General features: G+C 44.5%; 1 protein-coding gene across 1 annotated transcript; it reads left to right on the top strand.

The window, feature by feature from the left end:
• The first annotated feature begins 17294 nt into the window (after positions 1-17294).
• LOC147436050 (uncharacterized) lies at positions 17295-108439 on the top strand. The gene is made up of 7 exons (XM_086488948.1): positions 17295-17670; positions 17934-18065; positions 18192-18236; positions 18376-18545; positions 18627-18712; positions 107808-107915; positions 108128-108439. Exons 1-7 carry the CDS (start codon positions 17567-17569, stop codon positions 108263-108265), a joined length of 783 nt encoding a protein of 260 aa, XP_086345074.1. The 5' UTR covers positions 17295-17566; the 3' UTR covers positions 108266-108439.
• The last annotated feature ends 35740 nt before the right edge of the window (positions 108440-144179 follow it).

Genomic DNA, 144179 nt, shown 5'->3' on the forward strand with positions numbered 1-144179 from the left:
CCCTTGAGGGAAATTGATGCGTGAAGCAACTGTGGTGTGATGGATTACTTCGATGATAGAACCAGGCTGTTGAGAGTTGATATATTCGTCCATCTCTTCAGGTAATCCTGCACATAATTGTTGCTTTTGCTCGGCAAAGTCTATCTTGTAAATCCCAAAACTTGTCTACATACTTGTGGATAGACTCATGAGAGAGAAGCTCTAGGCTGCGCCATCTGGTAAGCACTTTGTCCTTTGCATTACTTGCAAGGAATTGCTTCATGATGGAAACTCGTAGAGTTTTCCATGTCTTTGGGGCTTTGTCGTTGTCACGAAGGCTAGCCCACCATTAACGAGCTGATTTTTGGAAGTGCATAGCTACATGGCGTAGCTTCGAGGACTTTGTGAAGCCCTCGTCTCCAAAGACCACATCAAATTGCTGGATGAAGGCCAACACTTTGTCGGTAGCACCAACGGTGCCATAATAGGTGAGAAAAGAGATACTCTTTCCTCCCTCCTTGAACTTCTTTAGATTTTGTAACCTTCGCCATGTAGGGTATGATTTACGATGTCCTCCGCTGCTGTATACTCTAGGAGAATAGCCATAGCTTTCGTCGAAAGAGGAGGAAGGTGGAGAAGAAGGAAAAGAGGGTGACCTCTTTCTAGCCCTTTTCTTCCTTTGTTTCCTCTCTTCCCTTGTGGAATGACAAGGAGAAGGACTATGTGTTGATCTTTTCCTCTTGGGAGGAGTGGACGATTGTCTAAACCGTCGTCTTCGTGGAGCCACATCTTCAGAGAAACTTAAAGTTCCATTGCTTTCTTGCTCTTTGGATTCCTCCTCTTGTATGGGAGAGAGTCTTCTTTTGGGGGTCTCTTCAAGAGACCTCCTAACCTCTCTCTCCTCTTGGAGAGGAAGGGAAATTCCATAAGCGCGAAGTTGTTGAGTAACTTCGGCTTGCAAAGCAGGGTTGCCCATAGCTCGTTGCAACCTAGTTACGACATAATTCACAAACATGGGGGCATCATCATTAGCACCTTCATGTGCAAAATCAAAGCTATCAATGTTCATTCTACTCTCTTGGTTATTGTCAACCATGTTAACAAAATTTGTGTATGTACTTAGTGTATGCTTTGGCAATTCAAAAGCTTAGTTGCCACTCCTCTTAGCCTTTGAAAATTGGCTCTTAAGTATCTACACCCACTGCTCGAAGTGGTTAATTATAGAGAGTAGTGGAGTAGGTGTAACATAGTAGAGTTGCCGAGGGCTAGCTCCTTTCGGACTTCTTATGGCTCAATAGTGGTAAAGCCATAGGCAAGTCTAAAAAGACTCCATTATTAAGTCCAAAGCTCCCGAGGTCTGCACCATATCCCACATAGTAGGCTCAACAAAACCGATAATAGATCCCAATTCCACTTACCCTAATATAATTAACAACATCAACCATTTATAGGCTACTTAAGTACCTCTCTTCTTAAGCAATAAAAGAGAAACCAAATGCTATGATACCAATGTAATGGAATTGGCCTATTAACTTGAGAGTAACGGAAATTAATGAGAGTACTTTTGAGAAATTACTTTGTGAGCATAGAGGGTGAACATAATTGATGGTCGCAACATAAACATAGCATTTAGTTAACTTGGCATGAAAAATACTTCTGCAAGAGAGAGAATTTTGAGAACATGACAACGGTTGAGGACCAGATTTATGTGGAGCCGGTCCCCCCTCCAATAGGCATTTGTATTATGATTTCTCCCATCAAGAGAGACTTGTTACAATACAATCTTTGTGTTCCTTGTGACCTAAGTGATGCAATGAAGATGGAAAGATTCATGCATAACGAGCATAACATAAACTTTGAGGAAAGCATTAACTATCCCAAGCCTCAGTCCCAAGACCTCAAACACCTTTGAAGGTGGAGAGAGCTAGCAGGGAATGAGGTTAGGGAAGAGGAAGAAGAAACATTTCATAGGAGAAAGAATTAGTTCCTCACTTATTATCACTCTTCTTGCTAGCATACATAATAGCATAATAATGAAGATGGCAAGCTTAATCATTGAAGCATGGCTCTTGGTTGGATTTGCACTCCATAGCCAAGAGTGTTGGTGTAGGCTCTCAACCTCTCTACTTGCTTGGAGAAGGAGAGGGAGCTCTTGCACTTTGCACAATACACAATGAGAGAGAGTGTGAGTGTGTGTGGGAGAGTATATCCCCTAAGCAAGCCCCCTACTAGCTTTGGTAGACCCCCCTTGTAGCTCATGCTTGAAGCTCATTGGACCCCTCCAGGCCTAGCCAATCATAAGTAGGAGTCATACCAAGCACCAAGGGTAGCCTTGGGACAAGTGTCCCCCCTTTCCCCTTTGTGAGAGAGGACTTAATAAATGGGCAAAGACAATTAATTAAATCTGCTAAATTATCATTGGACCCCTTGGGTGGCCAACCAATAGGCTTCAGGCACTCCATGAGGGCAACATGAGGAGGAACTTGACAAGTGTCCCTTTTGCTTTCTTTGTACTAGGCATGCCTTGTGTGAGTGTGTGTGTGTGTTCTCTCTCATCCCCCCTCATGTAGGCTCGCCCCCTCCTTGTAGCGATTGGCATTGACTTTTGCAACCTCAATCCACTCAAACTTGGGCTTGGTTCCCACCACAAGCTTGGCCCTTAAGCCCCTCAAGCTTGGGCCGGGTTCCCACCTCAAGTACAACCCTAGAATCTCAAGCATGACAAGCACTTCAAGCATCCCAGTCATCAAGCACCTCAAGCACCTTAGTCATCAAGCACCTCAAGCACCTTAGTCATCAAGCATGAAAAGCACCTCAGTCACCTTAAGCTTGGGCCGGGTTTCCACCTCAAGCTCAGCCCTAGCTTACCGAAGGTCAAAGGACTTTTACACTGACTATTGGAGGTCTTCAATGAAGCTAACCCTAAGGTCTTTATGCTTTATTGGTTAGCTTTGCTCTTTGATAGACCATCTCTCATTCGGGGCCCTTTACCATTGGCCTCGTGTTGAGATAGATCTATAAGCACAAGTCTATATCTTAACCCTTGTTCCCGTTTATTCTCCCACATTAAATGATCAGTTTAATATGAGAAAATCATTTGAGTTGGTAAGATATTAGATTTTATGTGTGTGTGTGTGTGTGTGTGTGTGTGTGTGTGTGTGTGTGAGAGAGAGAGAGAGAGAGAGAGAGAGAGAGAGAGAGGAAGAAGAAGAAGAAGAATTGCCCCGGATCGGCTACTTATATTGGTGTAATCACATGCAGCAGATCGTGCAACACGAGCTAGCTCTATTGAAGCTTCAAGAGGTGCGACACTGGCAAGGGGTATGGGATGCTCCTACATGCGAGAGTGCCTTCAATGCCTATCCTTGCAATAATGGATATTTTTTTACCGTTTTCATGAACGTCAAGCAACTTGCATATTAATTAATCACATGCTAGATTCTGTTTGTTATATGTTTGCAAGCATTGACAATGGCAATCGTACACTTAGCTTCTCTTTGTCTCTCATCATCCGATATTGCCCTCTTAGCCCTTGCCCGTGGCTAATTTGATCATTTGCTATTGCTGCCAAACACTCGCGAGCTTCAATATCAAATATTTTTTAGATGTCTATATTGTCAAATGGGTAAGGAGCTATAATAGTATAAAATCAATGCTCTTGAAACCAGAAGATGATGGTTTCATTACATGCTCAAGAGAAAATATAGGTGTTTGCCTTCCATCAAAAGGAGTGCTCTTACAATAGCCACAGAGGAGAAGCATGAGCCAACATCCAATCACGTGGAGACATTGTTTCACCTTATTTGCAAATTAGGCATGCATGCTCACGGTGGCAACTACTACTCCTGTGTCACAGTCTATTGCCGATGTTTATTCTAGGTGGGCCATACTTGACCTAGGAAATTGAGCATGGTGTTTGCAAATTTAAGAGCTGACAAAATGCCAGTGCTTTAAAAACTCTCAGTTTATTGTAATCACACCCACAAAATTGAAATTTTACCTCTAGATTGCAGATTACAAGGGAAGAGAACCAGTTAAAAATTTAAAAGAATTTGATTGTGTGTAGAAATTACCAAATTACCTCTATGTTTTTTGACCTTGCAAGCCAAGTCTCTACAGTGATCAATCTAGCTTCTGTATTTATAGATATCTTAGTGGTGTAGATAGATCTCCATGTGACACGAGCTTTCCGCAAAAAAGAGCAGGGGGGGAGGAATGAAGCATTGAAGTGGGAGCCCATGAGCGTGGGCGAGAGTTGAACATTTGCTCTCCACAGCCCAACCATCCATTACAAATGGGAGCAGGCCAATCATGCACTTCAGCCACTTGCACACATGCATGCATTGGCTAAGGAAGCTCTAGAATAATTTCAATAGATGCCATGGAAGGGCATTGCACGATCTGCTATCCCTTTTTTTAACATACTCTACGCATATAGTCACTCATATCTACTAGATGAGGGCCAAATAAACTTTGATAACATGAGAAAAAAAATGCCATGCACTAAAAAAAGAACTATAAACTTGCATGGCTGATTTTTCTGAACTTTGAAATTTAATTTTAGAATGCACTTATTGAAGGGCCATTGTTTAGTGTGATGTTTCTATGTGTGTGCATGAGTGAGCTTTAAAAGAAACCGTATAGGATTGTCTATTTGAAACCATTGTTAATAAGAGTGAGTGAGGCTCGTCGTAAGCGGGCCGCGTGAGCTTGTAGCATTTAAAAGACTCTATTTTTTTTTCATTCACAAGACTTTTAAGCCTCCTTGGGAGCACTTGTCATATCTTTTTACTAGTACAATCGATCGCCTTCGACAGCCTCTCTCTCTCTCTCTCTCTTTCTCTCTCCCTCTTTTCGCATGCACAGAGGCTTCTTTCAGTTTTGGAGTTTAGCTTTCATGTTGCATATTTTAAAAGACTCCCTCTTCTGTTATATTATGTTAGTTTAGATATTATCTTAGTTTAAATTCACAATGCTTTTAAGCCACGTTACATCACTTCAAGTGACAATAGGCATATTATAGGCTCACAAAACCCCATTGCAACATAAAACTAAAGTGCTTCGTTAGTTATGTTAGATCAAATTGAGAGCGAACAAGATATTGGAAACTGAGAAGAGAGAGAGAGAGATATTTCATGGAAGAGTGTTAGATTTTTTAACCTGAGAGTGTTTGGGATACCGATCGTCGTGGTTCAGTGGTGTACCTCCACAAAAATTGGTTACTGATCGTAATGCTTCAAAGGAGTACCTCGCCAAAAACCACAAGGAGTGTTAAGAGTTTTGTCAAGCTCAATGTTCATGATCAATGTCATTGTTTGTTGTTCCATTCTTTATGTTTCAAAAAAAAGAAAACATGCAAGTCTCCTTGCATTGGGGAGTTTGCACAATCTTTCCCAATTTTTATAATACGAGGGAACGTGCCATTCCCACAGCAACGTGCAATTTTCAATGCGTTTGTTAACTGCGTTCTCAGTGTCAAAAATAAAAGAATGATAATGCTTACTCACCGCGCGATTGAATGTCTATCGCCTGTGGACTTCCTTGCATCAAGGATGGTGGGCATCTCCTGCACTTAACCCACTACAAGAGACGACACCACAGGGAGGATACCCTTTAGGAAGTTTTTGTGCTATTGTGAGCACACCACATTTTGTATACATATTGATCAAACCACCACCAAGCATGAAATTGTACTCCCAACAAACGTTGATTAGCGATCATATCGTGAATTCTAATATCTATGGCTGTGTACGTGATTACATCTGATAACCTGCATGCCTTCCAGATTCCTGTGTAGGCGTAGTTGATTGCATCTAGATTAGAGACCCTTTCTGTGATCTTCTGGTGGCGTTCCGCACAAGAAGGTCCTCGGGCGCTTTTCGTGTGTTCTGAAGATCACCATATGTGACGTACACATAGTCCCAGGCAAAGCCAAGCACAACTTCTTTCCTGTATCACTCATTGACCTTGCTCTTGTTGCGCACATCCCACAATGAGTGCATTAAAGGAGTCCACACTGCAGATAGAAAGATGAAAGCCTAGAGATTTCTGGGCTTGCTCCTGCAGTGTGTATCCCGGTACTAATGCATTGAAAGAGACGCCATGAAGAACATGCCCATGTCATATTGCATCTTTGAAATTAATTTCAGAGCTTCCTCACCTACCCTTGCTTGACATAACTAGATATAAAAGCACTCCAAGAGACTTCGGTTGGTGAGAAACTCTCACTTTTCTGAAGCGCAACACACGTGTCATAATTATCGACCAAGACTATGCCAAGCGTGACATCTTTTTTCAACAACCTCTGAACAACAATAAAAAGCTCATTTTTTGTGCCTGTATCAGCCTCTTGCATAGAGACACATGCCTGCAATGTGGACCCATAGGGGATACCATATGGATAGAGGCCCACATCGGCATCTTGTGTACAAACTTATGCCTTCAAGATGCACGCGTATGTGATTGCATCTCGAAAGAGTCCCTCACTTCAAATCTGCTGGAAAACATATCAATCAATGCATTGCCAAGCACTGCAATTTTTTGTAACAGCTACTATTAAAGAGAATTTTCAAGCCCATATCGACATCTTGCGTACAACCATACGCCTTCAAGATGCATGCGTGTGTGATTCCATCCGGAGAGAGGCCCCCACTTGCATTCGTTGAAAACATCCGAGAGCTTTCTGGCCCTGCTCCTGTTGCGTGTATCGCGCAATCAATGCACTCTAAGAGACGGCACTCGGGAGAGAGATCCCACAACTATGCATTCCCATACTTTGCATCCCTTGAAAATAGCCTAGAGCTTTCTGGAGCCGCTTCTGTTGCGCACATCCCGCAATCAGTGTATTCCAGGAGACAATATTCTGGTTAGGAAGCTCCTCAAGCACTTTTTGTGCTTTCTCAAGCTCAGCACATTTGGCATACATCTCGACCAACACAGTCCCAAGCATGACATATTTTCTCAATAGTCTCTAGAGCCACTCTTCTTGCGCACATCCCACAATCAATGTTGGTATACGTATTGACCAAGATAGTGCCAAACACTACATATTTTTTCAATAGCCTCTGATTAACAATATAATTGTGAATTTTTGTGGCAATGCATGTGTAGATGATTGCATCTGGAGAGAGGGCCTCGCTTTGCATACTTATCGACCAAGGCAGTGCCAAGCACAACACCTCTTTTCAAGAGCCTTTGACTAGCAATATAGTTGTGAATTCTTGTGCCCATATCAGTATCTTACATAGAGCCACATCCTTCAAGATGCATGCATAGGTGATTCCTTTTGCAAAGAGGCCCTTGAGCCCTCGCTTCCCATATATATGGACCAAGACAATACTGCTCTTGTTGCGCACCTTCCGCAATCAGTGCATTCCAAGAGGCCACATCTGTTGAACACAGACAAGAGCTTTCTGGCCATGACACTGGGGAAAATCTTGCAATCAGTGCATTCCAAGAGTCCATACTCCGCACAAGAAGCTCCTCGAGAACTTGTGAGAGCCACATACCCAAAATGTAAGCGTGGTCTTGAAGACGAAAGTATAGGCGATTGAGTTTATGGAGATACACTTGCTTTGCATCCGCTAAAAACAGTCTCGAGCTTTCTAGCCCTGCTCTTATTGCACACGTCCCGCAATCGGTGCATTTCAAGAGGCGACATTTAGCATTCATATTGACCAAGACAATGCCAAGGATGACATCTTTTTTTAACAGACTCTAACTAACAATATAATTGTGAATAATTTGCCCATATCAGCATCTTGCGTAGAGCCACATGCCTTCAAGATGAATACGTAGGTGATTGCATGTGGCAAAAACAAACTAGAGCTTTCTCCTATGGGCAAAATCCCACAATCAATACATTCCAAGAGTCCACACTCCGGATAGGAAGCTGAAAATAGCCTAGAGCTTTCAGGCACTGCTCATGTTGTGTGTATCCTATGACTGATGCATTCCAATGCTTTGCATCCATTCAAAACAGCCTGGAGCTTTCTGGCCCTGCTCTTGTTGCACACATCCCGGAATCAGTGCATTCCAAGAGGTGACATTTCATGACAGTACCACATTTGGCATACATATCAACCAAGCACTACCAAGCACGACATAGGCTTACCAACAACGCCAAACCAGGTATCTTCTCGTTGTTAATTCTCTCACCCATGTCAACAACTTGCATAGGTGAATGCATTTGTAGAGAAGCCTTTCGGTTGCAATTGCTTCCTGTTGTGTGTTTCCTGCAACCAGTGCATTCCAATGCTTTACTTCCGTTGAAAACAGCCTAGAGCTTTCTGGCCCTGCTCTTGTTGCGCACATCCCACAATCAATGCATTCAAAGAGGCGACATTCCTTGCAAGAATCTCCTCAAGCACTTTTTATGCTTTCTCAAGCGCACCACATCTGGCATACATATCGACCAAGGCATTGCCAAGCACGACATCTTTTTTTATCAACAGCCCGTGACTAACAATATCAATCTCAATTTTTGTGTCCATATGAGCATCTTGCGCATGCCTTCAAGATGCACGCGTGCTTGATTGCATTTGGTGTAAATAGACTAAGTTTTCTCCTGTGGAAAATATTGCAATCAGTGGATTCCAAGAGTCCACACTATGCGTAGGAAGTGGAAAACATTCTAGAGCTTTCTGTGAAGGAGTACGAGCGGAAGTGCGACGCGAGAGAGAGTGCGAGAAGAAGAGCACGACGATATGGTGAACTCGCTCTACTGTAATGTGTAGAGCATAGTGAGTTCTTATTAGGTTTTTACAAAAGAATATGTGTACATACCTGGCGGCCCGCCCACTTACCTGGGCAACCACATTGGGCTTTATACCCCAACAACCTCCCACTTAAAGTCCAATGTGGTACTTTAAGTGTGAGAGAAGCTACTATACAAGCTAATATACAAGAGATGTAGAGAAGTGATGTACTACCCTACACCTAACTGCTTGCGAAAATGCGCAAAGCTCTCTGAGGGAAGTCCTTTTGTAAGTAGATCAGCAGGATTTTCTGTGGTGTGAACTTTGACAAGCTGAAGTTGCTTATCCTCGAGCATTTCCCTGATGAAATGATACTTCACATCCACATGCTTTGTCTTTGAGTGATAAACTGGATTGCGAGCCAATTGTATAGCACTTTGACTATCACAATATAACACAGGCATCTCTTCTTTGATTCCCAAATCTGTTACTAGTCGATTAAGCCAAATTGATTCTTTGCATGCCTCTGATGCTGCAACATATTCAGCCTTTGTAGTAGACTGAGTAACACAATCTTGTAATCTAGAACGCCATGATACTGCTCCACCAGCCAATGTAAAGACATACCCTGACATAGACCTTCGGTTGTCTAAGTCACCTGCATAATCTGAGTCTGTAAAACCCTTTACACTTAGCTCCTGACTCCCATAGCATATATGCATACTCTTTGTAGCTTTCAGGTATCTCAATATTCCTTTCACTGCCTCCCAATGTTTCTTGCCTGGGTTTGACATGTATCGACTTACTACTCCCATTGCAAATGCAATGTCTGGGCGAGTAGCAATCATTGCATACATCAAACTACCCACTGCAGACGCATATGGAATCTTATCCATTTCAGCCTGTTCTTCCTCAGACACAGGACAATCTTGTTTGCTAAGTTTCACATATGGTGGCAATGGAACACTCAATGCCTTTCCCTTCTCCATATTGAAACGTTGCAAAACCTTTTCAATATACTCTGTTTGAGATAACCAAATCAACTTCTTTGATCTGTCTCTCTCAATGCGCATACCAAGTATATGACTTGCCTCACCCATGTCTTTCATGTCAAACGATTTTGCCATCTTTGACTTCAAAGCTGAAATTTCTTCCAAGTGCTTGCCAGCAATCAACATCTCATCCACATACAAAATAAGGATCAGCCAACTACCATCCTTAGCCTTCTTTGTATATAGACAATGATCGAACTCACTTCGTTTGTAGCCTTGAGAAAGCATAAACTTGTGGAATTTATGGTACCATGCCCTCGGTGATTGTTTTAAGCCATAAAGACTCTTTAACAACTGGCATACCCAATCTTCCTTGCCTTTCTCAACAAACCCTTCTGGCTGCTGCATGTAAATTTCCACATCTAAATCACCATGCAAGAACACTGTCTTGACATCCATTTGGTGCAACACCAAATCTAATATGGCAACCAATGCAAGAAAGCATCTCAATGTAGTCATCTTGACCACCGGAGAGAAGACTTCATCAAAGTCAATGCCTTGTTGTTGCTTAAAGCCCTTGGCAACAAGCCTTGCTTTGTACTTTGGCTGACTATCATGAGCGGTGATCTTATACCTGTAAACCCATTTACAAGGTAGAGCCTTTTTCCCCTGTGGTAATTTAACTAGCTTCCATGTCTGGTTTTTATGCAGAGCTGTCATCTCTGACTGCATGGCCAATTGCCAATTCCCGGAGTCCTTCATTTGCACTGCTTCCTTGTAACATGAAGGCTCATTGCAATCAGTCAACATGACATAGTTCATAGATGGAACAAACCTATCAGGAGGTCGCGTGACACGTCCAGATCTATGCACAATAGGTGGCTCAGGCTCAGCCACAACCTGTGGTTCCACTCTATCCTGTCCTTGCTCCTCTTGAGCCCTGACATTTTGTCTTGCACGTGTAGGTCCATCTTCTTGGAAGACAACTCTTCTAATCTCCTCAACCCTCTCTAGTTTAGAATGATATTTGGATTCATTAAAGTGAACATCATTGCTGCGGACAACCTTTCTGGATTCGGGATCCCAAAGTCTGTACCCCATCTCACCAGAATTACCATAGCCTAGAAAGATGCACTTTCTACTCTTTGGCTCAAGTTTGTTCCTAAATTCCTTTGGAATGTGAGTATATGCCTCACAGCCAAAGACTCTGAGATGCTTGTATGAGGGCATTTTGCCTGACCATACCATCTCTGGCACTGAATCCTTCTGCAAAACCTTGCTAGGAGATCTATTTACAAGATGAACAACTGTTGATACAGCTTCAGCCCAAAACCCATTTGGCAGCTGTGCATTAGACAACATACTTCTGACCTTCTCTTGTATGGTCCTATTCATCCTCTCAGCAACACCATTTTGAGGAGGATTGTAAGGAGCAGTAAGTTCACGTTTTATTCCTTTTGACTTACAAAATTCCTGAAAGGCCTTTGAAACATACTCTCCACCATTGTCAGTGCGTAAGCATTTAAGCTTCTTGCCACTCTGATTCTCCACAAGTGTCACAAACATTTTGAAAACACTAAACGCTTCATCCTTGTGCTTGAGAAAGTAAACCCATACTTTCCTCGAGTAATCATCTATAAATGTCATAAAGTAAGAAGCTCCCCCTAGAGATAGGTTAGGCATAGGTCCACACAAATCACTATGAACAAGTGCCAACTGTGTATCTCTTCTACTGCTTCTATGCTTATGTGGCTGCTGTGTTTGCTTACCATACAGCCAATGTTCACAGAATTCAAAATCATTAAATAAAAAGCCAGGCAAATAACCAGAACGAGACAAGATTTCCATTCCCTTCTTGGACATATGTCCTAACAGGCTATGCCACAAAGAAACGTTCGGCTGCTCGGTTACATTGATTACATTTTTAGAGACATTTGATACATAAATCATGTAAAGTCCTCCAGAATTTACTCCATGTGCTACTGTCATAGAACCCTTGGATATCTTCCACATGTTCTGTCCAAAAGTGGTGACGTAGCCAGTATCATCAAGTAAACTTGTGCTGATCAAGCTCTTTGTAATTGCGGGAACATGTCTCACATTCTTCAGCGTGAAAGAAGAGCCATTCTGAAACTTCAATTGAACATCTCCAACACCTAAGATCTCACATGTCTGCCCATTGCCTAGCCGAACATGATCTTTAGTGGTCACATAAGAAGTAAACCACTCCTTGTTTGGAGACACATGAAGTGATGCCCCTGAGTCTATAATCCAGTCACTCAGTGCATTTCCATCAGATGCTGTAAGAAGAGCTGAGTCCATTGTATTCTTCAAGAAGTAGATGTCTCCTGACACTAGACTGTCATCCTCTGCAACAGTGTTTGTCACATTTATTTCTTGAATCTTCACTGAGGACTTGTTCTTCTCACCATGGTCTTCAGCTTTCTCTTTGCCTTTTTCTGCTTTCCATTCTCTGCAGTCTCTTTTCATGTGACCCTTCTTGCCACAATGGTAGCATTCTATGTCACTCTTGCCTTTAGCACTGCGGGACTTGCTACGAGACTGATTCCTCTTTCCATCTTTGTACTTTTCTTTGGTCCTTCCCCTGACAACTAAGGCTGTTCCTTTGCCTTTGTCCATTGTCTTTCTATTGGTTTCTTCAGTAAGCAGACTTCCTTCTACACCTGCTATGTTCAAACCATCTGGAGGTGCAGAATTACTCAAAGCTGTGCGAAAAGTGTCCCAACTTTCCGACAATGTGATCAACAGGAACATAGCTCTAACAGGTTCATCAAACTTGACACCTTGAGCTGACAACTGACTGTAGATTGTGTTGAATTCATTCAGATGATTGGACATAGGTGTCCCTTCTTTCATCTTCAAGTCAACAAGCTTCTTAAGCCAGTATACCTGTGAAGCTGCACTTTGCTTCTCATAAAGATCACTCAGCTTTAACCATGCTTGATAAGCCGACATCTCGTCTGCTACATTGAAGTAAACACTTTCTGCCAAAGTCAGCATAATGGTAGAAAGTGCCAATTCATCCATTTCGCTCCATTCATCTTCGTCCATATCTTCTGATTTTATCCCCTTGAGCTTTATAGGTTTTATCTGCTTCTTTTGTACCAACACGTGCCAAATCTGCTGCTTCCACAATGGGAAATTGGTTCCATCCAGCTTCTTGATATTGTAAAGAGCAGTGTCCTGTGATCCAGCCATAGCTACGCTTCACAGTGGTTTACTTTCCTGGGAAAAATTCGGCAGAGTTTCCCCTGTAAACTGACCTCTGAACCAATATCAACCTGTCAAATAAACTAAGAAAGCTTCAGATTCTGCATAAATTTCGGCAGAGTCTCCTTTGTAAAATGGCTCTGGTGTACTAAAAAACAGACCAAAAAACAACTCAAAAAACACTGTCTCTCTGACACTGTAAGCTGTGGGTAAACCTGTCCTGCACCTGTACTGTCTCTGACTGTCCTGTCACTGTCCTGTAAGCATAGATTGCGACAATGCCTCAACGGCAGTAAAGCAAAGATGCAATCCCAACTGTCTAACTCACAGTCAATACATCCTAGCTGCCTATCTAAGGGTGCTCGAGGGATCGCTCCAAGACCTGTATCACCGAAAGGATCTCAACATTCGAGAATCCCCCAGCTCAATAAAACCTCACTCGACCCTCAACAAAGGCTACAGTAAATCTGACAGTACATAGACTTCCCACAAAGTCATACATCCACAAATTTCCCACTATATGTTGTAACCGCTGCGGCGGTTGTTTGCTACGTGACTCACAGCCAACAAACCCTCAACAAACATACATCATCTCTGACAATACATCCCATGTGGAAGTACCTGCAATGTCAGGATGAAATCTGGAATATCAAGCAGCAAGCACAAGCTACCTGATGAACTAGTGGATGTCGCCTACAGTCTGTGTGTAGATGCGCCCGTGTCGTATGTGACACGCCTCCAAGAACTGTGAGCCGTCCTTCGATGTGTAGACAGCCACAAATCAACACTCTGGGAGTGTCGATATTCTCAGCACCTGCAGTCGTAGGCCAAAAACCCCAAATTTGCAGAGTCGGATCTGCACCCGCCGAGACCACGTAGTCGAAAATGGCCTGCACAGACCTTTGTCGAAGCCGAACGGTGGTCGAGATGACCTCAGAATGAAATTATGACAACACCAAGCCCTTCGCGCTGTCCCACGAGAGTTGGGGCCGTGTCTTCGCCTGTCGAATTTCACTCCAATCTGAGTTGGTGACTCTAGCCTCCTACAGTGCTGCCCCCGAGCCTCGATCTGAGCTCTGATACCAGATGAAGGAGTACGAGCGAAAGTGCGACGCGAGAGAGAGTGCGAGAAGAAGAGCACGACGATATGGTGAACTCGCTCTACTGTAATGTGTAGAGCATAGTGAGTTCTTATTAGGTTTTTACAAAAGAATATGTGTACATACCTGGCGGCCCGCCCACTTACCTGGGCGACCACATTGGGCTTTATACCCCAACATTCTGGACCTGCTCCTATTGTGCATATCCTGCAACCTATGCATTTCAATGCTTTGCATCTGTTGAAAACAACAGCCTAGAGATTTTTGGCACTGCTCTTCTTGCGCACATCCCACAATCAGTGCATTCCAAGAGACAACATTCAAGACAAGAAGATGCTCAAGCACTTTTTGTGCTTTCTCAAGCACATCACATTTGGCATACATCTCGACCAAGACACTGCTAAGCACGACAGCCTCTGGAGCTGCTCTTGTTGAGCACATCCCACAATCAGTGCCGGACGTAAAGCTCATCAAATAGCACTTTTTGTGCTTTCTCAAGCGCACCACATTTGACATACATATTGACCAAGATAGTGCCAAGCACGACATCTTTTTTCAACAGCCTCCGACTAACAATGTAATTGTGAATTTTTGTGCCCATATCAGCATCTTGTGTAGAGCCACATGCCTTCAAGGTGCATGCATAGGTGATTGTAGCTAGAGAGAGGCCCTCGCTTTGCATACATATCAACCAAGACAGAGCCAAGCACGACATCTCTTTTCAAGAGAATCTGACGAACAATATAATTGTGATTTTTTGTGCCCATAGCATGTTGCGTAGAGCCGCATGCCTTCAAGATGCATGCGTAGGTGATTGCATCTGGAGAGAAGACCTCTCTTTGCATACATATCAACCAAGGCAGTGCCAAGTAGGACACCTCTTATCAAGAGCCTCTGACTAACAACATAGTTGTGAATTCGTGTGCCCATATTAGCATCTTGCGTAGAGCCACAATCTTCAAGATGCATGCATAGGTGATTCCATCTGAAGAGAGGCCCTCGCTTCACTTGGCACTCAAGCCTCCAAGACAGTGCCAAGCACAATAGCTTTTTTCAACAGCCTCTAGCGGCCGGGCTGAGACCTCTCTTCGCATACATATCAACCAAGACAGTGCCAAGTACGACACCTCTTATCAAGAGCCTCTGACAATAACATAGTTGTGAATTCGTGTGCCCATATCAGCATCTTGCGTAGAGCCACAATCTTCAAGATGCATGCATAGGTGATTCCATCTGAAGAGAGGCCCTCGCTTCACTTGGCACTCAAGCCTCCAAGACAGTGCCAAGCACAACAGTTTTTTTCAACAGCCTCTAGCGGTCGGGCTGCTTTCTTGCCTTGGCTTTACAAAGCTACAGAGAGCCCTCTTTTCAAGAGCCTATGAGTAACAACATAGTTGTTAATTTTTTGTGCCCACATCAGCATCTTGCATAGAGCCACAGTCTTCAAGATGCATGCATAAGTGATTCCATCTAAAGAGAGGCGGCCCTCGCTGAGCCCTCGCTTCACTGGTTGTTTTCAAAACTTGGCCCTTCAAGAGAGTGCAAAGCAGGACAACGTTTTTCAACAGCCTCTAACGCGGGCTGGGTTGCGTTCCTGCCTTGGCTTTAGAAAGCTATAGAGAGCCCTGCATCTCCCTACAAGCTTGTAAAAATAGCCAAGAGTCCACGCTCCGGCCCTTCTCCCTGTGCGTATCGCTGTCCTAGGTGCATCGATAAAACGATGGAGCCCGTGTGAAAGTCTGCCACGTTGGCCCGCCCTTGCTGGGCATATCCTCCTATAAGTGCAGTCCAAGAAACTACATTTGGGGAGAAACCCTCCCTCCGCATTCGTTGAAAACACCCCTTAGCTTCCTGGCCTTGCCCCTATCGGGCATATCCTATAATCAGTGCATTCCAAGAGACTTCATTCCGGATAGAAAGCTGGTGAAGAACTTGTTGTGCTTTCAAAAGTACACCACACTTGGCATACATGTCAAGCAAAGCCGTGCCAAGCACGACATCTTTTTGTAACAGCCCCTGCCTAACAATCTCCTCATGACTCTGCTTGCCCATGATAGCGTTTTGCATAATGCCACATGCCTTCAAAACACAAGCATAGGTGACCGCATCCCCTCACTTTGCATCCGATAAAAACAGCCAAGCCCTTCCTGGCCTTGATCTTGTTGGGCATATCCTGCAATCAATGCATTCCAAGAGATTGCATTGCGGACATAAAGCTCGTCAAGAACTTGTTGTGCTTTGGAAAGTACACTACACTTGGCATACATGTCAACCAAAGCATTACCAAGCATGACAATTTTTTGCAACAGCCCCCGACTAACAAGCTCATCATGAATTTGTTTTCCTGTGTCGACGTCTTTCAGAGTGCCACATGCCTTCAAAATGCAAGCATAGGTGACTGCATCTGGAGAGAAGCCCTCGCTTCACATCCACTAGAAACATCCCAATGCGTCTTGGCCTTGCCCCTGTTGGGCATAACCTGCAATCAATGCATTCCAAGAGACCGCATCTCGATCAGAAAGCTCATCAAGAACTTGTTGAGCTTTCAAAAGTACACCACACTTGGCATACATGTCAACCAAAGCATGATAGTTATTTTCAACAGCCCCTGATTGACAATCTCATCGTGATTTTTTTTCCCATATCAATGTCTCGCATAATGCCACGTGCCTTCAGAATGCAAGCATAGGTGATTGCATCTGGAGAGAAACCCTCACTTCGCATACAATGGAAACAATCCAAAGCTTCCTGGCCCCGACCTTGTTGGGCATATCTTGCAATTAATGCAGTCCAAGAGATGACATCTCGGTTGGGAAGCTCGTCCAGAACTTGTTGTGCTTTCCAAAGTACACCACAATTAGCATACATGTATACCAGCGCATTGCCAAGCACGACATTCTTCTCCAACAATCTCTTACTGCATCCGGAGAGAGGCCCTCGCTTTGCAAGCGATGAAAACAGCCCAGAGCTTCGTGACCCTGCCCATGTCGGACACATCCTGCAATAAGTGCAGTCCAACCGACGACATCTCGGACTGAAAGCTCATCAACAACTTGTTGTGCCCTGACAAGTGAACCGCACTTAACATACATACTGGCCAACAAGCTCTATAACCTGCGAATTGTGTGCGGAGAAGATCGGGTAGCTTTTGACGGCGTAGTTTTTTTTAGAGCTTGTCAGCGCTGGTTTTTTTTTTTTTAGCCATGTGGGCTAACGAGAGGTCAGGAATTTGCCGTAGTTTTTTTTTAGAGCTTGTTAGCGCCGGGTTATTTTCCAAAAAATAGGAGCCACGTGGGCTATCGAGAGGTCAGGAATTTGGAATCGCCCACTACGCTAACGAAGTAAAGACGTCTGCTGTTGCGACGACCAAAGCGTCAACAGCGTTGGTGTTGGAGTTGGCGAGATAACAGAGCGCTGTTGCTTCTCTCCTGTGTCATGGCTTTGTAATTCAAATGCTCGCAGCACAGGTGCTACTTGCTTGGAAAAAAAAATTGTAATTAATGCTAAAGTGTCGATTATGTCCCTGAAGGCCGTGGCGAGGTATGCAAGAACTTTTTGAACTTCAAGCATGGCAAACAGCAAATACGAGTACGTGAAGTGCTTCGAAGTTGAAGATCGGTTGCTTCCTCTCACATGGATAGTCATAAGAATCGATGGTCGCTCATTTCACAGGTGCTCACACGATAGCTTAGAATGCCCATAAGTTCCTTCTATATCCGATGTGCATGACATTTAGCTGAGAATGGTTGAAAGCATGTAAATCCTCGGTTGAAGTTAAAGCAACAGATGTTGAGGGTGATTTGAAATGCCTTGAGTAGGTTTTGACGTTGCTGGATAGAACAGTGATCTGAAAGCACGTTGTTTGAAAGTTGTTGAAAACTCCAACTACCTTCATTTTTCAAAGAATGCCCACTGCTTCAAATGGGGTGTCGTAGGTTTGCTGAAGTTCATGATTTTCAAAAGCCGAATGACATTGATGCGCTCAACCTGATGAATGAGTGTGCCAAAGCTGTCATGGAGGATTTGCCAGATATTGTTTTCGCTTATGGCGTAAGTGATGAATACAGGTGATCTCTCATACCTTCAATCTTGGAAGTTACGCAGAGAATGAGTATTTACACAACTGGAGGATCACCTTATTGTTTGACATCTTATGCATCATTTGACCTTTTTCCTCTATTCATCCTTTGCAGTTTCGTGATTCGGAAAGAGAGCACTTTGTACGGAAGGAGATCCAGGTTCCTTTTTTTTGAGCCAACATTATGAATTTTTCTAGTGTCCTGAAATGTTTCACACGTGTTTATTGCGTAGGAGCCTTCAACAATTTACTAGTATTAAATTGTCTCAGAGATTTCTTCTCTTGGCCAATTTATGCAGCAAACTGGTATCGGTGATCGTCTCTCTTTTTGCAGCATCATATGTCTTCAAATGGCAGACTTTTTTCCCAGACAAAAAATTGCAGTACCCTCCTGCTTTTGATGGAAGAGCTGTTTGCTACCCTGAGGATAGCGTTCTTAGGGATTATCTTTCGTGGCGCCAAGTTGATTGTATGACCTTTGCCCAATGGCCAGGCCTACTTTCTGTCCATATCTTGTGAGCTTAACTTGATAACTTATCTTTTATGACAGGTCACATTAACAATCAGTACAATACCTGCCTTTGGAGCATGATAAAAGCAGGGAAAAGCAAGGATTGTGCGAATAATGAATTAAAGGTAGCAGTTCCATTTTAACATCAGAAGAAAGTGATCCTTTTCGTTCTTGTTTGTAGATTAATCAATACCATATGCCTTTCACGTTTATCATATTTATATGTGGGTTTGTGATCAAAGTTACAGCAAAAAGAGAGGTAAACATTGTGAGCACAATGAAATTGGAAACATATGAACCATCCCTATGTAGTTTGCAAACAATTGAAGCTTGACATCTTTGCTATGTTCTCATCCACGATGTAGCATTCTACGTAGTTTGCAAACTATTGAAGCTTGCCATCTTTGCTATGAACTCATCGCACGATGTAGTATCTGATGTCCATCTAGGACCCTTGTATCTTTGCGCCTCTCCTGCACCCTAGTTTCATGTGCACATGGCTCTATGTGCCATGTGGACTTGCTACTACTACGTCGTCGGAGCCAAGGTTTGTCTACCGAGTCCAAGGGATTTAGTTCCCACAATTTTGTGAACCTATTCGCAGGACTTGGACAAGTCCATTAGATAGGCTTTTCCAGTTTTGGAACCCTCTTGCATAAGTGGCTTTTACATGTGTTTGATATGTGTTGTTAATGTGAGAGTGAGCAGTGGGAAGAGTGTGAGCCACGCGCGCCGAAAACGCTGGAGAGAGAGAGAGAGAGAGAGAGAGAGAGAGAGAGAGAGAGAGAGAGAGAGAGAGAGAGAGAGAGAGAGAGAGAGAGAGAGAACACAAGTGTGCTGCAAATGATGCTCTCAATACACAATCTGAATGACTACAAGACCCTAAGCATTCTATTTATAGAATCTTAGGTTGAGGTAGGGCAAAATGTGTAATTGGTGCAAAAAACATAAAAGCCCAAAAATGGCTAAAAATGTGTGCACCCAGCTAGGCTCAGAAAATGACCGGCCGAGCACGTGCTAAAGTGTCCGCCCATGCAATCTACATGATGTGCGATGGGTGGCCAACCCGGGACGATCACTAGCCGTACAAAATGGCAAAGCAACGGTGGTGCAACTCTTAACACCCCCTCTCAGCATCGGATGCTGAGACAACACAGAGGATTCGAAGGTGAGAAGCCAAAGTCCGCTGAGGTACAGCCTTCGTGAAGATGTCTGCTGCATTGTCCGCTATAGGAACATACTCCAAATGAAGATCTCTAGCCAAAACCCGCTCCCGAACATAGTGGTAGTGCAACTCAATGTGCTTTGCCCGAGCATGAAAGATAGGGTTCTTGGCAATAGCAATGCAACTCTGATTGTCGCACAAAAGACGAGTCGTAGTAGTCTGGGGAAAACACAACTCTCCCAGTAATCTCTGTAGCCATATGGCCTCACAAGCAGCATAGCAAGCTGCTTTGTACTCCCGCCTCTGTGGAAGATAGCGCAACGGTGGGTTGCCGCTTACTGCTCCATGAAATGGGTCCCGAGCCGAGTCTGAAAACTACTCCTGTAGTAGAGCGCCGAGTATCTGGATTTCTTGCCCAATGTGAATCGCACCAACCAAGTAAGTGCAACCCTTGGAGCAACCATAGAACACACCATGGTCCAAGGTGCCATTGATGGACCGCAAAGTACGCTAGGCACATTTCCAATGTCATTGACGAGGTTGGGTGTTGAAGGAACCGAGGACAGAAACTGTGTAACAGATGTCTAGTCGGGAATATGTCAGCCATACGAGGCAGCCAACAACATTCGTGTACTGCTCCAAGTCAATCCGTGGGGAAGGATTGTGAAGCGATATGTTCTCTCTGGGCTCAAGAGGAGTGCCAATCGGTCTACAGCATGTCATCTGGAATCTCTCCAGGATAGCCTTCGCATACTTCCGCTGAGAAAAGAAGATGCCGTCTGGTGTCTGAAAAATCTCGATTCCAAGAAAATAGTCAAGAAGCCCAAGATCAGTCATCTCGAAACGCGTCTCCCTAGCTTTCATGTCGACTTGATCCTGCTGGTCCATGAGCCGGTGAAAATGAGATCGTCCACATAGACAATCACTATCGCAACCAAAGAACCATCAGAGACAACATAACAGTTGGAATCTGATGAGGTACGCCGTAACCCCAGCTTCACGAGAAACTGGTCAAGTGTGAGGTACCCTTGTTGTCCAGCCTGTTGCAGTCCATACAATGCTTTCCACAACTGATAGACCCAATCCTCCTTGCCCGGTATACGAAACCCAGGAGGTTGCTCCACATAAACTTCTTTATCCAAATCTCCATTCAGAAACGCACTTTTGACATCCATCTGGAAGATAGGCCAACCAAAGTTGGCTGCGAGAGCAAACACTGTGAGTATGATAGTCATGCGAGCGGTGAGAGCAAAGGTCTCGTCAAAGTCCACGCCTGGTCGCTGTGTGAAACCCCGAGCAACAAGTCTCGCCTTGTGTTTGTCGAGGGAACCATTGGCCTTGTATTTTGTCTTGAAAATCCATTTCGTAGAAACCACCTTCCGCTTGTTGGGCCTGGGAACCAAAGTCCTGATTTATTCCGCTCGACAGCGTCCATCTCTGTCTGCATGGCACGCTTCCAACAATCATGCTGGAGTGTTTCCTCCATCGAGGAAGGCTCAACTGGTGAAGCCTGAATCTGAGACATGAGTACAAAGGTCACGAACTCTGCGCCATCAGAAACCTGCCTGTCCTTGAGGCGTGCAGAACGTCGAGGCTGTCCAAGGTTTGGCGAGTTTGGTAACTTCGTGACTTCAGAGGAAGAAACCGTAGAGTAGAGCCAACCAGGTACTAACTTCTCCTTGTGAGGTGGGACCGCCTCCACCGAAGGAGAACTATCATCCACATCAGAATCGGAATCTGACATGGCATGATCGGGTGAAGTAATTGGCTGCGATGTCCAGGGTACTGGAACAGAAACATGGGTAGGATCAGGTGTAGGAGGCGGATAAGGAGGAGGTAGGGAAGGTATAGGCTTGGATGCTTCCCCCTCTGTAGGTGTGCTAAAGAGCTCCATGAAAGTCACATCACTACTAACTGTGGTGGTCTTGGCGTCAGGATCATAAAGCCGGTATTCATTAGACTCTCGTGAATAGCCCAGGAAGATGAGCTTCTTCGCCTTGAAGTCTAACTTCTATCGCTTCTCCTTTGGCACATGGACAAAGGCCGGACACCCAAAAACTCGAAAGTGTGAGACGGAGCGCTTGCGCCCGTAGTAAGCCTGATAAGGAGTCATGTCCCGCAAAGCATGGGTAGGAGAACGGTTCTGGATGTAAACCGCCATGTTGCACGCCTCTCCCCAGTAAACCTGGGGCAAAGAAGCATGCGCAAGCATCGCACGAGCCATCTCCATGATAGTCCGATTCTTCCGCTCAACAACTCCGTTCTGGGAAGGAGTGTAAGGAGTAGTTAGCTGGCACTGGATGCCCTTTGACTTGCACCACTGTGCAAAGTCCTTCGAGGTGAACTCACCCCCTCTGTCTAAGCGAATACATTTGACGTGCAAGTCCTTCTTTTCAACCATCGTCTTCCAATTTCGAATGAAACTGAAAGTCTCCGACTCGAGCTTTAAGAACGAAGCCCAAGTGTACCTGCTGAAATCATCCACAAGTACAAGCAGAAATTGTGAGCCAGAAAATGAAGGAGTGCTCATCGGGCCACATAGATCAATGTAAACCAGTGCACGTGGTGTCGAAGCTCTGTTGGATGCCTGCTTCGAAAAGGCAACCCTGTGTTACTTGCCCATCTGACAAGCCTCGCATACGCCTGATGAGGAGCGTATCGCTGGTAAACCCTCCACCATAGAGGTCCTAGCAGCCTGCGGAAGCTGCTGATAGCATAGATGTCCAAATCGTGCATGCCATAGAGAAGAAGACTCCGTGGTCCTAGTAAAAGAGCAGTGAGGCAGTATAGGGAACCTTTGCACTCACCGCGTGCAAGGATAGTACCTGTCGTAGAATCAGAAATTTGCCACTCCCAAAGTGTATATCAGCTCCCTGAGAGTCCAAACTGGACACAGAGAGGAGGTTGAAGGCCATGTCCGGAACGTAAAGCGCCTCCACTGAAGTGAACTTCGGGTCTGAGGTAGAACGAAAGAAGGTAATTTGGCTTGCGCCAGACACTGGAATCTCATGGTTGTCACCCATAGTGACGGTCTGCCCGTGAGTCTCCCTAAGAGAGCTAAACCCAAGTACTTGATTGCGATGTAGCAAGAGCGTGGTCCATCATTGCGACAAGAGCGGTCCCCGCCGTCTCGTGAGGCTACAACTGCAGTCGAGGCTGTCTGTTTCTCCCTGTTGGCCTCGTCGCGCTTCTTCTTGCGAGGTTTGGGGGACTCTGTTGCGGTGTCTAAATGCTGAAAACTGAAAACGCTGGTGCTTCTAAGTGTTCCATCGCGAAGGATCTGCAAAACGCTGAGGCTGATCTGCAAATCAAAAACGCTATGGCTGAACTGGAGTCTTGTTGCAAAAACGCTAGTGTTTCTGCTGGTCCTGCTGCTGTCGGCTGCTCTGCAATGCAAAAACGCCAGGGCTGATCTGGGGATGAAAACACTAGGTCCTTGCAGATGCAAAAACGCCAGGTCTGCTGATGGGGGTCTTGCTGAGAAGTTGCCTGTTGAACAAAGTGTTTCCGCTGCCTCTTTTGCCAGAAAGTGCTAGCGATAGGTTTTCTTATATACTTCACTTGCTAATTTGCCCTACCCAGTTCCCAACAAAAGTTACTTAAAAATAATAAGTGAAAAATGGCTAAAATAGGGAAAATTGGTCTATGCACTGTAAAAATGCTCTTGATGGGTTCTGACTGTAATCTGATGATCATGTTGTGTGCAACCAGAGGATATGCATCTATTCTAAGTGCCTGGATATGCACGGTCTGCGAACAGACTCACAAAAGTGCCAGAACACTTCCTAATCTAGACTGACTGAAATGGACTGAACCCTTGTCATGAAGTAGCTTGTCCATGTACACATAGGGTTAGATGTACACGTGACACTCTTTTTGAAGTTGCAAATGGTCAGACATTGTATGGACAATGTGAACGGTAGTTTCACCCGCGGACGGGAAGTTGGTCGGCAAGCGGGAAGCCCAAAGTGGGAAATTGCCTGTACACATGACACTCTTTTGGGAAATTGCATGTACACATAGGGTTAGATGTACACGTGACACTCTTTTTGAAGTTGCAAATGGTCAGACATTGTATGGACAATGTACGGTAGTTTCACCCGCGGACGGGAAGTTGGTCGGCAAGCGGGAAGCCCAAAGTGGGAAATTGCTTGTAAATGTGCCAAGTGGCTCATGCAGAAGAGCTAGCGCTCGATTTCTAGTTGGGAGACTCCTCATTTGCAATGTCACAGGTTAAGAGCTATTGACTGCAAGCTTTCCTCTCATGTACAGTGTAGTGCAAGAAGTCATGTCCTACACACCTTACTCTGCTCTCTCTCCCCCCTACGTGCAGTAATGTCCCTCAAGAGGGCTCTTCATTTGACTCATGTACAACTGTGTGGTCATATGCGTTTTTGCTAAGGCAAAAGCCTCTCTGAGTAGGAACAGGAGTAGCTGACTGCTGCTCCAAAAGCAGGCTTTGGTGAGGGTGATAACCTCACCGTGCAGGTGCGTTTTCAGTGCTGGTTATGCGCTGAATTTGGACTGTTTTTCAGCCATACAGATACTAGAACCATTGGGAACAGTGCCCCATTGATAGAGGACATTTTAGGGATTGTTTAGGGCTGTGAGAGGTACTTTGAGAAGTCTTGTTTTCCTTAGGCTTTCCCTTATTGTGCTTCATCTCTTGGGCGAGAGCAATCGCTACCGCTGTGTTGAGATCAATTGGATCGAACATCAAACTTGATATATTCGTCCAAACCATAAAGGAATGCCTCCTTGCGTTCAGCATCCGATTTGCGTAATTGGGTGCCGAGCTGTAGAACACGATTAGAGAAAGACATAATGGGCATACCATTTTGCTTGAGACCGCGCCAATCGTCCTTCAATTGTGCTAGGTACTGCGGTGGCTGTCACAAAGTGATGACGTGGCGGACAGCAAAAACCCTAAAATTCTTGCAAACCCTAATTTTTGCCAAAAACCCTAAATTCCGGAAATCGCGGAGGCGGATTATTAATTTTTTTTTTTTTTGTTGGAAAATGATGAGCGACTCGAATTTTGCTTTTGCTTTTTTTTTTATAAAAAAAAAAGAAAAGACTCTCTAAGAGAGAGAGAGAACTGATGCTTTTGATTTTAAAAGCTTTTGGGGCTCTGCTTTTGGGCATCCCTTGTAACCTTTAAATTAGTGGTGAGGGCCTCACTTCTCAGAGCATCTGGACGCAGAGTCTGAGAGTGAAACCCTAACCGCTCTCTTGTACTTTGATGATTGATTAATATAAAAAGAAATACCGAAAGGGGCGCCAGTCTTTGGGGCCAATATCTCTAGGCACGGAACTCCGCCGGGCCAGTGCAAATCTATTGTGATCTGTGAATTGTTTTGAAGTGGTTATTTGGTGCTGTCGCGGTTGATTCTTGACTTGGAGTGTCCAAGTTTGTTACAGTGGTATCAGAGCACGGCCGATTTCTCTTCTACGGGAAATCCGATCTCCGAATTTTTTTTCCGCGGCACCTATGGCTTCAGGCAATGATCAATCGACTCCCTCTGCATTTGGAGATGCGGGCTAGGATCACAACGAAGATTCAGGCAGAGAGTATGGCCCGCCTTGGCCTACTTAGGCGGAGCGGCGAGAGATAGAGCGTCGCCAGTTGATCAGCGAGGCAACAATGATGATGCTCAATTTTGCCAAGGACCCGAAGATGGAAAAATATATGAACCAGACCTCTTTGGAAGAGGTACTGATGGAGTGGCAGAGAACCACAACACCACTCCCGAAACCCGCTCTCAAGAAACCTTCTGCCTCCAAGAAATATACGGAGAAGGAACTGGAGAACGTGGTTGATGCACGGATTGCTCAGCTTTTCGACGTGCAAAAGAAAGGCAAAAAGCACGGCAAAAAGCAGAACAAAGGTACTGACTTCCCGGGATATTTGGGTCGTCAGTCGACATTCGACAAAGCAAAGAAACGGAAGAAGCGTGTTCGATTTGAAGGAGTACCCAGTTCTTCTTCTTCTTCTTCTGACAGTTCTTCTAGCTCCTCGGATTAGAGCGAAGAAGACAGAAAAAAGCAAAAAGCGAAGCAAGACACAAAGCTTCGGAACGGGCAAGAAAAAGGCAAAGAAGGCTACATCTCGCCCAGAGACTGACAGTTCTACTGAGGACTCGTCTACAGAAAGCTCAGATTCCGATGACGGAAAGTTTTATGCGAACAAGAAGAATTTTTACAAAGCCATCCAGTATGACTTTCTCGAAGATAAAAGCAAGAAAGTCCGAGAATTTAAGGAAGGTGGCCACTCGATCATGTTTGATACTTTTTCAGGATACTCAGATGCTTCGAAGGCTTTGTCTTTTATACAGCAGTTTGACATCGCTTTCGCGGGAGGACGCTATTCAGAGCACTCCAAGATTCGGAGAGCTGCCTCTTACTTTAAGGGGAATGCCCGTACTTGGTGGTCCACGCTTCTATTAAGCAAGATTGTGCCAGTTACATGGCTGAAATTCAAGAGGCTTTTTATTTCTTCTTGGTTGACTCAAGAGTTTGAGCGAGATATACGAGCTGCTTGGAACCATCTCCGGATGACCAAGAGCGATACAGTGAATTCTTATTGTGAAAGATTCTGGAGCTCTTTTCTACCCGCCTCTTCATTCAAGAAGATCTCATTCAGAGAACAGATTGAGCGGTTTACCTTGGGTCTACCTACAGAGATCCGAGACCACTGCTTGGAACAGAAGTCAGCTTCTATTGAGGAGTTGATGAGTCATGCGAAGCGGGGCTTTGCAATTCACTCTGGCAGTCTGACCTACCCCACAGATGAGGCCATGACACAACGAGCTGAACAGACTTCTGGGAATGAAAGTAGAATGAAAAAGAGCAACCCAGAAAAAAAAAAAGGATGCACGACCCAAGCTTACTCCCGAGGAGAGAGCTCCCTTCATCAGAGAGGGGAAGTGCTTTGGATGCGGGGAACATGGACATATTTCCGCAAAGTGCCCTGATAAGGCACAGAAAGAACAAAATGATAAAGACGACGACAGGTCTGAGAGTTCGAGAGCAGCTGAGGAATGTGGCAGAAAAGGCAGATAGAAAAGCAGAACTGGTACCACATGGCGTGGGACCTGCACCGAATCTAATGAATGAAAGTACAAACTTTGCCGCTTTCGGGGCAAAGTGAAGGATCAAGAAGCTCTTTTGAAGGAGTCAAGGCCAACTTCTTTTCACTTGGAATTGGCGGCTCGATTTGGAACTACGCCCGACAGACTCACGCCACAGGCGGAGGTAGTTCGACTGACACCCGGATGGGATGTTGCCATTACACCGAGCATTGGCAAACTTTGTTTGCAATGACAGGGGTGTTCAGGGCACGTGAGTGACGTTCTACTCGGGATCCCTTGGTACCACAAGAACTACGCCGTGGTTGACTACCGGGCCGAGAAAGCGACTTTGATAAATGAAGGGTTTAGAGATTGTACTTGATGAACTTCAGTTTTCTTACTCATTCTTTTGGGAGAACTGAACGATGGATAAAGGTTGAATATGTTTTGACCTGAAGAAAAGAACGCCAAGATTTTTTTTCTCCACGCTCATGCCGATTGCTTTTGAGAGGGCCTGAAGATCATACCATTGATTTGATATCTGGAAGCACGCCACCGAATCGGCCACCTTATCGTGTTAGCCGAGTACAGAATGAAAAGATTATGAACTCAGTGAAAGACCTCTTGGAAAAGGGTCTTGTCCAGCCTAGTACTTCACCGTATTGCTCTCCAGTGTTGTTGGTTTTGAAGAAAGATGGATCTTGGAGAATGTGCATCGATTATAGCACTCTCAACGAAATCACCATCAAGAACAGATTTCCGATTCCTAGGATCGATGATATACTCGACAGGTTACAGGGATCCTCATGCTTTAGCAGGATTGACTTGAAGAGTGGATATCATCAGATCAGGATAGCACCAGGAGATGTCTACAAGACAGCTTTTCGGACGACTTTTGGGTTATTTGAGTTTTTGGTGATGCCTTTTGGCTTAACCAATGCTCCTGCGACATTTAACCGGATGATGGACAGGATTTTTCGAGAGACAGGCTATTTGTTGGCACTTTCTTTGACGACATCATTGTTTTCTCCAAGAATGAGGCAGAACACAGAGATCATCTGCTTCAAGTCTTTCAGGCATTACGAGATCACACGTTAGTGATTAATGCAAAGAAAAGTGAATTTTTCCTACTAGAGATACACTTTTTGGGACACATTGTGTCAGCAGCAGGAGTGCGAATGGACCCGGCCAAGATAGAGACTATCCGTGATTGGCCCGATTTGAGGAATGTCCATGAAGTTAGAAGCTTCTTGGGACTGTGTTCGTACTACAGGCAGTTCATACGAAAGTTTGCAGAGGTTGCTTCCCCTTTGCATATCTTGACACAGAAAGGAGTACCTTTTTCGTGGGGACCCACAGAGGTGACTGCCTTTCAGACATTGCAAGAGAAATTCACTACTGGACCAGATTTGACTTTGCCGGACTTGCAGGAGTCATTTGAAGTATTTTGTGATGCTTGTGGTCGTAGTCTGGGTGCGGTCTTGATGCAAGAAGGCCATGTCATAGCTTACGAGAGCCGTTTGTTCTCTAGGCCGCAGATGACAGCACAGATCTATGGGAAAGAGCTCTTGGCGGTTATCCATGCTCTTACTCAGTGGCGGCATTACCTACTCGGAGCGGATTTTACTGTCTTTACAGACCATCAGAATTTGCGCTACTTCTTGTCACAGAAGCAGCTTTCGGAAAAGCAGATGCGGTGGGTGAACATCTTGTCACAGTTCCACTTCCAGATTGTCCATGTGCAGGGACAGAAGAATGTGGTGGCAGATGCTTTGTCTCGAAAACCGTTGGTTCTGGCTATTTCGGCGATACATCATAGGAGCTTCGAGGATATGGTCGATCAGTGTGCCACAGATACAGATTTTGCAGATATTTTCACACAGATACAGGATGGGGAGACAGTAGCTGGATACTCCCTTCAGGAAGGCTACTTGATGAAAAAGACTATGTTGTGCGTTACACAGCCGTTGAGGGAAAAGGTTATGACTGATTGCCACTGTCCACCTTTTACGGGTCACCGCGGCATTGCTACCACCATGAAAGGGGTAGAGAGAGATTTCTTTTGGCGGAGACTGAAGAAGGATGTGGAAGAGTTTGTGCGCAGTTGCTTGGTATGCCAGAAGGTCAAGTTTGACAGGCATAAGGCACATGGATTGTTACAGCCTTTACCCATACCCACCCGCCCCTGGGAAAATATTGAAATGGAAATCCTGAATATGATACTGATTTGTTCTTGACTTCTTGTGAGTGCAGGAACTGATAGCCGAAATGACTGCAGCATTTTGGTCTGATTGATCTCGAATAGACATGGTTGCAATAGGGGTTAGTCAATCGGACATCGATGAGGTCCCGATTGGACCTAGATGTGATTGCTAGCTACATTGCCGATAAATCATGGTCTAAGATCCGAATGAATGTTGAATGTCATGTGATGTCCTGTGATGTCCTGTGATGTCGTGTGATGTGACTGTCGATTTTGTACATGTGCTAGATGTGCGTTCCTAGTACGTAGGTACTAACAGTCAGTGTCTGCTAAGACGGTTTATGGCTTTTGTCGGTTTTGCAAGCGTAATCGCGGTCGATTACAATGCTTTCAAGAGGGGGGTATGTCTTAAAGTGATGACGTGGCGGACAACAGAAACCCTAATTTCTGCCAGAAACCCTAAAATTCCTGCAAACCCTAATTTTTGCCAAAAACCCTAAATTCCGGAAATCGCGGAGGCGGATTATTATTATTATTTTTTTTTTTTTGGAAAATGATGAGCGACGCGAATTTTGCTTTTTGTTTTTTTTATAAAAAAAAAAGAAAAGACTCTCTAAGAGAGAGAGAACTGATGCTTTTGATTTTAAAAGCTTTTGGGGCTCTGCTTTTGGGCATCCCTTGTAACCTTTAAATTAGTGGTGAGGGCCTCACTTCTCAGAGCATCTGGACGCAGAGTCTGAGAGTGAAACCCTAACCGCTCTCTTGTACTTTGATGATTGATTAATATAAAAAGAAATACCGAAAGGGGCGCCAGTCTTTGGGGCCAATATCTCTAGGCACGGAACTCCGCCGGGCCAGTGCAAATCTATTGTGATCTGTGAATTGTTTTGAAGTGGTTATTTGGTGCTGTCGCGGTTGATTCTTGACTTGGAGTGTCCAAGTTTGTTACAGTGGCATAAACCGCGTCTTGAGCTTGTCTTGGAAGTCGGCCCAATTGAAGGAAAGGGGCGCATCTTCATCGGCTGCCTCTAGGTGCGCGGCCAACTGTGCCTCTTGCCATGCGTGGTACCAATTAATGGCATCACCGGCAAGGTACATAGCTGTCGTCAAAACCTTGCTATTTCCTGTCTTCATAGTTGTCGCAAATTAAGCATTAAATTGATGCAACCAAGAATGAATAATAGTAGTATCCATCTTACCGTCATACTTACTGAATGTCAGCTTCTCTGTGACTGGGTTGTTGGAGTCTGAATCTTTGCTTGTGCTACTTGATGAACTACCAACTTCTTTGATCGGCTCGGACTTCGAGGTGAGTACCTGTAGGACCAACTCTTGTATGCGTTGGTCTCTTTGCGTCTCACGCTCTAACTCCAAGGCCGCTCGTCTTTCTTTGCACTCGCGATCCAATGTTGCCTTTCTTTCTTTGCGCTCGCGATCCAATTCTGCCTTTCTTTCTTTGGCCGCCAAGCGCGCTTGCTCACGCTCACGCTCCAAGGCTATCCTTCTGTCGTTGGCCGCCAAGCGCTCACGCTCCAAGGCTAACCGCTCGCGATCAAAGGTGGCGTGTTGTGCCTCTTGTTGTAGCATCACGTCCATCATCGACTTGACCAAAGCCTCCATCGGATTTGGTGCAAACCGTGGCGTAGATGGGAAAGGGGGAGGGTCGGAAAAACCTCCTGGTGGGGAAAATTCTTCACCACCCTCATGCTCATCAACTTCATGCAAAGTATCCATTCCGCTTCGGGTGATGACCATACACTAGATCTTGGGTTCGTAAGTTCACGAGGAACTTGGGGTCTTGAGGTTCTTGGGTTCTTGGGTTCTTGAGGTTCTTTCTTTAGCTTGCAATCTGTGTTAGAGAAGGATCTTCTCTTACCCGAGTTCTACTCTTTCCTGCGGGCACCCCTTGGCGGCCTTGCGCTCACACCAATGTTGCTTTTTCCCACCTCACGTTGATTGGCCGGCCACTAAGTGCACGGTCCGCTCTCAATGAGTGAAAAGAGGCACAAGGGGAGGCTGGACAAGCCCTTCTTTCTTGGGATTCCTGTCACTCTTCAAAAACACGATTAGGAATCGACACGCCCTAGAGGACTTGGGTTACGTGCGACCGCAACAACAAAAAAAAATTCTTGTGGTTCTTTCCTAGAGTGATACAGAACACTGTCAAAGCTCTGATACCAATGTAAGGTGCAACGGAAGTGAATGTTGAACTTTGCTCAAGATGAGTGCTCCGAACTGTGCTCAAGGGTTCCTTTTACCCACGGAAGGGAGAGCAGCCTTCCGTTCCTTTAGTGAGAGAGTGCAAATGATCACAAACAAAGTGGTAAACATGGTGAGTGAAGGTGCTGAGACTGAGAGATAGAGAGAGAAGATTACGACACCATAAAAGTTGTCAAAACCCTCCTCTGAAGGACCCACTCTCTATGGCGAGAGTGGTCTATTGCTATTGATTGCACAAATTTGATACACGGTGCTGATGCTGTGAGTCCTAAGCTATGTCGATGTCGACGGAGAGGACGACGATGACGATGCTAAGGCTGAAAACTGAATGCTGCGAATCGAAAACTGTTGCACCAAGTCGAGGGGTTGATTGTGCTAACTTGATGGCTGAGAAAAGCGCTGATTTTTAGGGCTGAAAACGCTGTTTTCCTATGGCTGAAAACGCTGGACAGCAGCTGCAAAAACGCTGGTACAACAGGGAAAAAAACGCTGGTTTGTTATGCTGAAAAACGCCAGGAATGCTGAGGTTTTCCTCGCTGCAACACCAATGCGGTAAGGATGTGCAACAAGGGCTTCGTTGGCAAATCTTGGGGCTGATCGGCAGCGATCTGAGAACAAAACGCTGGCTGAATATTGCTGCTTGCTTGCGCTTGCTGAAGAATCCAAAAACGCAAGGTTGAGGGCTGAGTTGCAGAAAACGCTAGGTACTTGGGGAGGTTCTTGCTTGAGAAGTCGCGCTGGAGGGCCTGCTGCAAGAGATTTGCTTGTGCTCTCCTTGCTTCTTCTCCTTCCTCTGAGTGACTCCCAGTTTCCTTATATATTGACTTAGCAACGTTGTCCTACCCAGTTTCCCAACAAAGTCACTTAGTCACTTAATAACAAGTGAAAAATGGCTAAGATAGGGAAAATAGGTTTTGTGCAGTGTAAAATGCTCCTGATGGATTTTGATGGTAATGCTGATGATCATGCTGTGTGCAACCAGAGGATATGCATCTACTTGTACGGTCTGCGAACAGACTCACAAAAGTGTCAGAACACTTCCTAAGCTAGACTGATTGGAATGATTGAACCCTTGTCATGAAGTAGCTTGTCCACGTACATAGGGTTAGATGTGCACGTGACACATGGTTATACTACCATCTTTGCTGGGGGTTCATGGAAGTTGCTTTAGGGCTCTATGCTTGTTGCAAAAGGGTCTAAAAGAGGTACTTTGCACTATCTTTGATGCAAAGCTTTGCCTGGCAAGTTTCTTGCTGTTGCTGAAGTTGCTTCACATATAGAATTGTGGCATAAGAGACTTGGCCATATGAGCCAAAAGGGTATTGATGTGCTTTCCTCTTTGAAGAGGGTTGATGTAAAAGGCAAAAACTTGAATTTTTGTAACGATTGTCTTTATGGAAAGCAAAAGAAATCTTCCTATTACTATGGTGTCTCTCGCAAAGCTAATCCTCTTGATCTTATTCACTCCGATGTAAGCACTATGCCTTAAGTCTTTTGGTGGTGCATTGTATTTTGTTACATTCATTGATGACTGTACTAGGAAAGGATGGGTGCATTTGTTGAAAAGTAAGAGTGAGACTTTTAATGCTTTTAAGAAGTTTCATGCTTTTGTCACTACTCAAAAGAGTGCTAAGCTTAAACGTCTCAGGTCAGACAATGGAGGAGAATATGTATCTTTTGAATTTCAGCATTTTTGTGATGATAATGGGGTTAAAAGTGAGTTGACAGCCCCTTATAATCCGTGTTCTATTGTGTGGCTGAGAGGTACGACTGTACTTTATGTGAGAGAGTGCGTTGCATGTTGTCCATTGCTAATCTTTCCCAAGAGTTTTGGGGAGAGGCATTGAAAACTACAGTTCATATTTGCAATCGCTCTCCGAATAGTACGCTGAAAAATGACATTCCAGAGGAGGTTTGGTCTGGCAAACCTGCCTCTTATGATTATTTGAGAGTATTTGGGTGTGAAGCTTTTGTTCATGTACGCAATGACTTGAGAGCAAAGCTTGATATGAAGTCCATTAAGGGAGTCTTCTTAGGTTATGGGGAAGAAAGAGAAATGGGCTATAGAGTGTGGTTACCACAATTTAGAAAGGTAATTTGCAGCGGAGATGTAGTGCTCAATGAGGAAAAAATGCTTAAGAATGCTACAAAACTGGATGCTGACAGGAAAACAGTTAGATTTCAGCCTTCCGTGCCACCCATTGATGTTGAAAAAGAGCCTCATGATGCATTACCGCAAGCTGAAAATGATAATCATCCGGTTAACCTTGAGCCAGAAGAGGTAGGACATGATATTGATGCTCCTAATGAGGATGGACAGCCACCTGAATTGGCTGAAAATGATTTTCAGCAGCATGATAGAGCTGAAAATGAGTTGCCTTATGATGTAGAACCGTTGCCTGAGAATGTAGATCATTGGTACGCAGGTCAACTCGTTTGAGAAGGCAACCACAGAGATTTAATCCCTCTTTGCATCATGTAATGTTGACAAATGAGGGTGAACCTCTTACTTATAAAGAGGCTAAGTCATGTGAGTCAAGCAGTAAGTGGGAGCTTGCAATGCAAGAGGAAATTGAAATCCTTGTATGCAAATGATGCTTGGGATTATGTGCCATTGCCTAAAGGAAGAAAGGTTCTTCCTAACAAATGGGTGTACAAGATTAAGATTGTGGATGAAAAACCCAAGTACAAGGCAAGATTGGTTGCAAAAGAATATGCACAAAAAGAAGGAATCGATTTTCAAGAAATCTTTTCCCCTGTTGGAAAGCTTACAACTTTACGTGTCCTTTTTGCTCTTGTTGGCGGTGCTTGATTTGGAATTGAATCAAATGGATGTAAAGACAACGTTTTTGCATGGTGACATTGAAGAGGACATATACATGAAACAACCTGAGGGTTTTGTAGTTACTACACGTGAGGAACTTGTATGCAAACTGAACAGGGCTCTGTATGGTTTGAGACAATCATTACGACAGTGGTATAAGAAGTTTGACACTTTTATGCTGTCTCAAGGCTTTAAACGCAGCCATGCAGATCATTGTTTGTGTCACAAGATGGACACCATGTGCCAATAGAAAAGAACAGACTGAACAGATTTTTAGCACTTCAATAACAACTGAACTGAAATAGAGACGACACGTGACATGGAGTGGTGGAATTCCACCCCAGAGAGTATTGGCCCCAAAAACCTTGGTGCCCCTTTCGGTATTTCTTTATATTGCATCAACATAGTACAAGCCGGTACTCTAGACTTTGCACCTTCTCCAGGAAGCATGCCAGAGAATGAGCCCTAACCTCATATTTAAAGGCCCTTGGCCTGAAAAGCAGTTACAGTAAAAATCCTTTAAAACTCAAAAGCCTCTGGTCCAAAAAGCAATGGCAAAAGTTGCCAGCGTAATTTACGGAAATCCGTACAGTCTGCCACTTCATCAGCCAGCGCAAAACGCGGAAATCCGTACAACGTGCCACGTCATCATGCCAACGCAATTTTCGGAAATCTGCCACGTCATCAATTTTTGCGTGTATCCGGATCTTGCTTTATTTTCTTCCTTTATGTCACTCGGGGCCCCATTGAATGGGTTCCCCATAAGTTAGTAGGACTTCTTCTGTTACTTGTTCTTGTTAGGGTTTAGGCCCCTCGGCCACATCTGTAAGTTGGCTCCATTCTTTAGGCTTTGACAGGTCAGCAGTTTGTTACAGTTTGTGTACGAAAAGGGATGAAGATGGTAGTCCCATCATACTTGTTCTCTATGTTGATGACATGCTGCTTGCTGGGAAACATAAGACTAGTCTTGATGCTCTGAAACGTAAGCTAAATTCAGCATTTGCTATGAAGGATTTGGGTGATGCATAGCATATTTTGGGCATGCATCTTAAAAGAGATTGAAAGTTGAAAGTGCTGTTTTTATCTCAAGAAAGGTACATTGCAAAAGTACTCGACAGATTTTAATATGGCTGATGCTAAGTCTCTTGGAGTACCTTTACCTCCATACACTAAGCTTAGCAAAGCAGATTGCCCAAAGGATGAGGTGGCATTGAAAGCAATGAAGGGAATCCCTTATGCATCAGCTTGTGGTTCTCTTATGTATGCTATGGTTGCCACTCGTACCGAGGTTGCTTATGCAGTGGGAGTTGTTAGTCGATACATGTCGAATCCTGGCAAAGTGCATTGGGATGCTGTCAAATGTTAGGTGCAGCGGAATGAATGTTTGAACTTTGCTCAAGATGAGTGCTCCGAACTGTGCTCAAGGTTCCTTTTCGTTCTTATGGAAGGTAGAGCCTTCCGTTCTTAATGAGAGAGTGTAATGATCACAAACAAAGTGAATGTACACTGTGCGTGCAAGTGTATGAGACTGAGAGATAGAGAGAGAAGAGAATACGACACCAGAGACGTAAAACCCTCCTCCGAAGGCCCCACTCTCGTCGGCGAGAGTGGTCTACTTATGATTGCACAAACTGGAACAAACTGAATGCATGTGATTGATGCAAGTCTAGGCTGTGTCGACGGTGACGACGACGACGACGACGGAGATGACGAGGCAGACACTAGGGCTGAAAACTGAAGGTCTTTATCTGTTGTCCAAAAACGCTAGGTGGTTGCTGTGGAGCAAAAACGCTAGGGCTTGGGGTTTTGTTGAGAAGTTGCCTGTTGAGCGTGTGCTCTTGCTGCCTCTCCTGCCATTTAGTGCTAGCCTAGGTTTGCTTATATACAAACTTACTCAATTTGCCCTACCTACTTTCCAACAAAAGTCACTTAAAAATAATAAGTGAAAAATGTCAAAAATAGGGAAAATAGGCTAAATGCACTTGAAAATTCCCCTGAAGGATTCTGATGGGAATGCTTATGATCATGCTGTGTGCAACCAGAGGATATGCATCTAATCTAAGTGTCTGGGCATGCACGGTCTGCGAACAGACTCACAAAAGTGCCAGATCACTTGCTAATCTAGACTGACTGGACTGACTGAACCCTTGTCGTGCTGTAGCTTGTCCACGGACGCATAGGGTTGGATGTGTCACGTGACATCCCCTCCTTTTCAAAGTGAGGTACTGGTACCGAACTGTATGGCGTCGAGGGAGATCGCCAATAGCATCGGGAATCCTGGAAGGGACTCTTCGCCGGCCCACTCTGATGTGTGGGTCGTGCGGTACTTGAACTTCATAAAGGTCTGCAACGCTTGCTTCTTTGGGCCGCGCCGAAAGCGACACAAAGTCTTCTGTGGCTCCTTCAATGCTTCAACTTCGTCGAGAGTCATGCTTCTTTCTTCTTCAAGAAACTCCATGGTTGAAAATTCTTGAAACCATTTCCAACACAAAAACATGAACATACCCATTCCATGTAAAGTGAGTGGAAAAAATCTTTTCTTCCTCAAAGACTGTGCATGCAGTGTAGATGAACAAATAGATGGAGTGCCAAACGGTTCACCACACACATGCAAACAATGAGATCGAATCATTCTCTTATGATCTAGAGCAATCAACTGTGGCAATTCACAACGGAAATGCCCATGCTTAGTGCTCATACTTTCATGTGCTCTTTCTACAACTGTGTCGTGCCAAGGAAGAGACATGGAATGTGACGTCCTTGAATGCATACTTTTCAGCATTTCATGAACAATCTGCATACATTCGTGCTCATTCATGAGTGAAACGTGCTCAACGTACAATATGTCATGCCTAGGAAAAGGAATCACATAAAGACGCTGACTAAAATGCAGGAAACGATTACGAATGAAACACTCGAACAATGCGTGTGTATCAATCATGCGAACACATAATACTTCCTGTGAGGGTTCTTTGGACCGAGGCGCGAGAGCCAAGATTGGTTCTTCCTGAGGGGGTTCTTTGGACTTTGGCTCGAGAGCTAAGATCGGTCCTTCGTGAAGGGGTTCTTTGGACCTCGATTTGAGAGCCAAGATCGGTACTTCGTGATTGATCGAATCGGCAACAAGGTTAGCTTCACTAGAGAAAGTATCAACTAACACATCATCCTTGTGAACAATCACATCATCTTCATGCAAATCATCATGCTTGTGAGAAATCACATCTTGATCGTGCAAATCATCATGCTTGTGAGAAATCACATCTTGATCAGCAAATCATCATGCTCATCATTATCATCCAAATCATCATGCTTATCATTGTCATTCAAATCATCATGTGTCACGTGACACATCCAACCCTATGTGTCCATGGACAAGCTACAGCATGATCAGGGTTCAATCAGTCCAGTCAGTCTAGATAGGAAGTGATCTGGCACTTTTGTGAGTCTATTTGTAGACCGTGCATGCCCAATCACTTAGTGTAGATGCATATCCTCTGGTTGCACACAGCATGATCATAAGAATTCCCATCAGAATCCATTAGGGGAATTTTCCAGTGCATTTAGCCTATGTTACCTATGTTTGACATTCTTCACTTATTATTTTTAAGTGACTTTTGTTGGGAAGTAGGTAGGGCAATTTTGCTAAGTTTGTATATAAGCAAACTAGAGCTAGCACTATTTGGTAGAAGAGGCAACAGGAGCCAAGCTCAGCAGGCAACTTCTCAACAAGACCACTTGGTGGATTCCCTCCAAGCAAGAAGCAGAACCTCCCATGGCATTTTTGAAGACCCCTTGCCTGGCGTTTTGTGCATCATCCATTGCTAGAAGAAGCAGACAAGCTCAACCAGCAGTCATCGCCATACCTCCCAGCCACTAGCGTTTTGCATCATCATCCATTGCTAGAAGAAGCAGACAAGCTAGCGTTTTTGACATCAGCAGCCCTAGCGTTTTTGAAGATCTCCGCATTTGCAGATTTCAGCCTTCGTCGATTTTCAGCAATAGAAGAGTAGCAGATTCAGCCCATAAAGAAGTAGCAGATTCAGCCCGGTAAGAACCTCAGTTTTCAGCCTTAATGAACCACAGTTTTCAGCCCTAAACTTGCAGATTTTCAGCGTCAAAGAACCACAGAAAACAGCCCCCAAATCAGCATTTTTGGACTAGTCGCAGATTTCAGCTGATAGTGTTTTTGGACAGCAGTAGAAAGATTGCAGATTTCAGCCCTTAGGTCGGTTTCGTCATCCCCGTCGTCATCGCCGACATAGCCTAGACTTGCATCAGTCTCATGCATATAGTTTGTACCAGTTTGTGCAATCATAAGTAGACCACTCTCGCCGACGAGAGTGGGGCCTTCGGAGGAGGGTTTTACAACGTCTGTGGTGTCGTATCTCTTTTCTCTCTCTATCTCTTAGTCTCATACACTTGCACGCACAGTGTCCATTCACTTTGTTGTGATCATAGCACTTTCCATTAAGAACGGAAGGCTTTCCCTTCCATAAGAACTAAAAGGAATCTTGAGCACAATTCGGAGCACTCATCTTGAGCAAAGCGCAAACATTCATTCCGTTGCACCTAACGTTGGTATCAGAGCTTAGGCAGTGTTCTGTATCACTCAAGGAAAGAACCACAAGAATCACGAGTTTGCTTGTTGAGGCCGCACGAACCCAAGTTCGCTTGGTTGTGTCGATTTCTAATCGTGTTTTTGAAGAGTGACAGGAATCCAAGGAAAGAAGGGCTTGTCCAACCTCCCCTTGTGTCTCTTTTCACTCATTGAGAGCGGACCGTGCACTTAGCGGCCGGCCAATCGACGTGCGTGGAAAAAAGAAACCTTGGTGTGAGCGCAAGGCCACCAAGGGGTGGACCCACGGAAAGGAGTAGAACTCGGGTGAAGAGAAGATTCTTCTCAAACGCGGTTTGCAAGCGAAAGAAAACCTCAAGACCCTCAAGAACCTCAAGAGCCTCAAGACTCTCAAGAACCCAAGAACCCAAGAACCCAAGACCCTAGTGCATGGTCGTCACCCGAAGCGAAATGGATACTTCGCATACAGGAATCTTGAGCACAATTCGGAGCACTCATCTTGAGCAAAGCGCAAACATTCATTCCGTTGCACCTAACGTTGGTATCAGAGCTTTTGCAGTGTTCTGTATCACTCAAGGAAAGAACCACAAGAATCACAAGTTTGCTTGTTGAGGCCGCACGAACCCAAGTTCGCTTGGTTGTGTCGATTCCTAATCGTGTTTTTGAAGAGTGACAGGAATCCAAGGAAAGAAGGGCTTGTCCAACCTCCCCTTGTGTCTCTTTTCACTCATTGAGAGCGTCGGGTGAAGAGAAGATCCTTCTCAAACGCGGTTTGCAAGCGAAAGAAAACCTCAAGACCCTCAAGAGCCTCAAGACTCTCAAGAACCCAAGAACCCAAGAACCCAAGACCCTAGTGCATGGTCGTCACCTGAAGCGGAATGGATACTTCGCATACAGGTGATGAGCATGAGAGAGGCGACGAAGAATTTTCCCCACCAAGAGATTTTTCCGACCCTTCCCCTTCGCCATCTATGCTACGAGTTGCACCAACTTCTATGGAGGCGATTGTCAAGTCGATGTTGGACATGATGGCACAACAACAAGAAACGATTCGAGTTGCGTTGGCACAACTAGCAAGAAAAGAAGAACAACATGAAGCTAAGGACCGCGAGCGCGACGAAAGAAACGAAAGAATTGCCGCACAACAAGAAGCAAATCGCATCAACATGATGACCAAACAAGAAGAGACTCGCATTGCTTTGGAACGCGAACGCGACGAACGAAAAGAAAGAAAACAACAAAGAAAGGAGGAAGCGGCAGTATGAAGCGCAGCCCTGGAGGCCAAGCGTAAAGCTCAAAAGGTGGCCTTGGCCGCCCAGTGTGAAGCTCAAAGAGTGGCCTTGGAGATCGAGCGTGAGGCTTAAAGAGAACTACGCACTCAAGAGTTGATTCGACAAGTACTTGCCTCGAAATCCGAACCAACCAAAGATCGTGGGAGTTCCTCAAGTGGCGCAAGCCACGATGTGGATTCCAACCATCCAGTCACTGAGAAGTTGACTTCCAGTAAGTATGATGGTAAGATGGATGCTATGGTTATTCTTGGTTGCATCAATTTAATGCTTATTTTGCGACAACTAAGAAGACAGGAAATAGCAAAGTTTTGACGGCAGCCATGTACCTTGCCGGTGATGCCATTAATTGGTACCACGCATGGCAAGAGGCACAGTCAGCCGTGCACCTAGAGGAAGCCGACGAATTCACGTCCCTTTCCTTCAATTGGGCTGATTTCCAAGACAAGCTCAAGGCGCGGTTTATGCCACCTCAGTACCTCGCACGATTGAAGGACGATTGGCGCGCTCTCAAGCAAAATGGTATGCCAGTTATGTCTTTTTCTAATCGTGTTTTGCAGCTAGGTACTCAATTACGCAAGTCGGCTGATGAACGCAAAGAGGCATTCTTTTTTAGGTTAGACGACTATATCAAGTTTGATGTAGAAGTCTTCGATCCAATCGATCTCAACAAGGCGGTAGCGATTGCTCTCGCACAGGAGATGAAGCACAACAAGGGAAAGCCTAAGGAGAACAAGACTTCCACAAGTACCTCGCAGACTTCTCAGAACCCTCAGAACGGTAAGAATGGTGTAACAGACTTGGACACTCCAAGTCAAGAATCAACCGCGACAGCACCAAATAACCACTTCAAAACAATTCACAGATCACAATAGATTTGCACTGGCCCGGCGGAGTTCCGTGCCTAGAGATATTGGCCCCAAAGATTGGCGCCCCTTTCGGTATTTCTATTTGTATTAATCAATCATCAAAGTACAAGAGAGTGGCTAGGGTTTCACTCTCAGACTCTGCGTCCAGATGCTCTGAGAAGTGAGGCCCTCACCACTAATTTAAAGGTTACAAGGGATGCACAAAAGCAGAGCCCCAAAAGCTTGAAAGCAAAAGCAGATTCTCTCTCTCTCAATGAGAGTTAGTAAAAAGCAAGTTCTCTTTTTCTCTTTCTTTCTCCCAAATCAAAGCGAAAAGCTGAGATTTGTGTCGCTCAAAATTTCCCCAAAAAAAATAAATAAATAAAAAAAAATAAAAATAAAATAAAAAATCCGCCTCCGCGATTTCCGGAAAGTAGGGTTTCTGGCAGAAATTAGGGTTTGCAGGAATTTTAGGGTTTCTGGCAGAAATTAGGGTTTTTGTTGTTCGCCACATCATCACTTTGTGACATACCCCCCTCTTGAAAGCATTGTAATCGACCGCGATTACGCCTGCAAAACCGACAAAAGCCATAAACCGTCTTAGCAGACACTGACTGTTAGTACCTACGTACTAGGAACACACATCTAGCACATGTACAAAATCGACAGTCACATCACACGACATCACAGGACAGCACCAGACATCACAGGATAGCACAAGACATTCAACACTCATTCGGATCATAGACCATGATTTATCGGCAAAGTAGCTAGCAATCACATCTAGGTCCAATCGGGACCTCATCGATGTCCGATTGACTAACCCCTATTGCAACCATGTCTATTCGAGATCAAGTAGACCAAAATGCTGCAGTCATTTCGTCTATCAGTTCCTGCACTCACAAGAAGTCAAGAACAAATCAGTATCATAATCAGGAATTCCATTTCATAAAGTCATCCAGCAGAATACTGTCAGCTCTCAATATCCCTGAAGCTCAAAGAGACATCAGTGACTTTAGTATCAAAATCGAGGCATCTGTTGACAAAGGAGCGGAGTAACTCCCCTCTTGTGCATCCCACTGCACCAGATCTTCGGCCAAGCTGAGTTTCTGGGTTCCGTTTGGAGTAGACTATGCTAAACCAAAACATCGAGGTAAAGTTTCACAATCCGAGGAGTATCTGCTAGGTCCTCCTCCATCCACTTCGCATCAAATGCAGGAAAGTTCTTGAACTAAACCAAGAACTGCCTTCGGACTTTACCTTTCTTCGTATCATTATGTGCCAAAATCTGTTCAGGAACAACGATCTCCTCGTTTTCTTCCACTGCGGGTTGCTCATCAGTCTCCCCATCATCAGGCACATCACCCTTAACAGGGTTCAAGAGACTCACATACAATGCATTATGAATCCTCCAAGTATCTGGCAGTTTCAATCGGAAGGAGACATCATTTATCTTGTCAGTGATCTGGAAAGGTCCGTAGTATCGCATACTAAGCTTTGGAAAACGCCTCTCCTTTCCCTTTTTCTTTCTTAGGCGTGCCTTCTCAAAAGTAAGAGCACCCAATCATCCTCCTTCAGTTTCAAGTCGCGACGATGGCGATCCGCTGCCTTTTTCTGTCGTTCTTGAGACTCCTGTAAAGTCTCGCGAACCTTGGCAAAAGCCGTATCCAAATCTCACGAATATTCATCCGCTTCCAATATCTAATCTTTCGTGCTCAGGAAGGATGGAACCTTCGCAGCACTTTCAACAATCTCACATGGCGTCTTCCCCGTCGAAGAGTGTATCGTGTTATTGTAGGCAAATTCCACTAAAGGTAAGTTCTTTTCCCATTGAGTCTTCTGATCCGAGATACAAGACTTCAATAAATCTAAAATCACTGAATTGGCAATCTCAAATTGCCCGTCAGTCTGCAAGTGGAACGATGACGAGAACTGCAACTGCGTGCCAATGTTCTCCCAAATTGCCTTCCAAAACAAACTCATAAATCTCGGGTTTCTGTCGGAGACAATTGTCTCAAACGTGCCATGTAATCGGAAAATCACGTGATCATTCTGTGCTCTCGGGAGATCAAAAATGAAATCCATTTCAATATTTTCCCAGGGGCGGGTGGGTATGGGTAAAGGCTGTAACAATCCATGTGCCTTATGCCTGTCAAACTTGACCTTCTGGCATACCAAGCAACTGCGCACAAACTCTTCCACATCCTTCTTCAGTCTCCGCCAAAAGAAATCTCTCTCTACCCCTTTCATGGTGGTAGCAATGCCGCGGTGACCCGTAAAAGGTGGACAGTGGCAATCAGTCATAACCTTTTCCCTCAACGGCTGTGTAACGCACAACATAGTCTTTTTCATCAAGTAGCCTTCCTGAAGGGAGTATCCAGCTACTGTCTCCCCATCCCGTATTTGTGTGAAAATATCTGCAAAATCTGTATCTGTGGCACACTGATCGACCATATCCTCGAAGCTCCTATGATGTATCGCCGAAATAGCCAGAACCAACGGTTTTCGAGACAAAGCATCTGCCACCACATTCTTCTGTCCCTGCACATGGACAATCTGGAAGTGGAACTGTGACAAGATGTTCACCCACCGCATCTGCTTTTCCGAAAGCTGCTTCTGTGACAAGAAGTAGCGCAAACTCTGATGGTCTGTAAAGACAGTAAAATCCGCTCCGAGTAGGTAATGCCGCCACTGAGTAAGAGCATGGATAACCGCCAAGAGCTCTTTCCCATAGATCTGTGCTGTCATCTGCGGCCTAGAGAACAAACGGCTCTCGTAAGCTATGACATGGCCTTCTTGCATCAAGACCGCACCCAGACTACGACCACAAGCATCACAAAATACTTCAAATGACTTCTGCAAGTCCGGCAAAGTCAAATCTGGTCCTGTAGTGAATTTCTCTTGCAATGTCCGAAAGGCAGTCACCTCTGTGGGTCCCCACGAAAAAGGTACTCCTTTCTGTGTCAAGGTATGCAAAGGGGAAGCAACCTCTGCAAACTTTCGTATGAACCGCCTGTAGTACGAACACAGTCCCAAGAAGCTTCTAACTTCATGGACATTCCTCAAATCGGGCCAATCACGGATAGTCTCTATCTTGGCTCGGTCCATTCGCACTCCTGCTACTCACACAATGTGTCCCAAAAAGTGTATCTCTAGTAGGAAAAAATCACTTTTCTTTGCATTAATCACTAACGTGTGATCTCGTAATGCCTGAAAGACTTGAAGCAGATGATCTCTGTGTTCTGCCTCATTCTTGGAGAAAACAATGATGTCGTCAAAGAAAGTGCCAACAGATAGCCCGTACTCTCGAAAAGTCCTGTCCATCATCCGGTTAAATGTCGCAGGAGCATTGGTTAAGCCAAAAGGCATCACCAAAAACTCAAATAACCCAAAAGTCGTCCGAAAAGCTGTCTTGTAGACATCTCTTGGCGCTATCCTGATCTGATGATATCCACTCTTCAAGTCAATCCTGATAAAGCACGAGGATCCCTGTAACATGTCGAGTATATCATCGATCCTAGGAATCGGAAATCTGTTCTTGATGGTGATTTCGTTGAGAGTGCTATAATCCATGCACATTCTCCAAGATCGGTCCTTCTTCAAAACCAACAACACTGGAGAGCAATACGGTGAAGTACTAGGCTGGACAAGACCCTTTTCCAAGAGGTCTTTCACTGGGTTCATAATCTTTTCATTCTGTACTCGGCTTACACCGTAAGGTGGCGGATTTGGTGGCGTGCTTCCAGGTACCAGATCAATGGTTTGATCTTCAGGCCCTTTGAAAAGCAATCGGCATGAGTGTGGAGAAAAATCTTGGCGTTCTTTTGATCAGGTCAAAACATATTCAACCTTTATCCATCATTCAGTTCTCTTCCAAAAGAACGAGTAAGAAACTGAAGTTCATCAAGTACAATCTCTAAGCCCTTCATTTATCAAAGTCGCTTTCTCAGCCCGGTAGTCAACCATGGCGTAGTTCTTGTGGTACCAAGGGATCCTGAGTAGAACGTCACTCGCGTGCCCTGAACACCCCTGTCATTGCAAATGAAGTTTGCCAATGCTCGGTGTAATGGCAACATCCCATCCGGGTGCCAGTCGAACTACCTCCGCCTATGGCGTCAGTCTGTTGGGCGTAATTCCAAATCGAGCCGCCAATTCCAAGTGAAAAGAAGTTGGCCTTGGCTCCTTCAAAAGAGCTTCCTGATCCTTCACTTTGCCCCAAAAGCGGCAAAGTTAGTACTTTCATTCATTAGATTCGGTGCAGGTCCCACGCCATGTGGTACCAGTTCTGCTTTTCTATCTGCCTTTTCTGCCACATTCCTCAGCTGCTCTCGAACTCTCAGGTCTGTCGTCGTCTTTATCATTCTGTTCTTTCTGTGCCTTATTAGGGCACTTCGCGGAGATATATCCCTGTTCCCCGCATCCAAAGCACTTCCCCTCTCTGATGAAGCGAGCTCTCTCCTCAGGAGTAAGCTTGGGTCATGCATCCTTTTTTTCTCTGGGTTGCTCTTTTTTCTTTCTACTTTCATTCCTAGAAGTCTGTTCGGCTCGTTGTGTCATAGCCTCATTTGTGGGGTAGGTCAGACTGCCAGAGTGAATGGCAAAGCCACGCGTCGCATGACTCATCAACTCCTGAATAGAAGCTGACTTCTGTTCCAAGCAGTGATCTCGGATCTCTGTAGGTAGACCCAAGGTAAACCGCTCAATCTGTTCTCTGAAAAGAGCTCCAGAATCTTTCACAATAAGCATTGATTGTATCTTTCTTGGTCATCCGAAGATGGTTCCAAGCAGCTCGTATATCTCGCTCAAACTCTTGAGTCAACCAAGAAGAAATAAAAAGCCTCTTAAATTTCAGCCATTTAACTGGAGCAGTCTTGTTTAAAAAAAGCGTGGACCACCAAGTACGAGCATTCCCCTTAACGTAAGAGGCAGCTCTCTGAATCTTGGAGTGCTCTGAATAGCGTCCTCCCGCGAAAGCGATGTCAAACTGCTGTATAAAAGACAAAGCCTTCGAAGCATCTGAGTATCCTGAAAAAGTATCAAACTTGATCGAGTGGCCAACTTCCTTAAACTCTCGGACTTTCTTGCTTTTATCTTCGAGAAAGTCATACTGGATGGCTTTGTAAAAATTCTTCTTGTTCGCATAAAACTTTCCGTCATCGGAATCTAAGCTGTCTGTAGACGAGTCCTCAGTAGAATTGTCAGTCTCCGGGCGAGATGTAGCCTTCTTTGCCCTTTTTCTTGCCCTTTCCGAAGCTTTGTGTTTTGCTTCGCTTTTTTGCTTTTTCTGTCTTCTTCGCTCTAATCCGAGGAGCTAGAAGAACTGTCAGAAGAAGAAGAAGAAGAACTGGGTACTCCTTCAAATCGAACACGCTTCTTCCGTTTCTTTGCCTTGTCAAATGTCAACCGACGACCCAAATATCCCGGGAAGTTTCTTCTGCTTTTTGCCGTGCTTTTTGCCTTTCTTTTGCACGTCGAAAAGTTGAGCAATCCGTGCATCAACCATGGTCTCTAGTTCCTTCTCCGTATATTTCTTGGAGGCAGAAGGTTTCTTGAGAGCGGGGTCCGGGAGTGGTGTTGTGGTTCTTTGCCACTCCATCTGTACCTTCCAAAGAGGCATATATTTTGCCATGTTCGGGTCCTTGGCAAAATTGAGCATCATCTTTGTTGCATCACCAATCAATTGACGACGCTCCATCTCTCTTTGCTCCGCTTGAGTAGGCCGAGGCGGGCCATACTCTCTGTCTGAATCTTCGTTGTGATCCCAGCCCTCATCTCCAGATGCAGAGGGAGTCGACTGATCATTGCCTGAAGCCATAGGTGCTGCGGAAAAAAAGAATTCGGGGATCGGATTTCCCGTAGAAGAGAAATCGGCCGTGCTCTGATACCACTGTAACAGACTTGGACACTCCAAGTCAAGAATCAACCGCGACAGCACCAAATAACCACTTCAAAACAATTCACAGATCACAATAGATTTGCACTGGCCCGACGGAGTTCCGTGCCTAGAGATATTGGCCCCAAAGACTGGCGCCCCTTCCGGTATTTCTTTTTGTATTAATCAATCATCAAAGTACAAGAGAGTGGCTAGGGTTTCACTCTCAGACTCTGCGTCCAGATGCTCTGAGAAGTGAGGCCCTCACCACTAATTTAAAGGTTACAAGGGATGCCCAAAAGCAGAGCCCCAAAAGCTTGAAAGCAAAAGCAGATTCTCTCTCTCTCTCTCTCTCTCTCTCTCTCTCTCTCTCAATGAGAGTCAGTAAAAAGCAAGTTCTCTTTTTCTCTTTCTTTCTCCCAAATCAAAGCGAAAAGCTGAGATTTGCGTTGCTCAAAATTTCCCCAAAAAAATAAAATAAAAAATAAAAAAAAAATAATAAAAAAAAATCCGCCTCCGTGATTTCCGGAAATTAGGGTTTCTGGCAGAAATTAGGGTTTGCAGGAATTTTAGGGTTTCTGGCAGAAATTAGGGTTTCTACTGTCCGCCATGTCATCACTTTGTGACAAATGGTAACTCTTCTAACCAATCTTCCAACAGTCTCTCAGAAAAGAATTCTTCCAATGAATCTAAGGGTAAGGCTAACACAAATGCTAAACCTAAGCTTACTCCAGATGAAAAGGTAGCACAAGGAATTGTAGGAGGATACATCACGTCGGAAGAGCAAAGCACTTATTCTAAGGAAGGTCGTTGTTTTCATTGTCACATTAAGGGTCACATAAAAAGAACATGTCATAAGCTTGAATCGAATGAATCTAAAGAATCCACAGAACCCACTTCCTTTGTCAATGCAATTAATGATAACACGAGTGTGCCCCAAGTTTCTCTTGACCCTCTCATTGATGATTCTCTCATTAAATGTTATGGTCAGGTGTTGGGGCAGCGTTTTGTCGTATTGTTTGACCCAGGTAGTATGCATGATGTGATCAGTCCTTCTCTTGTTGAGAGAGCCCGCCTAGAAGTTAGTCGAAATCTCCTCTCGAGGTCTCTTGCTTTGTTCCCGGTATGTATGTTCTTGCTAAATTGGCTTTATTTGACAGAAAAATAATTCTGAATGAATTATTGGATTTATAAGTGAGAGGGTTTCTCGCTTGGAACACCAAGAAAATAATTCTAAATGAATTATTGGAATTTTAAGTGAGAGGGTTTTTCTCGTTGGAGACATCCGAGTACAGAGTATCCCTATAGTCGAGAGGAAATCCAAACTGGAAAAGAGGAATACGCGTAAAGACGCAAGCACAAGAATAAAGATGGGTTCTGAGAAGCTTTTCTTAAAAAGTGGAAAATTTGAATGAGTTTTCCGGGAAGAGCAAACGCTTTCCCGCGAGGAATCTATGTCTGCATTGCATTTGTGCATGTGGTTGCATCCAGGGACGCTTGGGAAGTGTTGTGAAAAGCATTGTTTTAAACTTATAAGGTTTTATTGAGTTTTTGGGCAGGTTCAGATCAATTTTAAAATATGCCGGCCGCCCACTTAATAAGTGGGCAACCACTTAGAAAATAAAGCAACAAAATCAGCCAACGAATTCTCTCTCCCTATTCCGGGTAGAGCATTTAAAAAAAAAAAAAAAAAACCCAACCGCGATCTCTACGCGAGCAGCTATTCGTGTCGTGGCGAAGGAGCTATAAAAGGCTAAAGCACCACATGCCCTCACTAAAAGGGAGTTACCAATGTCAGCAAGAGAAGACTTTGCCGCCAGATAACGCAAGAGATCGCGAGACTACGAAGCACGGAAGTCGCTTTTCCCGCGCAAGAGCGACAGGTATCTATTCTGGATTCGCCATACGAATTGTTGTCGCGTGTTTGCGTGTGTGTTTGCAGGTACTTCATCGCGAAGGAGAAGTGAGAAGGCTTTGGCCTACGCTTTGGAATTCCGGAAACGAAATTCGGAAATTGTTTGCGGAGTTTCAACTCTGAGTACAGACGGAAAAAGGATTGAGAGCTCGTCTCTCGGATTTCCCTTACAGGAAGGAACGACCATTGAGTCAGAAATTTAGAACGGAGGGGTTTTCTCCGGTTCTTGTGCTTATAAAAAGATTCTCCCTAATAAAGGATTCTCTTTAAGGGGGAGGGACCAGCCCATCTTCTGGTCCCCAGTACTGTGTCGATCTTCTCACACTCTCTCTCTCTATTTATTTCTCTCTATATCCTTTGGCTTCAGTATTAACTGATAAATTTTATTTATCCGAGTATATTTTATATTGTTATGCGCTCCTGTTTGTGACAGTGGTATCAGAGCATGGTCTCCTCTCTTTCTCTGTAAAGGAGGACGATTTTGGAAAGATACGGGAAGAAGCCATGACAAGCCAAGAGAGAAGTAAGCAGGCGGAACCCTAAGCCCTACAAGAAAAGCTCGCAGAGTTCGGAAAATTTTTCTCTCTGCAAGAAGTTGACATAAGAGTTGGGATTCTTTGAAAAGGCGACAAGAACCTAGAGAATCCGAGGAGCGGAATGCTCAAGATTCTTCAGAACCCAGGACATATCCAGAACCATAGCCAAGAAATCCCGTCATTTCGGGAAGGATATGAAGGTCGTCTTTAGATCTCAGAACACTCCGGTCAAGTTTCATACTTTTGATGGAAGGGAGGATGTCCCGAAAGCTACCGCTATCATTCAACAGTATGAAGTTGCCTTTGCAAATGGCAATTTTTGAGAAGCGTTGAAGGTGAGGCATGTGACCAAACACCTCAAGGGGAATTGCAAGTACTTGGTGGTATACCAAAGCTTTGCAAGGAACTACAACAAGCCTTGGATTCAATTCAAGGCTGAATTTTCCGACAAATTTTTTTTCTCTACGCTTTGAGGAAGGCATCCAAGAAATTGGGATTGGTTTGCCCAATAGGAACACGAGCGAGTAAAAGCAAGTAGTGGTTCACTCTTGCCAAGGTAGCTCCATTCTTGATCCTCTTTGAGGAAGGAAAGATGAACAAATTTAACAAAGGACTTTTGCTCGAATTTTGTAAACCCATCTGCAAGATACTTTGTAGCAGATGGTGGAGTCAGCAATAAAAGCTGAAAGTGTACACCTTAGTGTACATAGAATACAATCCCCGCAGTGGGACGAGAACCATTGAACATAGAAACAACGAATTTTTGTTACCTCTCCTTGAAGGATAAGTTGCTATCCGGAGAAAGTTTTGAGTAAGGGAATTCAATCTAACTCCTGAGATTTTGAACAAAAGACCCTCGGAACTTTTAAGTGAGAGGGCAGGTCTTTGATCAAAGTTAAATCTTTGAGGAACTCATAAACTGCTTATTGCTTTTATGCACGAGGTATATAAATGTGTCACCAGGACCGATCACTCTCGAGTGTTTATGAAGTAGAATTGAGTTGAAAGAAAGACATCGAGCTTAATGCTCTATGACTTGTGGGAGGACACAAGAGGTTTAATATCCTCAAGACTAATAGCGCAAGGTTATGCGCAAGGACATAGACCTAAATTGATTTTTAGGAGGATTATTCTTCTCGGATTGAGAAGGTAGACTTGAGTTAACATATTTTCGGATGAGGAAACGTTGGAAAGACGTGAATGACGAGTTCTTACATGGCTGGTAACTTTAATGAAAGGTGAAGGATACCCTCGAGGTACTAGAGGAAAGACATGAACCAGTAAGGTAACTATTGAATTATTGAATTTTTGAATTTTTGTTTAATTTAATTTTTAAGTTCTCTTTTGAGAAAGGACCAGCTCAACTCACCATTGAGCAAGATTTGAATTTTTCCGGTTTCTCCCCGGCAGTTCAGTTCGACCTCTACAGTTGAGGACAACTGTTTATAAGTGAGAGGGATGTTGCTAAATTGGCTTTATTTGACAGAAAAATAATTCTGAATGAATTATTGGATTTATAAGTGAGAGGGTTTTCTCGCTTGGAACACCAAGAAAATAATTCTAAATGAATTATTGGAATTTTAAGTGAGAGGGTTTTTCTCGCTGGAGATATCCGAGTACAGAGTATCCCTAGTGCGTCATTCAAAGTAATGACAGGAGCACTGTGAAAGGAAATATCTGTAAGGCCACCAGGAACGGGTACTTCTGATGCGTCACGACGGATGGGTGACAGGGAGCATCAGTAAAGAAGTATTCGACCATCCGGGAACGGATATCTCTGATGCGTCATAGGATGGGTGACATAGAGCATCGTGAAGGGGATTGTACCGTAAGTTCGGTAGGAAAGGACTAGGTGATGGGTATTCCTGATGCGTCACAAGGTGGGTGACAGGTGCATCGGAAAGGGGATATCCATAGTCGAGAGGAAATCCGAACTGGAAAAGAGGAATACACGTAAAGACGCAAGAGATGGGTATTCTTGATGCGTCACAAGGTGGGTGACAGGTGCATCGGAAAGGGGATATCCATAGTCGAGAGGAAATCCGAACTGGAAAAGAGGAATACGCGTAAAGATGCAAGCACAAGAATAAAGATGGGTTCTGAGAAGCTTTTCTTAAAAAGTGGAAAATTTGAACGAGTTTTCTGGGAAGAGCAAATGCTTTCCCGCGAGGAATCTATGTCTGCATTGCATTTGTACATGTGGTTGCATCCAGGGACGTCTGGGAAGTGTTGTGAAAAGCATTGTTTTAAACTTATAAGGTTTTATTGAGTTTTTGGGCAGGTTCAGATCAATTTTAAAATATGCCGGCCGCCCACTTAATAAGTGGGCAGCCACTTAGAAAATAAAGCAACAAAACCAGCTAGCGAATTCTCTCTCCCTATTCCGGGTAGAGCAGCTAAAAAAAAGAAAAAAGAAAAAAACCCGGCCGCGATTTCTACGCGAGCAGCTATTCGTGCCGTGGCAAAGGAGCTATAAAAGCGCCACATGCCCTCACTGAAATTACCAACGTTAGCAAGAGAGGACTCTGCCGCCAGATAACGCAAGAGATCGCGAGACTACGAAGCACGGAAGTTGCTTTTCCCGCGCAAGAGCGACAGGTATCTATTGTGGATTCGCCATACGAATTGTTGTCGCGTGTTTGTGTGTGTGTTTGTAGGTACTTCATCGCGAAGGAGAAGCAAGAAGGCTTCGGCCTACGCTTGGGAATTCCGTTTCCGGAAACGGAATTCGGAAATTGTTTGCGGAGTCTCAACTCCGAGTATAGACGGAAAAGGGATTGAGAGCTCGTCTCTCGGATTTCCCTTACGGGAAGGAACGACCATCGAGTCAGAGATTTAAAAGATTCTCCCTAATAAAGGATTCTCTTTAAGGGGAGGGGGGACCAGCCCATCTTCTGGTCCCCAGTATTGTGTCGATCTTCTCACTCTCTCTCTCTCTCTATTTATTTCTCTCTATATCCTTTGGCTTCAGTATTAAGTGATAAATTCTATTTATCCGAGTATATTTTATATTGTTATGCGCTCCCGTTTGTGACAAACGCTCTCATCACGCAGGAGTGTATTGGTGTGTTGTTTGCAATTCAACAAGCTGCCTTCACTAGAAGATTTGTTGTCTCTCCTCTCTCAGGATGTGATATGATTTTGGACATTCGATGGTTTCGTGATGTTAACCCTCTCATTGATTGGGAGGCTAACACTTTCACTCTCAATGCCAAAAGTGATTCTTCCATTGTCATTCATGGACAGGACATTGTTCATTCTCCATCTCTCATTGCTAATATGCAGGACAAGATTGAACAGATTCATGAGAAGGAGACTCTTTCAGTCTCTTTTTCTTCAAAGCATGACACACAGGATTTGCATGATAATAAGCATGATGATTTGAATGACAATGATTTGCATGATGATTTGGATGATAATGACAAGCATGATGATTTGCATGATCAAGATGTGATTTCTCACAAGCATGATGATTTGCATGAAGATGATGTGATTGTTCACAAGGATGATGTGTTAGTGGATGCTTTTTCTAGCGAAGCTAACCTCGTTGTAGATTCGATCAATCACGAAGAACCGATCTTGGCTTTCGAGTCGAGGTCCAAAGAACCCCCACAAGACGATTCGATCATTTAGGAAGAAGCGATCTTGGCTCTCGAGCCTAGGTCCAAAGACCCCTCACAGGAAGTATTATGTGTTCGCATGATTGATACGCACGCATTGTTCGAGTGTTTCATTCGTGATCGTTTCCTGTATTTTAGTCAGCGTCTTTATGTGATCCCTTTTCCTAGGCATGACATAATGTACGTCGAGCACGTTTCACTCATGAATGAGCACGAATGTATGCGGATTTTTCATGAAAAGCTGAAAAGTATGCATTCAAGGAAGCCACATTCCATCTCTCTTGCTTGGCACGACATAGTGGTAGAAAGAGCACATGAAAGTATGAGCACCAAGCATGCGCATTTCCGTTGTGAATTGCCACAGTTGATTGCTCTAGATCATAAAAGAAAGATTCGATCTCATTGTTTGTGTGTATGTGGTGAACGGTTTAGCACTCTGCCTCTTTGTTCATCTACTTGCATGCACAGTTTTTGAGGAAGACAAGATTTTTTCCACTCACTTTACATGGAATGGGTATGGTCATGGTTTTGTGTTGGAAATGGTTTCAGGAATTTTCAGCCATGGAGATTCTTGAAGAAGAAAGAAGCATGACTCTCGACAAAGTTGAAGCATCGAAGGAGCCAGAGAAGACTTTGTCGCTTTCGGGACGGCCCAAAGAAGCAAGCATTGCAGACCTTTATGAAGTTCAAGTACCGCACGACCCACACATCAGAATGGGCCAGTGAAGAGTCCCTTCCAGGATTCCGGATGCTATTGGCGATCTCCCTCGACGCCATACAGTTCGGTACCAGTACCTCACTTTGAAAAGGAGGGGATGTCACGTGACACATCCAACCCTATGTGTCCGTGGACAAGCTACAGCATGATCAGGGTTCAGTCAGTCTAGATAGGAAGCGATCTGGCACTTTTGTGAGTCTATTAATAGACCGTGCATGCCCAGTCACTTAGTGTAGATGCATATCCTCTGGTTGCACACAGCATGATCTTATATAAGCATTCCCATCAAAATCCATTAGGGGAATTTTCCAATGCATTTAGCCTATTTTACCTATGTTTGACATTTTTCACTTATTATTTTTAAGTGACTTTTGTTTGAAAGTAGGTAGGGCAATTTTGCTAAGTTTGTATATAAGCAAACTAGAGCTAGCACTATTTGGCAGAAGAGGCAACAGGAGCCAAGCTCAGCAGGCAACTTCTCAACAAGAACACTCGGTGGATTCCCTCCAAGCAAGAAGTAGAACCTCCCCTAGCGTTTTTGAAGACCCCTTGCCTGGCGTTTTGTGCATCAGTAGTCATCGCCATACCTCCCAACCACTAGCGTTTTGCATCATCATCCATCGCCTGAAGAAGCAGACAAGCTAGCGTTTTTGACATCAGCAGCCCTAGCGTTTTTGAAGATCTCCGCATTTACAGATTTCAGACTTCGCCCATTTTCAGCAATAGAAGAGTAGCAGATTCAGCCCGGTAAGAACCTCAGTTTTCAACCTTAATAAACCTCAGTTTTCAGCCCTAAACCTGCAGATTTTCAGCGTCAAAGAACCACAGAAAACAGTCCCCAAATCAGCGTTTTTGGACTAGTCGCAGATTTAAGCCCATAGCGTTTTTGGACAGCAGTAGAAAGATTGCAGATTTCAGCCCTTAGGTCGGTTTCGTCATCCCCGTCATCATCGCCGACATAGCCTAGACTTGCATCAGTCTCATGCATACAGTTTGTACCAGTTTGTGCAATCATAAGTAGACCACTCTCGCCGACGAGAGTGGGGCCTTTGGAGGAGGGTTTTACAACGTCTCTGGTGTCGTATCTCTCTTCGCTCTCTATCTCTCAGTCTCATACACTTGCACGCACAGTGTCCATTCACTTTGTTGTGATCATAGCACTTTCCATTAAGAACGGAAGGCTTTCCCTTCCATAAGAACTAAAAGGAACCTTGAGCACAGTTCGGAGCACTCATCTTGAGCAAAGCGCAAACATTCATTCCGTTGCACCTAACATCATGCTTCTCATAATCATGCAAATCCTGTGTGTCATGCTTTGGAGAAGAAGAGACTGAGAGAGTCTCCTTCTCCTGATTCTGTGCAAAGTGCGCCTGCACTTGAGAAAAAAGTCGCCACAACTCTTTCATGTGTTGATTGCTTTTCTCTTGTCTTGCTTTGTTCTCCCGGTCATATTCTGCTTGTCTTTCGTTGTTCTTGCGATGAAATTTGGCTTGTCTTTCTTTGGCTTCCAAGCGTGCTTGCTCGTACTTACTCGCTATGGCTGCCATTCTTTCTTCGCGTTCTCGTGCTATGGTTGCCGTGCGTTCTTCGCATTTCCGTTCTATGGCTGCCATAGGATCTGGTGTAATCTTTGGCGTAGATGGAGAAGGGTCGGAAAAACCTCTTGGTGGGGAAAATTCTTCTTCGCCTCTCTCATGCTCATCAGCTCCAAGTGAAGTATCCATTCCGCTTCGAGTGATGACCATTCTGAAGTCGTGGGTTCTTGTGGTCTTGGGTTCTGAAGTTCATGAGGAACTTGGGTTCTTGTTGGTCTTGGTTCTGGGGGTTCTTGAGTGTCTTGAGGGTCTTGAGGTTCTTCTTTCGCTTGCAATCTGTGTTTGAGAAGGATCTTCTCTTCAACCGAGTTCTGCTCTTTTTCGCCGGCGCACCCCTTGGCGGCCTTGCGCTCACACCAAGGTTTCTTTTTTTCACCTCACGTCGACTGGCCGGCCGCTAAGTGCACGGTCCGCTCTCAATGAGTGAAAAGAGGCACAAGGGGAGGCTGGACAAGTTCTTCTTTCCTGGGATTCCTGTCACTCTTCAAAAACACGATTAGGAATCGACACGCCCAAGCTAACTTGGGTTCGTGCGACTGCAACAAGCAAAAAAAATTCTTGTGATTCTTTCCTTGTGTGATATAGAACACTACCAAAGCTCTGATACCAATGTTAGTTGCAGCGGAATGAATGTTTGAACTTTGCTCAAGATGAGTGCTCCGAACTGTGCTCAAGGTTCCTTTTCGTTCTTATGGAAGGTAGAGCCTTCCGTTCTTAATGAGAGAGTGCAATGATTACAAACAAAGTGAATGGACATTGTGCGTGCAAGTGTATGAGACTGAGAGATAGAGAGAGAAGAGAATACGACACCAGAGACGTAAAACCCTCCTCCGAAGGCCCCACTCTCGTCGGCGAGAGTGGTCCACTTATGATTGCACAAATTGGTACAAACTGAATGCATGTGACGATGCAAGTCTAGGCTATGTCGACGACGACGACGGAGATGACGAGGCCGACACTAGGGCTGAAAACTGAAGGTCTTTATCTGCTGTCCAAAAACACTAGGTGGTTGCTGTGGAGAAAAAACGCTAGGGCTTGGGGTTTTGCTGAGAAGTTGCCTGTTGAGCGAGTGCTCCTGCTGCCTCTCCTGCCATTTAGTGCTAGCCTAGGTTTGCTTATATACAAAATTACTCAGTTTGCCCTACCTACTTTCCAACAAAAGTCACTTAAAAATAATAAGTGAAAAATGTCAAAAATAGGGAAAATAGGCTAAATGCATTGGAAAATTCCCTTGAAGGATTTTGATGGATTCCGATGGGAATGCTTATGATCATGCTGAGTGCAACCAGAGGATATGCATCTAATCTAAGTGTCTGGGCATGCACGGTCTACGAACACTCACAAAAGTGCCAGATCACTTGCTAATCTAGACTGACTGGACTGACTGAACCCTTGTCATGCTGTAGCTTGTCCACGGACACATAGGGTTGGTCACGTGACATCAAATGCATTCTGAGATATTTGAAAGGTACACAATCAAAGTGTATTTGTTATGGCAAAAGTGACTTAAAGCTGCAGGGATATTGTGACGCAGACATGGCAGGTGACATGGATACCAAGAAATCTATGAGTGGATATGTATTTGCTATTGTTGGTGGTGCAGTCTCTTGGTGTTCTAGGTTGCAGAAAATCGTGGCACTGAGTACTACTGAGGCTGAATACATTTCAGCCACAGAGGCTTCAAAGGAGGCCATTTGGTTGGGCAGACTTGCAAAAGAACTTGGCATGCCTGCTCATACTCCAGTGTTGGGTTGTGATAGCCAGAGTGCTGTCTATTTAGCCAAAAATGCCATGTTTCATGCGCGTACCAAATACATAGATGTGCGGTACCACTTCATACGACAGGTATTGGAGGATGGTCTAGTCATCTTGACTAAGATCCATACACAGGATAACCCTACAGATGTTCTCACCAAGAGTCTTGCTAAGGCTCAACATGAGCATTGCATACAGCTGGTGGGAGTTGGTTAACTTAAAGGCGTCATTTATGCCTTTAAGTGGAAGGTTGTTGGGTTAAAGGCCTAAATAATCCCTTTTTGTACATTTTTATACTTTGTGAACCTGGACACATTTTTTTAAAATCACTTATAATAAAAGTGGGAAAGCCCAAAACTCAATTATCGGTTTTTCCCAAAAACGTGTGAGCTCTCTCTCTCTCTCTCTCTCTCTCTCTCTCTCTCTCTCTGTGATTTCGATCTCTAGCGCTAGCTCTTTGCTGCACTGTGCCTTGCTCTACCCGGCCCGATCCTGCACTCCTTCACCTCGCGCATCTACTGTAGCCTCTGCTTCACGCTTTCAAGTCCGAGGTCGGGGCGCGAAGCTTCTTTGGAAAAAAAACTAAGAGAGGTTCTTTGGGTTCTTGGTTCTGCTTGGGTTCTTGGGACTTCCCTTGAGTTCGCAAAGCCGAAGCACGCACAGAGCTTTGATACCAATGTCAGGTGCAGCGGAAGTGTTTATGAATTTTGCTCGGATCTGGTACTCCGCACACAAACGCAAGGTTACTTTACTTCACTTGAAAGAATTGAATTGAATTGAACTGAACTGAACTGAACTGAACTGAATGAAAGAGAGAGAGAGAGAGAGAGAGAGAGAGAGAGAGAGAGAGAGAGAGAGAGAGAGAGAGAGAGAGAGAGAGAGAGAGAGAGACTCCACGCCTCAGCACTAGAGATGGTCATACTTGGCATATAGGGTATCGTTTTCTCTTTACGGATGCCCCCCTTGTCCACCACCACCCTCTCACCCTTCATCCGATCGCTCCTTCAGATTTGGGTTTCCATGGGACGGGCTATCATACGCTCACCTCCCTCATGTCGTGAGGAGATTGAGCGCTAGCCTCTCATTTGGAATGATGCAGTTCTTGATTCTTCGGTTAATCCACCTCGTCAGCTTGGAGAGAGGACTCACATTGATTGGGCTGCTTGGGACACTGGCCCTGCTGCCTCTATGCGGTTGTTTCATGAGACACGTATGCTGGATGCAGATTTTGTGGCAGAGCATTATGACATTGGTCGCGGGGTGACAGACAGACTGCTTGAGATTGATTCCGCCGTTCCTTCACAGTGGGATGCAGTCATGCGAGGCACGGTTCAGATGCCTCCCCATTGTGGCTGGGAAGGCCTCTTTGCTCAGAGCACTCTCTTATTAGTTCGTTTAGACACCATGCTGTTCACAGTTGATACTGACAACTCTCAGGGGCTTCATGCTAGATTGACATATGATGTCACCTCTCCGCACCTTGTCTCCCCCGGCGCTCGATGGGAGGCCATACGAGTAGTTGGCTCCGGCAGGAAGCGTCGTTGTGTTGACCCCCGTTTTGCTTCCGTTGATGCTGCACTTTGGAGGCTATGGGTGTGGGAGGGTCGTGCCCTATCTCAGCTTTATTGGGACCCAGGAGAGTGGCATTGGCCTCACTCTGACCCCACCGGTGCACCTGTATCATTCTTTGAGTACGCTGTCAGGATTGGAAGGTTAGCATTGATGAGACAGCAACCAGAGCAGCCCACTCGTATGCGTTTCTGGTTACATTCAGGTCTCTCCCATGCCTATCTACAACAGTTTTGGTCAGCCATCTGGGATTTACATGCGGCTCGTCGTATTTCTTTTTTCATGTTGATGATTGCACATGCAGGACTTCCAGTTGGGACTTGACTAGCTACTATGGGTCATGATCCGTTATATACTCGCTGTCCTTTGCGACTACTTGAGTCACCTGCACACTGTCTTTGGTCATGCTCAACTTCTCATGTAGTGTGGCTTGCAGTTTGCTTTTTACTTAGCAGAGCGGGTGTTCAGCATGGATTTCTCACTTGGGGATCTGTCTCATGGTTGATGCCGATGCCCGGCCCGCATCTTTTCTACGAGGGCTCAGACACAAATCCAGCCTTTATGCTTACCTCGACTGGTTATCGGCGAGGGACTTTGGCTATGCTACCACAGATTGCTTGGCAGGGGGATCCTTAGACACGTGATGAAGTTTTTTCAGCCATCACTAGCATTACACTATGGAATGTTTGGAGAGCTCGCTATCTTCACATTCTAAGTGCGGCTCCACAGCTCCTTCAGGATACCCTCACTGCCATTTGGCTGGACATCATTCACACCCTGATTTGGCAGTGGGATTCTTCCTCAGGTACATCTCGAGCAGTCGAGGCTCGTCGATTTGCCTTCCTTCGGCGTTGGGCGCGATCCCCACTCTTCTTCACACTTATAGGTGGCCAGATTACATGGCATTATGCCCCTCCTCGGTGGTTTCTCCTCCACTCATCACACCGACCACCATGAGATTGTTCTAGTCGAGTTGTCACTATAGTGGCTCTCATCCTTACATTCAGCTTGTACACCCCACGTGATAGGCTATTTTGGCATCCGCTGGGGATTATATTGTACTCAGTAATATACAGCCCTGACTTTTCCCAAAAAAAGAGAGAGAGAGAGAGAGAGAGAGAGAGAGAGAGGAGAGAGAGAGATGACACCGAATGTCGGGTCCCAAACCCTCAAGGGCCCCCTTGCTCTGTTGCCAAAGCAAGTACTTTCTTTATTTCTTGCACAATGCTGATATGATGATGCTAAATGGTGAGATGTTGATGCTAATGCGTAGTGATGCTACTGATGCTGGATACTACTGAGATACCAAAGAGTACTAGGGCACTGCGGGTACTGAAGGCACCGAGGTACTGCGGGTATTGATGGTATTGGGGTACTGCGGGTACTGAAAGTACCCGCAGTTGGTGTACTGATGGTGTCACAGAAGACGGAAGCGCAAACTAACTCTTAAGTGTAATTCATAAACTCAAGAGAATTGAAAGGAGAGAGAAGAGCTTGACACATCATTGGGGATCAGAAGATGGCCTGCCCCCCCCCCCCCCCCCCCCCCCCCCCCTCCCCACGCACACCACAATAAAGAGAATATCTTTATTACTAAGGAAGAATCTTTACAAGCACAGGAACGGGGCAAACGCCCGTCCTTAATTCTTCCTTGTTATTTTTTTGCTTCTGATTGAGAGAGAGAGAACTACTCTCTAATTGCTCAACGGATTTTCCCCTCTTCTGTGAGATTTCGGAAGCTCTCTAAAATGAGAGTCTATTTTCCACAAACCTCCTCGGAAGCTCCTTAAGAAGAGAGTCTATCTTCCGCTAATTGGTCACCTTCATACCTAGTCTTTCCTCCAGTAAACACAAGGAAGAAACATGCAAAATGCACACATATTCTTGTTGTAATTTTTTTGCACATAACCTGAAATTCTTACCTGTGTACGTTCCAATGCCGAAGCGGAGACCTTTTTCGCGTTGGAATTGCACCAAACTTTGTGTATACATAGGGTAAATAAAGAAGAATAGATTCTGAATGGTCTGCTGAAATTCACCCTAACAGAGGTGATTAGGGGCTGAAAACAAAGAATTTACAGGCACTACACTCGAGAAAGAGAGCATATGCTGCAACTTTTCGTGACAAAACTTCTAGAGAAAGTGGCTATGGCTGTGAGAGCCCTTGTTCTAGACTATGGGAGCTCAAAGCTACCACATAAGTCACAAGGGGCTGCTCTCAAGCTGTAATGGAGAGCTCCATCGCTCACAATAGGGGGGGTAGGTGCACCGCCAACCTCTCAAGTGAGAGAGGGGCTGCTCTTATACAGCCAATAGGCAGAGGGGGCGCTATATATATATATATATATATATATATATATATATATATAGATAGAGAGAGAGAGAGAGAGAGAGAGAGAGAGAGAGAGAGAGAGAGAGAGAGAGAGAGAGAGAGAGTTCTTGCATGGTTAAGTGTGCCAAGTGACACTTACTTTAAAACTAAAAAACCATTCAACTTTTAACTTTTAAAAGTTCCTAGGTCATTAATAAAATATGCAATTCACTCACAACTGAACATGTGAATGCTACTTATGAAAGCATCAGATGCTCCCCGGCACAACTCTATACAGACACTGCTCCAGTATCACTTGTTCACACTTGTCCAACCATTTGGCCTGGGCACAAATAATTAAACTTAATTTAACTGGCTTATCCTAAGGCCTTATTAAAAATAATCCAGGCCACTGTTCTAAGGACCCCATCACAAAGAGGATCAAGAGTGGAGCTACCTTGGCAAGAGTGAGCCACTGCTTGCTTTGACTCGCTCCTGTTCCTATTGGGCAAACCGATCCCAATCTTTTTGGATGCCTTCCTCAAAGCGTAGAGGAAAAACATTTGTCGGAAAATTTAGCCTCGAATTGAATCCAAGTCTTGTTGTAAGTTCCTTGCAGAGCTTTGGTATACCACCAAGTACTTGCAATCCCCTTGAGGTGTTTGGTCACATGCCTCATCTTCGATTGAGCATTCCACTCCTCGGATTCTCTAAGTTTGTGACCATCATGCTCTTGTCGCCTTCTTAGAGAATCCCAAGTCTTGTGTCGACTTCTTGCAGAGAGAAAAATTTTACCAACTCTGTGAGCTTTTTCCTGCAAGACTTAGTGTTCCGCCTGCTTGCTTCTCTCTTGGCTTCTTCCCATATCTTCCCAAAGTAGTCCTTCTTTACAGAGAAAGAGAGGAGACCATGCTCTGATACCACTGTCACAAACGGGAGCGCATAGCAATATAAGATACATTCGGATAAATAGGATTTATCACTTATTACTGAAGCCAGAGGATATAGAGAGAAATAGAGAGGGGGAGAGAGAGATACAGAGTGAGAAGATCAACACAGTACTGGGGGACCAGAAGATGGGCTGGTCTCCCCCCCCCCCCGCCGTAATAGTATCTTTATTATTGAGGAGAAGTCTATACAAGCACTTGAACCGAACGTATTACCACATTCGTTCTAGAATAAGATTTGATGGTTCCTGGAAGTCTCAGGTTCCGATCCCTAGGGCAAAACCCTATTCCAAGGAACTTCCGTTCCTTGTTCCAAATCCTCGAGAACTAAGGTTCTCGCCTCTCGATCTCACCTTCCACACTCAGGGCATGGCATCCCTGCAACTCTCTTTTCTCACTTTGTTTCCAGAGTCCTCTTCCCGCAGAACAACTCTGCTCTCCCAAACAAAAGTCCTTACTTGGGAATCCCAACTTCCGGATCACAACTCGAGAGACTATCTCTCTCCGATCCGTGGATCTACTTCCCAAACTTGGGTACGAAACAATTGGGCTGATCTGGCTCTAGTTTCTCAGAGCGCTTTCTCCTGTAGAGGCTCATGCCTTCCTCTGCTCCTACTCCCTCACTAAGAGGAAGTACACCTTTTTTTTTCTTTTTTTTTTTCCGAGAAAAAGATCCTTCTATTAGTTAATGAAAGCTGCCCATAGGGCTACATCCACCTCTGCAAGAGAGGGCTACAACAAACATGATGGGGAGACTCTCCCAATGAAAAAAACAGCATATATACAATGGGGCTAAATCAAGAGATGGGAGGAGGGAAAAGCCACACAGGTGGACAGTAGTGCCATCTGAGCACCCCCTGGACCATGGAGTAAAACGGCCCAGGGCGCCAGAGACGAAGGAAAGCCTCGCGGCGCTCCCGCATGCGGTCGGAGCTGCCCTGTAGTCCCTCAAGCTGTCCTCTGAGAGTATGGATCAGCTCTAGCCAAAAGTCACGAACAGTCTCTGCTGGTGGTACAAGGCGAGCCTCAAAGATGCGGAGACAACGGGCCCGCCAGATGAACCAGAGAGCTAGGCCGCTGATGAGCTCCCAACACTCCGCTCTCTCACTGCTCCACTCCTGTGGAGTAAGGTCTGTAGCAGGCTGGAGTGTAGGTCGACCCCCCTGTATCACTATCATCCTGCTGGTGGAAGATAGCTCAAACTGAAGTGCCGGGCCCGTGAGGGTGGACCAAGCCGCCGCCCCCCAAGTGTACTGTCGAGCTGTGGAGAGGGCAGGCATCAGCCGAAGAACTCGTAGCCACACCTGCTGGGCCGAGGGACAGTCCCAAAGACAGTGTCGCTGACTCTCCACCAACTGGTCACAGGCTGTACATGCGGCCGAGAGACCACTATGTACAAGCCAGCTCCCTACTGCTGTGGCTCTGTGTGCAACCAACCACTGGAACAAGGTGACGCGCCTCGGCTGTCTGGAGTTCCACAGCCTTTGCCAAAAAGCTGCCAAGAACTCAATTGTGAGACCCTCCTCCTGCCAATGACGTGCTGCAGCGGGGCGGGCCTCTCTCTGTGCTGCAAGTATATGACGTCCAAGCCGAACAGTGTACTGAAAGAAAGGGACTCTTGGGCGGTCTGCAGAAGAGAATGGGTCCCTCCAAAGCCACTCACCAGGATCCCACTGTACTCGTGCCAGTGGACAGCACTCCCAAGCCCATAGCCTCCAGTGTCCTGTCTCAAGAGCTGCTGGGTCAGGGTCTATGACGCAAGTCCTCCCGGAGATGCCCACAACTCGGATCCTCTGGAAACAACACTTTGCTACCTGCGGGGCCTCTACTGCAACTCTCTGTAATCGTCCCCCACCCTGAAGCTCGAAGAACAGGGCTGGGACAGTCTCTGAGCAAGCCCTGACTGAAATGAGAACCTCCAGTCGTGTGAAGGCTCCCATCCACTGGGGTGCTACTGGCTCGAGAGGCGTGAGCCAATCAGCTGGAACTGACTCTGAGATGTCCTGACACATGCTCTGAACCCCTCTCATGCCCTGTAGCTGGACAACCTGCACCTCCTCTGACAAACCTGTGAACTCTAGCCAGTCACCTAGAGAGCGCGCTGGACCTGCTGCCATGGGACCCCAAGAAACATGAGGCCTACTCCCAACCAAGTGGCCTCTCTGAGTGCTAACCATGGGGTTCCAGACGAGGGGCTGCCGTAGGCGCTCCTCCGTGCACGTCGGCTGTCGTTGCTCTAGGCCACGCCGCAATAGCTCCCAAGACCGAAGCAAACTCACAGCGAATCGGTCCTCCAGTCTCCTGCTCAAACCAACTCGGCGCAACTCTGTAAAGATCCATCTGGTCGAAGGTTGCCAAGGGCCTCCTGCCTGAGGCACCCTGGCACGAAGCCTCTGCAACAAGAACTCCTTCCAGGGCTCCTCGCCTGGAAGAAGTCCTCTGACGACGAACTTCCCAAGAAGGGCTCTGCTCTGCTGTGCTGGATCAATGATCCCAAGCCCTCCCTGAGAACAAGGAAGTGTGATGACCGACCAAGCCACCTTGGCTCGGGCAATCTGAGTGTCGCGACCAGACCAAAGGAAGTTCTTGATCAGCCTCTCTACCTGGCTGATGCAAGAACTGGAGAAGATCCAGCAAGAAGTGATGTACCACATAGTCGCCAACAACACCTGGTTGGCAACTACTACTCTACCAGCCAGCGAAAGTCGTGCTGAGCTCCAATGTAACAGCTTTCTCCTGATGGACAGGAGAAGAGGAGCAATCTGCTGCTCGGGGGACAAATCCAAACCAACCTGACAACCCAAGTACCGAACTGCAGTCCCTGGAGGAATCCACCTGAAACCCTCTCCTGGCATCCAATCTGGCACAGGAGCACTACCAACTGAGAAAGCCACTGTCTTTCTCCAGTTGGTCAGTGCGCCCGATGCACAGCAGAAGGTCTCCAAAGCCTGCCCACATCTGTGTAAATTGGCCTCCTGGCCCTCTAAGTACAAGGCTGAGTCGTCGGCAAACTCAGCGTCCAGAAGCTCATCTCCCCGTATAGGGAGTGCGAAGCCCCTCAAACCAACCTGCTGTGACACCAAAAATCTGCTCATCGCCTCCGCATAGAACAGAAAGAGAAAGGGGGCAAGAGGACAACCTTGTCTGACCGATCGTGTGAGCATGAAGCGCTCACCTCTACCTCCTGCCAAAAGCACCTGACTGTGGGCCTGTCTGTACAAAGCTGACACCCCTCTGATCCAAGCCTCTGAGAAGCCCATCCTGCGTAGCGTGCCCTCTAGAAAGTCCCAGTCAACTCTGTCGTATGCCTTCTCAAAATCGAGAAGAAGAATCACAAGGTCCTCCCCACGGAGCCGTGCAAGGGCAGAAGCCTCCCAAAAGGTGAAGATGTTGTCAAGGATACTACGTTCCTTGACAAAACCTGTCTGAGTCCCATGTATAAGGCTCTCCAAAAGTGGCTGAATCCTCAAACTCAGAGCCTTGGCAAGAATTTTGTAGGCTGAGTTGAGAATGGTGATGGGACGCCACTGTCGAATCTCATCCAAGGAGCCACCCTCCTTTGGAATGAGGTAAATCAGGCCCTCACTCATGCTATCCGGCATCACTCCTGTGTGCAGAATGTACTGAAAGGCACTACAGAGATCTGGGCCAAGCAGGTCCCAGTACTCCAAGAAGAAGCTGAAAGTCAGCCCATCCTCACCTGGACAGCTACCACGAGGGAGGGCCCTAAGAGCCGTGTGCAGCTCCTCAAGCTGAAGAGGTAACTCAAGCCTCTGCCGCATCTCCTCAGTCACAAGACAAGGCATCTGTGCCCAAACCTGCTCCCTGCATGCATCCTGTCTCTCTGACTCGGGCTCAGCCGACAGTAGCTCACGGTAAAAGTCAGTAGCAACTGCACGCATATCCTCTGGCTCACAAACAACTGACCCATCGGGTCTCCTCAACTGATTGACCTTGGCATGCGAGTGCCGAGGTCCCACTGTCGCAAAAAAAACACCTGTCACTCTGTCACCCACCTGAGTCCACTGAGATGCCTGTCGGTGGAAGGCAAACTCATGGCGCCTCTCCTCTGTGCAAGCAAGCTCCTGTCGAGCCTGCTGTAGCTGCTCCTCCAACCATGGACTGTCTGGATGCTGCTCCTGCATCCTCTGTAGTGAAGCTATGCCTCGTCTGAGACGCTGCTCCTCCTCTCTCGCTGCAGCCCGTCGAGCCAAAGACTCCTGGAGAAAGAAGTGGCTAAGCTGAGCTAGGCCTGAGGCCACTCTGTCTGCAGGTGGAGCCTGGCTGTCCATGCCCTCTGTCCATAGAGCCTCGACCCTCTCTCTGAGTGCTGAGTCCAACAAGACCCGCTCTGGGATGCGAAGCATCGTGCTCCCACTCCTGTGCCTGTCTGCCACTGTGAGGATCACTGGTGCATGGTCCGAGAAGGATGTCCCTGCCAGGATGCCCACTGATCCCCCCAAGTCACTGAAGTGGTCACTAGTGTTGAAGCGATCTATGCGCGATAGATTCACTCCTCCCACTCTGCGGTCCGATCTAGAGAAGGCAAGACTCTCTGGAGGCCTCACAAAGCCAGAATGCTGCCATGTATCCGAGACCCTCAACGTCATACAAAACCTCTCCCAAGCTGCTAACTCGACTCCATGCAAAGTAGCATGGCTGCCTCCGATCCTGTCAGAAGGGTCCTCCAACATGTTGAAGTCCCCTCCTACACACCACTGGTCAACCTGTGGCAAAGACTCAACAATCTGTGACCAAAACTCTGCACGAGCACTCGCCACATTGGGCGCATAGATGTTCAGGAAACCCACAAGGCTACCCTGAACCTGCATAGTAATCCACTGAGCCCTGCCTGGTACAATAATCCCTCTGCCCACAATGGCCTGCTGTAATGAGTCCGCAATAGTCATACATACCCCACCCTAGATGCCTCCAGGTCCAAAAGCAGCTGACCAAAAGGTATCATAGCGTCCACGCAAAATCTGACCACATCGCCGAATGCGGCTCTCAGACAAATGGTGCTCCTGAAGCATAAGGAGATCAATCTCTCCTCCCACAAGGCAACGCTGAAGCTCCTGACGCAAACGGCCCCGCTGTCGCTGAAACTGGGGCCCACCTAGTCCCTGCACGTTCCACGAGACGATCCTCATGGGGAGCGAGAGAGAACAGATGCTGCCGCAGTAGCAAGACGAGCTATCTTCGAAGCAGGCTTGGATGGGGAGTAATCCGCATCCGAGCGTCCTCTAGATAGGCGAGACTGCAGTGAGTGCCTGGTCCAAGCCCAAGTAGAGCGAGCCGTGCGTAAAGCAACCTCCTCTGTCCAGGAGTCCTCATGAATGAATACATAGCAAGGCAAACACTGCGTATCAGCAAAAAAGTACACCACAATGTTTCTACATCCTGCTGAATCTGGGGGTGTCACCGCAAACTTGGCCAGTGGCCACAAAGTCTGTAGCAAATCTGTAACGCCAAGTTCTCCCATGTGGTGAGAGAACTCGAGAACCTGTGTATGCAACCATCCCACCACTGAGTCGAGGGACCACTCTGTCTCAGTCCTGCCACAGAGGGGGAAGGAGAAACCAACTGCTGAGTCCAAGGCCTCTGTCCCCCTAGTGGCGAGGAACAAAGCGTGGACTCTGAAGCAGGCTGCCTCGTGGTCTGCTGCGGAATCGCCAAGAAAACGAGTAAACCCGTAATCGAAGAAATCCCAGCGGCGTCGGAGGTCAAAGCTCGTCAAACCACGAGGGATAGCTGCAAGAGGAGATGTCTGAATCTGCAGTGGGGGCCGCATGAAGGGCTGACCCTCTCTCGCTAGGCGACTCGTGGCGAAGGCGCTGCCAAGAGATCTCCTGGCCGCCGGCAAGGGTCTAGTCTCCTGAGCCGACTGTGGTACTGAAGCAGGAGGAGGGGGAGAAGGGGCTGGGGGGGGCGTGGGAGAGGAGAAGCGGGGTGGGGCGGCAGAGACATGGGGGGGGCGAGGTGGGGAGTGAGCGGTAGCAGAGGGCGGGGGAGGGCATGAGGAGGAGGAGGGGAGATCGGAAGGCGGAGCGGCTGGCGAGGGTGAAGCGGAGGTGGAGGCTGGCGTAGGGGGCTCCTCCTGCTCAAGAGGACCAAAGCGGTTCCCTGTGGGAACCCACTGCTGCTGAGTAGGCACCTGGGGGCCACTCTGAGTGCCAGGCTGTCGCTGTGGCCCCTGGCGTCGACGGCCACGGGCCTGCTGCCACCCCTCCTCCGCTGGAGCCCCAGGCTCGGAGGGTGGCGCTGAATCTGTGCTCTGTGTCGCTGGCTGTGGCTGCGGCCCAGCCTTGGCAGGCTGGGGCTGAGGCTGGGGTGCGGGTCGTGGTCTCCTCCGTGGACAGGCCTTCGCTAGGTGGCCCATCTGTCTGCAAATGAAGCACTGGTTCGGGAGACCCGAGTACTCCACACTCTGTCTAAACCAACCCCCACTCACCCGAGGCAGAAGGATGACCTTCGGGAGCGTGTGGGTATCTCTGACCAAAACTCGAACTGAAGGGATGCCAGCCGCCTTGGCAGCTACTGATGCTGCCGTACGAGGTGTCTCCAGGACAGTTCCGATGGCGGAGCCAATCCTGGAGAGAAGTGGAAGGTACTCCCTCCGTAAACCCGGAAAGCAGACTGAGATGGGGATGTCCGCCTCCTCTACTAGCACATCCGAAGACGGGTCAAAACCATGTCGCCACTGTCGAAAGTGGGCGCGTGATGCTCGGATGGCCAATGGACTCATAGCTATGACCTTGGAGGCCATCTCGGAAGTCTCGAACTCAATCTGGTAGTACCCCCGTCCGAGAATCTGGACATCCAAGATCTTGCCCACCTCTGCGAGGAGGCGGGCCTGGAGAAGGTCTCGCAACTCTCCTCTGCTGGGACGAGTGCCGAGAACCTTGCAGATGACAGAAGTCGCCTGCAAGCGTTCTACCTCTGTGGCAAGGCTCGCTTGCTCTGCCGGCGTAAGAGCAAGTCGAATGGTGGGCTCAGCAGGGTCGGGCGAGAGGGCTTCAGGCGAGTCCCTCTGAGGTGAAGCTGGAGCCTCCATCTGTGTCTACTGCTGAGTCGAAGAAGCGGGCGGCGAAGAAGAAACCTGCAAACAAGTCAGCCAGGCACTTTTCCGAAGAGAAAGTGCTGCCGAGCCAGGTGCAGAGGGCCTTCGGGAGCGAAGAGGATGGGGGGGGGGGGGGGGGGGGGGGTGATGAGGAGACAGCGAGGGCGAAGAGGGCAGCTGTGCAATGTGCGGGTGCACAAGCAGCAATGAACGGGGGGGATGGAGCGGGGAAGGCAGAGCGAGAGGAGGGCAGCGGGCTGCGGCAGCTACTGGGGCAGCGCGCGCAGATAGGGGGGGCCAGCGGGTGGGTTGAGAGGCAGTGCGCAGGGGCTGAAGGGGGTGGGGGGGCAGCGAAGGGGCAGCGGGGGGAGGGAAGGGGGGGGGGGAGGAGAGCGATGGCGCAACAGCAAAGGGGGGGGGGGGCGAGCAGCAGTAGCGAGCAGTCTTTTGAAGCACGTTCTGTTCTTAATGGAAGAGGAAGTACACCTGCAAACAAATACTTAGAGATCATAACATGAAAATCGCTACCTTCAAAGTCTCGACGCTCGAAATGCAACTCGGTTCTCGAAAAGCAATTCCCCAGAAGAGATCTCTACAGAGAAAATCCTCTCTTCCAATCCTACACAACAGACGTGTGTTCTCGGGTTCCTTCTCGTAAATCAGCCCCGTTTACGACGTTTATGGGCTGAAAACAGAGAAAACAGCAGCTTGTCGCGATGGAAACACGCTCCGTAGGCACTTCTTTGCCGGGGAACTCGTGCACTGGGTCCTGGCGACATTGGGTACACTTGGGGCAGCCAATGGGCATCACCGGCAACGTCTTCTTTGCGGCTGAAATCTGCAGCAGCATCTTCTCTTTGCGAAAACTGGTCTTCTCTCTGGGAGAGGGCGTGTGATGCTTTTATAGCTCCTTGGCCACGGCAAAGATAGCAGAGCATTGGCTGCTCGCGTAGAGATCGCGACTGTTTTTCGGTTTTGTTTTTTTGGTTTTTTTTTTATTGGCGCTGATCTGCCAGAAAAAGAGAGAGAAATCGTTGGCTGGTTTTTGCTGCTTTATTTAACCATAGGCTACCCACTTATTAAGTGAGCCGCCGGTCACCTTTAAAAATGGTATGAATCTGCCCAAAAACTCAATAAAACCTTATAAGTTAAAAACAATGCTTTCACAGCACTTCCCAGGCGTCCTTGGATGCAATCACACGCACAGTTGCAATGCAGACATAGACTTCCTCGCGGGAAAGCATCTGCTTTCCCGAAAAGCAATCCCGCTTTCTGAGAAAGCATCTGTTTTTCCTCAAAGTTTCCTCTGAACCCATCTTCATTCAAGTGCTTGCTTTTCATTGTGCACAATTCTAACACAGTTCGGAATTTCCTCTCGACTATGGATATCCCCTTTCCGATGCACCCGTCACCCACCTTGTGACGCATCAGGAATACCCATCACCTAGTCACTTCCTACCAAACTTACGGTACAATCTCCTTCGCGATGCTCTATGTCACCCTTCCTATGACGCATCAGAGATGTCTGTTCCCGGATGGTCGGATACTTCTTCCCGATGCTCCTTGTCAGCCATCCGATGTGATGCATCAGTAGTACGCGTTCCTGATGGCCTTACAGATATTCCCGTTCTCAGCGCTCCCGTCATTACTTTGAATGACGCACTAGGAATACTCTGTACTCGGATGTCTCACTTAAAATTCCAATAATTGATTTAGAATTATTTTTCTTGGTGTTCCAAGCGAGAAAACCCTCTCACTTATAAGTCCAATAATTCATTTAGAATTATTTTCTTGTTAGATAAAGCCAAGTTAGCATCATCTCTCTCACTTATAAACCTCAATTGTAGAGATCCAACTGAATTGCCGGGGAGAAACCGGAAAGATTCCAAATCTTGCTCAATGGTGAGTTGAGCTAGTCCTTTCTCAAAAGAGAACTTAAAAATTAAAAAACTTAAAAATTCAATAATTCAATACTTACCTTACCGGTTCATGTCCTTCCTCTAGTACCTCGAGGATATCCTTCACCAATCATCAAACTTACGAGCCATGTAAGAACTCGTCATTCACGTCTTTCCTACAAATCGGAAGTTTCCTTCTCCGAAAATTTGTTAAGTCAATTCCGCCTTCTCATTCCCGAGAAGAGTATTCTCCTAGAAGTCAAGCTAGGTGTCTGTGCTTGCTCATAACCTTGCGCTATTAGTCCTGAGGATATTAAACTTCGTGTATCCTCCCACATAGGGCATGTCGAGAGCATTAAGCTCATGTGAATCTTCTTGTGGCAGACAAAGTGTGCCATCTTACCAAAGTAAGTTCTTATTCTGGGCTTTTGCTTTGGGTAGGCCAATTGCTTTGATCCGAAGATCCCTTATGCATTGCCGCACGTCTTTCCGCGTTTTTCCTCCAGCGGGTTGTTACGACTTGTAGTGTTTTCTTTACGCCTGCTTGCGTCTATTTCTTGTGGAAATCACCAAGAAATTTTTACTTAGGAAGCATCTAGGACTGCTCGCAAAATCTTAGGCAGATAAAAATTCTAGCCATACCATTCTGTAAACATAAGTTCAAACTTGGCCCACTTAAGGGCGAACCCGCCGTAGATCTCAATGATGTTCTCCCATATGTGGTTAAGGTAATTCTTACAATATTAAAATGGTTGGCTAGTTTTACTCTTACGAACATAATAGTTCGAATTTATTCCAGCAGCGTGTAAATGCTACTTGACTTGCTCATGGATAAATATATACCGCAACCAAAAGTTGCTACTGTAATGGTAAAAGCACATAGCGTACTCAATGATCAACGACCGTTAGAAAACCTCTTCTCCGTAGAGAAACTCAAATTTTTTCTATCGAGCATATACGAAATAGAGATTCTTGTGTGGAATATCCTTGCGCGCAAAAAGGCACTCAGTGATTGTTTTTGTGACGAGGATGTGGCAACTAGTAACCTTAGTTGTGGGTTTCTTTCCAATTATTTTTGTTTAATTTTTGAGACTCTCTTTTTGAAGTTGTAAATGTTCGGACATTGTATGGCCAATGTTAATGGTAGTTTCACCGGCAGACGGGAAGTTGGTCGGCACTGGAATTTGTAAAGTAAAAGAATGTCTAGGCTCAGTTCAAGGTCATGTAGGTCCTCCCATCGCACTTAGCAAGTTGGTGGATACTAGGACGTGAACTCAATAAAGGCATAAAGTCAAGGTGGGAGTACCAACAGAAAGTATCTGACAGTTGGGCCACGTTGCACTTTTGGATGCGGTCCCAATGAGGATAGATTGTCAGATGACCAGTGGGAGCCCAACGGAATCATTTCCTAAAATTTAGGGAATTGCTATTTTGGGTCATGAAATGTGTTCGCGTCATTACCTTCGGAATGACAAGGGGAGCATTTTATTACTCTGCTGCAAAGTCAATTGATGCACCAATTGAGAGATTTTTAAGCAGGAAGCCCAATTCGGGGAAATTGCATGTATGAGTGCCAAGTGGCACTTTTTGGCCAATTTACCAAGTCTGGAAGAAGAGAACTCGTAACTAACTCTTTGGAGCAGTTTTGAAGGCTGATAACTGTGATTTTCAGCCATTTCTCTCCGTTTTTGAGCTTCCCATGACCTCACCTAGAACTAAGGAGCTCATTTTCAGCATTGGAAGAGATGCATGCTTACAGGGCTGTTTTGCTGCGTTTTCAGCGATACGCAGGTTTTGGCAGCCATGGAAATCTTCCCCTTTTTGCATCTATTTGTTCACAGATGCATTACAGGTTAAGGGTAGAAGAGGGGGCACTCGATTTATGCTGGGGGGATGCTTCATTTAGAACCTGTCACAGGTTAAGAGTTGTGGAGTGCGTTCTTTCCCTCTCATGTACAGTGTGGTGCTAGGAGTGATGCCCTGTACACTACACACTGCTCTCTCTTTCCCCTACGTGCAGTTATGTGATGCCCCACAAGAGGGCTCTTCATTTGACTCATGTACAGCTGTGTGGTTTCATGCTTTTGTGATGAGGCAAGAGCCTCCTTGAGCAGGAACAGGGGTAGCTAACTACTACTCCAAAGCAGGCACCGGTGAGGGTCATAACCTCACCTTACAGATGCGTTTTTAGCGCTGTGTATGCGCTGTAAATTGACTGTTTTTCAGCCATACATACGCTTGAACCATTGGGAATCGTGCCCCATTGGAAGAGGACAATTAGGGGACTGTTTGGGGCTGAAAACAGGGCAAAAAGCAGTAAATACAGCGTGCTGAATTTATTGTTTTTGGGCAGGAATCAGAGGGTTTATGCCAATGGAAGAGAGTTCCAACAGGGGAATTGGTTTCGCGCAAGTTTTAGGGCTGTTATGTTGCCGAAATTTGGCCAAAGCAAGTGGTATCTAGTTGGATATAGACAAAGGATTCCTAGGACTCTACTTTGTAAATTTACCCTCTCAAAGTATAAAGAAATACCGAAAGGGGCGCCAATTTTGGGGCCTACAGGTTGTCGGCGTCTGCTCGGGGCATTCTAGCTTCCGAGCTATGTGTGCGCTTAAGTGTTAATTCTGATCCCTTTGCAAAGTGCTCTGTGTGTGTCTATAGTAAAGAATTTCGGGTGAAAGCCAACGCCTACCGCCCCACTACGGGCCGGTTTCAAGGTTCCATTGCCGGGACATCAATCACTTTTTCCTCAAAGAGTGAGCCTCGGTTGTTTTGGGTAAAGACACAGAGCACAGGAACGCGGGATTACACTATGGCCGACAAAGGGAAGGGCATAGGGTTCCTCTTCAAAGGACAAACAGGAAATTCCGCATGTACGCCCTACCAAAAAGTGGTCAAATTAGGGCTGATTTTTTGCTGCGTTTTTAGGGTTTGCAAGTATGAACCAAGAGAGATAGGGAGGTCTCACGGTGGTAGATTGGCCACTAGATCTCCTGCAGGAGTGATGTGGGTCTGCCAGGTGGCACGCTGCTCGCCGATTCTCTGAGGCTATTGCTTGGATTCTTTGATGCATTGGTAAATCATCTTGAAATTTGAGATTAGTGTGTCGTGGGTAGTACGCTATAGTGTTGTGGAATTATGCTCGTTTGCAGAGGCAAGAGCCTCTTGCACAGGTAAAAAAATAAGGGACACGTTGCAAGATGCTATGTGGTGAAGTTAAAGAACTATCCACCTATGGATGGAAAGTGGATGGAAGAGCATGAACTGTCAGAGTGACCAAATGTATTGCAGCTTTACCTTGAGGCCTTTGGGTTATAGCCTACGTATGCCCCAACCCAATGTCTGTAAAGGAGGGGTAACGATAGAGCTAGCACATCAAATGTACTCATGGATTCAGTGCAATAGCAGTGTACAATTTGACAAAAGTATGAAGGTCTCATTAAGTCATTTGTACACATGTTTTGACAGTCTTTCTGGCGGATACATGCGATGATAAAAGAGTGCTAACAACACAAGATCATCAGTGGCATGTATTTATGGTATGCAATCGAGGACGTTTGCGATTTCAAGAGGGGGGTATGTCACGAGGACGTGGCAAATGCTAACCTTAGTTGTTGGTTTCTTTCCAATGGATTTTGTTAAACTTTTGAGACCCTCTTTTTGAAGTTGCAAATGGTCAGACATTGTATGGCCAATGTGAACAGTAGTTTCACCCGCAGACGGGAAGTTGGTCGGCACTGGAATTCGTAAAGTAAAAGAATGTCTAGGCTCAGTTCAAGGTCATGTAGGTCCCCCCGTCGCACTTAGCAAGTTGGTGGATACTAGGACGTGAACTCAATAAAGGCATAAAGTCAAGATGGGAGTACCAACAGAAAGTATCCGACAGTTGGGCCACATTGCACTTTTGGATGCGGTCCCAATGAGGATAGATGGTCAGATGACCAGTGGGAGCCCAACGGAATCATTTCCTAAAATTTAGGGAACTGCTATTTTGGGCCATGAAATGTGTTTGCGTTGGTGCAGCCAAAGTTGGTCCGCGCTATAAAGTGTGTTATGTAGTGCAAAGGGTGCTAACAGGTGCATGGTAGAGGGCTAAAGCCAGTGTGGGAGACCTTGGTAGGACAGTGGCAACGAAAATGCAGGCTTAAAGTGTTTTTTTAGGCCAAGGGGACTCCGAAGTGGGCTAATTGGGACGGCACGTCAAAGTGTTCGAGATGCGTGGAATGTGCCCCGAAATGTGGTGTTCAAGATGCTCTAGAAGCTCGTCCAGACGGCTCGTCAAACGGAGCCCCGATGTGCAAGATATTGCGGTTTAAAGCTGGGGTGTGTAGCAGATCCCTGACGGACAAGGTAGCTGGGACAGGTGGCCCGGACTGATGTCAGTGCATATATGTGTAAAGCTCGAGTTACGGAGCATGCATGTCTTCTCGGATTGCGAATCGGAGCTATGGATAGAAAGTTATGGCTGTTTGAAAATTTTTCGGGGGCCGAGCCTGAGCCCACTTGACCGCATTGGAGGATGTGTCGTCTTGCATATTTTAGGCCTCGCCAACGTTCTCGGTAATAGTGTGCGCTATGTGGAGTCAGCACGAGTCGATTGCACGTCAATCGGATACTCGATCGGTCAAATACAGCGAGATGAAGTTGGGAGCCGTGGGTAGTGAAAGGCCACAGATGATTTTTTCTGTTTTGGGTTGCCTTGGATTGCGAGCCTGGAAGAGTCGAGAAGCAATGGTGATTGTGTTGAAGCAAGTCGGCGATGCAAACTTCCATCCGGGCTTTGCGGGCTTGGCAGTAGGATATTGCGGCAGGGGTGAACTCAGTTTTTTCCCTTTTTTGGATGTGTTGTCCGAGGCTAGCGTGACATTGGGTGGTGGGCGAGAGCTAGAATTGGAAATTAGTCGGCGAAGTTCCCATGCGACGTGGCTGGAAAAATCTTATTTGGAGAATCCGTGCACACAAAAGCGCCGACCATGTGGGAAACAAACACATGAACCTCCTTGGTTGTAATAAATAAAAGAAGCAAAGTTTGCCTTGGCTGGAGTTGAAAAAAAGTAAGGGAAGGGAATTCAAAGGCTAAAGGAAAAAAAGGAAAGGTAGAGGGAAAGCCCAAGGAGCAGTAGCGCCGGGCTTCATTGCCCAAAAAAGCATGTTTTAATTTTTTTCTTTTGCCTTGGAAAAGAAGGAGAGAGAGGGGCAGCGGGCTTGAGTTTTTTGGGGGCCTTGGCTTTGGAGCTGAGAGAAAGAAAGAGGAAGGAGGAGAAGAAGAGGAGAAGGTATTTTCTTGTGTGCGCTTGGCAAATCGAAGCCGCACGAGAGGAAGGAGCTTCTTGGCGAAGGAAAAAGGGAAGGAAAAAACTTCATACGCTCGTGCTCGGCGGTCGAAGCCGAGATGCATGGTCCGTGAAGCGGCGCGAAAAAAGCAAGCACCTTGCAGAGGAAAAGGCCTTCGAGGGCTCGCTCGTTAGAAGCTGGAGAAAGCTCACGAGGAGCAGGTCTCATGGAAACCTTTGTGTATGGCTGGAGCTGGGCTCACCCTTTGTGCTTTTTCTAGTTTGAGCCGGTTGCGGCGACGGTGTTGTACCTATTTCTGGTGTGAATGAAGAAGAGAAGCCTCCATTGCATTTGATTTTTGGTGTCGTATCGCCCCCCTTTTCCCCTTGCTCTTCGGCTCTCGTGTGTGTGCGTGTGGGTGTGTGTGGCAAGTGTGTGCCGCCCCGACGAAGTGTTGCAGAGAGAGAGAGTGCGTGTGGCGTTTTGAGAGTGTGGGAGAGCGTAAGAGCTAGTGCATTGAGGTGCACGGGTTGTGTGAGTTAGTGTGTGTCTATAAGGGCGCGTGTGCGCGCGTGGTTTGGTGAAAAGAGCGAGTCGAAGGTGCTCCCAAAGTGGATTGGGGTGCACTGTGTGCCCTGGGCTATAGAAGGCATTCCGTGTTGGCGCGCTGGGCGTGCTCCCCATTCCCCGTCTCCATCTTGTGGTGCCCCCACTGAGGAGCACAGTGATTGCTCCCAGTTAAGTGAAGAGAAGCAATTTTTGGTGTTGGTCGACATGGCGTCTCGAAGCTATGGGCCAATTTTTACAGGTGAAGAAAATCCCGATGAGTGGGTTGCAGACTTTGAGTTGTATATGCTGTCGTTGCGCATGCCGAACGAGGACAGCAAGATGCAGACATTTCCTTTGGTGATGCGCGGGAAGGCAAAGATATGGTATGAAGCTTTAGAAGGTGAGCCGAGGCATGCTTGGCCGGCTCTGCGGGCGCGTTTCCTACATGATTTCCGCAAAGAGGCGTCCCTAGTGGAGATGGATGCCAAACTGAAGGCACTCAAACAGGATGTAAGTGAAGAGTTCAGTTTGTTTTTGGATCGTTTTGAAGTGTGTTGGGCAGAGTTAGCGGGTGCCATGCAATTGGCCAATGGCGACTACTTCAAACTGGATAAATTCATGGCATGCCTGCATCCTAAAGTGAGGGAGAAAGTGGATTTTGAGAGCCCAGAAAACTATAATGGTGCAGTGGCCATCGCAAAGGCAAAAAGCAGGAAGATAAAAAAGAAGATTGAACAAGGCGTGTCGGGTTATGAAGCGGTGGTCCAACCTCAGGGTGGTCAGAGGGATGTTGTTCATGATGAAAACCAGGCAAATCGAGGTGTAGCCGTTGTGCCACAAAATTGGGTGCGAACCGTGCAAGATTTGTCTGAGCAAATGCAGGAATTGCGGCTAAGCGTGATGGATAGAGGTCAACCCAGAGGAGCAAGGGGCAGGGCAAGGCCACTGCCTGGCCGGTGTTACAATTGCGGTGAAGAAGGACACTACGCACCGGATTGCCCTCATCCGCTAAGAGAAAGAGGCGGTATTTATCCACTGTTTGGCAGAGGTAGAGGCCAAGCACAGCTCAATGGCCCGAGGGAGCAGGTAGTCGAGAATCAGGTGCAGCCAGCTCCTCAGGATGGTGGTGAAGTCCCTAGGGTAAATATCATCGGAGTGGATAAGCAGGATGTTGAAGTTTTGGCCAACAAAAGAGCAAGGAGGGAAAGAGAGACAGAAACCGAGCGGGAGACGAGGGCCCGTAAAGGTAAGGAGAAAGTGTATGAAGGCAAGGAGCAGCTGGAAACTAGCAAGAAGAGGAGGCGTCGCAAAATCAAGCAAGCAGACTTTCAGCTAGGGCGCGGCTACCCGGAATATGACTTGGTAAGCGATGTTCAAAATCAGAAGGCTAACATAACCTTTGGTCAGTTGTTGACTTTAAATCCCAAGCTACGAAGACAGTGGTCTACAAGTGTCAGCACGAGGCTACCAAAGGCTAAGGGGAATGTGTATGCAATACAAAACATGGCATTGAGAGTGGGTAGCCCGACGGATGTCCTTCCTCTAGTGGATGCAGTCATTGAAAAGAGGATGCAGGTTCAGGCCTATATAGACGGTGGAGCACAAGTTTGCGTCGTGACGGAAGCTGCAATGAAGGAAACAAGGGTCAAAGCAGTAGCTAAATCAAATGTACGCATGAGGATGGCTAACCATACCAAAGCCAAGTGTTTGGGCGTGGCTCAGGACGTAAGAGTGAAAGTGATGGGCATTGAGTGCCTGATCGATTTCTTTGTGATGAAAGCGGGTGACAATGCTTATCCAATCATCTTGGGTAGGCCATGGCTACTTGCAATAGGGGCTAAGCAGGATTGGGGGAGCAGAGTGTTCACCTTGCCTGACAAGGAAAGAGGGAGACAGGTGGTGCTTGATTTAAAGACCAAAGAGAGCCGTTTTCACCCTATGGCAGAAAAAGACAAAGATGATACGACAAGCTATGAGTATGAGACTGAGACAGGCTATGATGAGGGCCACATAGATACTGAAGAAGAGGAAAGCGAGGATGGTATGCTAAAGATAGATGCCGACTTGTTTGGGGTCACTGTTGAAGACTCCCATGTAAAAGGAGAGGTGCAACCACAGGTTGGTGGCATAGGTGTGGAGGAGGTAACTGCTATGCTAAGCAAAGGTTTGACCAAGGAAGAGAGAGAAGGCTATGTTGAGTTGTGTGCCTCTTTTCCGGATTTATTTGCGACGAAGTACGAGGATTTACGAGGAGCGAAGGGTGTAGAGCATAAGATAGTTCTTAAAGAAGGGTGCAAACCAAAGGCACAAAAGCTAAGGAGGTTAGGGGATATTCAGAAGGAGGCTCTTTGGTAGGAGATTAACCAGTTGTTGGATGTGGGTATCATATACCCCGTGAAGGAGTCGGAGTGGGTTTCTCTAGTGGTTATCACCCCTAAGAAGAATGGAAAATGGCGGGTGTGCGTCGATTACAAGCCATTGCATGCGGCAACCAAGAGAAACCACTATCCGCTGCCGTTCCAAGATGAAATCTTAAATCAGGTGGCCGGTCATGAGAGGTACTCTATTATGGATGGATTTTCAGGGTACTTTCCAATAGGAATTGCTCTTGAAGATCAGCTGAAGACGACATTTATCTCTCCATGGGGGTGCTTTGCCTATCGCAGGATGCCGTTTGGTTTAGTGAATGCCTACGCCACCTTCCAAGACTTTATGAATAGGGTGTTTGGTCCCTACTTGGGCAGATTCATTAGGGTTTCATGGATGACATTGGGTGCTATAGCTCAAGGGCGGATCATTTGTCAAAGCTTCGGCTATGTTTTCAAAGGCTGGACGAAGAAGGGGATCAATTAAACCCTAAGAAGTGCAAGCTAGCACAACCTCGAGCGCAGTTGCTAGGTCATGTGAATTGAAGCAGATCCGGAGAAGGTCAAGGCGCTAGTCTTAATGGAGCCTCCCTCTAGTGCGCAAGGCTTGGCGTCCTTTGTACATAAGCTAAAGTACTTGTCGCGTTTCTTCTGGATGCTGTCACAGTATGTGTATCCTCTCCAAAAGAGGGCTCAACAGGTGCATGGTTTTGGATGGGATGAAGATGCTCAAGAAGCTTTTGACAGAGTGAAAGAAATTTTGTGTCAGTTGCCAGCTGTGTGCCCTCCAAGCCAAGAGCATGATTTCTATGTGTCAATGACGGTAGGTACCGTGGCTATTGGGGCGGTGTTACTGCAGAAGGTAGGAAGGAGCTATAAGCCTATCTACTTTGAAAGCAGGGTGATAAGTCCTGGAGAGGTGGCTTACATTGAAGCGGAGCAGTGGGTCATGGCATTGGTTTTTGCTTGTAGAAAGTTCAAAGTGCACCTCATTGTGCGTAAGTTTTATGTGTTGACGGCTAACAATTTGTTGCCTGAAGTGGTGTTACACTTAAAGCCGGGAAAGCGGATCATGAAGTGGGTGATAAGAGTTGCAGGAATTCGAGTTTTGAGTTCAAAATTGACCACACAAGTAGGTCCCATTTGGCGGACATTTTGGTCAGCAAAGCAGTGGATTTGCCAATTTATCCAAGAGTAGTACAAGATGAAGCCAAAGAGGAGCCCGACCTTATGGGAGCTTTTACCATGTGGTTTGATGGTGCATATAGGAGGGTGTTAAAGAAAGCCGGTGGAGGTGTGGTGATACACGATCCACACGGCAGGGTAATCTTCTCAAAAGCCTATGATTTGGAGGATGTTCATACCAACAATGAAGCTGAATATCTCGCCCTCCATCTAGGTTTGAAACAATGCGTCGAGTTCGGCATTTCCAGGTTGGTGGTCAAAGGTGATGCATTATTGGTCATCAAGCAACTGCTGGGCCAATGGCAAGTAAAACGCGATTCCTTAAAACATTGGTTCTTTGCCATCAAGAAGTTGTTGAAGTTCTTTAGAGAAATTCAGTTCAAGCATGTGAAGAGAGAGCACAACCAAGAGGCAGACCAGCTAGCAAGCAGTAAGGTGGAGGTACATGTTGCAGGTATATATGTGGCCCCGGCCACATACACAGGTAGGGAGTCATTGAAGGAGGTGGAAGATTTCTTGAATACAGGGCAGTGTCCCCAAGGTTTGTCTAAACTGCAAAGGAGGAGGATAGTTCAGAAAGCACGCAAATTTACACTAGTAGGTGAAGACCTAATGACTTACGGCAGAGACGGGGTGCTAAGGAGAGTGCTCTATAAAGAAGAGATTAACTTGGTGCTGGAGCAATGTCATGAGGAGAGCGGACACCAGGGGAAAGGTCAAGTGCTGTTTCGAGTATTGAGAGCGGGTTTTTGGTGGCCTTCAGTAGTGAAGGATGTGCACTATTGGTGCAAGACCTGCCATGAATGTCAGACTATAGGAGAGAGGCGTTTGACAGCTGAGTCACAGGGAGCGATTATTGCTCAAAATGCTTTCGAAAAATGGGGTTTAGATGCCGTCGGTCCACTCCCTAAGTCTACAAGTGGTAAGAAGTATGTCATGGTTGCCATCGATTACCTCACAAGGTGGGTCGAGGCCAAAGTTGTGAAGGAAGTGAATGCACAGGTTGTGGCCCACTTTGTTTTCGATAACATTTGTTGCCGTTTCGGAGTGCCGTGGGTACTCATTTCGGATAGAGGGCAAGGGTTCAGAAGCAAGCTTATGCAGGCATTGGTGGAAAAACTAAAGATTCAGCATCGGTTTTCTTCGCCTTATCATCCCCAATGCAATGGTCTTGTGGAGAGTGCCAATGGACAAATCATCAAAATGCTCACGAAGTATGTATATAAACAGGAGACAGAATGGGAGATCAATCTAGAAAAGTGTCTATGGGCCTACCGAACGTCCTACAAAGTGGCGACCAACTTTACTCCATTTGAGTTGGTTTATGGTAAGGAGGCAGTGCTGCCAGTGCATGCACAGTTGGGTGCTTTGAAAGGTATGTGGCGTATCAATGCCACTCCCCAAGCTGTCTTACAAGATAGGATTGTCGGCCTTGAGGCATTGCAGATGGATAGAGAGGCAGCAACAAACTACTATGTGAATCAACGGGAAAGGAGAATGGCCAAAGTCAATGAGGGTCTGCCAGAGAAAAAGATAGAAGAAGGGGACCTAGTAATGAAGTATGAGAGCTACTTGGACTTCACCTTCCAGAAGAATTTCAAAAAGAAATGGACGGGTCCGTACAAAGTACAAAAGGCCTTTTTAAATGGGACCTATCAGCTAGTGAGAGCCAATGGTAAGCTTCTTAGGCACAGGGGGTAAATGGTGTACGGCTCAAGATGTACTTTGATAGGGGAGTGGTGCCCGATGTACATCAAATGGTGACCAGGGAGGTTGGGCAACCCACTTCAAGAGACTCAAGAGTAACAGACATATAGTTTTGTACATATTGTACATATTGTGGTGTGTTTTCCCGCGTGCTTGAGTGTTTGCAGAGTGTTGCAAGTTTCAAGTTCAATAAAGCTACTTTTGGTTGAACATGAATGTTCAATAGGGGGGTGGGCAATGATGGTGCAACCAAAGTTGGTCCGCGCTATAAAGTGTGTTATGCAGTGCAAAGGGTGCTAACAGGTGCATGGTAGAGGGCTAAAGCCAGTGTGGGAGACCTTGGCAGGACAGTGGCAACGAAAATGCAGGCTTAAAGTGTTTTTTTAGGCCAGGGGGACTCCGAAGTGGGCTAATTGGGACGGCACCTCAAAGTGTTCGAGATGCGTGGAATGTGCCCCGAAATGTGGTGTTCAAGATGCTCTAGAAGCTCGTCCAGATGGCTGGTCAAACGGAGCCCCGGTGTGCAAGATATTGCGGTGTGTAGCAGATCCCCGACGGACAAGGTAGCTTGGGACAGGTGGCCCGGACTGATGTCAGTGCATATATGTGTAAAGCTCGAGTTACGGAGCATGCATGTCTTCTCAGATTGCGAATCGGAGCTATGGATAGAAAGTTATGGCCGTTTGAAGATTTTTCGGGGGCCGAGTCTGAGCCCACTTGACCGCATTGGAGGATGTGTCGTCTTGCATATTTTGGCCTCGCCAAGGTTCTCGGTAATAGTGTGCGCTATGTGGAGTCAACACGAGTCGACTGCACGTCAATCGGATACTCGATCGGTCAAATACAGCGAGATGAAGTTGGGAGCCGTGGGTAGTGAAAGGCCACAGATGATTTTTTCCGTTTTGGGTTGCCTCGGATTGCGAGCCTGGAAGAGTCGAGAAGCAATGGTGATTGTGTTGAAGCAAGTCGGCGATGCAAACTTCCATCCGGGCTTTGCAGGCTTGGCAGTAGGATATTGCGGCAGGGGTAAACTCAGTTTCTTCCCTTTTTTGGATGTGTTGTCCGAGGCTAGCGTGACATAGGGTGGTGGGCGAGAGCTAGAATTGGAAATTAGTCGGCGAAGTTCCCATGCGACGTGGCTGGAAAAATCTTATTTGGAGAATCCGTGCACACAAAAGCGCCGACCATGTGGGAAACAAACACATGAACCTCCTTGGTTGTAATAAATAAAAGAAGCAAAGTTTGCCTTGGCTGGAGTTGAAAAAAAGAAAGGGAAGGGAATTCAAAGGCTAAAGGAAAAAAAGGAAAGGTAGAGGGAAAGCCCAAGGAGCAGTAGCGCCGGGCTTCATTGCCCAAAAAAGCATGTTTTAATTTTTTTCTTTTGCCTTGGAAAAGAAGGAGAGAGAGGGGCAGCGGGCTTGAGTTTTTTGGGGGCCTTGGCTTTGGAGCTGAGAGAAAGAAAGAGGAAGGAGGAGAAGAAGAGGAGAAGGTATTTTCTTGTGTGCGCTTGGCAAATCGAAGCCGCACGAGAGGAAGGAGCTTCTTGGCGAAGGAAAAAGGGAAGGAAAAAACTTCATACGCTCGCGCTCGGCGGTCGAAGCCGAGATGCATGGTCCGTGAAGCGGCGCGGAAAAAGCAAGCACCTTGCAGAGGAAAAGGCCTTCGAGGGCTCGCTCGTTAGAAGCTGGAGAAAGCTCACGAGGAGCAGGTCTCATGGAAACCTTTGTGTATGGCTGGAGCTGGGCTTACCCTTTGTGCTTTTTCTAGTTTGAGCCGGTTGCGGCGACGGTGTTGTACCTATTTCTGGTGTGAATGAAGAAGAGAAGCCCCCATTGCTTTTGATTTTTGGTGTCGTATCGCCCCCCTTTTCCCCCTGCTCTTCGGCTCTCGTGTGTGTGCGTGCAGGTGTGTGTGTTAAGTGTGTGCCGCCCCGACGAAGTGTTGCAGAGAGAGAGAGAGAGTGCGTGTGACGTTTTGAGAGTGTGGGAGAGCGTAAAAGCTATTGCATTGAGGTGCGTGGGTTGTGTGAGTTAGTGTGCGTCTATGTGAGCGCGTGGTTTGGTGAAAACAGCAAGTCGAAGGTGCTCGCAAAGTGGATTGGGGTGCACTGTGTCACCAGCGTGTGACTACTATCTATCCTTTTTGTTGATTTCTTTCTTATTATCTATTTACTTTCACTTTTTGGAAACACCCCTCGGGAAATCTAACTGCCCTGCATTGCATAGCTAGTGTGGAACTGTCCAGAGGGAGTGCAGGCCTGAGGGCAAGGGAGCACTAAGGTTGGACAACGACTATGGTTAGCCAAGTGGGGTCATTGACTAGCCAAAGTGGAATCCTTTGCTACAGAGGCTACATTTCAGTTCTGGATGTGGCCGCAGTGTACAAAGAGGGTCGGATGACCTAGAAAGATACAATGGCAGCATCTCCTAAAATTTAGGGAACTGCTATTTTGGGACCTGAAAATGTCTTCGCGTCATTACGTGCAGTTTGACATGGGGATCATTTTGTTACTCTGTGGCCAAGTCAACAGAGGCTGCAGGTGAGATATTTTTAGACCCGAAGGTCTAAAGCGGGAAAATGCACAAATGAGTGACACTTGGCACTCTAAGGCCAGTTTACTACTTATAGAGAAGGCAAAAACGTGATTTATAGCTGGGAGGCTCATTTTGCAAGTCTGTCACAGGTTAATAGCTATGGAGTGCTTGCTTTCCCTCTTATGCACAGTGCGGTGCCAGGAGTGATGCCCTGCACGCTACGCACTGCCCTCTCTCTCCCCTTTGGCAGTATGTTATGCCCCTCTAGTGGGCTCTTCATTTGACCAATGTACAGTTGTGTGGGTTCATGCGCGATTGCCGAGGCAAGAGCCTCTTGTACAGGTACTGGATTAGCTAGCGGCTAATCCCCCCGCAGGTACAGGTGAATTCGGAGAGGTTTCACGCCAGAAATCTCGTCCGATTCAAAGGGCAAGTAGCCCTACAGGAGCGGGAGCTCGAGGACTTGCTACGGATGCGACCGGCACGCGAAACAGAGCCCGAAACAGCAAATTACAGCCTGCTGTGTATTTTTGTAGGTTTAGGGTTTTGGCCCTAAACGGACCCTAATACCCCCAGGAGGTCCGGGGACGCAAGGGGACCGCTGTACAGGTGATCTGGCGCATTTTCAGGGCTGAAAACAGAGAATTCAGCGTGCTGCAGATTCTCGCCAGGTTTTGCAAAGTGCCCGTATGCGTCGGGAAAGTCGGCCAATGCGTGGGAATACTGACTGTGAAGGGTTCTAGTACAGTTATGCTGCCGAAATCGGGCTGGAACAGGGGAAATTCAGCCGAGTTTGTGCGGGGCAGCTTGTAGGGAACCACAGCGTTTATTCCCTCTTTTGAACAATAAAGAAATACCGAAAGGGGCGCCTAAGTTAGGGGCCAATCTGGTGTCCGTCTACTCATACAGGTGCAATCTAGCAGCCTGTATCCCTCTCCCCTTTGTTGTGTCTTGAACGTACAGGTAAAATAGATGACTAATAATGGGTGAAAGCTAAATCAAGGTTTAAAGTAAAGTCTACCGCCCTTTTTGGATTGAACAGGCCGGTTTCATGGTTCCATCGACGGGATTAAATCACTTTTTCCCATAGAAGTGAGCCTTGGTCAGTTTTGGTCTTGAAGACACAGGGGATCATAGACCAGACACAGGGAATTGCAATTATGGCTGACAGACCAGATGATGTGACTGAAGAGGTTTCCTCTTCACAGGGTCAACAGACACATGAAGTGGGTGAGTCCTCAAGACCACCACAGACAGATGACGATATATTCAGGACCCAGTTGGCTACTGCTGTGGCTATGTTCACACAAGTAATGCAGAACCCGAGGTTTTTAGCCTTTCTGCAACCTCCTGTTCCGTCTCAGCAAGTTGGGTCACTGGATCATATTCAAAAGCCTGTTAAGGCTCGAGCACAGGTGATTCATACCGCACAGTCAATGGAAACACCTGTACACTTGACGGAGAACATGCAGTCTCCACAACCTATGCCTAAGGTGCAAGAACAGGTGGCTGAGATGCCAGTCTTTCAAGCTGTACCAGTTCAGCCCGCCACCTTTCAGCAGCCTATAGCTGGTTCTAATGGGCAGGGAAGCAACCTACAGGCTATGCAACAAGTCTTCCCACCACCTTCAGTACACCCTGGCTATTTTGGAGGTGGATCGGTGTTCCAGAGCATGGCTGGTCATGCACCTGGAAATCAGTTTTATACGCCAGGAACAGTGTTTGGGGGTGCTCAAACGATGATGCCTAACCCCATGTACAGTGTCATGGGTATGCAACCAGGGTTTCAAAGCACTCAGGGCCAATTTGGGATGCCACAGGCAAATTTTGGTATGGCTGGAATTACAAATCAGCAGCCAAATATGGCATTTCCAAGTCAAGTTAATAGCGGCCAAGGAACACAGATGAACCCTAATAGTGTTCCCATGTTTCAGTCACTTCCATATGACAATTTAACGCCGCTGGAGAGGCCAACTCCGTACAAAGAAGGTGGCAAAGGTGTATCATTCACGACCTTTACAGGGTTTGATGACAGGAAGAAGGCTCTTTCATTCCTCCAGCAGTTTGACAAGGCCTATGCAGGGGGAAACTTTACAGAGGCTTCAAAGGTCCGCAAGGCAGCCACTTTCTTGACAGGGAATGCGGGACAATGGTGGACAACTTTATTGCTTCAAGGGCAAGCTCCGTCCACATGGATTTACTTCAAGCAGATTTTTGGAGCAGCATGGTTATCTGATGATTTCGAAGCAGATGTCATGACAGAATGGCACCAGCTAAATGCTGCCACTTGCAGAAATCTGGATGATTACAATCGGAAGTTTTGGAAAGCTCTACTTCCAGTAACTTCCTATAGGTTTGTGCCATTGACAGAACAGATTGAAAAATACTGTTGTGGCCTACCCAAAGGATTGAGAAAATACTGCACGAAGACAAAAGTCACTACTTTGACGCAGCTCATCGAGGTAGCAAACACTGGCAATGGTTTGCTCAAGGGAGAAGATTGTGAATTTAACACTGGTGTCAAGGCAGGATCATGCAAGAAAAATTCAGCCAAGAAGCACGTTCCCAATGAGGCTCCTAAAGGGACTCAGGAGTCAGCCAACGCAGGGAAAGATAAAGCTACGGCTGAATCAGAAAAAGGACCAGCAAAGAAATGGAAAAGACGTTTTCCTCGCAAGTCAGAAGAGCAAAAGAAGGTCCTGAGGACAGAGAACAAATGCTTTATATGTGAGCAGCCTGGCCACATTGCTTACAACTGTCCTACAAAGAAAAGGCCAGCTAATTCTGAAGACAAGGAGGACAGGAAAGGAAAGAAGCCCATGGCTGGTCTAGTGCCAGATATGGTGGGCGACAAGCCAAATTCAGATGCAAGTGAGCTTTGCAGAGCATGGGGAAAGGTCAGGGATCAAACAGTGCTTATCTTCTTTGATCCAGGTGCCAAAGCCAACTTTATTTCCCCAGAATTGGCTTCAAAGTTGGGAATCAGACCTGAAGAGATGGGGTATACAGCAGAGGCAGGTTTGGCATGTCCTGGCCATACAGAGGCTGTGACACCCATCATTGGAAAGTTGCGTCTACATATCCAGTCCTATGTAGATGCTGAAGAATTTTACATCATGCCACTGGACGGATGTGATGTGTTGTTAGGTATTCCTTGGTTGTTTCGTGTACAGGGAATCATGGATGCCTACAACAAAAAGATCACTGTACAGAGCAGGGGAAAGACTCATATTCTGGATGTAAAGCTTAAAGGGGAGTCTATTCCTACTGTATCAGCTTCTGCTATTACTTCTGTAATGAAAAAGCATCTTTCTGCATACTTGGTTTTTGCACGTGAAGTGTCAGATTGTGATGAATCAAATTTATCTGTGCTAGATAAAGAAAGGTCAATGTTTTTACAACAATATAGTAACTGTTTTTCCGATTCATTACCGTCTCAATTACCGCCAGAGAGACCCGAGGACCATGCGATAGATTTGGTGCTAGGCAGTAGCCCACCAAATAAGCCTCCGTACAGGGTTAATGCGGCTCAGCAGAAAGAGATAATGGGCCAAGTACAGGAGCTGTTAGAAAAGGGGCTGATTCAGCCCAGTTCATCTCCATTCTGTTCTCAAGTGTTGTTGGTGCAGAAAAAGGATGGCTCATGGCGTATGTGCATCGACTACCGTGCACTAAACAAGAATACCATCAAGAATAGGTTCCTTATACCTAGAATTGATGATATTATGGACAAATTAGAAGGAGCAGCTATGTTTAGCAGGATAGATCTAAAGAGTGGGTACCATCAGATCCGCATTAGATCAGAGGATGTGCACAAGACTGCTTTTAGAACAACGTTTGGCCTTTACGAATTTTTAGTGATGCCCTTTGGTCTCACAAATGCTCCTGCTACGTTCAATAGGATGATGGACAGAATTTTCCGTCCACACCAGCAGTTTGTTGGTACATTCTTTGATGACATGATAGTCTACTCAAAGAATGAAGAGGAGCATAGGCATCACTTGGCCATTGTGTTCAAAGAGCTACGCAGTCATAGGTTGCTCATCAATGCAAAGAAAAGTGAGTTTTTTCTGGAAGAGATTCACTTTCTGGGACACATTGTCTCAAAGGATGGTGTTAGAATGGATCCTGCAAAAGTTGAAGCGATCAAGTCATGGCCAAATTTGAAGACGGTGCATGATGTCCGAAGCTTTTTGGGACTATGCTCCTATTACAGAAGGTTTATCCAAAATTTCGCTGAGATTGCTTCACCTTTACATGCTCTTCAAAAGAAGGCAGTCACCTTCAGATGGACACAAAAAGAGATTTCAACTTTTAATCTCTTAAAGGAAAAGATGACTTCAGATCCAGTCATTGTGTTGCCAGATCTTAGGAAGTCATTTGTGGTCCAGTGTGATGCCTGCGGTAGTAGCATTGGTGCAGTGCTAATGCAAGATGGCAGGGTAGTAGCCTATGAGAGCAGAATTTTGCAAGGGCCAGAGATGACCATGCAGGTCTATGAGAAAGAGTTACTGGCTGTGATTCATGCGCTCTTAAGTTGGAAACACTACCTGCTAGGTGCAGATTTCGTTGTCCAAACGGATCATCAGACCTTGCGATACTTCTTGACACAGACAAAGTTATCTGAGAAGCATATGCGATGGGCAAATATCTTGTCCATGTTCCATTTTCAGATTGTGCATGTGGAAGGCAAGAAGAACGTTGTGGCTGATGCCTTGTCAAGGAAGCCACAAATTTCAGCTGTGTCAATTCCTTATCATCATGAACTTGATGATATGAGAGAACAGTATGAAAATGATGAAGATTTTGCAAGGGTCTTCGAGCAACTAATGGATGGACAACGTCATGAACACTATCTTCTTAAAGACGGGTTCATGATGATGCATGGCAGATTGTGTGTCACAAAGCCATTGCGACGCAAAGTTATGGAAGAGAGTCATGTCCCACCGTATGCAGGGCATCGTGGTATCGATGCTATAGTTAAAGCGGTTGAGACATTCTTCTACTGGCCTACATTGAGAAGAGATGTGGATGCCTTTGTGCGAGAATGCCTAATATGCCAAAAGGTCAAGTTTGACAGGCAAAAGGCACCAGGGTTATTGCAACCACTACCTATTCCAGATAAACCATGGGAAAGTATTGCTATGGATTTTATCTTTGATCTTCCGAGAACGCAGACAGGAAACGATGGTATTTGGACCATTATTTGCAGATTCAGCAAACAGGCTCATTTTATTCCTGTCAGGAAGAAGATAAAGCCAGATCAGATGGCACGCTTGTTTATGAGCAATATTTTCAAGTATCATGGCATGCCACAGTCGATTGTTAGCGACCGTGATCCACGCATGACAAGTTTGTTCTGGAGAGGCTTGTTTGAGAATATGGGCACCACGCTCAAATTCTCTTCGTCATTTCATCCTCAGTCAGAAGAGGCAAATTCTACTGTCCTAGATCTGCTGAAGTGCTATGTGTCAGAGCATAAAGGAAAGTGGGAGCAGTATTTGCCATTGGTGGAGTATGCATACAATAATACAGTGCATTCATCAACTGGCAAGGCACCCTTTGAGATAGTTGAAGGTGGCAAGAAAGTTCCTCCCATACTGCATACAAAGGACAAGATATTTGAAGCAGATAAGTATGTTCAGGACATGGATGAAATGTACAAGAAGGTCAAAGTGGCCTTAGAGAAGACTCAGGCAAAACAAAAGAAAGCAGCTGATCGTCACCGTCGTGAAGTGGTATATTCACTTGGTGATTGGGTGCTTTTACGCTTTGAAAAGGCAAGGTTAAAGAAGATGAAGGGCAAGGAAAGACTGTTTCCAAAGCTCAGCATGCGTTACTATGGGCCTTTTCAAGTATGCGACATAATCAGTGATGTTGCATATAGGCTGAAATTGCCTGACAGTTGGAAGATTCACAATGCGTTTCACGTGAGTCTTCTCAGACCCTATGTGGGTGATGTGCTAGAAGATATGCCAGCTGAAGATCAGCCAGAAGTCGAGGAACTTGACGAGATCTTGGTCCCTGAACAGATTTTGGCACACAAAGAAAGGAAAGTGAAAGGCAAGGTTGCTAGGCGTTACTTGGTAAAGTTCAGAAACTATCCACCAATGGATGCTAAGTGGATGGAAGAAGGTGAACTTGCAGAGTCACCAACTGTGTTATCACTTTACCTGGAAGCCTTCGATTTGCAACCTACCTTGACCCCTTGAGTTTCAAAGCTAAATGGATTGTCAGTGTGACAATAGCTTCTGAAACAAATGATGTACATGGTATTTAAAGTGAGCTCAAATCAAATACCTGTTACATGAATGTTATAGCTGTACAGATTGTCAGTTTGGCAATTGCTCTTATGGAATGTCCAAAAGTTTGGTTAGTGCTATAGAAGTGAGTATTTCTTGTCAGTTTGTCAAGGATACAGTGATTGCTTCTATTGAAGAGTACATGTGTAACTGCATTCTTAAACTGTCGGTTTGGGTATGCTCGAAAGTGTTACGAGATCCAACGTGTACTATAAGACAGTGGCAAAATGTGCAGCTACCATTTTGTCATTGGAAAGTTAGTGACTCAAAGCAATGGCAGAGTGCGCAGCTACCACTATGTCATTGGGACAGGGTTCACACGCAGGCAATACATGAGTCGACGAGGTGTTGAATACACCCGGGTTGACAATGAGCATGTATGTGTCGTACATGTGTCGACAGGTGTTGAATACATCAGTGTTGACTAGGAGCATGAACGACATAGATGCAAACGAGGACGTTTGAGATTTCAAGAGGGGGGTATGTCACCAGCGTGTGACTACTATCTATCCTTTTTGTTGATTTCTTTCTTATTATCTATTTACTTTCACTTTTTGGAAACACCCCTCGGGAAATCTAACTGCCCTGCATTGCATAGCTAGTGTGGAACTGTCCAGAGGGAGTCCAGGCCTGAGGGCAAGAGAGCACTAAGGTTGGACAAGGACTATGGTTAGCCAAGTGGGGTCATTGACTAGCCAAAGTGGAATCCTTTGCTACAGAGGCTACATTTCAGTTCTGGATGTGGCCGCAGTGTACAAAGAGGGTCGGATGACCTAGAAAGATACAATGGCAGCATCTCCTAAAATTTAGGGAACTGCTATTTTGGGACCTGAAAATGTCTTCGCGTCATTACGTGCAGTTTGACATGGGGATCATTTTGTTACTCTGTGGCCAAGTCAATAGAGGCTGCAGGTGAGATATTTTTAGACCCGAGGGTCTAAAGCGGGAAAATGCACAAATGAGTGACACTTGGCACTCTGAGGCCAGTTTACTACTTATAGAGAAGGCAAAAACGTGATTTATAGCTGGGAGGCTCATTTTGCAAGTCTGTCACAGGTTAATAGCTATGGAGTGCTTGCTTTCCCTCTTATGCACAGTGCGGTGCCAGGAGTGATGCCCTGCACGCTACGCACTGCCCTCTCTCCCCTTTGGCAGTATGTTATGCCCCTCTAGTGGGCTCTTCATTTGACCAATGTACAGTTGTGTGGGTTCATGCGCGATTGCCGAGGTAAGAGCCTCTTGTACAGGTACTGGATTAGCTAGCGGCTAATCCCCCCGCAGGTACAGGTGAATTCGGAGAGGTTTCACGCCAGAAATCTCGTCCGATTCAAAGGGCAAGTAGCCCTACAGGAGCGGGAGCTCGAGGACTTGCTACGGATGCGACCGGCACGCGAAACGGAGCCCGAAACAGCAAATTACAGCCTGCTGTGTATTTTTGCAGGTTTAGGGTTTTGGCCCTAAACGGACCCTAATACCCCCAGGAGGTCCGGGGACGCAAGGGGACCGCTGTACAGGTGATCTGGCGCATTTTCAGGGCTGAAAACAGAGAATTCAGCGTGCTGCAGATTCTCGCCAGGTTTTGCAAAGTGCCCGTATGCGTCGGGAAAGTCGGCCAATGCGTGGGAATACTGACTGTGAAGGGTTCTAGTACAGTTATGCTGCCGAAATCGGGCTGGAACAGGGGAAATTCAGCCGAGTTTGTGCGGGGCAGCTTGTAGGGAACCACAGCGTTTATTCCCTCTTTTGAACAATAAAGAAATACCGAAAGGGGCGCCTAAGTTAGGGGCCAATCTGGTGTCCGTCTACTCATACAGGTGCAATCTAGCAGCCTGTATCCCTCTCCCCTTTGTTGTGTCTTGAACGTACAGGTAAAATAGACGACTAATAATGGGTGAAAGCTAAATCAAGGTTTAAAGTAAAGTCTACTGCCCTTTTTGGATTGAAAAGGCCGGTTTCACCCTGGGCTATAGAAGGCATTCCGTGTTGGCGCGCTGGGCGTGCTCCCCATTCCCCCTCTCCAGCGTCATTACCTTCGGAATGACAAGGGGAACATTTTATTACTCTGTTGCAAAGTCAATTGATGCACCAGTTGAGAGATTTTAAAGCAGGAATCCCAATGCGGGGAAATTATATGTATGAGTGTCAAGTGGCACTTTTTGGCCAATTTACCCAGTTTGGGAGAAGAGAACTCGTAATTGACTCTTTGGAGCAGTTTTGGAGGCTGATAACTGTGATTTTCAGCCATTTCTCTCTGTTTTTGAGCTTCCCATGACCTCACCTAGGACCAAGGAGCTCATTTTCAGCATTGGAAGGCATCAGATGCGTGCTTACAAGGCTGTTTTGCTGCGTTTTCCGCGATGCTGGGGGGATGCTTCATTGAGAACCTATCACATGTTAAGAGTTGTGGAGTGCTTTCTTTCCCTCTCATGTACAGTGTGGTGCTAGGAGTGATGCCCTGCACACTACACACTGCTCTCTCTTTCCCCTACGTGCAGTTATGTGATGCCCCACAAGAGGGCTCTTCATTTGACTGATGTACAACTATGTGGTTTCATGATTTTGTGCTGAGGCAAGAGCCTCTTTGAGCAGGAATAGGGGTAGCTAACTACTACTCCAAAATAGGCATCGGTGAGGGTCAGAACCTCACCTTACAGGTGCGTTTTCAGCGCTGTGTATGCGCTGTAAATTGACTGTTTTTCAGCCATACGGACGCCAGAACCATTGGGAATCGTGCCCCATTGGTAGAGGACAATTAGGGGACTGTTTGGGGCTGAAAACAGGGCAAAAAGCAGTAAATACAGCGTGCTGAATTTACTGTTTTTGGGCAGGAATCAGAGGGTTTATGCCACTGGAAGAGAGTTCCAACAGGGGAATTGGTTTCGCTGAAGTTTTGGGGCTGTTATGCTACTGAAATTTGGCTAAATCAAGTGGTATCTAGTTGGATATAGACAAAGGATTCCTAGGACTCTACTTTGTAAATTTACCCTCTCAAAGTATAAAGAAATACCGAAAGGGGTGCGAGTTTTGGGGCCTACAGGTTGTCGGCGTTTGCTCGGGGCATTCTAGCTTCCGAGCCGTGTGCGCGCTTAAGTGTTAATTCCCATTGCAAGTTTCCTTTGCAAAGTGCTCTCTGTGTGTGTGTCTAAAGTAAAGAATTCCGGATGAAAGCCAACGTCTACCGCCCCACCACGGGCCGGTTTCAATTTTGGTTAGAAACATGCATATCTCGTGCATAAAAGCAATACGCAGTTTATGAATTCCTCAAAGATTTAACTTTGATCAAAGACCTGCCCTCTCACTTAAAGTTTGAGGGTCTTCTATTCAAGAACTCAAGAGTTACATTGAATTCCCTTACTCCTAACTTTCTACGGATAGCAACATATCCTTCGAGGAGAAATAACAAAAATTCGTTGTTCTGAGTTGAATGGTTTCCGTCCTACTGTGGGATTAGATTCTATGTACACTAGTGTGCACTTTCAACTTTTATTGCTGACTCCGCCATTTGTTGCAAAGTGTATTTTGCAGATGTGTCTACAAAATTCGGGCAAAAGTCCTTCGTTGAATTTCTTCATCTTTCTTTCCTCAGAGAGGATCAAGAGTGGAGCTACCTTGGCAAGAGTGAACCACTACTTGCTTTGACTCGCTCGTGTTCCTATTGGGCAAACCGATCCCAATCTTCCTGGATGTCTTCCTCTAAAGTGTCACGTGACACATCCAACCCCATGTGTACGTGGACAGCTACTTCATGACAAGGGTTCAATCAGTCCACTTAGTCTAGCTTAGGAAGTGTTCTGGCACTTTTGTGAGTCTGTTCGCAGACCGTGCATGCCCAGGCACTTAGAGTAGATGCATATCCTCTGGTGGCACACAGCATGATCATCAGCAGTACCATCAGAATCCATCAGGAGCATTTTCCAGTGCATAAAACCTATTTTCCCTATTTTTGACATTTTTCACTTATTAATTTTAAGTGACTTTTGTTGGGAATTGGGTAGGGCAAAATGACTAAAGCATTATTAGCGCTAAACCTATCTGGCAGAAGAGGAGAAAGTGCACTAGGTAATTCACTTGCAGCAGGCTTCTCTCTCCCCCTCTCAAGCAAGAACCAACCCCCTTAAGTCTGGCGTTTTTCAACATCTAAACTCTAGCGTTTTCAACCATACACCTGGCGTTTCCCAACACCATAGCCAGTGTTTGTGAAGTTGCAGATCCAGCGTTTTCCATGACCATCAGCCAGCGTCTTTCATGAGCAGTAAGCCAGCGTTTAAGCAATAGATTTCAGCCATCACTACAGCCATTCAGTTCCAAATTTAGCCTCAGTACAACCCAACGTTTTGCATGCAGTTACTGCCCTTGGCGTCCACCGTAGATCATCCCCGCCTTGGTGCGACAGTTGCAGATTGGCAACATTCAGTTTCCAGCCTTAGCTTCGTCATCGTCGTCCGCACCGTCGACCTCGGCATAACAGCTTTTAGACTCATTGCATCAGCCCCTTGTATCAAATTGTGCAATCAATAGCATAGACCTCTCTCGCCATCGAGAGAGGGGCCCTTGAAGGAGGGTTTGACAACTTTCTGGTGTCGTATTCTTCTTTCTATCTCTCAGTCTCAGTACCTTCATTCACAGTGTTTGCCACTTTGTTTGTGATCATTTGCACTCTCTCACTAAAGGAATGAAAGGCTCTCCCTTCCATAAGTAAAAGGAACCCTTGAGCACAATTTGGAGCACTCATCTTGAGCAAAGTTCAACATTCATTTCCGCTGCACCTTACATTGGTAGCAGAGCTTTGGCAGTGTTCTGTATCACTCAAGGAAAGAACCACAATAAATTTTTTTTGCTTGTTGCGGTCGCACGTAACCCAAGTTCTCTTGGGCGTGTCGATTCCTAATCGTGTTTTTGAAGAGTGACAGGAAACCAAAGAAAGAAGGGCTTGTCCAGTCTCCCCTTGTGCCTCTTTTCACTCATTGAGAGCGGACCGTGCACTTAGCGGCCGGCCAATCGACGTGAGGTGGGAAAAAGCAGCCTTGGTGTGAGCGCAAGGCCGCCAAGGGGTGCGCCCGCGGAAAAGAGCAGAATTCGGGTGAAGAGAAGATCCTTCTCTACTATAGATTGCAAGCGAAAAGAAGAACCTCAAGACCCCCAAGAACCTCAAGACAAACCCAAGACCCACAAGAGCCCAAGTTCCTCGTGAACTTCAGAACCAAAGATCACAGTGTATGGTCATCACCCGAAGCGGAATGGATACTTCGGATAGAGGTGATGGGCATGACAGCAACGAAGAAGAATCTCACCACCAAGGAGGTTTTTCTGACCCTCCTTCCCCATCTACGCCACGGATTGTACTGAATCCTATGGAGGCTTTGATCAAGTTGATGATGGACATGATGGCACAACAACAAGAAGCGAATTGCGTTGCGCTCGCACAACAAGAAGCGAATCGCATTGCCTTGGAGCGTGAGCGTGTCAAGCGCGCTTGGCGGCTGAAGAAAGACAGGTAGATCTTACGGCACAGAGTGAACGATGCATGCAAGAGGTCCGACATGTTCTCGCCTCGAAGTCCGAGCCAACCAAAGATGTTGGTAGTTCATCAAGTGGCGCAAGCCGAGATTTGGACTCCAACAACCCAGTCACAGAGAAGTTGACTTTTAGTAAGTATGATGGTAAGATGGATGCTACGGTTATTCATTCTTGGTTGCATCAATTTAATGCTTATTTTGCGACAACTAAGAAGACAGGCAATAGCAAGGTTTTGACGGTAGCCATGTACCTTGCCGGTGATGCCATTAATTGGTACAACGCATGGCAAGAGGCACAGTTGGCTGTGCACCTAGAAGAAGCTGATGAAGACACGCCCCTTTCCTTCAATTGGGCCGACTTCCAAGACAAGCTCAAGGCGCGGTTTATGCCACCCCAGTACCTTGCACGATTGAAGGACGATTGGTGCGCTCTCAAGCAAAATTGATATGCCAGTTATGTCTTTCTCTAATCGTGTTTTGCAGCTCGGCACTCAATTACGCAAATCGAATGTGGAGCGCAAGGAGGCATTCCTTTATGGATTGAACGAGTATATCAAGTTTGATGTGGAGGTACTTGATCCAATCAATCTCAACAAGGCGGTAGCGATTGCTCTCGCATAGGAGATGAAGCACAATAAGGAAAAGCCTAAGGAGAACAAGACTTCTCAAGGAATCTCTCAGACTTTTCAGAACCCGCAGAATAGTAAGAACGGTAAGAATGATAAGAATGGCAACTCTTCTAGCCCATCTTCCTCTAATCCTTCGGAAAAGAACTCTAACAATGAATCTAAGGATAAAGCTAAAGCACCTGCAAAACCTAAGCTAACCCTGGGTGAAAAAGCTGCACAAGGAATTATAGGAGGATACAGCACGGCTGAAGAACAAGTGATTTATGCTAAGGAAGGTAGATGTTATCAATGTCACGTCAAGGGTCACATTAAGAAGGCTTGTCCTAAGATAGCCCCACCTGAAGAACCAAAGGCACCTACAACAACCACAAGCACTTTAATGAACCAAGTTGAATCTTCTCATGTCTTTGACACACACATTGATGAGTCTCTCATGAAGTGTTATGGTCATATAAAGGGTCAGCGTTTTATTGTTTGATCCAGGCAGTATGCATGATGTGATTAGTGCCTCGCTTGTTAAGAGAGCCCGCCTAGAGGTTAGTCAGGAATCTACTCTTGAGGTCTCTGGCTTTGCTCCTGGTATAGACTCTCTCATCACGAAAGAGTGCCTTGATGTGTTGTTTACAGTTCAACAAGCTGCTTTTCGTAGGAAATTTCTTGTGTCTCCTCTTTCAGGATGTGATATGCTTTTGGGTATTAGATGGTTTCGTGAGCATAACCCTCTCATTGATTGGGAGGCCAACACTCTCACATTAAATGCCAAGATTGACTCCCTCATTATCATTCGTGCTGAGGAAGGTCTGCATTCTTTGTCTCTCATTTCTCATGTGCAAGTAAAGCGTGAATTACGACGAGGAGCACAAGCGGCATTCATCTATGCTGCTCCAGTTTCCCAGAGCATTCAGGCTACATACATTTGTTTACCAAGTTTAAGCATCTCTTTTTGCAGAATGATCTTCCACCCCGTCTCCCACCCGAGCCGCCGGAGGACCATTGCATCGAGCTTATGGAGGGGACACAGCCTGTCAGTAAGGCTCCCTACCGTTTGAAGAAGACACAGTAGGAAGAGTTAGAGCGACAATTCACGGAGTTGGTGGCTAGAGGATTGATACGTCCTAGTGTAAGTCCTTTTGCTACTCCTATTTTGTTTGTTCGCAAGAAGGATGGTTCGTCTCGTTTGTGTGTTGATTACAGGGCATTGAACAAGATGACCGTCAAGAACAAGTTTCCGATGCCGCGCATTGAGTATATCCTTGATAGGCTCAATGGGGCAAAGGTTTTCAGTAAGGTCGATCTCAAGAGTGGCTACCATCAGGTACGGGTATTCAAAGGCGACATCTTCAAGACCGCTTTTCGCACAGAGCGAGGGCAGTGGGAGTATGTTGTTATGCCCTTTGGATTGACAGGTGCCGTAGGTACATTTAATCGTCTCATGGTAGTTTGTTTCGGCAATATGGTCGGTGTATGTGTGTTCATCTTTTTGGACGATATTCTCATTTTTTCTGCATCGTGGAAACAACATGAAAAGGATGTCGAGAGGGTACTAACCCGTTTGGATGAGTGTCAGTTGTACATCGCAGCTAAGAAGTCTGAATTTTTTCTTACTGAGGTTACTTATCTGGGTTATATCATTTCTGCAAAAGGCGTCAAGCTAAACCCCGTAAAGGTGGAACAGGTACGTAATTGGGATTTGCCCAAAACTGCATATGATGTGCGTTCTTTTCTTGGTTTATGTCAAGCATATAGTTCGCACATAGAGAATTTTGTACACATTGCCGCACCTATGATTGATATTTTGAAAGGGGTAAAGACTCACCGTCAGCGCGTAGACTTGTCGGAGGTAGCCATTGAGGCTTTCGCAGCTCTCAAGGTTGCGGTGACAGAAGCATCGTGTCTTATCCTTGCCTCTTGGGATGACCCCTTTGAGGTATGGACGGATGCGAGCAATGTCGCCATCGGCGCTGTGCTTCAGCAGCATGGTCGTCTAGTAGCTTTCCTTAGGCGGAAGCTCAATAGCGTAGAAAAGAACTATTCAATTTATGATAAAGAACTTTTGTCTGCATTCACTCTCTTAAGCATTGGAAGCATTTTCTTTATGGTAGAGAGTTTACAGTTCGCACAGATCATCAAGCCCTCAAGTGGCTACAGTCTATGCCTAGTGCACATTGGAGTGATCGCCAAGCACGGTTGTCACAATTTTTTGAGCAATTTGGAGGTTTGATTGAGTATGTGTCTGAAAAAGCTAACCCTGTTGCAGATGCGTTGAGTCGCAAAGGATAGATTTTGGCTCTCGAGTGAAGATACATAGTTTCTATTCAGGGTGTCTTTCGACAACATGAAGAACTAGTATGCGGATTCCGTGTAAGCAGTGGTTGTAGGCTCTTGCTTCCCAAGGGCCAAGCAACTATCTCATTCGTGTATTTTTGTCAACATTTATGTGTGTTGCCCTCTCTCAGGTCAACCATATTGCATGATGCACATGACTCTCTCACGGGTGGGCACAGGGGAATGAACACCACTTTGGAAAAAATTGAAAGATTCTTTTATTGGCCTAAAATGCGAAAAGATGTGTTTCGTTATGTCACACAATGCACTATCTGTCAAAAGGTAAAAGCTCCTTGGGATAAGCAGCAAGGCCTCTTGCTTCCGCTGCCTATTCCCGATGGACCTTTTCAAGATATCTCCATGGATTTTGTGACTAACCTCCCACCAAGTTTGCATTCAAGGAACACTCAATGTCCGTTCCAGTCACCTTTGACTCGCTCAGTTAGTCAAATGCCTGATGCCTATGCTGAAAGTCAGTCATTGGATGAGATTTCTGAGAGTGTGAAGCTTCGGCTAAGCAAAGCTCAGGAATCTTATTCACGGCAGGCTAATAAGCATCGTCAGGATGTTTCAATCAAGGAAGGGGATTGGGTGTATTTAAGAATTATGAAGCAACGTCTTAAGCAAGTTGGAAAGAAGTGTCCCAAGTTGTCTTTTAGAATGTATGGTCCATTTCCAGTCATTAAAAAGATAAATGAGGTTTCAATGAAATTACAATTGCCTAACTCATAGTCAATGCACAACGTTTTCCATGTTTCTTGGTTGAAAGTGTTTCAAGGAACACCTCTAAAGGACATTTCGGAAGACGAAGAACCGGAGATCATCAATGAAGTTGAAGTCATGGAGTTGGAGCAAGTGTTGTTGCATCGGATTCGACATGGTTCGAAGAAGCAAGTGAGACAATACTTTTTGAAGTTCAAGGATCGAGGAACCTACGAAGCAGTGTGGGTCGATGAAGAGTTTTTCAAAGATTATCCCGAGATGTTGGCCGCCTACAAGGAAGCCATGCATATCAGTATCAGTACCTCACTTTAAAACGGAGGGGATGTCACGTGACACATCCAACCTGTAACCGGCCCGTAGGGCGTTAGGCGTTGGCTTTCACCCGAAATTCTTTACTTTAAACACACACACAGAGCACTTTGCAAAGAGAACCTGCGACGGGAGTTAACACTTGAATACACACACGGCTCGGAAGCTAGAATGCTCCGAGCAGACGCCGACAACCTGTAGGCCCCAAAATTGGCGCCCCTTTCGGTATTTCTTTTTTCTTTAGGAGGGTAAATTACAAGGTAAGGTCCTGGGAATCCTTCACGTGTATCCACCTAGATACCATTTGATTTGGCCAAATTTCGGCAGCATAACAGCCCCAAAACTTGCGCGAAACCAATTCCCCTGCTGGAACTCGCTTGCACTGTCGTATACCCTCTGATTCCTGTCCAAAAACAGTAAATTCAGCATGCTGTATTTACTGGTTTTTGCCCTGTTTTCAGCCCCAAACAGTCCCCTAACTGTCCTTTGCCAGTGGGGCACGATTCCCAATGATCCTGGCGTCCGTATGGCTGAAAAACAGTCAAATTACAGCGCATACACAGCGCTGATTTTGCACCTGTACGGTGAGGTTATGACCCTCACCAGTGCCTGCTTTGGAGCAGCAGTTAGCTACCCCTGTTCCTGCTCAAGGAGGCTCTTGCCTCAGCACAAAAGCATGAACCCACACAACTGTACATCAGTCAAATGAGTAGCCCTCTTGTGGGGAATCACCTAACTGCACGTAGGGGAGAAAGAGAGCAGTATGTAGCGTGCGGGGCATCACTCCCGTCACCATACTGTGCATAGAGGGCAAGGTAAGCATTCCATAGCTTCTGTACCTGTTACAATCCGCTTGTGGCTGAAAATGGCGCCCCCTTTGTTGATATGCAGCTCGTTTTCGCCTCCCAGAGTGGCAGAATCGCTCACAAGCTGACACGTCGCCCAGTTTCCGAGTTTGGGCTTTCCCTGCTAAAAATATCTCAACTGGTGCGTCAGTTGACTTCGCGGCAGAGTTGTAAAGTGTTCCCCTAGTCATACCGAAGGTAATGACGCGAACACATTTCACGGCCCAAAATAGCAGTTCCCTAAATTTTAGGAGATGCTTCCGTTGGGCTCCCACTGGTCTTCTGACCATCTATCCTCATTGGGACCGCATCCAAAAGTGCAATGTGGCCCAACTGTCGGATACTTTTTGTTGGTAGTCCCACCTTGACTTTACGCCTTAATTGAGTTCACTTCCTAGTATCCACCAACTTGTTAAGTGCGACGGGGGGACCTATATGATCTTGCTCTGAGCCTAGACATCCTCTTACCATACGAATTCCAGTGCCGACCCCTTCCCGTCTGCGGGTGAATCTACCGTTCACATTGGCCATACAATGTCCGACCGTTTGCTACTTCAAAAAGAGGGTCTTAAACAAATAAAATAAACCCCATTGGAAAGAAACCAACAACCAAGGTTAGCAGTTGCCACATCTCTGTGACATGGTTAATAACTGCCACGTCCTCGTGACAGCAACCCTATGTGTACGTGGACAAGCTACTTCATGACAAGAGTTCAGTCATTCCAGTCAGTCTAGCTTAGGAAGTGTTCTGGCACTTTTGTGAGTCTGTTCGTAGACCGTGCATGCCCAGGCACTTAGAGTAGATGCATATCCTCTGGTTGCACACAGCATGATCATCAGCATTACCATCAGAATCCATCAGGAGCATTTTCCGGTGCATAAAACCTATTTTCCCTATTTTTGACATTTTTCACTTATTAATTTTAAGTGACTTTTGTTGGGAACTGGGTAGGGAAAAATGACTAAAGCATCATATAAGAAAAGCTAGCGCTAGACCTATCTGGCAGAAGAGGAGAAAGTGCACCAGGTAATTCACTTGCAACAGTAGGCTTCTTCTCCCCCTCTCAAGGAAGAACCAACCCCCTTAAGCCTGGCATTTTTCAGCACCTAAACTCCAGCGTTTTCAGCCATACACCTGGCGTTTCCCAGCACCATAGCTAGTGTTTGTGAAGCTGTAGATCCAGCTTTTTCCGTGACCAGCAGCCAACATTTTTCATGAGCAGTAAGCCAGCGTTTAAGCAACAGATTTCATCCATCACTACAGCCATTCAGTTCCAGATTTAGCCTCAGTACAGCCCAGCGTTTTCCATGCAGTTATCGCCCTTGGCGTCATCGTAGATCATCCCCGCCTTGGTGCGACAGTTGCAGATTCGCAGCATTCAGTTTCTAGCCTTAGCTTCGTCATCGTCATCCGCACTGTCGACCTCGGCATAGCAGCATTTAGACGCACGGCATCAGCCCCTTGTATCAGATTGTGCAATCAATAGCATAGACCTCTCTCGCCATCGAGAGAGGGACCCTTGGAGGAGGGTTTGACAACTTTCTGGTGTCGTATTCTTCTCTCTCTCTCTCTCTCTCTCTCTCTCTCTCTCTCTCTCTCTCTCTCAGTCTCAACACCTTCATTCACAGTGTTTGCCACTTTGTTTGTGATCATTTGCACTCTCTCACTAAAGGAACGGAAGGCTCTCCTTCCATAAGTAACCCAAAGCGTAGAGGAAAAAAATTTGTCGGAAAATTCAGTCTTGAATTGAATCCAAGTCTTGTTGTAAGTTCCTTGCAGAGCTTTGGTATACCACCAAGTACTTGCAATCCCCTTGAGGTGTTTGGTCACATGCCTCATCTTCGATTGAGCATTCCGCTCCTCGGATTCTCTAGGTTCTTGAGCATCATGCTCTTGTTGCCTTCTTAGAGAACCCCAAGTCTTGTGTCGACTTCTTGCAGAGAGAAAAATTTTACCAACTCTGCGAGCTTTTTCCTGCAGGACTTAGTGTTCCGCCTGCCTACTTCTCTCTTGGCTTCTCATTGCTTCTTCCCGTATCTTCCCAGAGTCGTTCTTCTTTACAGAGAAAGAGAGGAGACCATGCTCTGATACCACTGTCACAAACGGGAGCGCATAGCAATATAAAATACATTCGGATAAATAGGATTTATCACTTATTACTAAAGCCAAAGGATATATATATATATATATATATATATATATATATATATATATATATATATATATATATATATATATATATATATATATATATATATATATATATATATATATATAGAGAGAGAGAGAGAGAGAGAGAGAGAGAGAGAGAGAGAGTGAGAAGATCGACACAGTACTGGGACCAGAAGATGGGCTGGTCCCCTCCCCCCCCCCCCGTAATAGCATCTTATATTATTGAGGAGAAGTCTATACAAGCACTTGAACCGAACGTATTACCACGTTCGTTCTAGAATAAGACTTGATGGTTCCTGGAAGCCTCAGGTTCCAATTCCTAGGGCAAAACCCTATTCCAAGGAACTTCCGTTCCTTATTCCAAGTCCTCAAGAACTAAGGTTCTAGCCTCTGGATCTCACCTTCCAGACTCAGGGCATGGCATCCCTGCAACTCTCTTTTCCCACTTTGTTTCCAGAGTCCTCTTCCGCAGAACAACTCTGCTCTCCCGAACAGAAGTCCTTACTTGGGAATCCCAACTTCTGGATCACAACTCGAGAGACTACCTCTCTCCGATCCGTGGATCTACTTCCCAAAGTTGGGTACGAAACCCTTGGATTGATCTGGCTCTAGTTTCTCAGAGCGCTTTCTCTTGCAGAGGCTCATACCTTCCTCTGCTCCTACTCCCTCACTAAGAGGAAGTACACCTGCAAACAAATACTTAGAGATCATAACATGAAAATCGTTACCTTCCAAGTCTCGATGCTCGAAATGCAACTCGGTTCTCAAAAAGCAATTCCCCAGAAGAGATCTCTACAAAGAAAATCCTCTCTTCCAATCCTACACACAAAAGAGGTGTGTTCTCGGGTTCCTTCTCGTAAATCAGCCCCGTTTACGACGTTTATGGGCTGAAAACAGAGAAAAACAGCCTTGTCGCGATGGAAACACACTCCGTAGACACTTCTTCGCCGAGGAACTCGCGCACTGGGTCCTGGCGACATCGGGTACACTTGGGGCATCCATGGGCATCACCGGCAACGTCTTCTTTGCGGCTGAAATCTACAGTAGCATCTCTCCTTGCAAAAACTGGTCTTCTCTCTGGGAGAGGGCGTGTGATGCTTTTATAGCTCCCTGGCCACGGCAAAGATAGCAGAGCATTGGCTGCTTGCGTAGAGATCGCAGTTGTTTTTCGGTTTTTTTTTTTTTTCTTGTTGGCGCTGTGTTGCCAGAAAAAGAGAGAGAAGTCATTGGCTGGTTTTTACTGCTTTATTTAATCATAGGCTGCCCACTTATTATAAGTGAGCTGTCGGTCATCTTTAAAAATGGTTTGAATCTGCCCAAAACAATAAAATTTTATAAGTTTAAAACAAAAAAAATTTATAAGTCAATAAAGTTTTATAAGTTAAAAACAATGCTTTCACAGCACTTCCCAGGCGTCCTTGGATGCAATCACACGCACAGTTGCAATGTAGACATAGACTTCCTCGCGAGAAAGCATCTGCTTTCCCGAAAAGCAATTCCGCTTTCTCAGAAAGCATCTATTTTTCCTCGAAGTTTCCTCTGAACCCATCTTCATTCAAGTGCTTGCTTTTCCTTGTGCACAATTCTAACGCAGTTCCGAATTTCCTCTCGACTATGGATATCCCCTTTCCGATGCACCCGTCACCCACCTTGTGACGCATCAGGGTGATGCATCAGGAATACCCATCACCTAGTCACTTCCTACCAAACTTACGGTACAATCTCCTTCGTGATGCTCTATGTCACCCTTCCTATGCCGCATCAGAGATGTCCGTTCTCGGATGGTCGGATACTTCTTCCCGATGCTCCTTGTCAGCCATCCGATGTGACGCATGAGAAGTACGCGTTCTTGGTGGCCTTACAGATATTCCCGTTCTCAGTGCTTCCGTCATTACTTTAAATGACGCACTAGGAATACTTTGTAGTCGGATGTCTCCAGTGAGAAAAACCCTCACTTAAAATTCCAATAATTTATTTATAATTATTTTTCTTGGTGCTCCAAGCGAGAAAACCCTCTCACTTATAAATCCAATAATTCTTTTAGAATTATTTTCCTATCAGATAAAGCCAATTTAGCAACAATAGGTACTGATGGGTACTGAAGTCTGAGGGAGATGCTTGGTACGATGACGAGGATGAGGAGGAGGACGATGATGACGGCGACGATGATGACGAGGAGGGGGAGGAGGTTGTGGGCTGATCTGCTATTGGTGAGAGTAGCGATGGCTGAAACTAAAAATTGATGGTGTTGCTAATGGCTGAGGGTTGGATTGGTGATGAGACGAAGGGCTGAAATTGACGACGAGGGTAGGGCTGAATGCTGGCTGCAAAACGTCGATGCTACTGGCTGAAAAACGCTGATGCAAGGCTGCAAAAATGCTGGTAGTGTTGGTCCTTGAGGCTCTGCCACCCAAAGGGCTTCTTTTATAGGCCCTTTAGCCATTTGCCCTACCTACTTTTAATAAATGACATGTCAAAGTTACTTATTAATAAATGACTTAAGTGACTGTTCGTATGGCTATATGCTTAAGTGACTTAACTGTGCAAGTGAGGGTATGCAACTATGACCTGCTTGATCATGCACGTCCTTCTAGAGTCTCACAAAATGCCAGGCTAGATCCTAAGCTAAGAGTGACGCTAGACTGTAGCAGAAGCTTGTCCACGTGGCGCAAGTGCAGTCCGCACGTGACATCCCCCCTTGTTAGAGGTGAGGCACAACCGCCACACTTCTATCTGATGCTAAATGCTTGTGATGCTTGTGGATGCATAAACCGATGAAAACTCCTCCAAACTTGTGGATACTCCGGATGTAGGTTCTGTTGCGATGTAAACACCGACCAACCGAGTTGTTAGGTACTAGGTAGCCTTACTACTGTCGCAGAATACCAGCCTTGATGCTGACTCTGCCTTGCGAGCAAGTACTACCACTCGAATAGTCCTGTCGTGAAAACATTGCGGGTGAAGATGAAAGGCAAGGGTGCTCGAGAAAAATCCGAGGGTTGCTTGTCGACAGAAGTGGATGCACGCTACATGGGAATGTGAATGCACAAGAGGGTTAAGAATCCTTTCTCCAACTCCTTCCATATCCGCATAGGAGGCAAGTAGATCTGGTACTCAAGATATGGGTTTTCGTGTATCCGATGTTGATCTTCGTTCATAGCGATGAAGACATGAGTGCGCCCTGGACTAATGGTGGGAGCCGCTACTAAGTCCGGGATCGGGACGCGAAGCTTTTTTGGAAAAAATCTGAGAGAGGTTCTTTGGGTTCTTGGTTCTTCTTGGGTACTTGGGGTTCTTGGTACTTCCCTTGAGTTCACGAAGCTGAAGCACGCACAAAGCTCTTATACCAATGTCAGGTGCAGTGGAAGTGTTTTAAGGATTTTTCTCGGATCTAGTACTCAACACACAAACACAAGGTTACTTTACTTCACTTGAAAGAACCAAACTGAACTGAATGAAAGCGAGACCAGAGAGAGAGAGAGAGAGAGAGAGAGAGAGAGAGAGAGAGAGAGAAAAGAGACGACACCGAATGTCGGGTCCCAAATCCTCAAGGGCCCCCTTGGAATATTGCCAGAGCAAGTACTTTCTTTATTTCTTGCACAATGCTGATACAATGATGCTAAATGGTGAGATGTTGATGCTAATGGGTACTGATGCTATTGATGTTTCACAAAATGCTAGCCTAGATCCTAAGCTAAGAGTGACGCTAGACTATAGCAGAAGCTTGTCCACGTGGCGCAAGTGCAGTGCGCAGTGACATCCCCCCATGTTAAACGTGAGGCACAACTGCCACACTTCTATCTATACTTCTGATGTTGAATGTTTTGATGCTTGTGGATGCATAAACCGATGAAAACTCCTCCAAACTTGTGGATACTGCGGATGTAGGTTCTGTTGCGATGTAAACATTGACCAACCGAGTTGCTAGGTAGCCTTACTACTGTCGCAGAATACCAGCCTTGATGCTGACTCTGCCTTGCGAGCAAGTACTACCACTAGAATAGTCCTGTCGTGGGTGAAGTTGAAATCAAGGGTGCTCAAAGAAAAATCCAAGGGTTGCTTGTTGACAGAAGTGGATGCATGCTACATGTAAATGTCAATGCGAATGCAGAAGAGGGTTAGGGATCCTTTCTCCAACTCCTTCTATATCCTCATAGGGGGCAAGTAGATCTGGGTTTTCGTGTATCCGATGTCGATCTTCGTCCAAAAACATAGCGATGAAGACGGGAGCGCGCCCGATGCGCGATGGACTAAGGGTGGGAGTCACTACTAAGTTCGGGATCGGGACGCGAAGCTTCTTTGGAAAAAAAACTAAGAGAGGTTCTTTGGGTTCTAAGTTCTGCTTGGGTTCTTTGTAAAAAAATAAAATGAAAAGGAAGCGAAGCAATGTAAGGCTATGAAATGAAGGGACCTTTTGACAAACAAAAAACAGAAAAAAAATTCAATGCTTCGTATGAAAAGGTAGGTCGAGTTAGTACAGGAAATATTAAATGTGTGCCTAACTCTCTTCTTCTCTTTGGCTTGTTTTAAAAAGCCAAAAAGATATGCTGCAGTAAGTACAAGCTTCTGCTTCTGCATTTTTCTCGAAACTTCTGTGGTGGATATTCTATAACAATGTGCAAGTCGAGACATTTTTGACCTTGTAAAGGAGTATAATTTGTTAAAAAAATGTTTTCTCCCTTGTATATTTATTAGGTTCTCTCAAATTTCTTTTTCCTCTTAAATGTTATCATTACGCAGAGAAATTTATACTAGGCTGACACTATTCTATGTTTTATGATGACATTTGCAGGGAACAAGAGCTGACTTCAAAAATGAGATGCTATTCAAGCAGTTTGGGATTAATTACAATGACTTGCCCGCAATGTTTCGAAAAGGATCGTATGTATTCAGGAAAAAGGTGAAGATTTGTACTATGTATGGATGTTTGGAATACATTAAGTACTTTATGTGACATGTGAAAGAAGGTTTTGTTTGTAATATACCTTTGATATTCATCAGCTCATGCGAGGCCATTATAATTTGCTAGGGGCTTGCTTGATTCCTTGTACGCTTGTTTGGTAGCTCCTATTGATGTTTGACGGTATGAAATTTTCAAATTTGGCTTTCCAGGTACAATCTAACAGTGGTGGTGGGACACAAGTTTCCAAAAAGAGTAGTTTCGTGCTCACAATTGAACATGGCGATATTATTGGTGACACCTTCTGGAAAGAAAATCCATACATTCTTGGGATAAAGGAGAATTTGTAGCTACTTGATTCTATTTAGTACTTTCTGTGTCTGTTTTTGAAAAAATTCTTGTCAAAATATGGTGGGTGGACTCGTCTTCTCCCTTATCACTTCATTCTGGCTGTTTTGTACATTTAATTTGGTATTTGAATTCAATCTGCATACAGAGCAAAGAAATGACAAATATTGGCCTCATGATGTGCGTCATTTCTGATGTTTTTTTTTGCTTCTCCTTGAAAACTATGAATTGTGTAATAACAAGAGATTACAAAGGGGGTGTTTTTGGTTAGTGTATTTGACAGAGTGAAGAAAAGCTATGTACTCGTTATTTTTTCGGGCTAGAGCTGGCAAGTCTGCAATGGAATAGCGAATCTTTAGAAAATGGTTTGCAGGGGAGAGAGTCGCTGTTACTGACCTCATTGTGATTCCAATCAATAACTTTTTATATTACCATGGCTGCTCTGTAATGTCTCATCAGATGAGAAGCCTAGTTCGCATTCGTCTCGACTAATTTATTATTTTAACAGCGGATGTACATGGAGAGCTTTTACGATTAGATTGGGGCCAGTGGCAGTGATAGTTTAGTTCAGGTTAGAAAAGAAGAGATTGTGCTAATGAACAAGGCAACTGAGAAGTGGTTATCTTGTGTCAACATTGTGTAATAATCTAAAGTCTTGTTGCCTAAACAAGATATGCTATACAGCGTGTAGAAAGCTTCAGCAATCTTAAGAGTTGTAAAATGGCCCACGTAGGTTATGAAAGATGAGGAAACCAAACTTCTCATTCAAGTGGTGCAGTTGGGCAACTTTGTAAGGTGAATTGTCTTTGCTCTCATTTTTGTCCTTACTATCTCTCTTAAGAGTCTTGTTGTAGAAGGCGAAGACAGTTCCAGCAGGCGGGAACTGTCTCCTGAAAAGCCGAACAGTGGATCAGGCACACGTCAATAATTACCACGGCAGTTACTACAGTAACTTTTGGAAGGCTATAAATAGGACCCATTACATTGTAATCGAGCTTCTTGTTTCTTACTTCTCTTGGCTTTAGCTTTCAAGTATTCTCGAAGCTACAATCTCTTCGTGTTTAACTTCACCTTGTAATCATTACTACTGTAATCATTTATGCTTCAACCGTCACATCTTGTATTGGTTATCCTTGAACTATGAATCTAAAACTACAAACACTTTTCCAGTTGTCCAGTATGTTTCTCATTTCAGTATACTATTTCAAGTCAGATACTATTTCAGTTCAGTCTCCATTCTCTATTCTAGTTTCACTAATTGAACTGATGACTTACCAGTAGCTTTAAATTCTAACATTGGAATCAACTATCTGAAGAGATCAGATCCAATTCCATTTTGGCGATCATGGTGGTTAGAGTTGTTTGCTCGTTGATTAGAAAACTTTTAATGGCGCCCAAAACCAATCGTGGTCGTAAATCTTCACACCGCGTTGACCATGTTCTTGAGGAATCAAAAAGAGACTCTGATCCTAAGAAGGATCCGGTGACTGAGACTGAGGCTCAAGAGGAGCACAATCATGTTGATGAGGCCAAGAACTCTGAGCACTCTGGTCAGTCTAGAAGGAGAAGGGCTGAACGAGAAGAACGCAAGGCCAGGAGTTCTCGGACCACACATAGGGATGTTGGGGCCAAAGGTAGCAAGGGCAGTCGTCACAGTTCCAGTAGAAATGCCAGAGAAGAAACAGAAACCGAGATTGACGAAGAAATTGATAGGGATGCTGATACAAACCATTACAAGAAGTCCTAAAGACGGAGTCAGGTTCTTAAGGTCAGAAGAGGCAGAGACGATGCTGACCGGCATGATTATACTTCTTCACTGGAAATTTCTTTCCCAGTGTTCAAAGGTGGGAAGAAAGACGATCCAGATGTTCATATCCAAGCTTTTGAACAGTATGTTGAGTTGAAGAATATTGATGAAGATGACTGGGAGGAATATTTTCCTCAGACACTAAAGGATGCAACAAGGAAATGGTACTACCATTACCTAGCTTGCAACTTAGATCATACAACAAATTGCTCAAGGCTTTTAGATTGGAATATTCAGACAACAGAGGTGATGAGGACATCCTCTGCGAACTCGATAAGATAAAGCAAGGAAAGTTATCAGTCAGAAGTTACGTTGAGAAAATCAAGGAGCTAACCAGGCAGCTGCAAGAGCCACCCTCAGAAAAGAGGTTGCGAGCATGGTTTTTAAATGGGTTCCGCAGTAAGAAGCTTAGGGAACAAGAGGTGTCCACACCAACAAAAAAATTCAATGATTTGGTGCTGCGAGCCCTGAAACTTGAACAACAGGCAAAGAAAGAGAGGAGTCACAAGAAGAGGAGGTCCAGTAGTAGCAATTCTTTCACTGAGAATTCTGATTCCAGTAAGACCTCCAATAGCTCTGAAAGCAGCTCAAATGAAAAGAGCAAAGACAAGACCAAGAAAGGGTCTTGGTCCAGCAAGATTGATGAGATGGCTCGGCAGATTGCTGAAATCAGCCAAACGAGACAACCAGTTAGAAGACTGAAAACTTGGTGTTCAAAGTGTAAATCTAAAGATCATGTTTCCAATGAATGTTCATAGTGTACCTATTGCAAAACATATGGTCATTTATGGAACAATTGTGGCATTCGCATTCATCATTTCAAGAAGAAAATATTTGTCTGTAGTGGTATTTACCAATGCTGAACTAGTCAGAGTGGAGACAACCGGTGTATCCCAAGAGGAGAAATCAGGTACCAATGGTACTAGTACTGGGCGTGGCAGGTACCAGGGAGATGCTAGCCCGGGCCGGGGTCGTGGTAATTTCTAGAACCGAAGCCTAAACTGTTATACTTGTGGCAAGTATGGGCATTTTGCGGCTCAGTGTCCAGAAACATCTACTACTGCACCTACTGAGGCGAAGGTCCTAGAGCCAGTTCCTGTACGAGTAGTTATACGTAGCAAAGGGGTGGTCATTGAGGAAATTCCAGATGACCCGACAAAACCAGTCAGTCCTGAAAGTAGCAAATGGGCTCAGCAGAGAGAGGTGCGGAAGGCAAAGGGTAAAGAAAAGGTAGTTGATGAATAGCAGGAGCAGAGAGAACTTGCGGCTAAGATCACAGAAGATTTAACCAAGAAGCTGCCAGAGTAGCCAGAAATTTTTAATGTCTGGGTCATTCAGAAGATACAAGCCCAATCTTCTGAGAAAGCACAACCAAATCAATCAGGGTCTGGGATTCTTGAGACTATGTTGGCTGCAGTTCAAGGACTTATGGAGGAATTAGGGAACATTAAATCAGATATAACTGCAGCATAAAACTTTGAAAGAGGCACCGAAGGCACCAAGACAGAGAAATGACACTGTACATATAGTCCCGATTCTTCAAGTTCTGATAATAACTCTGATAAAGAGAGGAAAGAAATTCATGTCAAGATTTGTGACAGAATTCAGAAACTCACAGTTGAGAACTAAATGACATTAGAAAAACTTTGCCTGAAGCAGCAAAATTCATCAAGCAGCGAAGGAAGGCTGAAGCGGAAGCTAGAGCAGTTCACTTGGCTGCTGTTAGAGATGATGAAGTGCCGGTGATCCAAGTAGACTACAAGGTTAGGAAACAGTGGCAGCCACTATCTGGTGTCATACTGGATGGAGGAACATGAGTAAATATCCTAGGGGCACACCTTCAGCAAAGAATGGGTATGACAAACTTGAAACCAGCACCTTTCATAGTTGTGCAGGCAACTGGGATGATAGAAAGTATGTAGATAAGGGTGGGCAAAGAAAAGTTCAAGACTAGCTTCCTAGTATTAGATGTGTAAGGTGCATGTGGGATGCTACTGGGGCGTCCATGGTTGCGAACATCACAGGCTGTTCACGACTATGCCAATCAAACTCTGACAATACAAGGTGCTAGTAGCATAATTCAGATTCAGACAAACAACACCAAGAGCTGGAGAAAGGAGCTGCGACCAGAAGAGATTTGCCAGAAGTATAAGGTGAAAAAATTTGAGAGGATGCTGACGGCAATGAATATTTTCCACTAGCCGAAATAGATCTAAACGTAGTATTATTGGATAAATATCAGGCTGAAAAGCAAAAGAAGCAATTTCCAGATCAGTTCACTGAACTGAACTCTGGGGAACGATCAATTCAGCTAACTGGAAGGCCAGAAGAACCAATTGATTCCAGTACGCCAGCGGCTTCTGAACAAGCACACTTTGGAGAAGTTACTGAAAATGAGAATAGTAGTTCAGAGCTCAGAGGACCGTCTTGGGATTATGCTGAGGAGTCAATAAAAAGAAAGGGTGGTGGGCCTAACTGGTTGCTTCCTGATGATCAAGAAATAGAGGAATGGAATTTGGGTTATGAGGAAAATCCTAGATTGATCAAAGTCAACAAACATCTGAATCGAGTAATGAAAGAGAAGGCCCGACATATGTTCCAGAAGTACAAAGATATGTTCGCATGGGAATATACTGATCTCAAGGGAGTAGATCCGGAGGTATGTCAACATCGAATACCATTGAAACTAGATGCCAGACCAATGCGGTTGCAAGGATACAGAATGAATCCAAATTATGCTAAGAAGGTGAAGAGATCGATAACCTTCTGAAGACTGGGTTCATTACTGAAGTAGCCAGTAGTGATTGGTTATTTCCTATTGTGGTGGTGCCCAAGAAGAATGGAAAGCTTAGAGTATGTGTAGATTATCAGAAGCTGAATGCTCAGACCATCAAGAATCCCTTTCCATTATCCTTTACGGACATGTTGCTGGACAAAATTGCAGGTTATGAGATGTATAGTTTTATGGATGGTTATAGTGGTTTTAACCAGTTACAGATTGCTCCTGAGGACCGGAGTAAAACTACTTTTATTACTGAGTGGGGAGCATTCATGTATCTGGTTATACCGTTTGGTCTTTGCAATGCTCCAACGACTTTCCAACGATGTATGATGGAAATATTCAGTAAATTTCTTCACCGATTCCTTGCCATATTTATGGATGACTTCATTGTATATTCAGAGGAGGATAAGCATTTACTTTTTTTGGAAATGGTTTTTCAACGTTGTCAGGAAAATCGATCTGTTTAAATCCATTCAAATCTATTTTCTTGGTTTGGAAGGACAACTATTGGGACATGTAGTGTCCAAAAATGGTATAGAAATGGCCAATGACAAGTTTCAATGTGTCCAATAGGCCAAGGCGTCCCGCAATGCATCAGAGTTAAGTTCTTTCTTGGGATGTATCAATTTTTATAGAAGTTTTCAACATCAATTTGCTTCCCAGGCATTATCTTTGTATTGAGCTCACAAAGAAGAACAACAAGTTCATTTGGACTGCTGAATGTGAGGAGAGCTTTCAGAGTTTGAAGAATGCTATTATCAATAAACCAGTACTTCGACAATCAAATTGGGAGGTCATTTTTCATGTACATGTAGACGCTTCAGGACTTGCGATGGGAGAAATATTAGCTCAGCCAGAAGGGAGGACTGATTATCCATTATATTTTGCCAGTCGGACATTCAGTCAAGCTGAACAAGGATATACAACTACTGAAAGGACACTATTTGCTGGGCAAGCTATTTCCTTTTCATGTGGATCATCAGGCATTATTATTTTTTATTAACAGACATTATTCAAGGCAGACTGATAAGATGGATGATTTTCCTAATGGAATTTGAATTTCGCATTTTTCATAAGCCCAGTAAACCCATTGTGGTGTTGATTTCCTGTCCAAAAGTACGTATGGCTACTTTGAGGCATCCTTGAGAGATGAGCCGATGGATGCAGAACTATTTCAGATGACAGTTGAGCCAACAACTGATCCAGAGTTGTATGATGTATATCAGTTCCTTTCTAAGGGAGGATTCCCAAAAAACTGGATTCAGAATCAGAAGAAGGCTTTGATTATTAGGAGTTTGAAGTTCACCATCATTGGCGGATCACTTTATAGACTGAGAGTAGATGGGGTTCTTTGAAGATGTGTGCCTATGGAAGGAAGAATGCAAGTTATTTTAGAGGCACATGATGGGGATTCTGGAGGACATTTCTCCACTGATATTACTTACAAGAAGATTTTGCAGGTTGGATTGTGGTTGCAAACTTTAATATCTGATGTTAGAAGCTTTTGTAAAACATGTGATATATGCAAGAGGATGGGTAGACCCACAACAATAGATATGACTCCTCTAACTCTAGTCTAGCCACTGGGAGTATTTATGAAATGGAGTCTGGATTTCATGGGTCCATTCAAGGAAATTACTTCAAGGAAGAATAGGTATATATTGATGGCCACTTGTTATGTCACCAAATGGGTGGAAGCTAAGGCTCTCCCCGACAACACCGCGAAGTCCACTGCTGTATTCTTATTTGAAAATATTATCTGCCATTATGGATGTCCTGTGGAAATTGTGTCTGATCAAGGGATACACTTTATAAATAATACTATGGACATTCTAATGGAAATGCTCTCAATAAAGCATCGAAAATCAACACCATATTATCCTAGATGCAATGGGCAAGCAGAGAGCAGTAACAAAACTTTCTCACTAAGATTGTGCAGAAGGAGCCACACCAGTCGGATCTGAAGCTCTAGACTGCTCTCTGGGCATATAAGACGACCTATAAGGTCACCATTGGACTAACACCATTTAGAATGGTGTATGGCACTGAAGCTGTCGTACCTATGGAATTTGTAATTCCCAGTCTCAGGATGGCAGTAGAATATGGATTGGATTTTAACCACAATCTTAAACAGAGATTGGAGGAGTTAACACAGTTGGATGAGTTAAGACAGAGGGCTATGCTCTGGAACAGGAAATTGTTCAGCAAAGAAGGAGACACTGGCATGATAGAAGAATCAAAGTTAGGGAATTTCAGAAAGGAGATTTGGTTCTGCTCTATCAATTTAAACTGGGTCCTAAGAAACCAAACTTAAAGGACTAGTCCATATGAAGTCGATTGGGTGTTTTCCAATGGCACAGTAAGGCTAAAAGATTTATTTGGATTACTGCTGCCAGATGTGTATAATGGGGCCAAAATCAAGCTATATTATTCAAATGACAAAGAGACTTCCAGGGATAATGATAGTGGTATCCCGGGAACTGAAGGCTAGGAAAATTCAGAATCAGTTATTTTAAGCCTTTTCCATGTACAACTAGTACCAGAGCCAGTCAAAGGGTCAAAAAAGTCTCAACACGACAAAACCATGTCAGAATCAGAATCACAATCAGTAAAGTGTCAGAGCCAGTATCAGTTTCTATGGGAAAAAGGGCCAGTCGGACTGTCTGTGATAATCATTTCAAGGAACATGGAGAGTATTAACCAATGCATGTATGCCACATCATTAGCAATGCACAGAACGCTAAGAACAATAAGCAGTGGAGCTTTTATGGTGCAAACGCGTATAATAGTAAGGCGAGTATACATTTTTTCTCATAAGTCTTCTGCACAATGTCTACCTGCTGTTACACATTCGCCATCGCCAAGCTCTGAAGCTTCTTTACTACAATCACAAACTTCTTCATTCGAAGCAACTGTTGACTTCTTTCTGTCTTTACCAAACACGCTTGGATACGGATTTGAATATTCGGGTAAGTCTTCTTCTTCTTCTACAGAGTCATTGTCTTCACTTTGTATGGGCATAAGAAAAATGTCGGAGAAGATGCAAGACACTATAGACGAAACTTTGGCACTTATCACCTCTATCAAAGCTTCTCTACCACTTATTTCCCATAGTAAGATACAACGGTATGTGTTTATTAAGCAAGCAAAAGCGTTGCTGCGACTGTGGGACTTGCATGTGGTTGTGCAAGCCACAAGAATCGAGTTTGACACAGCCATAATTAAGCAGGTTCTTGATTCCTTCAACAACGTTATAATGTATAGTAGGAAAGTGTCAGCAACTCCGGACGACATTGCTTATGCTTTCAAGACGCCAAATGAGCCGAAGTAGACCATTGCCACTGCAGAACAGATAAGTACAGCTCTGAAGGAAGATGATGCAACCAAGAAAAAGCGCAAGGCTAGTGCACAAGGGGTTCTAGTAGCAGGTTTGGACGTCCCCGTTGCTTACCAGTTTGTGGGGCTGAAGCTGTGAGTCTGAAAAATAATCCCACATGTCTCAGAAAAACTGTTTGCTATGTTGCTTGCAAAGAGACTAGATGCCACAGCTTCGATCAACCTATGTCAGATTCTGTCTCATAATGTGCTTCAACATACCGCCAAGCTAAAGTCTCATACTATTTTTAAAGCCTGGTATGTCTGGCAGTTTCTTTACTGGGCAACTTCTCCTGATGCTCATGATCAGGTACAGATGGCTTGGAGTCAACAACCCATCCCAGCGACTAACAATTTTGATTTATCTTCAGATGAAGAAACCCTAGGTACTCAGTTGGCTCTCAATAGACAGAAGAGAAAGGCCACGCAAATGGAAGCTGGTAGTCCCAAGAAACCGAAAACTACATTGGCCAAGAGTAGTGCTTTCTTAAAGCAAATAGAAAGTTAGGTTAAAATTGTGCCTACTGAAAAACCTTCAGCGGGCCAGACTTCAGTTGGTCAGGCAGAACAGCTTCTAGCAAAGATTACCGTTGGGACCAGCCAGCAAGCGGGGCAGAATCCAGCAAACACTAGTGCTGGAAAAGACCAGCTAGACAGAACTAGTGCTGATCAGTCGACAACCCATACTGATAAAGGAAAAGGTCCAACAACGGCTAGTCCAGTTAGTAAAGTTCCTATCCCTTTCAGTGAATTTTCTTTAGCGTTAACCAAAAAGGACAGATTACAATAGCTACAGAGTCACCCTCTCATAGAACGACCAGTTCTCCACAAACCTGACTTCACCCCCATTACCATATATGGCTTCTGTCACAGTTTACGAGCCAGTTGCCTCTGACCCAGCGACAGTCATGGATGGTTGCTCAGTGCTGATCCAGTCATCCTGGAATACGATTGTCAATGCTTTAGGACAAATGATGGATGCCTCAACGTCTACTGATGAAGTAACCAAGTTAAATGCAAAACTAAGGAACAGTGAGCAACAAGTCGAGAAGTTGAAACAAGATATAGGCGCACAATCCTTGTGGCATAGTGTTCTTGAAAATCAGTCAGCCAAGACAATTCAGACATTGGAAAGTAAGATGTTAAAGCTTGAGTTTGAGATGAGGCAGTTAAATGAAGAAAAAGCAGACTGAGAGAGCTGTTGACAGATTTGAGGCTATGTTGAGGATGAAGAGAGTTGATTTTCAACACATTGTTGACTAACCACACTGCATTGAAAGCCTCTTTAACAGAAAGATACATATACAATAACTTGGCTAATATTCTGAATCCAGAAGGTAACGCCATTTTCAATATGGATAATTTGAAGGCACTCATGGAAACAATGCAGAGTGATTTGTAGGATAAGCTTTCTGAATATAACAGTGCTTTGGAAAATCAAGCTATTCTGGACTACATTGATAAGCAGAATAACCTTGATGAGGATTCTGAGAAAGTGCAGAGAAGGATGAAGATAGGGAGGATGAACCAGCAGATAAATATGATGATGATAATGACTCTCCTTGTCTCCACCTTTAGGATTTGGTGCTGGTGGATCAACTGCCACAGGAGGCAGTCAGCCCAACACAGACCAGCCAGACCAATACAAGGATCAACAGTCGAGAGACTAGAGGGCTGATGATTGGCAACCAGGTAACACTGAAGATTCCCCAATACACCGGTCACAGTATAGTTCAGATGTAAAATGGAAAGCTAAAGCTGTGACTGAGACCTTGAAGGGTGATGAGAAACACTCATTACAACTCATCACACTGAACAAGAGGCTAAGACATCAGCAAGCTCCTATTATGAGGATGTATCTGGAGGATGATGTTCTTCTTTCTGATCTGGAACGCTTTCAAAGACTATATGTCGGCGCCAGAGAAATGATCCAGCATTGAAAACTCAGTCGCTTTCCATGATCAGAAGTTGTGCCAATTACTTGAGCATCCTAGCAGAATTCAACTTCTAGACAGGGTACCTGAATGGGCACTAACCTATGATGATAAGCTGGTCAATCCACACTGGCAGCGGCAGTCTACTGCAGACTGTCATTCCCTAGCCATTGAATTAGAGCTTCTGCTTGGGAACAGGTCTACATATAAATGTATGAAAGAGGTCAGGAGTCAAGTGAAAGAAGTTCTACTTCAAATGCAAATTGCTAGAGGAGTTTTGGACCAGAGGGTACAAGCTATTATTGAAGATCAGACTTCCAGCAGTAAAGGACCGCGGACTCAAATGACATTAGGAGAACATGCAATTGGTTTCCAAAGACTTTAGCTGGTTCGAGTCACCAAGAAGATGATGCAGCAGGAGAACCAGGCTGTCCTCAACTTTCTAGAGTTTGTACCTGATTCCCCAGTTCTCATGTATGGATTGCCTGCTAGAGAGACTGAGCTGTCTAGGTTTTTTCCAGCTTTGTATCCTCAACATCCAGAACCCGTGGATCGGCTCACATACTTTAACATCATTGATTATCTTGAGGATTGGTATAACGAGCCACTATAGAATGAAAAACCTGGAAAATAATAATCAATGATGCTCTCCAACTAAATGATATTTTTTGGAACTACAAGGAGAAATATAGAGGATCAAGCTCTGTATGGGACAATGGAAGATCCATCTCAAAGGTCACCAAGATCACCAATCAGCTGCTTCAACTTACTGTGGAGTCCTCTAAGATCCCTAAAAAGGATATTACGGCTAAACCAGGTATGGGGCCACAGTACAAAGAAATAACTGAGATCCTCTTTGAAGCTAGGATTAAAATAAATCAGCCTCTTCCGGAAGAATGGATCCACACAGCTTTGCATTGTCATAAATTGGCCAGATGCCGTCAGACAAAAGGTAGACGCACGTTGTATGATCCCGACACCAAAACATATAATCCTTTCACGCCTTATGAATTAGAGATGTCCACTGCAAGACATGATCAACTTGAACAGAAGACCATTTATTGACTTATCCAGAAGGACAATGCTGACACTAGAACTTCTGAAGAGCCAGCAAAGAAGAAGGGCAAGAGGAAGCGGGCTCAGTGGAAGGATACTGGGTAGTTCCATCTCAGAATCAGACAAAGGATTTTCCCAGTGAGGCACTGGAATTTCTTTGGCTGGGCACCCTTGGAATTACAATTATAGGGGTGTCAAGTACTCAACAAGTATGAAATATAACATAAAGCTAGCAATACCAGAAGAGCTAGCGACTCCAAAGGAGTACTATCATGAGGAACATAGGCCAACTCATGAGGAACATCAACCAACATAGACATATGGGTTTAGGGTTTTGGGTTTGAGCCACAACCAGAAATCCAGATGGATTCCTCAACACCAATTCAGAATCAGGCGGTGGATTTTAGTTTTCAGAAATTTTGGAGTTATACCAAAGTTCAAGAAAGGAGGGAAGGATGTAGAAGGCGAAGACAGTTCCAACAGGCGGAAATTGTCTCCTGGAAAGCTAAATAGTGGATCAGTCACACGCCAGTAATTACCACGACAATTACTATAGTAACTTCTGGAAGGCTATAAATAGGACCCATTATATTTTAATCGGGGTTCTTTCTTCGTAGTTCTCTTGGCTTTATCTTTCAGGTATTCCCGAAGCTACAATCTCTTCGCCTTTAACTCCACCTTGTAATCATTAGTGCTGTAATCATTTGAGCTTCAACTGTTACATCTTGTACTGGTTGTCCCTGAACGATGAATCTGAAACTGCAAACACTTTTCCAATTGTCCAGTATGTCTCTCATTTCAATAATCAGATAACTATTTCAGTCTAGTCTCCATTCTCTATTCCAATTTCACTAACTGAACTGATGACTTACCAGTAGCTTTAAATTCTAACAATGGAATCAGCTATCTAAAGAGATCAGCTCCAATTCCACTTGTCTTTTACTTAGGCTGTCCTCACTTCATGTATTGCTAAAAGTAAGCTTGACATTACCAGTTTTTCATCAACAAAAGACCGATTTACACCTGAAACATCTTTGCTGCGGGGACATAATTCATTGATGTATCTCTTGAGTAGTAACGTAAAATGATACTTCTTGTTTGAAGCCTCTATCACCATGGGTATCACCTACTGGCTCGTATTGTAGTTCATTCATTACTACACTAGATTCCTTGGAATCCTGTAATTTGCTCCTAAGGACCTTGCCTATATATCAATGACATGTAAAATGCATAGAGGGATTCGATCATGACCCCCTAGAAGTTCTAGTCAAATGAATACTCCTGTAACCATGAGGCTCGACGCACGTCACTTACCTCGAAGGGAATTTGGCTATTAAAATAAAAAAGAAGCTGGACTCTCATTGTTGCCTCCTGCTTCATCCCCATCCCTGCCTTTGACTGTTGCTTCATCTTCGTCCTCGCCTCTGCCTCCGGTTTCTTCCTTGCCTTTGCCCCCTGCTTTGTCACCCCTCCTCTTCATTTTTTTCTGGTTCAGTGCCGACGCAATGCAGCATCGCCCTACCACAGGGATCTCTCTAGATTCTCTTTACATCTTTATTTTTTCCAGGTGGGTACCCCCTACCACCAAAATTTTGCAAGCCTTCATAGAAGCATCTTAACCTTTCCCTCAGAGAGAAACTTTGCAAGCCTTTATAGAAGCATCTTAACCTTTCTCTCAGAGAGAAACTTTGGAGAGCATCTTGAGCCGTACTTGGATTTGGGCAAGAGGGTTGAGATGGTCCAGAACATATTAAAAGGTTAGATAATTTGAGGACCCGGCCAAGAGAGTCGAGATGATTCAACGGAGAGAGAGAGAGAGAGAGAGAGAGAGAGAGAGAGAGAGAGAGAGAGAGAGAGAGAGAGAGAGAGAGAGAGAGAGGGAATAGCTTAATAAGAAGCAAAGTTATGGTGAGCGCCTAACATGAAGCACTTAACATTACCATAGGGCACAAGGTCAAAAGCCTTTTCAATGTCAACTTGTATAACAAGTACATTGTGTTGCATATTCCATGCCAATTAGCATATTAGCCAAGTTGTCATTGATTTGACGACGTGGTATGAAACCATATTGAGCCTGATGTATTCCTGTGAGAAGGTGATCCTTAATCTGCTTCACCAACAACTTAGCTAATATCTTATACACGACACACATCAGCGTAATTGGCCTCCAATGCAAGAATTGCTCACAAAGTGCTTGCTTAGGTAACAATTTAAGCAAACCCTCTTTCCAAGAAACTGGCAAATCTTGTTTCTCCCATGCCACATTCATCATGAAAAGCAAGGGCTCTCTTAGAGTCTCCCAAAAAGAGATAAAGAACTCCACAGTAAGCCCATCCTAGCCAAGGGATTGCCAATAGTCCAATGAAAGCAACGCACAATGCAATTCAAAATCAGTGAAAGGTTTCTTAAGGGATTGTGCATCCTGAAAAGAAATGGTTGGTCATACATGAGAGAGAAAATGTTTGTCTATAATGAAAGACCAAGGCATTAGCAAGTTCCTGTTTAGGTGATGTCGAAGCATCTGAAGGAAGCTTCACATGCTTAAAACCTTGAGAAACCCTCATGTGATGCAAATGCTCGAAAAATTATTTTGAAGCACAACCTTTATCCACCAGAGCTCATTGACGAGTCCGCGTCTGCCATTTTTCAAGCTTCACACAACTCCGATAATTCATAGTCAGATAAAGGCCGTGAGTTAGCCAATTCCTACAAATGTTGACAAACATGCTTGGCATCCTTAACATTGCCTCGAGTCCAATGCATGTATTTACCATAATCCTGAATAGCACATTGCACTCGCATAACAAATCGAAACCAAGCAACATCGAGATCAAGATGCACGTGAGCAAGTAAGGGGGAAATAAGCCCAGAAATTATATCTCAAAAGGCCTCATGAGTAAGATAAGCATTGTTAATATGTAGCAGATGCATTCGATAAAGAGGTCTATCACAAAGTGATTGCCCAAAGTACAAAATCAATAACACAGGGTGATGATCCCGATAAACTGCAAAGTGTAATCCATTCTCATATCACATACAAAGTCTTTGTATTGTTGTATGTTGAGAACATACCATCTATCTAGCCGTGCACGATATGAGTGATGAGCAGCATGTTGAAAAGTAAAACCCGAGACATCGAGATAAAAATAACACCATAAATTAAGCATTTGTGCATAAGCAAGGAGATGATCCCATGTTTGTCTCTCCACAAGTAACATATGTGAATTGCCGGTGGTGCTATCATACACATAAGGAGTATTGTTAAAATCACTACAAAGGAGTGCTTTGGAGGTACATAGTAAGAAGAGATATCTCGCCATACGATAGCCCTTTGCCTAGAATTTATATGCATATAAACCTTGAATTTCATAAATCTAACCATTCAACAAACATTGCACAATCATCCAACGACCACTTGGGCCATTGCTCACCAGAGTGGCTGAAGCTCATGCCGAACCATCATCATAACCCCAGAGTAATCATGCAAACCAGCATAGGCAATCCAATAACCCACAAAATAGGAACATTGACCAACAAACTTGTGTTGTTTACGTTCTTGCAAAACAACTATATCAGCCCTACATGTATTTACATAGTGCCAAGTTAGTTGCCATTTATCAAGGTTACATAACCCATGCACATTACACGAGATGCATCTAGTGCGGTCATGTATGAGAGATCATATATACAAATGGCAAAAGAACACGAGGAATTAGGTAGACGTGCCCATGTGGACGTGCAAGAGCCAATCTGTTGATTCATTGCAAAACAAGTTTTTGCAGGATTCAAATGTGGGTAGAAGCCTCACTAATAAATACATATTTATAAGAATGCATCACTTTTCCATGCATCAATCAACATGCGGTTATTGTTACATGGAAGTTGCTTGAACAATGCACTCTTATTTGCATTTATAAGTGGAACATCATTACGAGAGGAGGGTGGAGTGTGAATCTTCATCGTCTTTTTAGTCACCACCCAGGAACTACACCCTACATTTTTACCCTTCATAGCATTGCCATTACCAAAAACTATAGACTATGAAGGCTTGGCTATCCCCTTTTCCACATCACGAGTTACATTAACAACTGAGCCTCCATTTTGCTTAGCCTCATTGAAAGGTTTACGTGTGGAGATAGGAGCAGGTGACGGGATTGCTGAAGGAGAAGGTTGCAAAACGGGTTCAGGGCATTCAAATTGCATGTGCCCAAATTTACCACATCGAAAATATGAATTTGCAAACTTGTCCCATTTAAGTTTGAATGGACGCTTGCCCACCCATGGGTTCCCCGCATCAACCATAATGCCTGTTGTTGTAGGTTTGTCAGTGTCCCGTAGAATGCAGAACCTATTGGTATTCGCAGCCAGTTTCGGAGGACAGATCACCTTCCCGAGCTGTGCAACCAACAATGGTAGAAATGTCTCCATGTGCGGGGGAAGTCCACTATTTCCACCCACACCGGGCATTTATGGCTGATAAGACTTTGATAATCCTTTGTTAGTGCTCACGGTAAAATATGAGTCATCTGCGTGCCAAAGAATAATAGAGACATTTCCAACAACATATTTTTGGCTTCAATTCCGCCAAGAGGACTTTGTAAAATCTGGCATTTGAGAAGAAATCGACCCATTGCCCAACATCTTGCACAGTAGGCATTTTCCCCGGGAAAAACAAGATCACTGCATTCATAGCATATTGCACAACAGTGTCCATGAGTTCTTGCATAGGAATACATACTTCGAGAACATGAGGCAGATCATTCCAAGCTTTCCGAGCCTCCTCAAAGTCCTCGTACAAACAAGCTTTGATCAGTGGCCTCCGAGAAACTTCCCATGGATTTCTGACGCTTAAACACACAAAGATTCAAACATAAAGCAAGAACACCTACCCAAGGAGCAAACACCTAGAGAAGTAAGCACTGCAAATAGATTCAAAGTCTGGAATCCTATAATTCTGTACAAAAACCACACATAAATCCACAACAGGTTTACATCAAATTTCACCTTCTACTCGTAAGATGTAGTCATGCGAACTAAAGATGGTACACGATTGGGATATGACCATCTCTACTTGCGGCACAAGGATGTTACGACGAGGATCAATATCAAAGACCATAGCTACAGAGATGTTAGTCGAACTCAAGCTGAAGAATTTGACTCAACAACAATCCACGAAAAGCAAATACCTGCTTGGTTGCATGACAAGCACATAATTGGATTTGTGGATCGTCCAAAGGCGAGAGCTTGATTAAAGAGGATTGCATTTTAGATAGGCCAACGGAAGACAAAGATTACATTTGAGAACCATTTCCAGAACATTTGTTTAAACCTTTTGGTTGAGATCAGATACTGGCTACTCTAGATGTGTGCGGAAACGAAATAATGCCTACAAAATCTTGTGATGAGTATGGCTATGGCATAGCTCCTTATTTTATGATAAAGGTGTTGAGGGAAGCTAATGAGAATTGTGAGTATGAAAGCAGAAAAGGTGAAAAACAACTTTGTCATAAATCATGGTGCAAAAGCACAAACAAAGGAAGAGAAGCAACCACAAGAATATATCATCATTGACATACCTAAAGAATCGACAACAGTTGTTTCAAAGAAGTCGAATCCAAAAAATGCACAATTGAAAGCAGGTGAAGAAGTAGTGTTTTCAAGTTCGACATGAGATGTTCAACAAACTCAAGATCATGAGAGGAACGAGGATAAGATAGAATATTGTCTCATGTGGAGAAACAAGACTCAAAATCACATGTTCAATTGTGATAGATCATTATGCTATGAAGAATCCTTATTCTATTGTCTCCTACAATGATCAAATTCAACATACGTGGAGAAACAAGACTCAAAATCACATTTTCAAATGATAGATCCTTATGCTACGAAGAATCTACTGTCCTATGGTACTTGGATAATGATGAGAAATCCATCAATCAAAGAGCGAGAATAAATTATTTACACAAGTGCTAAAACACCAATTCCGAGTGTGGTAGAGGCTGTACTCAAGTTGAGTACTAGAGAGTTCAAGGACACTTTCTATATAATTGACTCCCATCACATCGAAGAGAGTCTAGTCTTGACAAAAAGCTGGATGAACATCTTCTTTTGACAACAACAAAAAGCTCAAATAACAACAATGTTAAGAGTCCCAGAAGCATCTCAAATCCATGCAGAGAAGAAACAACCAACCGTGGCAGAAAAAGTAAAGCTAAAGCACACACTGAAGTAGATCAACCTCGCAAGTCAACTTTACCTTCAAAAAATCTCCATCAAACTTCCTGCACAGTCTCTACATCAAAAGCCACACCATCAGCAACGCAATGGAAACCTAAGCAAAAAGTTTATCAATCCAAGTTTCCATCACAACGAAGCCTCCAGAAGCAGTCGAAAAGAATCAACCAAGTTTTAGTATCCAAAAAGCACATCAAAGTCAAAGATCCAATTTGGATACACCAAGCACAGGTTCAACCTCAACAACCAAAGGTCATAGGGTGGGTTGCCTCAAATGAATCAATCATTGCTTAAGACTACTATCAAGGAAACACCAATGTTTGGGCCAAAAAGAAGGAGGAAGTCGAAATGATACTCACGCACCAAGCACAGTAAGGTATGAGTGGATAAGCTTCTACATCAAAAATCCTTCTTGGAAACTTGGAAGCTATTGCGACATCATTTGATGTCATATGTGCTATATTTGTTCCTTGAAGCACCCATCAACTGCATCTGTTACATTGCATGCTTTTGTTTGACAAATTTCTTGTATGCATATAGTGTGTCCCATAATTGACACTTGCATTAGACACTCTTCCTTTGTTTTTTCCAAGCACTCACCTTGCATGAACAAGAACTTAAAGTCCAACTGCTCAACTCCAATAAGAGTGTACACCAAAAGACACTTTTTCCCACTGGGGTTTTCCCCTTTGGTCATCCAGGTTTTAGAACCTATTCTAGAAACGCTCATCCCTATCCTCTTGTATATATACACACTACATCCACAATAAGGAATTCGCTACTCATATCAACTATCAAAGAATCAAAGCAATAGTTATAGATCTTGACCATGCTATTGCGACATCATTTGATGTCACATGTGCTATATTTGTTCCTTAAAGCACCCAACACCCATCAACTCCATCTTTCACACTGCATGCTTTTGTTTGAAAATTTTCTCATATGCATATAGAGTTTTTCATAATTGACACTTGCATTAGACATTTTCCTTTGTTTCTCCCAAGCACTCACCTTGCATGAACATGAACTTAAAGTCCAATTGCTCAACTCCAATAGGAGCCTACACCAAAGGCACTTTTTTCCATCGGGTTTTTCCCTTTGGTCGTCCAGGTTTAGACCTAGTCTAGAAACACTCATCACTATCCTCTTGTATATATACACTTTACATCTGCAATAAGAAATTTGCTACCCATATCAATTGTCAAAGAATCAGAGTAACAGTTACAGATTTTAACCATGTTTGTGAAGAGCAACTCTTACCATCATGGGCAACAACAAAGCTCCATCAAACAATGGAAAGTCAAAGAATGGCATACAACAACAAGCAATGATAAATTCAACAAGAGAGCTATCAACAACACTCATAATGTGCTCACACAGCTTCATAGTTTGTGTCAAATCTTATAGAGGAATTGCATTAAAGTGGAACCCGAGGACAAGTCCATTATAAAGTCAACAACCGAAAGACGATTCGTTCCCAAAATGCAGGCAACATCACAAGTCATCTTCCCTGCCAAAGGTGGCAACGAAAAGAAGAATGTGTAACAAAATGCAAAATTGTCTCAACGATAGAAGCCCAACTCACGTATCAATCAAAACATAGCAGATGTAACTCACTCAAGGAAGGAGCAATTTCACCGCTAAAGGTCAGCCTTCAAGCTAAAGACCTAAAGAACACCCTAATAATCAAATTGCACGTGGTCGTGTCAAGGGATGACACGAGCTAGGAAGGGGGGGAATGTTTGGCGGATATAACATACAAGCGTTCACCTAGCCGGACACCTAGTCGGACACCACATTTTTAATGTATTTGTACTATGTTATTTTTTCAAGCTAGTGTAACTACACTATGTGTAAATCTGATCACAGAGTAACAGGTCGATTCCCTGAGTTGTAATTCTGTTATGATATCTGTAAAGGCCCAGCATACAAGCGTTCACCTAGCCGGACACCTAGTCGGACACCACATTTTTAATGTATTTGTACTATGTTATTTTTTCAAGCTAGTGTAACTACACTGTGTGTAAATCTGATCACAGAGTAACAGGTCGATTCCCTGAGTTGTAATTATGTTATGATATCTGTAAAGGCCCATATGAGCTGGCCACTGGCCATTTAGAAAGCCCTAGGTATAAAAGATAATAATGTTAGTGTGAAAGGGAGGGCTTATCTTTGGAGAAGAGGAAGATTTGTTGTACGTACGCTCAAGCAGCTTCTGAGCTCAGATTTGTAATCAACGTATCTTATGATTGGATAATCAGATTTCAATTTTGAAATTTTCATTGTGTTCCTCGTTCTTTGCTCTTTCAATTAAGTGCAAGCATTGCAAATTCCATTGTGGTTCATGACAGCTTAATCTTGAGCTTTGAGTGCTTAAATCACTATTTTTTGACGTTTTGATCATAGGAGAGTGTTATTAGACCTTAGGGTAACCTATTTGGATGTTTCTTTGGTTGTGTCCGCTATCCGCTATCTTATCCTCGTTCCTCTCATGATCTTGAGTTTGTTGAACATCTCATGTGGAACTTGAAAACACTACTTCTTCACCTGCTTTCAATTGTGCATTTTTTGGATTCGACTTCTTTGAAACAACTGTTGTCGATTCTTTAGGTATGTCAATGATGATATATTCTTATGGTTGCTTCTCTTCCTTTGTTTTTGCTTTTGCACCATGATTTATGAAAAAGTTATACCACTATCCACTATAGCCGCTATACCCGTCTAGAAAGTTATACATTTCATGCCCAACTATCTCATCTACCATCATATAAGTAAAGGGTAGTGGCAATGGATGTTGAGCATTCACCTTTCAATAATCTCTACAAACTTTGAGTTTATCATTCTTATTTTGTATCACCATAATTGGAAACAACCAGCTACTATTTGCTACCTCTGTGATGAATCCCACCTTCAGAAGGTTATTTATTTCTTCCTTGACCTTCTTTGCATAGTTTGGTTTCATCCTGTACTTCTATAATTTGATTGGTCGAGCATTTAGTTTCTGTGGTATTCTATGTTGGCAAACCTCTGGGTCTACTTCCTTTAAATTAGTGTGCTCCCAAGCAAAGACATCTCTATACTTTTGAAAAGTTGTCTAGCTTTTCCTTCAGCTTCAAGCTTTAGATGTTTGTTGATCTTGATGATTTTCATATCTACTAAGTCTACCATCCAAATTTATAGATCTTTACCTTGGTTTAATTCGCTAAAGCTCTCAAGATGCTACTCTTGTTGTTCTTATACCCTTTTCTGATCTAGAAGGACTACATGCAAATCAATGTCAACTATGGAAAATATGTTCATAGAGGACAACATCCTTTCTATGTTCTTTGTTGCATACTTTCTCCATAGATCTTTAGATCGCATTGCCTTTTTTCATGTTCTTGTATTGTTGGTATGGACTTGACTTTTTAGTTTTGTCACTTCTATTGTTAATGTCTAGCCGGAATAATCATGAATGACTCTTGCACTCCTTAGTCAAGGTCTCCCCAGTAGCATGATATAGGTGCCTTGTACGTCCATCACCAAAAAACTTGTTTTAAATTTCGCAGCCCCAGCCTTGATCTAGAAATTCTGCATGATACCACTAGCTTTCATGATTTGTTGACCCTCCATTCTAAGTTTGAATGGTAACCAAGGTCTTACCTTTAAGCCTTAGGGGTTTTTTTACACAAGAACTTTATGCCTAGTTAGTTTTAAAGACTCGAATGGTCAGATGGCGTGTAGCAATTTTTTGGATGTAGCTGCCATGCAATTTTTGTAGTTCTCGGAAGTCATACTGCTATTTTCTGGAATGTAATGGACGTTGATGATGAATACAGGGTAGCGCAATACTTTCTCTTGCTTAGCCATGGTCTCTTGTGTTCACACAGTTAGCAATTTTCATGGTGTAATGTGCAGTCTCCTGTAGTCGCTTTCCTTTATACTGCATGTTTCTTACACTTAATACCTATTAGGGTTGTGAACCCCTAACACTTTGGCGATCCTTCTATGCGTGTCCTAATGGACATGGGAGCGAATTCCAGTAATCTCAAAGTGAATGGTGAGTCGGTTATGATGCGAAGTTTCTTTCTCGTGCTCTAACCACCACCTTCTCTCTGAAGTGTTGCTTGAAACTGGTTCAAATTCAGCCTGAACCATATGGCACTCAGGAATTCAATAGGTTCTTGACATGTTAGTCGACCTCAACCACCTGAGGGAATTTTTGAATTGGGCAACCCCGTAGGAAGAGTTCGAGGAGTATGCATCAAAGTTATTGGAGGATTTCTTCCCAAATCTGCCAGGGAAAATCAAAATTATAATTGTTGACAAGTTGCAGGTCTTTGCAAGTTCTATGCAGGCAGTTATATGCAGTCAATTGCAGTTTAGTCCAAAGAATGTGCAATTTGCATTTGCATTTTGAAGTTTGCAGTTCAACTGTTTACATATTGCAGATTATAGCATTCCAATTTGCAGAATGCAGTTTCAATTTTTCAGTTTGCAAAATACAGTTTCAGTCTTTCACTTTACCATGAATGCAATTTCAGGTATTTTAGTTTGCAATGCAGTTTAAGCAGTTTCAAGGTTTAAAGAGGCAAAAATGCTCTCTATTCTTTTGAGGTGTGATTAATGGCAAAGAAGAAGAAGACAAAGTGCGCTATTTGTTAAAAGTATGAGCACCGCACAAAGGAATGCCCTTACATGTTCAAGCCCTGTCAAATGGGAGATGTATGTGTCAAATACTGTATGCATGAACTGTGCAAGACGTTGTATCAGATCTTTTCGAGATTAGATCATGAGGAACTATGTGATGCACAAGAGGATTTGGATGATTTTTCTAATCTTCTTGACAAGGCGGAAGACTAGCACGAAGCTTGAAGGAAAAAGAAGAAAGTCGTGCTCTAGTATGCTCAGGATACATATGTTACAAGAAGCAATTGAAGGCTTGGAAGAGAAGTATGAAGATCAGTTTCAGGAGGAAGACGAAAGTGATGATGAGTGGGGAGTTACAACACCAATGTTTCCCTTGGTTGGGAAAAAGCAGGTACAATCATGTTTAACTTCTCCAAATGCACTTGATGTAAGTCCCAAATCAATGAAAGAAGTTCAAGCACAAAGCCAACCTGAAGAAGTCAAGAAGGTGATGTTGGAAAGGGGAGAAGAAAAGGACCATCCTAAGAGCCAAAGAAGCCAAAAGGAGCACTTAGTATCCCAAAACCACACTCCAAATAGACTCAAGGGTTTGCAGAATGCTGAAGAACTTGAATTAACAATAGAGAGGTATTTGCAATCAGGTCAAGAAATTGAAGACAAAAGTGGGCTTAAAAGTATGCAGGGTCCTGAAGAAGACACGTAGATTCTAGCAGAAGATATGCAAATTTCAGGGCATGGAAGGTTTTGAAGGCATGCTTGTCCCTAAAATTTGCAGGAAATTGAATTTGCAAAAGACCAGGTTACTGTTCATGCTATAAAGACTTTACATTTGCAGGAGACTAAAAGAAAGGTTGAGAATGGGTTAGTCAAACATGGAGATTTTGAAGTTCAATGCAAGGTAAATGGAGTCCAAAAAATGTTGGTGAAAGAAGGAGGAAGCCAGAGCAGCTCATGAGCCAAGGGAGCCAAGAGGACTGCCAGGTATCCCCAAACCTCACATCAAAGAGACTTGTATCTTTGCAAGAAGGGAACAAGAGCTACCCAAAAGAAGAGTTGGTGATTGTGAAGAAGGGAATTCAAGTGAGGGTGAGCAAGAGAAGCCACCAATATCCCATACAAACCCATATACCAACCTTGGACATCAATCTTGAAGAGGTTGAAATTCAGGAAGAGATCAGATTATAGTGTACTGAACGGGAAGAGACGAATATAGTTGAAGACATAATGTATTTTGATGATGAGGATGATGTGATGAATTAGTTTTTGATGTATGTTGATAAGGAGTATCCCACGAGTGACATTCCAACATGTGTTTGTGTTGATGGAGAAGTGTTTTTTGGAGTTTTGAAGACGGAAATCCAATTTCTAGGAGTGGATATGATTTATTCAGGTTGTGAAGACAAGGATCTTGAATTTTAGGTCCTTGAATTACAAGTTTTGATGCCAAAGGTCCGTGATTTACAGAGTTATACAGGTCCCTGATCTCGAGATTACTAATTTTCAAAGAAATTATGTACTTGAATTTGCTAAACTACAAAGTCTTGTTATTTCTCAAGTTGAGATGATCCATAATCTTTATTTGGAGGTGGATAATGAGAGGTATTCAAATATGGTTGCGGCGAATGAATCAGTTTCTAAAATTAGTCAACTTCAAGAAGAGAAGGCATCATTGATGGTGGAGATTTCTCAGGTTCGAGCTGAATTTGACTTGCATAGTTCTTATTGTTATGAAGTTCATGATTCTCATAGCAAGTTATTTTGGATAAGGATAATCAAATTGAGGATTTGAATCTTTAAATTACTCAAATCGACAATATGAATCTTCTTCAAACCTTGATGTTATGGAAGATGTCTTGAAGGATGATGTTGTTGTGAACGATCTTTATGATGTTGGTGCTTTTGCAAATTCAGTCATGAACTTTAATTTCTTGATGATATTCTTGATGATTTATACCAAGTTCCTGATTTCAATGGTTTTGTTGATCCCAACAAGATGGTTTTGACTGATGATTATGCAAGCCTTTTGCAAGTTCTTGATAATGGTGAAGTGGGTTTTCCTGAAGATGGTTCTACATTTCTATGTGATGTTACTGATGGAGGAGATGATGTTGATACTTATATTTCATTGGTTTTATGTCTTCATGCTTGATGACGTAAGGGAAGTTTTTCAGGGAGCAGAAGTCAAAAGTTTCCGGGAGATATCATTGATCGAAGTGTTTTGCAAATAAAAGGTGGATTTCTTTATGTTTTTGAGACGGGATGTGAGCAAGCCATCTTGGTGGTGCTTTTTATGTGTGAAGGAGAGTTCAACTTGTTATTTTCAAGCCTTGAATCAGATCAATTTTGGTGTTTCCAAAATCAAATTTTTTAGGATAATTAGTTGTTTTGGCATACGGAGTTTAAATCAGGTCTCCCATTGTTTCATCTATATGCAAAGATATTGGATATGTTCAAGAGGCATTGTCTAATGGTTGCAAAGTTTTCGTTCTACCTTGAATCTTTCTTCAAAATTTCTGACGAGAAACCTGATCCTGAACTTGAACCTGAATCTGCTAATTTGTTTAGTAGTCCATACTAGGCCTTTGCTGAAGAAGAGGCTAAGGAAGAAAATCTGTTGTTGCAGAAGAAGTTCACTGAATTGAAAGATCATTTTATACAGTTGAATATAAGGAGGAACAACAGGTTCATGACCAACTTGAACCAGAGGGTGTTGACCATCATCTTCTTCAGAAGAGGAAGAGTATGAGGAGGATGGAGATGAGGGTAACATCTTTCTTGCCTTTTTCTTCCCTTGTTCCTCCTTGTATGCACCATCACTTTCTTCAAAAGAGGAAGAGAATGAAGAAGATGGAGAAGAGGGTGACCTCTTTCTCGCCTTTTTCTTCTCTTGTTTTTTGTCTTTCCTCTTTGAATTATGGTGTAGAGAAGTATGTGATGGTCTTCTCCGTTTAGGGAGTGTTGGAGAGCGTTTTTTCCATTGTCTTCGTGGAGCCATCTCCGCCGAGGTGGTAGGAGACTCACTTCTTTTGCGTTCTTTCGGTGGGGGCTCTACCGTTGAAACTTGAGTTCTCCTTTGAGAGGGAGATGCATCATCAAGTAGTAAATTTTTGAGCCCTTCGTATGGATCCTCCTCTTCTTTCCTTATCGGAGAGAGTCCTCTTTTGGAAGTCTCACAAGGAGGCTTCCTAGGTACTCTCTCTTCTTGGTGGGGAGTTTGGAGATTACCATGGGTGCGCAATTGCTGTAGCACTTTACCTTGGAGGGATGGATTGCCCAGGGCTTGTTGAAGCCTAGAAACAAGATAATTTACAAGCATAGGGGCATCATTCGTTGCTTTTTCATTAGCAAAATCAAAGCTATCAACATTCATTTCAATCTCTTTTCCCTTGTCAGTCATACTAGCAGATTTTAGGTGTAAATGTTTACTTGTACTTTGGCACTTCAAGCCCTAGTTGCTACTCCTCTTTACCTTAAAAGATAAGCACTCAAGCATCTAAACCTGTGGGTCAAATATTATTAATTGCAAGGAATAGAAGAGAGGGTTCAAGAGAGCCAAGACAACACCGGTTCATATCAAGCTTCTAATAGCTCAATAATGGTTAATCCATAGGGAAGCCCCGTAGGACGCCATTATTAAGACCATAGCTCTCGAAGGTATCCCCATTAACCGCATAAAGCAGGCGTGCTTCAAGGATCAAAAATCCCTATACTACTTCTTTTGCAATTAATAACATCAACTATTTGTAGCAAGCTTGAGGACCTCTCTTCTTGAGCAAGAAAAGAGAAACCAATAGCTCTGATACCAATGTAACATTTAATGCACACTAGTAACTTGTGTGTAGCGGAAGTTAATACATAGTGAGCATTTCATTAAGAACAAGTTCCTAATGAGCATAAAGAGAGTACTTAATTTGGGAAAGCAACATAACCATTTACACCTAGCTAATTTGGCATTGAAAATACTTGAAAAGAGAGAGAAATAGAACAATTGACAACATTTGAGGACAAGATTTACATGGAGACGGTCCCCCCTCCATAAAGGCTTTGTATTATAGCTTCTCCCATCCAAGGAGACTTTTGTACAATATAATCTTTGTGTTCCTTAACAATACTAGTTGGTGCAATGAAGATGGAAGATTCATGCACCAATTTATGCTTGAAAAACACACCTACTATCCCTAGCCTTAGTCCCAAGACCTCACACACCTTCAAACATATGAGAGCTAGGAGGGAATGAGGATAGACTGAGAGGAAGAAGATGTATCTTACAAGAAAGAATTATTCTTCTCACATAATCACTCTAATAGCATAGCTTAGCTTAGTAATTAGCATGGTAGAGGAGATGAGCATGCCATTGAAGCTTGGCTCTTGGTTGGATTAGCATTCCATAGCCAAGAGTTGTTGGTGTAGGCCTCCACTTCTTAATGCTTGGAGAAGGAGATGGAGTTCTTCTTGCACAAATGAGTTGTGTGTGTGTGTGTGTGTGTGGCAATGAGTTAGAGTCAAATGCAGCCTTCTCTCTCATCTTGGTCGACCCCTCTTGCTAAATGCTCATGCTAGCCTCCCATTGTCTCCTATAAGGCTTAGCCAATCACAAATTAGCAGCATAATTAATAGCCTTGTGACATGTGTGTCCCTTTCCCCTTTTGTGAGAACTTTAGGTAATTAAATAATTCAATTAAACTCTCGTTGGACCTCTTAGTCTTTTGGCCGATAGGAATCAAGCAAGCCATTGGGTTGTTGGATGCTCATTGGACCCCTTGGTAGATTGTCCAATAGTCTTCTAGAGAGCTTAATTTCCATTGGTTCTTTTATCAAGCATTTTTAATCTGATTAGACTAATTTTACTTTAGCCTAATTCTCATTGGTCCACCTCTAGGGGAGGTTGGGGGCAACTGACCTAGGAGCTTGACATGTCTCCGGTATTCCCTTTGTGTAAAGGGAGAGCTTTGGAGTGTGTGTGTGTGTGTGCGTGTTTCTCTCTCATCCCCTACTAAAGACTCGTCCCCTCCTTCCTAAGGATGTGGGAAGACTATAACCATCCAATTTCCCTTACTTGGGCCTTTGGACTATTTAATTAAAAATTAGGAACCTAAGCCTATGGAAGTCTTTAATTGAGCTGAACCTTAGGTCTTTTAAGCCCCATTGAAGTACATTCCTCTTTTGCAGACAATCCCCCTTTGGATCCCTGCAAAGATCGGTCTGGCAGCCTTACCAATATTCTAGCTTTTACTCCCCTAGTACTTCCCAATATTAAATGATCAATTTAACATTACAAAATCATTTGGAGAATTAGATATCGGTTTTTATGACATACATAATATACATGATTTCTTGTAAGTGACCCCCCCCCCCGGCCTCCCCTTCTGTGGGCCCCGCCTAAGCGCCCGAGGTAATAGCTTAGACTCGATTCCCTTCTTCACAAGTATGAAGGAGATAAATCTTTGAATAGCTGATTACCCTCTCTTGTTCACTCTAAGTGAGTCAAGTGTGCCGTATATTTCATTTGCAAGCACTGCATTCTTTGAAATGAAATGGTCCGTCACATCTCATTGCAAAACCTTAAACTTTTTGTCATATGTTTTATCCTCTGCAAGACTACTTATCAAGGGCTTCAACTACTTTCCTACATTGTCTTTGGGATTAATAATTTCTTTATCCGGATAGATCGCATGTCTACATAGGAGGTAAATATAGGAATAAGTTCGGGTGGGTCACTATGTATAAATTGTGTATATCGTGTGCATTGGTTGAGGAGTATTTATAACCCCCTAGTACCTAGACACCTTGCGTGTTTCACATATCTCATTAATGACGAGTGGATTCATGAGAGAATGATCAAAGCAAAAGCATGTGGAGCAGGCATCACCGAAAAGGAATGGGAGTATGCACGAGGTTGTGTACCAAAGGTAGAGTACTCATATACTTAAACCATATTGATCAGTCCAACAATCTCTTCATCTAGCCAAGTCCACACAACTACTACCAATGTCACCCTTTGCCACGTTGAAATATGCTCCTCAGATAGGGCCATGCCACCTCAACCCCAAATCATCTTAAGCCACTCTCTCAATAGAAAAGATTCACTCCATCAAAACCTCTTCCATATAACTCCTCCTAGAAAACTATCTCCTATAGAGAGTGTAGCCACCACGGTTGAGTATATACACATGACATAGCTCTTATAAGACCGAGGGTAGCTTTTTAGATCGGTTGGTCTAATAGGAGGTCAACTACTAGCACATTGTTCGTGCTAACGGCCCAATGATTATCATTCTATTGGTGTGCACAAACCAGATAATGTTCATGGGAATTACATGATTACTCATAGGAGCAGGAACAACTGTGGGTGATCATTCTTTGAAGGAAGCTACTCAAACATACGTTATGATTACTCATCTGAAGGCATCGAACACAAGAGTTGTGGCATGGAAAGAGAAGCAAATGAAGGCATTACTAGAGCTATTGCACATGTGGTTGTTTGAGACAACATGATGGGTTGCAAATGGAAGGAGATGAGGCAAAAATGTTCTCAAATGGATTTTGTAGGGCCTCAAGGCCAAAAAATATCGTAGAGAGATGATAGGTGGTTGTGTACCATGGATGTCTTATGACAATAATATGTAAAGTGAAATTGAAGGTATCCCAAGAGGTATGTAAAATCAAGAAGATGGACTCTTAAGCATGGGACACTAAGTGCATGACACTAGAGTTGGACATCTCTCATGACTCTATGGGTGGATATGTATGGTCTTCACCAAGTAGAGCCTGCTTGATGACTCTTGAAGCCCACGATTAGTGATGGAGATTCCAGCTATACAAATTTGATGTTGCAACAATTATCAAAACCTAATCATGGTGGGCGACTCCCTCTCTAGAGGCGATCAATCATGGAAAAAGAAGACCTTCTTATGGGTGGTAGAATACACGATGAGAATGCTCGAGAGGGGCAGCTAGAGAAACATGTTGTGCTTGGCAATGCTAGATCCCTTAAATTTTGTCTTCAATTCTGATTCATTAAAATGAAACTTTCACACTCTAACTTATTTTCATTCATATACTCATTCAAAAAATATTCTCATCCTCATTAAGTTTAGGTAATGTGTTCTTCTTTTTTATATGTTGTAATTCTATTGAGGTGTGCTATAAGAACCATTTATATTCACAACACTGGATGTTTCAAATGGACAAGTACACCTCCACCACGATGAAACTTCAAGGTTTGTAATCAACATCCAAACCTCCATGACTATGTGTGTTTGCACATAAAAACTATAGGGCAGGGCAGGCTTGACTTTCGTTCCTTATAATTTTTTGGGAGACCACAATGCCGACTCTCCACCGTACTTTTGCAATATGGTATTTTTGCATGATGTGTACTATATATTTAGCGTTTTCGCTCTGTCTCATTGCGTAAAAAATGTTTAACTATCCACTTTGTAGCTTAACACAAACAACATTGTCTATCTTGCACACTCGAATGACACCCGTCTATGATTACCAGGTCAATAGTATGCTTCAACTTTTAGAGTTCTTCAATGATTTCTATTTTTTAGGATAAAAAACAAGAACCATGTCTGAATTTTGAAGACATCATTTGAGCTATCAAGATAGCATGTATATAACACTGCTCATACACATGAGATATAAAGTTGTTCAATTCCAGGTCGTTTAAGTTTTTCATCGTTGTAATGTCCTCTATTTCACTCTATTTCATATCCACTAAATGGTATTAACCATAACTTCTATCGTAAGGCTTACCAAGCAAGAGTAGTGAAATGTTCTTTCACTCAAATGCATGTCCACTAAATGGTATTAACCATAACTTCTATAGTTATAAGGCTCACCAAGCAAGACTAGTTCAAAAGTCTGGATAACTTATAATTTGCTCAAAAAACAAAAAAACATCTGGTGTTCGGAAAAGCTGAGATCATGGTAGCTTATAGCATTAGCAGGGTAGCAATGGTGGTATACTAATTAGTGCAGAGGAAATTGGCAGAGATCATCCTTGTATATTCTCAAATGAAGATAGAGGCGGTGGTGGCCTGTAATAGAAATGGCCTATGAACTTTGAGAGTGGGAAATTAGATGAAGCACTTTTGTGACATTACTTTGTGAGCATAGCAGGTGAACTTAATTGATGGTAGAAACATAAAGATGGTACTTAGTTAACTTGGCATAAACAATACTTCTGCAAGAGACAGAGTTTAGAGAACATGACAATAGTTGAGGACCGGATGCATATGGAGCTGATCCCCCCTCCAATAGGCATTTGTATTATAGTTTCTCCCATCAAGAGAGACTTGGTACAATACAATCTTTGTGTTCCTTGTGACCTAGGTGATGCAATGAAGATGGAACGCTTCATGCATCACAAGCATAACATAAACTTTGTAGAAAGCATTAACTATCCCAAGCCTCGGTCCCAAGGCCTCAAACACCTTTGAAGGTGGAGAGAGCTAGAGGTGAATGAGGGTAGGGAAGAGAAAGAAGAAACATTCCATAGGAGAAAGAAATAATTCCTCACTTATCATTATTCTTCTTGCTATCATACATAATAGCATAGTAATGAAGATGGAGAAGATGGCAAGCTTAAGCATTGAAGCATGGCTCTTGGTTGGATTTGCATTCCATAGCCAAGAGTGTTGATGTAGGCTCTCACTTCTCACAAGCTTGGAGAAGGAGGTGGTGTTCCTCAACTTTCACCAAGTGAGAATGGTCCACAAAATGAGTATGTGTGTGGTGTATATCCCCCTAGCACCCCCCTTGCTTGCTTGGGGCGAGTTGCAACTTTTCCACATGCTGCAAGCTCATTGGACCCCTCTCCCCCTAGCCAATCACATGCAACATGCAGCCAAGTACATGGGTAGTCTTTTGACATGTGTCCTCCTTACCCCTTAGAGAGAGAGAGAGAGAGCTTAAATATCTAGATATATGTTGGATGGAACTAGAAGCTCATTGGACCCCTCTTTAGCTCAACCAATAGCATTCAAGCACACCATGTGGTTAAGCTTAGTGAGAGTTTGACCTGTGTCCCATGTGTCCTTTTAGAAAGGGGGCGCCCTTTGGGTGAGTGGAAGGTTAGATCAAAGATTCCCCTAGCTTTGGGACTTTCATTCATAGGAAGCTTCTCAAGAAACTTCCTCATTAATTTTGTAGGGTCTCTTTTTGACTCAAGCACCCTACCTCCCCATGCATAGGAAGCTTCTCAAGCAGCTTCCTCATTAACTTTGTAGGGTCCCTTTTTGACTCAAGCACCTTACTCCCCATGCATAGGAAGCTTCTCAAGCACCTTCCTCATTAAGTATGAAAAGTACCTCAAGTACCTTAGTCATCAAGCATGACAAGCACCTTAGGTGGAGTTCCCACCTCAAGCTCAGCCCTAGCTTGCCTAAGGTTAAAGGCAAGTTTAGGTCGGGTTCCCACCTCAAGCTCAGCCCTAGCTTACCTAAGGTCAAAGGTAAGTTTAGGTTGGGTTCCCACCTCAAGCTCAGCCCTGGCTTGCCTAAGGTCAAAGGACTTTTAACACTAACCATTGGAGGTCTTAATGAAACTAACCCTAAGGTCTTTTAAGCTCCATTAGTTAACCTTTCTCTTTGACAGACCATCTCTCATTTGGGCCCCTTTACCATTGGCCCGTGTTGAGATAGATCCGTAAGCACATGTCTATATTCTAACCCTTGTTTTCGTTTATTATCCCACATTAAATGATCAGCTTAATATAAGAAAATCATTTGGGTTGGTTAGATATTAGATTTAATGACATTACCTCTCTCTTGAAATCATAGTCGTCCTCGACTATGAGGTAAAAGAGATAAAGCCATAGTTATTAGTCAATTTGTCTTAGCGGGTAGAGGATCCCTTTTTACCCTATGACATCATTGCAAGATGGATGACTAATCCATTTGGTGCTTGGGAGACATAGCTGCCGCAAGTATGTCTGCTCTTTAGTTCATTTCATCCTCCCAAGTACAGTGTCAAATTCTACATGGTGTTTGAGAGACGTCGTCATCCCAAACATGACTCTTAGTATGCATAGTACTTAAATTTGTGCACAATAAAGAGAGAATTAGTCTTATAAGACAAAAACATTGATCATTTAAAAGAAACATGTACATTTGCTTACTCTAATGTAGCATTGTAAGCGTTGACAAGGTTCATACTATCCTTAAGTTGGATTCCTTGCATCCATCTAGCATCTTCAAAAGGATAATTTTTGAACTTAATAAGGTACCGTCGGATAATCTTACCATGTCGTAGTACCTTGTCTTCATGCCGAAGGATAGATTCGGGTTGTAGTACCTCTTCTTGATCTTCAATTTTGGGAGGGTCTTCAATAATTGGTTCATTTGGAGGCTCTCCTTTGTAGGGCTTGAGTAGGCTCACATCAAAAGCATTGTGTATGAGCCAATGGTTAGGCAACTTGAGTTGATAAGCCACCTCATTGATTGGCTTCAAAATTTGAAAAGGACCATAGTATCTTTTTGCTAGTTTATCATAATACTTTTGTGGCCCTTAGGATTTTTTCCCGCCGTTTGCCTCAATCGAGCCTAAGGAAACTTAAGTAACACCCAATCATTTTCTTTGAACGTTAAGGCCCTTCTGTGCTTGTCAGCAGCATCTTTTTGCCTTAGTTGGGAGATGGATATAGCCTCTTTAATCTTTTGAAAAGATGCTTGCAAGTCACGACTATACTCATCGACAACGAAGATCTTCCCATGTACTTTAAGTAGCAAGGGACTTTTAGGTCTTCCCTCTATGATTTCAAAAGGCGCTTTTCCCGTAGAAGTATGGATAGTATTATTATACGCATACTCTACAAGAGGTAAGTATTTTTCCCATTGTGAGCGTTGATCTACTTCTGTAAGATAGATCTTTAGTAGATCAAGAATCGTAAGATTGGCTATCTCACTTTGGCCATCCGTTTGTGGGTGATAGGCTAAAGAGAAATTCAATCGTGTACCTAAATTTTCAAAGAGACCTTTCCAAAAGTTACTGGTCATTCTAGGATCTCTATCTGACACGATGGATGTTGGCAATCCATGGTGTTTGAAAATTTGGGATATGAAGAGAGTTGCCATTTGGTGTGCCTTAATAGTCTTCTTGACAGGGATAAAGTGTGCTTGCTTGCTAAACCTATCGACTATTGTCCATATTCCTGTACTCCCATTAATAGACTTGGGTAATCCAAAGATATAATCCATGGATATACTCTCTCATGGTGAATTAGGAATTGGCAATGGCTGGAATAATCCAGGTTGCTTCCCTCTATCATACTTGGTCTTTTGCCATACCACACATTTTGAAACATATTCTTGTATGTCCACTTTCATGGTATGCCAATAAAAGTACGTCTCTACTCCTCGAAGAGTAGGTTGAATGCCTCTATGCCCCGCATAGGGAGGAGCATGGGATTCATACACGACTTTCTCAGGAAGGGAATGGGTAACACATAGCCTATTGCCATCGAGAAGATAACCATCCTGCAAGGTGAATGGTTCCTCTTTCTTCCCCAAAGCGAGGGCTGACATTATGTCTTTAAAGTCATGGTCAGTAGCATACTCATCTATCATAGAAAGATCATTGTGAGTTGCTATTGACAAAGCATTAACTTTTGGTCGTCGTGAAAGTGCATCAGCCACTTGATTGTGCTTACCAGCAATGTGAGCAATGTGGAAATTAAATTGTGAAAGAAAATTTTTCCACCTCATTTGCTTGTCGAAAAGCTTTGTTTGCATCATGAAGTACTTGAGACTTTGATGGTCTGTTCGTAAAATGAATGGAGTCCCTAATAGATAGTGCTTCCATGTGTCTAGGGCATGTAGACAGCTAATAGCTGTTTCTCATAAATTCCTAAGACCCGTTCATCCGTGTTGAGCCTTCGCTCTCATATGCTATGGCATGCCCTTCTTGAAGCAAGACTGCTCCAAGGCTATCACCACAAGCATCACATTGGACCTCAAATGGCTTTGAGAGATCCGGAAGCATAAGGACCGGTTGGGAGGTAAGATTTTTTTTGAGCTTGTCAAAAGCACTTTGCTCCTTAGCAGTCCATGAATACTTAACGTTTTTCTTTCTTAAGTCATGTAATGGTCTTGCTATTTGAGAGAATTTTGCTATGAAGCCTATATAGTATGCACACATACCAATAAAGCTTCTTAGTTCATGTAGATTCCTTGAGATTAGGCCATGCCTTTATTACCTCAAACTTTGATGGATCCATACGGATACCATCTCGAGAGATAATATGACCTAAGTATTGAATCTCTTGAAGGAAAAATTCATTTTTCTTTTGATTGAGAAAAAGCTTATTCTCCCTTAATGTTGAAAAATCACTTGGAGATGTTGCTTGTGTTCCTCCAAGGAATTGGAGTAGATGATGATATCATCAAAGAACACTCCAGTGAATTTGTTGTAGGGTCTAAAAATTTTCTCCATTAATCGATTGAATGTAGCTGGTGCATTAGTCAAGCCAAAAGACATGAGTAGATATTCATAAAGGCCAAACGTTATACGAAACGTGGTCTTTAGGATATCTTCATTCACTATCCTTATTTGATGGTAGCCACTTTTAAGGTCAATCCTACTTAAGTAGGTAGAGCCTTGTAGCTTATCAAACAGACCTTCTACGTGAGGTACGGGAAATCTGTTTTTGATAGTGATATGGTTTAGTGTGCGATAGTCCACACACATGTGGTATGTACCATCTTTCTTTTGCACTAAAAGGACTAGAGAACGAAAGGGAGAGGAGCTAAGCCTCACCATCCCTTTGTCTACCAATTCTTGTACTTGCCTCATGATCTCCTCTTGTTGAGCTTGTGAAACTTGATAAGGAGGTTTATTAGGTGGTGAGCTTCCTGATAGGAGCTCAATTCGATGGCCATCATCCCCTCGTTTTGGAGGTAATTCCAAAGGGATATCATCGATGAACACATCTTGGAATCCTTTTAGAAAGTTAGACAAGTCTAACTCTTCTTGATTCCTACCATTCATCTTTGATGAAACATTAGGGCCTTTTAGGGACTCTTTGACAAAAATCATGTACGCAGAAACTGAGCTCTTCATTGATTTATCAAGAGCAAGAGGATTTACAAGTGGTATAGTACGACCAGACTCATTAGCATCTATATACATATTCCTTCCCCTGTAGGTGAAGTAGATTCTCTTTTAAGGGAACTTCATGTTGGCAGCCATGCGGTTGAACCATGGTACCCCTAGGATAGCATCCTCATGTTGGAGAGGAGAGATAAATAAGTCTTCTTTGTTGACATAGCTTTGGACATGAAGCCTCAACTTCCCAATCAAGGGAGTAATGGAGGCTTGATGTCCCTTGAAAGCGGCATCGACAGTTACAACATCTCCCATCTCAAAAGCTTGAATGCCCAACTTGGTGGCCAATTCCATTGATATGAAGTTGTGAGTAGAACCAGGGTCAAACAAGATGAAGGCATCATGCTCCCTTACCTTTCCCCAAGCATAGGAGAGAGATGATCCTTTACAATGAGCATCCTCTTTTGGAGCTTCTTTAGTGGAAGCTCTAGGAGTCTCATTGTGAGCATTCATTAAGTTTGTAGGGTCTCTTTTTGACTCAAGGACCTTATCCCCCATGCATAGGAAGCTTCTCAAGCACCTTCCTCATTAAGTTTGACAAGTACCTCAAGTACGTTAGTCATCAAGCATGACAAGCACCTTAGGTGGAGTTCCCACCTCAAGCTCAGCCCTAGCTTGCCTAAGGTCAAAGGCAAGTTTAGGTCGGGTTCCCACCTGAAGCTAGCTTGCCTAAGGTCAAAGGTGAGTTTAGGTTGGGTTCCCACCTCAAGCTCAGCCCTAGCTTTTTGCCTAAGGTCAAAGGACTTTTAACACTAACCATTGGAGGTCTTTAATGAAGCTAACCCTAAGGTCTTTTAAGCTCCATTAGTTAACCTTGCTCTTTGACATACCATCTCTCATTTGAGCCCCTTTACCATTGGTCCCGTGTTGAGATAGATCCGTAAGAACATGTCTATATTCTAACCCTTGTTCCCGTTTATTATCCCACATTAAATGATCAGTTTAATATAAGAAAATCATTTGGGTTGGTTAGATATTAGATTTAATGA

Source organism: Adiantum capillus-veneris, chromosome 18 (assembly GCF_014529385.1).
Source record: "Adiantum capillus-veneris isolate H3 chromosome 18, ASM1452938v2, whole genome shotgun sequence".
NCBI classification, from domain to species: Eukaryota; Viridiplantae; Streptophyta; class Polypodiopsida; order Polypodiales; family Pteridaceae; genus Adiantum; species Adiantum capillus-veneris.

What these genes read in the sequence shown, in the direction of transcription:
- LOC147436050 (XM_086488948.1), top strand. Translation starts at nt 17,567, where the DNA reads ATGGCAAACAGCAAATACGAGTACGTGAAGTGCTTCGAAGTTGAAGAT. An exon ending in GGCGTAAGTGATGAATACAG is followed by an intron (nt 18,066 to 18,191) that starts GTGATCTCTCAT and finishes CATCCTTTGCAG; the next exon opens with TTTCGTGATTCGGAAAGAGA. An exon ending in TTGTACGGAAGGAGATCCAG is followed by an intron (nt 18,237 to 18,375) that starts GTTCCTTTTTTT and finishes CAATTTATGCAG; the next exon opens with CAAACTGGTATCGGTGATCG.